The sequence below is a fragment of the Colius striatus genome, chromosome 2 (assembly GCF_028858725.1).
Source record: "Colius striatus isolate bColStr4 chromosome 2, bColStr4.1.hap1, whole genome shotgun sequence".
NCBI lineage: Eukaryota > Metazoa > Chordata > Aves > Coliiformes > Coliidae > Colius > Colius striatus.
Genome location: NC_084760.1, coordinates 1,049,409 through 1,191,875, shown reverse-complemented (window position 1 = coordinate 1,191,875; position 142,467 = coordinate 1,049,409). Strand labels below are relative to the sequence as shown.

The 142,467-nt window shown below is 47.8% G+C and overlaps 3 protein-coding genes across 3 annotated transcripts in view; 1 reads left to right on the top strand and 2 right to left on the bottom strand.

The window, feature by feature from the left end:
• Window positions 1-20,224: 20,224 nt before the first annotated feature.
• LOC133625020 (basic proline-rich protein-like) lies at window positions 20,225-23,654 on the bottom strand. The gene is made up of 4 exons (XM_061991423.1): window positions 23,650-23,654; window positions 22,235-23,541; window positions 20,958-21,485; window positions 20,225-20,319 (listed from the first exon to the last, which is right to left on the bottom strand). Exons 1-4 carry the CDS (start codon window positions 23,652-23,654, stop codon window positions 20,225-20,227), a joined length of 1,935 nt encoding a protein of 644 aa, XP_061847407.1.
• An 8,777-nt stretch (window positions 23,655-32,431) lies between these two features.
• LIN28B (lin-28 homolog B) lies at window positions 32,432-112,387 on the top strand. Its single transcript, XM_061990615.1, has 4 exons — window positions 32,432-32,465; window positions 39,550-39,737; window positions 78,299-78,483; window positions 112,018-112,387. The coding sequence occupies exons 1-4, from the start codon at window positions 32,432-32,434 to the stop codon at window positions 112,385-112,387; spliced, it is 777 nt and encodes a 258-aa protein (XP_061846599.1).
• An 18,723-nt stretch (window positions 112,388-131,110) lies between these two features.
• BVES (blood vessel epicardial substance) overlaps window positions 131,111-142,467 on the bottom strand; it is a 23,994-nt gene continuing 12,637 nt past the window's right edge. The window contains exons 5-7 of the mRNA XM_061989747.1: window positions 141,812-141,979; window positions 138,618-138,759; window positions 131,111-131,368 (exon numbers count right to left, since the gene is read on the bottom strand). Coding sequence (XP_061845731.1) covers window positions 131,244-131,368; window positions 138,618-138,759; window positions 141,812-141,979 — 435 coding nt within the window. The 3' untranslated portion in view covers window positions 131,111-131,243. The remainder of the gene's footprint in view (window positions 131,369-138,617; window positions 138,760-141,811; window positions 141,980-142,467) is intronic.

Below are 142,467 nucleotides of genomic sequence, written 5' to 3'. Positions count from 1 at the left end.
CAGTGTTTTCTCCCTCAGCAATCACAGAGGTTGCCCAGAACACAATTAAAACTTGTAGCCAAAATACCCTGAGGCACCACAATACTTGTCAGGAAATTAAGGCCCCAATCTCCAGTTCTTTCACCTGCTCACTGCACGCTGGCAGGCTCTAAGCTCCCAACTTACACACAGGGTTCTGATGCAGGCACCCCTGCACCTCATACCTACGGCTTTACAAATCGCCTAACTGAAGCTGACCCGCTCATCCTTCAGGTGTTAAATGAAAGCACTTTTACTAGAATTACTCTGGCCTTAACATTTAATTCACCTGCTGTGTCTTCAGGTTTCATAACACACCATTTGATAGTTGCCAGTCTCCCTCGGGACATTTGCTTCTGCTTTATGAAGAGCGCAGGTATCCCAATATGCAGATAAACGATGCTGTGGGGCTTGGCTCCGCGCTTTTGAAGCTGACAGAGAGCAGAGACATCACCCTATGGCTGACTCATACTACCCTTGCAGGGCAAGGAGAGAGATGAACTGGTGTGGAGCCTCCAGAAGCCTGAATCTGCATCCCATGGCTGAAAGTCACCTGCCAGCTGGGACAAGCGTGTCTGCAAATGTAGGTTATTTGCACGCCTGGCTGAAAGATGACTCATGTTCTGATGAGATCTGTTCTGTGCTTGGCAAAATATACGTGCTACGGTAGGATGTTCCAAAATTAAAGAGGTGAAATGTTTTGGGACCTTAAAGCTTCTTCCTGTACATCACTTATTCTAACAGCATCCTTTACTTAACCCATTGGAAATATCAAAAGTAAAAAGGTAAAGGATGAGAAGCTGCTGTTTCTCGTTTCTGTCAACTTCTGTCTTGTAATTTCTCTGAAATGTCTCTGGCTTTTGACACAAAATCAATTCCTTCCTGGGTTCTTTCTACTCTGTAAAGCAACCAGAGATACTGACCACTAGCACAGTCAGAGGGGATATAGGATTACAGACTGGGGGTTAGGATGCTTTGATTAGTGCCCATCAGTTATTTTGTTATGAGTACCACTGCAGAAATACAAAATGTCAGCAAGACAATAAAATACCAGGACATCTCTCAAAATATGTCTGACACAGTCATTTTCTGCAGAAGGTCCAACGCTTCCAACACACAAACATAAACCTTTCACACCAGTCAGTTCATTGTGCTTGTACTGTTGAACATTTCTAAACCTAGAATTTGCCATTGAAAGAGCTTGTTCTTGTCACAGAATTGCTTAGTGTAGCTCCCCAGCTCTTACACCAGAGGCTACCAGAGGCTCCCAGAGCACTTGGTTTCATGGGTAACTTTATATTAGTCAGCACAACGTGAGCTCAAGTTTCATTGAAGACAGCTAACACAGCTACTGTTATTCCTTTAAAGAGTTTTCTTTCCTTGCCTGATGCTCAGTCAGCTCCCTAAATGTTACCTGCTTGTTGTCCTGTTCTCAGGATGTGATTTTCTAGTTTGAGCATTTAAAGACACAGTTATAGATCGATGTTTCAACATCAGTTTCAACCACTGACAGTGACAAATGATGTATACCCTCCCTCATGGCAAGACACTAATTCACAAGCCATTTCCTGCTCTGCATTCCTGACCCTATCCATTGCATTCCTTATCTTCCTATTCTGCCACTTTGATTTTAAAAACACGCCCACCCAAGCCCACTAACCTCATCCTTTTCCTTTGCATCAGCTTCCAGTATCACTTTGGGCCCTCAGCATATACATTTACGGGCAGGAAACAAGGCAGCCCAAGAGACATGCGGAGTCACCAGCTTTGTGCTGCACTCTCATTTTCCTCCTTGCACCAGAGCATTTCCCAGAGGGCAGGATGTGGCTTAGGAGTGTGTCTAAAGAGCTGGCCAGGCCAACGGGGTGGTGTGTACTTTGAGATAAGGTTTCTTCTTGCTCAGGGCAAGGCTATGGAAGGACTCTTGGCATTATCTGGGTTTCAGCTTACAAAGAGCCCCTTAAAAGCTGGTTTTCCAGATTTCTTTTTTATGTTCTCTTGTACTACATGAAGCTCAGCTTTGGATTTTGATGTTTTCAGACCTTTCAATGTCTTTGTCATCCACTTTTTTCTCCCCGAACTTGGATGTATGACAAGGTTCCTCCAACTCGCTCTCTCCTGGAAGCATTGGATCATGCAGCCAAGGATCTGGTGAGGGGCAGAACTGTAGCTGGGGAGTCTGTACCGGCAGGAGTTAAGGAAGGTTAAAGTTTCCTTGCCCCATGCAAGGTCAGTGGGTCTTTCAGATGCACATGGCCTATGGGACTCTGGCAGACAGATGCAGGGTAGCTTGGGGATACATCCTGGAGGTAGCAGATTGTTTGGTGTCATGGCTTGGGAATGTGGGACAGGGGGAGGCTGAGCAAGTGCCAGTTTCCCAGGATGCTTTGACATATCTAAACTTGAGAGAAGAAGTAATTCATTCTCTGTTAACTCTTTAAACACCTGACAAAAACCTTGAGCACTGGAACACATGTAATAATGGTAATAAATGCTGACACTGGTATTTTTTCCTTATGACAGTATTTTTTCTTTCTTACAATACCTATTGTTATTCTGAGAGCTTTGTTCTGAGGTGTATCTGTTGCCAAAGTATTTAACTTTATAAGTCAAAGAAACTTCATAAATTAAGAGTTAATTATCTAAAACAACTATATGGTTGGGAAAGATAACTGTATGGAATACTCAGCCTTGTCACCTTTGCTTATGTCATCATCTCAGTACATTCCTCTGAACAAGGATCCTGGGAAGGGAGGAAGTGGTGTGCAGGATAAGAAGCAGAATGGTTTACATCACTCTGAGCTATTATTTTAGGCTGTAAGCCATTTCTCTCTTTGGGGTCACCTAAGAGAAATCAGTGAGATGCATGGTCAACTTTTGAAAAATCCTTCCTATTTATAGGTCAGTTCTTCTGGAGACAATGTATAAAAGTATTAACCCATGGAAAATGAAACTGTGATCAAAGCAACTATGGCAAAGTGCTAGAAGACACAGCTATAGCCAAAAAGTAGCACACAGCCACAGGCCACTTGGCAAAGTTCTCTCATATGTTGGTTATATGTAACTTGAGTTAGAGGTGAGGAAAAGTGACACTCAGTGAGCTGCTGCCTGTAATATGCATGGGATGCCAGAGAGGGCACCTGACAGCAGAGCCAGGGCTCTGTGTGCCCGTGATGTCAGTGGCCTCCCGCCACAAGCCCAGAGGAATGCACAGGAAACAGCAGCAGCAGGCTGTAGGGAGATAAGAGCAGATACAGAGCAGTTTCATGCATGGCCCAGCACTGTCTTTCTGGGTTTCAGGAAACTCTCTGGAATGAGTTTCCCATGAACAAAACACTCCCAGCAGAGCCCTGTGCTCGGGCCACACGCGCTGACTCCATTGCAGGCTGTGTGTGAGTCCTGGCCCATGAGCAGAGCTCGCCCAGAGGGATGCTGCACAAACCTTTCGAGTGCATATGCTAGGAGGCTGAGGGCATCAGGTCAAGAACCTTCTGAGCTGCCACATGAAAATTGCTAAGGCAGCCTAGCACCCACAGACAGCGTCGGCTCCTACTTCCCTTGGCAGGTTTCAGCGCTGACACAACTGAAATGAGGCTGTGCTAGAATAAGACATGCCAGATCTCACATTAGCAATGCTCTGTATTACCCACACATAAAAATACACAATATGACAGACCTATGACAGACAATTGGGATGGGTTTGGTTCTTGCAATGACCTAGTTTCTGCCTGTTCATAAAAGCAGACAATATCTGCTTTAATCTGAAACTTTGACTTTCATACAGTGCCTAAATAATTAACCAAGCAACAAAAAATACCATCTAAGCATATTCATCTTCAAAGGTACATGCAGACATATATCTGTAAGGGAAATGCATTAATTTCTGTCTCTGTCCTTAAAAGAGTCATCTCTATTAAACTGCAACAGAGGAGGAATAATATCTTTTGCCAGTTTTGTCAGTTTTCTGTTTATAGCAAGAGCATCCTCCCTCCCACCTCCTCTGCCCTGCTGAGGCCTCATCTGGAATCCTGTGTCCAGTTCTGAGCTCCTCAGCTCAAGAGGGACAGGGAAGTGCTGGAGAGAGGCCAGCACAGGGCCACCAAGATGATCAGGGGACAGGAAAGGCTGCGGGACCTGGGGCTGTTTAATCTGCAGAAGAGGAAACTGAGGGGGGATCTCATTAACATTTACAAGTATATAAATGGTGGGTGTCAGGAGGTTGGGTATCACTTTTTTTCTGTTGTATCCAGTGACAGGATAAAGGGTGATGGGAAGAAGCTGGAGCACAAAAAGTTCCATTGAAACATGAGGAAAACTTCTTTTCTGTTGAGGTGAGGGAGCCCTGGCCCAGGCAGCCCAGGGAGGGAGTGGAGGCTCCTTCTTGGGTGGTTTCCAAACCCATCTGGACACGTTCCTGTGTGACCTGATCTGGGTGGGACCTGCTTTGGCAGGGGGTTGGACTGGATGATCTCTAAAGGTCCCTTCGAACCCCTACCATTCTGTGATTCTGTGATGAGTGGAATATTCTTCCTGTGAGTAAGGGAATAAGAATCAAACCAGAAATCATTCAATAGCTATCTATTTATATACAAATTATGCCCTTATGTAAGGATTGAATGGAGCACTGGAGAGACAGATATCCATCCCCATGCAAGGCCAGATTTGTCTATGGGAATGTATGTCAAAAACTTTATAATGTGTTATTAAGAAAAACCTGGTTTTTGGATATGCTAACTCTGCAAAACCTCTGTGCTCCAATGGTTTCATGTCTGTATCTAATCTTGATTATTCCTAATCTTAAATCACAGACAATCCTCCCTTTGCCTCTGCAGCCACCTGATCTTGATTCCTGGGTTACCTTAGTTCTCTTCTGTTCTCGTGTGTCTTGGATATTCTAGGTATACTGTAGATGACCCCAGCTGGACTCATCTAATCTCTGATCATTTTTCTCCTGCTCCAAGTCCAGAGTAAATACACATGGAAACAACCTTACAGACTGTGGAGAAACAGCACCCACTCAGCATGCACACTGCAGTGCTGATCTTGCTCCCAAGCTGCTCTCTGTACAAGTAAATCACTGTCTTCTTGCCACAAATGAGTTCAAAAAGCAGTGAGAGATGTTCCTAGGGGTAAAAAGTCCATCAGAAACTATGAAACACAATGTCCTGGATACAACTCTCTCTGTAAATGCCAGTGGACAAAGCCAGGACAATGTGCTGAGTATCACTATGTGCTTTACATGCTCTGTGGAATCCTGGTGACCATTGCTGGAGACTCAGACACTGGGCTTTACATTTCAATGAGTAAAGCCACTCTTATTTTCTGTTCTCCAACAGATTTAATTACTCAGATAATCACAGAGCCAATTGTTAATTACTGACAAGCCATAATTCGCATTGCCCATTATATAATGACTTTCATGAACTGTTGGCCTGTTTTAATGTGTGTTAATTAAGGCAGTGAAAAATTACTATCTATGTTTTAGTCCATGATTCAATCCTTTGCTCTTTAAACACGACAAATCGGAAATGTTAGCGTCCAGCCCACAATATAATAATCTGAGGTAATGAATGTTCTTTAACTACACCTTAAGCACTACTGAAAGTTCAACCTGGCCTTATTGAAACAGAAATCTTTGGTTTGGATCCTTGCCTTATTTAAAGGAAAACAGCTGTCAGAGAGAATGGGAGCACCTCATCAGACATTGGCCTGCCAGATAGCCAAGATGTGCCACTGAAGACGTGCTTGGGGCAGTTTTAAAGGAACAAAGTAAAGCTTCCATGCCTGTTGTTAAAGGGATAGATCATTGCAACTGTAGCTCAGAGCTGGATTAACTTTGGATATACAGAAATAGCTTCAGGGGCTGAGTAAGGTGAGTTTTGACTTTGGAGATTAGTGTTTCTCAGGAAGCAAAGACACTCTAACAACGTCTCTACTCAGAATCACCTCTCAGGAATTAATGAAATCAGGTCAACTAAGCTGATGATTCCCTTCAGCAACACTGAAAAAGCTGGACTCTGTGTAGCTCTGCACCCTGTTTCTGTGGAATCAGACCCTTAGTAAGTGAGGTACAGAAGCACAGGCATCAAGGTAGCAAGTTCTGGGCACACCAAGTCACACAAAGTTATCCATTTAATATCCTGACATCTTTACATCCTGAAAGCTGAGCAGAGAGAACAAGTTTGCTCTCTTTCCATCTGTTCATCATACATCTATTTGACTTTTTTTCATCTGTTTCCTTCCTTCAGTCCTGCCAGAACATCATTTATGTTTCTGAGTCTGACAAGAAAAAAGCTCCAGTAGCTAAAACTATTGAAGGCAAAGGAGGGCTTCTGAGTTTTTAACCCCATAAGAGCTTGGCTAATGAGCTTGTGCAGATCTGTATTTTTAAAGTCTTTTCCCCTCTGTAGGATAAAAGTTTAAAGTAATGTTGCTGTCAGCACAACCTTAGACTTAGTTAAAGGTTTCAGACGGGCTGGTGTTGTTGCCTCAGCTTTCGTTTGGACAAACTGAGCTGTTACAGTGTGTATCAGTGGAAGATGCCTTGATGGAAACAGTAATTTCCCGGTTAAAGGGAAGAGAATATCTTAAGTGTAGTCCTATGAAACTCTGAGTGACAAATATGGCACTAAAACAAAGCAATGCTGGAAGTTAGTCCTGCAATTTATGCCATTGTTGAGGTCATTTGTATATTAACAACTTAAATAATCATATTAGAAAAACAAGTATGTGCCAAACTATGTGCCCAGAGGTGCTGAGGGCAAGGCCATTTCCCATCAGCGAGGTGGAAACACTCATTCAGAGATGAGGACAAAACTGTGGAACTGGCACAACTGCATGCGAGGACAACTAGCAGAGAGTTAGAAGTGGGCAGCAAGATGCCAACCATGGCTTGCAAACACATGTAAGACCTCCAAGCATACTGCTTTGACATTCTAAAGGCATTAAGCTTTCCATTCCCTTGCCTCTCCCTTTTCTCCCCCCTCCACGTTCTGCGGTGTGTGACTCAGCAGCCATTCCTGAATGCCTGTGTGTACTGGTGCAGGCGGTGGGCTCAACGGCACAAACAAACCTTCTCAAACACACAGCCAGGGAAAAGCTGTCTGTGAGCAATTTTTCATATCCTCAGAGACCAAAGAAAGAAGCCTTCTAGGTGGCATCTTGGAGATATATGAATTTCTTGCAGGATGGAGGGGAATGGGACTGAAGTGACACATTTCAGGTGAGGAAGAACAGGACAAGGGGTGATGGGATGAAGCTGGAACACAAAAAGTTCCATTGAAACACGGAAAAACTGTGTCAGTGTTTCAGTGAGGGAGCCCTGGCCCAGGCTGCCCAGGGAGGGTGTGGAGGCTCCTTCTCTGGAGGCCTTCAAAATCCACCTGGACACGTTCCTGTGCGACCTGATCTAGGTGGGAGCTGCTTTGGCAGGGGGGTTGGACTGGATGATCTCTAAAGGTTCCCTATGACGCCTGTGATCACATGATTCTGTGAGGAAGAAAACTCATCCTATACTTGGTAGTTTAGTTTCCCATGTAAGCCCAGACAATTGACAGCCTTCAGTGCAGATACATGAATCCTAGCTGGAATATTTTGTGTCTTTTCTAGGTGATTTTTCTCTGTGTCTTTTCAGCCAGGTTAATTAATGAGAGTTTCACTTGCCAGCTCCACAAGCACAGGTTCTGGCCTAATGCAGAGAAAGAGGTGAGTAAAAAACTCTGGAGTGTTGCTGGTGTGAATTTGAAAGTGACTTTCCACACTGACTGAAAAACCCCCAAATCACCAGTGAATTTCACCTAAGCTCCAACCTTCTCTTAGAAGCTACCCCAAATCTTGAGGAGGGGGTTTTGTTTTGTTTGCTGTGAAGAGAGAGCTGATGATTAGCTTCATCAGTATGCAAGCATCTGACACTACAGAAAGGTCAAGAAAACAATTTCACACTTGTGAAATACATTACTGCTCACACATTCCTTTTCTGTTTAAATGAGCAATTTAGTAGTTGCTAAATTTAGTAGTTTTTTAGTAGTTTTCTAATTTAGAGCAATTAGAAAAGCTAATTCCTGTAGTATTTTATTGGTAAGTGAAACAGTTATCAGGCTACAGCAGAACAAAAGCACTGTTAAAGGTTAGTGGTAGATCCTACTCAGGATTATCCTCTTCTCCAGAAGTTTGCTCTACCTCTGTATCTCTGTGACAGAAGAGGTTTTATCTCTAGCCCTTGCTCACTTCAACCAGAGTTTTGAATTGTCCAAGAGGAGCACAGCTGTGGTTATACTTGAAAGGTCAGGCCATAATCTGTAACGTAGGTCACATTGGACAGATTAATTGGTTCAGAAGTCAGCAGAACAATAGTACCTTACTCCATGAAAGTTTGCCTCTAACTACCTTGGTGTCTTTCATACACACAGCAAACGACCCAGTTTCATTTACTGTGTGCTCTGTTGTGTGCCTTGGGGTGGAGAAGGAAGAGGAAATGACAGAGGAGCTTCATTTCAGACAGTTTGATTTGCTCCCAGTCTACTTTCTCTGTGTCAACTGGGATTCAGCAGGAGCATCCATGCAGGAGAGAGCAAGTGACGGGACTGTCACATCTCCCACTGCCACTCCACATACTGCTCCCCACTCAACTCCAGTCGTGCTGCTGGAGCCATTTGTGAGATGTCAGTCCCTGTCTCAGGTCAGGTTCTAAATCGCCTGCTTGTAAAAAGGAACAAAAATGAAGCAAAACCTTGTGATTCTTGCCATGCTGTTCCCTGCCCTTCAGAGGAGCTCTCTGCTGCAAGGCTATTTCATTATCCTTTTTCACACAGGTCCTTCTTCCATAATATCTGCAGAAAATACAAGAGCAGTTAGGTTACTGGTGTGTGGTGATCACTGCTCTCCTCTTCTGACACCTTCTTATCAATCTTCACTCTTATTTTGAATTGCAAACTCTTTACTGAACAGACTTTCCCTTTTCCCTGTTTGCATGGACACTTACACACAGAGACTTGACACTTAGATGGCAGGTGTGAAAAAAAGCAAGCAAGAAAAAGAACTTGCTCATTCTCTGCCTGCTCCACACACTTTTTTAGCTGTAGGTCCCCTTTGAATAAACAAAAGTTGTAGAAGACGTAATGGCTACAGTCCAGCTTTCATGAGCAGAGCCTGAAGGACAAATCAGTGCAGGAGGATGCAGGCTCAGCTGAAAATCTCTTCTGTTTTTAACAGACTTGGAGTGGGTTTTTTGTGACCATAGAGATAATGAAGGGATAAAACCTTTATCTCCTCCTTTCTTCAGTTTTGCTGTTTCCCCTCATAGTTGCTGACCAGTTAGTTAAACAAAAGGGGAAACAAACAAAAAAGAATCCTTTTTTCTTCAGACTTCCATCTGTGTTAGCTTATCTGTTAGTTAGACATCCCAGGTCTGGTGCAGCACAATAGGATGGCTCTGCAGAGCTGGATGAGACCTGTCTCCCCTATTAAATGTCAGTTTATGGTTGAGTGGCAGAGGAATTTATAAGCAGAGTTAGATACCCAGACCTGGGAAGGGCTATAATGAAGGGTAGGGGAAGTGTTCTCCATTTGCATCTATTAAGGAGTTACAGAAAACTCTTTGCTGTGCTTTGTTTCATTTTCCTGTGAGGTTTGCACTATCAGCTGTTCAGTAACATGCACAGTATGTCATCAGGCTCAAGTGTATGAATCCCACTCTGTGTCACTCTTACTAGGAAAATGTCATGCTAAGGGAGAGAACTCTCTAGGCTTTCCTGACTCTTGCTCAGGTTGGCAATTGCTGTTTAAGAAAGGCAGTGAGAGTTGTGGTTAACAAATGAAATCCTTATTAAAGAATGGCTTTATTCTGGTGCAGGAGAAGGGGAACAGTGATGGAATTCAACTCCCATGGGAGAGGAAACTTTTAACAGATAGAAAGGAGTCCTCAAATTGCATTTGGTTCTACATTTAATACTGCCACTGATTCAGTGGGTGATGCTGTACAGCTTATTTTTCATGTCTCAATTGCTGTGTTCTTAGAGTGAGGCTAATGCTTTTGTAGGTACCAAAGTTCCTCACAGGAAGGATGCCAAGTGACAAGGAGCCACACAGTGTGGCATGTGCAATTAGGGAATGATGATCTCACCTGAGTATCATCTCACAGAAGTTACCAGTAAATAAAAAAGATATGTTTAAGCATTAAGAAAACTCTTTGTTCACTCAAGGACACTTGAACTATTCTCATGAAGCATTCCAAATGAATTTACTTACTTTTAGTAAGTGTATCTATGATGTTACATCTAATCTATAACTCTGGAATACTTTCCTTCTTTAAAATTGAATTCTTTGAATCTAGTCAAATAATCATTGCTGCCATTCAGCGGGATCTCGACCAGCTGGAGAGTTGGGCACAGAGGAACCTCCTGAGGTTCAACAAGGACAAGTGCAGAGTCCTGCAGCTGGGAAAGAATAACCTCCTGCACTAGGACAGGCTGGGGGCTGACCTGCTGAAGAGCAGCTCTGCAGAGAGAGACCTAGGAGTGCTGGTTGGTAACAAGCTAAATACAAGCCAGCAATGTGCCCTCGTGGCCAAGAAGCCAATGGCAGCCTGGGGGCATCAAGAAGAGTGTGGGCAGCAGGTCAAGGGAGGTTCTGCTCCCCCTCTGCTCTGCCCTGGTGAGGCCTCAGCTGGAGTCCTGTGTCCAGTTCTGGGCTCCTCAGCTCAAGAGGGACAGGGAAGTGCTGGAGAGAGGCCAGCACAGGGCCACCAAGATGATCAGGGGACTGGAGCATCTTCATAATGAGGAAAGGCTGCGGGACCTGGGGCTGTTTAGTCTGGAGAAGAGGAGACTGAGGGGAAATCTCATTAATATTGACAAATGTCTAAAAGATGGGTGTCAGGAGGCTGGGTATCACTTTTTCCTGTTGTATCCAGTGACAGGACAAGGGGTGATGAAAAGAATCTGTAAAAAGTATCTAGCTGAAAAAAAATGTACTGTAGCCATGCCCATTCCCCAGGCCAGTTCCAGTGAGGAAAGGCACCACCACGTCTGCCAGAACCAGTTTGAGACAGAGTACTTTTCTTCAGTGGCCCTTACAGCTTAGTCAATGGCTCCGATTTTGATGTGTGAGATGTCAACCCTATGAAAAGAGACCAGACCTAGGAGAAGAATCAAGACCTACCCCTGGGACAGGTACCATGTCATCTAGACTACACTCTCTCCCAAACTGTACTCTTAGCTGTGAAAGCAGATCCTCTAGGTCAGGACTAAATAAAGTTGGTGCCTTGCAAGAACCCAGCTACTTCCCATGTTGCAATTACCATATATCTGATTATCTTTCAGAGGACTGTCATTATTTGATTGGGGTTACACTTGATCATGCAAGGGCAAAAAAAACCAAAGCAAGTATAAACCCCACGTGTATTAGCAAATGTCCTCTGCTTTTTCCAAGCATGTCTTACCCACTACTTGCTTTGCATCTCTTCGCTGTCCCAGGCTGAAGAGAGCTCAGCTTTCACCTCTCTCAAGAATGCTTTATCTCTCTACTTCTTTCCAGGCTTGTCTGTTAGCTTTCCTCCTTTCTCAGAAGAAAGCAAGCTTTACATTTTTAATAATGATCGAATTGTCTCCTCTACACTAACCATAACACACATACAATTAACAATAGAAGCAAAAGGTTGAGCAAAGCAAAGGTCATGGCAATTGAGCCTGATTTCATGAGACAGTGTGGGTATGTTATTGTTCCCAATGCAGAAGTCTAGGTTTGAAGGAAGATAATGCATTCATGAAACTGGGCCACAGGAAATGATCATTCTGCCATTGCTTTGGAGTGACCTGCAAATGCTGCTTTCATTAGGGTCACAAGCAGCCACCTGAAAATGATATAGGAATGTGCACTCATCAAAATACTTCAAAAACAATTAGATTCTTCCACACCTAGCTACTGGGTAAAATGTTCCAGTATGAATGATCAATCATACCGGTAAGGGTAGAAAAGCCTCTCCACTGATTTGTATCACTTCCATTTTCCTCACTTGGTAATAAGAGAGGAACGGGAAACTCAGGTCCATGGGTTTTGATAAACCATGGGATTAGGAAGGGATACTTTATCACATGAAAACTGAGGCATGGCACTTAAAGAAACACACAAAAAGAGCAGCTTTCAGCTCCTTAGAGAAAGGATCTATTGCTGAAGTCCAGACAAACTGCTTAGGGAAAAAGGACAGGGTTAAACGATGGAAGTTACACACTTGGCTGCTTAAACATCCATCAGTCTGTACAACTGCAGTACTGGTGGTCCAGCATAACTTCTTTGATACTTCCATTGCCTGCAGTGGAGTTTTTCTAGCAATGCATTTAGCTCTGCACTTTAGTAGCCTAAAATACTAAGCCTAATAACATCAGAGTATCAACCAGATGAAGCCAGTGCGCTGTTCCTGAGAGAGAAAAATACCAGGCACCTGGATGGCCTTTATATATTCAGCTCATCAGCCAGCTTTCCAGCTGCTGAATGTCAGCCCTGCCTCCCTTCTTCCCCTCTGTCCACCTGGCTCTGGCACAGAGTCTTCTCGTCAGTGGCTTCATTAAGCAGTCAAACATTGCCAGTACTCACACCACTCGGCCCTTCAGTGACTGTCAGATTTTTGCCGCTCCAGTTTCTCTGCCCTCCTTTTCATCACCAGGAATTCTTCCCTGACTGCATGGTGGATCTTTGCCTCCATCACCATTCTGTAGCTGATTTGTCTCCATTATTTTCCGCCTAAGACATGTCTTTGTTATTTACACTCCAGAATCTGTTGGAAAAAGTCCTGAGATCTTTCTGCTCCCACAGCAAGCTGCTCCTCCACTTCCTCGCTTAGCTTTCCCTTTGGCCAAGCAGCACCTCTTTTTCTTTCCTTATTCTGTGGGTTTTATCCCTGGCTGTTATATGTCACTTTTTGTTTTGGATATCTAAAAGATTAAATAAGTAGGATTTGCTAAGATCTCCATTCCATGCTTCCTTCTCTATTCATGTTTAAACTTGGACTCTGTCTGCCTAAGTGTTTTCCAAACTCATTCTGATGGGAAGTAGAATGGGATATTTAAAGACAGTCAGAAAATAACTCAAAATGTATTAAAACGCCGTGCTGCTTTTTCAATTGTCTTTCATTTCATTAGAAGGGTATGGGAAATATGAAGGGAGACTCTCCTGTATGAAAGCAGTCTCCATCTGAAGCAGTGGAGCTTTCAGTTCACCCTTTAGCCATGTGGTTTACTTCTGCAGTTTAATCTATGAGTGAATTCTGATTGACTGAACGTGAAAGGGGCAGAGGCAAGCTACAAGTAAAACAAAATCCTTTGAAATGGTATTTTTGATCACTTTTAGCCTTGGTTACCAATTAAGGTTTCACTCCTAAAATTTGTGATTGCCAATAAAAGCCACACTGCAGACGAACACTTGGAAACTATCACTCCAGTGGCACGTTACTCTAGGCCAGTGGGGATCCAGTGAAGCTCCTTCCAAACCATGGTAACTTCTCAACCTGTTTTTTCAATATGCAACAGAACAGAGAAAGGCTGACCTAAACGCTTGTAATTATTTCTCATGATTGAAGCGAGGGTAGATGAAGAACCAAAGTGAATGTATAAGCCAGCTGTGGCTTACCACCCACAGATGCAGAAGGCGGGCGCTTTCTCACTCTACGTCCCCAACTCAAGTAATCATTTCCTTTCTTCACCATTGTATACTTTGAAAAATGGTCTGTATTTTTTTTTCCTACCAGCTAACAATTCAGTTTTTGGAGCCTGCAGTTCCCTGAGGACATTAGTTCAAACTCCTTAAATCAAGCTGCTCTAAAGAGCCAGACAGTCTGAGCTGATGAAAACTGCATACAGTGCAATGCGATAAAATCCACAGACCAGGCTCAGCCACAGCAACACAACATTTATTCCTAACATTAAGCTCACATTTTCTTATGGCTGTTTTTCTTAAAGTCCATACATATTGATTTAAAAAGCATTAAAATGTTAATGGTCAACCAAGCACACGGCACTGAATTCCTAAGAAAGTATTTGAACATGACTCTGGTCCTTGTGAAATAATCGTTTAAGCCTGAAGATCTTGTGCACTAATTCAGCTTTACCTGAAACCCCTCATCCTGCACCAGACTTGTTGCTGTTGCTTTTGCTGAGCATATGATGAAAAGCTACCTATTATTCCTCCTTTTTCAAAAGTGCCATCATCCCCACTGATAATTACTCTGTAGAGGTGCATGCTCAGACTTTTTGGTTTGAACTGGACCAAACAGGAGTCAGAATCCTGACATCAGAAGTAGAGCAAGCATTTCAAAACATGGCTACAGACTACCCCTTTGGGTAGTCAGCTGGACACAAGGAGACCTGAGCTTTCATTCCCACACTCCCATCTTTTTTGTCTTTGGTGTCAGTGTAATGTAAAACATAGAGGCAATTCAGACTGGGAACCACTCAAATATTAGTCTCTTTTTAGGGCTGGCTCTTACAGAAGGGGTTCTCATCATAGAGACCCACCCCCTTTCCCACCTCTCATCAACCTGATTGTGGGGTCAAGATTCACAGGCCACATCTGTCCTGGGAAATAAAACAGCTCAGGGCTCATTTGCTGACCCTGTGACTAACTAGCCTGATGTGTTCTCACAGCCACACAAGAGTTTAAATAGGTTATCCCTGCAACCAGGACAAAAGCAATCTGCCTATTAGGGCTTAGTCCTTGGTAGTTCTCCATCCACAGCCTGGCAATAGTTGTTTTGCCAGGGCTTAGTTGGCATAAAAGCACTTCATGGACTGCTGGCAACCAGTGCTCAGGCATTTTCCCTGGCCCTGGTAATTTTGCTAATTCAGATGGAGCCAAAGAGTCTTCACATCCCTGAACAGGCAGATCAGCAGTGAGGACCTGGGCACAGGATTCTCCATCCATGAAACACACATGATGGGGGGAACAGACGGATTGAGAGCAGTAATCACAGACTGACAGCATGGTAGGGGTTGGAAGGGACCTTTAGAGATCATCCAGTCCAATCCCTGGAGTTGTACATGCTGCCTCAGTCTAGAAAGCTGATAGAAAGAGTTTACAGCTTCCTCTTTGGTTTGCTCTTCCTGATCAACCCATCACCAGTGGATGCCATGGTAAGTTTCCGGATGCACACCACTCAGTTTCTGCACCATCTTAAATAATGAGCATAACCCCAACTTTCAAATTAGTGTATCTGAGTCACAGAGCAGGGACAGAAATGATCAAGCATGGAAGAAGAAATAGTTATTGCTTTGGAATTAAATGTAGTCTTGTAAAGGTGGTGACTACTGGTTTAGAAAAGGTGTGGAAAAGTCAACAGCTGAGGCTCAGCAGAGTGCTTTCAGCATGCTTGTAACAAAGGCTGCACTGAAATGCAATTAACTTGGCTGCAACAACAAAAAAATGTCTAAAAAGGCATTTGTGATAAAATATTTGTCTCTGATGACCATATTGAATGTTCATGTGCTTAGATATCTGCTTACACTCACAAATGGGATGCTCTTGAGAATCTTAGACTAAACTCTAAAGCTTCACAAGATGCTGCACAGCTTTCACTCAGCCACAAAATAAAGAACAACAGTATATTTTGGCACAGCTTCTCCAAACTAAGTGTAAAAAGAACCTCAACTTTCTTTCTTTGGCCCCACTGGCAAAAGTAAACGAAATAGAATGAAGACACGAGAAAACTGGGAAACGTCTCTGTTACTAACATTTTCATGGAGCCTTCAAAGAATTGTAACAATTGCAGAGGGTAAAGAAGGAGACTAGTGGCTGAAAGGAGAAAAGCCAAAGTTCTGTAACTGCACACAGCCATTGCCAGCTAAGAAACAGAAGAGAGTTTAGACTTTCATGAGGCACAAGCGGGTCTGGGGAAAAGAAAACAAGAAACAGAGAACATGAGCCTCACCAGGTCCTATCTCACACTTGATCTCGGTTTTGCTGCCAGCATGCTGGGAACACTTAGCTTTGGAACTGCAGCAATTTTCCTTTGATTGAATTTGACAGTACACCTGAAGTGCTGTGGTTTGATTGGTTTTTTTTTAAAGAGGTGTGAAATGGAGTATATTGGAGTCATATGATTTGCCAGCAGGCTTCAGCCCCATAGGGTGTAGAGCTGATAGACACTTTCCAAAGCTGAAGGAGCAATCTTATTGCCATCTTTCTGCATTAGTGCTCCTGAGACCACTGGTGAATCATGAAGCTGTATGAAGAGGTCCACAGCAAGTCTGCAGTGCCACGGGCAGTGAGAGAAGGCTGCTCCTCTGGGGAAGGGGGAACAGGAAAGCCTGAGGGGCAGGGGCCTTGAGAACACAGGCACAGAGCAGGCCTGTTGGTGGCAACTAAGGCCAGACAAGCCCATGAGGATGAGGTGGATCCAGGGACAAGCCTGTCACCCATCAGTGTCCAGATCAACAGGCATGGCCATGGCTGCAGCACAGCTGCAATGGAGCTTAAGCTGGGAAGAAGGGTGAGAGCCTCAGCCTAAAAGCAGCTCCCTGGCAAAGGAGCATCAAGCCTCCACTGAGGTTTCATCTAGCAAGCTACCACCTATACTGTCTCCTAAGTTAGCCCTGAGCCCAGCCAGCCACGTGCCCAGAAGGGGGGATGCAGACAAGATCGCCCCACACCAGCCATATATCCACTCTAAGTTTTCCCCACATTTCTGTTTTGCTTTTGTCTACAACAGCTCCTTATGGTATCTGTTTCAACACTCTTGTAATCTCCACTCTGCAGACAAGCATCTAAATTACTTTTTTCCTCTCTGCTGCATTTCCAGACCTTTTTTCTCTTCATTCTTTTAGTGTATCCTATTCGCCCACTAACTTCCCACGCTTCCCTCATGGTTTCACAGTCAGTCTCCCCCACGCATACTCCCAGTCCCTGCTCCTCACAACGAATAGGAGAGATGCTGCTGCCTCCCACAGATCCCTATGACAGCTCTTCCAGCCAACAGGAACCCTGCTCTTCATTATCTCGTACTTCACATATTGTGGATTACACTGTGATGGCAAATAAATACCAAATAAAGTCTGCCTCCGCTCTTCAGTTCCTAGACTTAGGTTTTTGCCCCTTGAACAGTCCTGATCTCAGGAGACTCTTCCTCCTAATCTATTTTCCCCCTCATCCTGCTCTGGCATTTGTCTTTTTTTTCTCCATTTGACTCAGACAGCTTCTTCCTTCATGCTTTCAGAGTGTTAGCAGTAAGGTCATTAAAAGGACATGAGAGGGTAATTTCTGGTTCTTATTTCCCAAGCAAGAACCTGTCTGGGAAAAGGAGCAGCTAAAAGCCTCCACAGAAAGTTTTCCTTGAGATTCTGCAGCCTGGACAAGGAGGAGGAGCCTGTACATGAACTACCCATCTGCTGTAGAGGACCCAGTGCACATAGGGCTGCTCAGTGTTCACGGTTGGAAGTGACCTGGGGTTTTGTTTTGGATGCAAGGCTTAGTAGATTTTCATAGAATCACAGAATGGTAGGGGTTGGAAGGGACCTTTAGATATCATCTAGTCCAACCCCACTGCCAAAGCAGATCCACCTAGATTTTAGCTGTTAAGATAGTGTGTCAGTGTGTGCAAGCTGGGGTTTGGCAAAGGGTTCTACAGCTCAGCCAGACCTGGACAGAATACCGGCACAAACGGCATTTCCTTGCCATTACACCAGATTTGAAGTGCCTGCTGGAAATGTTGGGACCTCTAGATCATTGTGAAGAAAACAGCATCTTAACATGGAACAAATGTATGTATTTTTTTAACCTTCTTCATGGAAATAACTGGGAAAAAACGTAAACAGCTCCTGACAGGAGGCATAAACAACTTCCACAGATACAAGCAACTGGAAAGCTGTCTTCTCCTGGGAAATTTTTAGGTAATTTTAGGTAATTTTAGTAATAGCTGACACAAACACACCCACTTATAAAAAAATAACAGTCCACAGCAAAACGGCAGATTAACCTCCGTGCAATCTCCAGAAGTGCCTGCTCAGACCCTGATTAAGCTGGCATAACACAAGACTAACGAAGGAGCTGGCAACTGGGAGCTGACACTGTCAGGAAAAAAACCCCACAACACGATCAAACAGAATGCCAAGAGGATAAATGTGGAAGGATGGGAAGCCTGCTGCAGCACAAAGCAGTGGGAGACTCTCTGTGGGACAAAGAAATGTACTCTCTGGTCTGAGGAGCTGTGGGGGTGGAATAGGAGCGACCACTCTCAGTCTGTAACGCCTGGCTTTGCACTGGCTTGCAAACGCTGTGAATGTGCTGGAGGTGTTACCCAGAACCTCAGAAATTCCCTTCCCACCATCAGTGTCTCAGCTCCTTCTTTTCACACCTTCAGTGAGTATTTCCCTCAGTAGAAGACACTGTTGCAGATGGCAGACACCGCTTACTGAATGCTTGGGGGATTTTTTTTACAAGGGTGAAAAAGCTTCAGTAGATCTCACTGGCAAAATATTCTATAGAATGATCTTATTACCATTCCAGAAGTTATTTTTGATGGCAGCACAACACAAAACAACTAAATGTTGTGGTTTGCCTTCAGGCTGTTCTCAGTGATGGCCAATGATAGGACAAGGGGCAATGGGTATATGCTGGAGCAGAAGAGGTTCCAAAGAAACACGAGGAAAAACCTTTCCACTATGATGGTGAGGGAGCACTGGCAGGGGCTGCTCAGATGGGCTGTGGAGGCTCCTTCTCTGGAGACATTCAAACTCACCTGGATGAGCTCCTGTGTGACCTGCTGTAGGTGGTGCTGCTCTGGCAGGGGGCTTGCACTGGATGAGCTTTTGAGGCCCCTCCCAATCCTCGAGATTCTGTGATTGTGTCATTCTGCGTGTGGAAGATATAGCATTAAAAACTGACTTTTATTGACTAATTGACTTTCATTTTTTGCAAAATATCTTCAGTGCTTTTATTTTCTCACCAGGGACGATACACCAAACAGGTCACCTTAGGAAAAAATCTCAGACCTCAAGAAAACACTTAGAACTGTTCAATCTGCATAGGAAGAAACAAATTTCATAGAATCACAGAATGGTTGGGTTGGAAGGGACCTTTAGAGATCATCCAGTCCAACCCCCCTGCAGAAGCAGGGTCACCTAGATCAGGTCACACAGGAACGTGTTCAGTCCCAAGAAGGAGCCTCCACACTCTCCCTGGGCAGCCAGGGCCAGGGCTCCCTCACCTCACAGTGAAATAGTTTTTCCTTATGTTTAGCTGGAACTTTTAGTTTTCCAGTTTCTTTCTGTTACCCCTTGTCCTGTCACTGGATACAACAGAAAGAAGTGACGTCCCAGCCTCACTTTTTCCTTCATCACCAAGTTCTCAGGGAACACCCTGTGAGCAAGCCCAGGAAAAAAAAAAAAAGCTGAAAAACTGAAAGTAATAAAAAAGCCCATGCAGTGTTTCCAACAGCCTTTCAAACTGTTTGCAGTTCAGTTACTTTCTGAGAGAGCTCCATTGTGCTTATCTTCCACATAGAACTTATTTTATACCAACTTGCTATAAATTAGATCATGTCATATGCTGAGGGTACAAATCCAAAGCATGTGGGTCGGTTAAAATAGCTCAGTATAAATGCCAAGAACCAGGAAGGAACTCTCCCTCATCTATTAGAAATAAAGAATTAAATGACAAATCAAGTTCTGACCATGGTTTGGTTTTGATTGTTTGTTTTTCAGAAAAGATCACCCATTCACAAACTGTTAGCAAAATATAGTGAGAGCTGTGGGAGGGTAATATAGCTATATACCCAGCTAGATTTACATACACACACACACATAGTGCACACTAAATTTTAAGTAATAAACATCAGGAATAACAGCTACTGAAATCTTGTCTGGGAAACATGAACAAAGTCGCTTTCTAGGGCCGCACATAGACGTGTCTGAGTGGAATGGCATCATTTGGTGACTCCCTGCATAACACTCTCTCCTGAGCCCTGAAATTATTTCTCTGTCCACCACAAGACCTTTCTCAGCTAAGTAAGGCACGGTGTTTGAAGGCTTGAGAGGCTCCAGAGCTTGCTGAATCACAGGCTAAGAAAACGCAATTGTAATGCAATTCGTTATCCATCTCTTTGCTCCCAAACTATTTTTGTACCTCTTCTACAATTCCAGCCAAATCCAACACGAAGGACCCAAAAATACTAAGTGTCATGAAGAATGCTACTCTGTGTCCCTACCAGAGGAAGGACAGCATGACTTCACCTCCTGCTTGGCTTGGCAGTCAGCTTGTCCTCATCACAAACGCCTGGTGAGCCTGGCAGGGCGCACACCGCTGGGAGCCGACTCCGTTTTGCTGCGGCATGGAGGAAGTGGGGACTGTTGGAGCCTGTGTAGAGGATGGGTAGGAAAAAAACCGATGTGGAGAGTTAATCCATGGGTAATTAAGCTTTGTTAACACTGCTATGTCTAGAACGACGCACTGCACACACTCGGGTGAAGCACGTTTATGACTGTATGTGAGCTACCGCTGGGTGACTCTGTGGGTTATGTCACAGAATTATCTAGAAAGGTGAAGCCTTGGGATTAATAAAGTCTCACGTGCTGGGAAAGGAACAGGATCGTGGTGCAAGATGGAATGAGTAAGCTCAGGACAAGCTGTCTGTACAACTATAAGCCTGCCTGGTTTGGGGATGTGGCCAGCACATCGTGAGACCCACCACCAGCAGGTCACAGCCACAGCAGGTTAAGCTGGTGTTAAACAGTGTGAGATCCTCCACATGAGAGTGAAAGCTCACCTGCCAGCACCAGATCTGGACTGGACATGCTACACAGGATGAGGCTGGTCCTCGGGGCGGTGGAGCCAAGTGCAACCCCCACCATACACAGCCACGAGACCAACAGCCTCCTTCGAACACCAGGGATGGGGCCCGGTGGCTGGATGAAGTGAGCGGGGCCCTCCAGGCTGGCACCCAAAGGAAGCGGCCTTCGTACCCTTGCGCACCGGGGTCCACGGGCTGCTGGGCGGCGCGGGCCCGCGCTCTACCGGCACGGCAGGAGAGGGGCGGCGGGGAAACACAAAGCCCAGACGGGTGAAGGCGGCGCCGGGGGAGGGTGGGCGGCGCTGAGGGGGCTGCCGGTGGGCGGGCGGCGCTGAGGGGGCTAAGCGTGGGCAGGAGGCTCCCGGGGGTCGGGCGGCGCTGAGCGGACTGAGCGCGGGAAGGCGGCTCCCGGGGATCGTGCGGGCGGCTCTGAGGGGGCTAAGCATGGGCAGGCGGCTCCCCGGGGGTCGGGCGGCGCTGAGGGGGCTGAGCTGAGGGGGCTGCCCGCGGGAAGGCGGCTCCCGGGGGTCGGGCGGACGGTGCTGAGGGGGCTGAGCGAGGGAAGGCGGCTCCCGGGGGTCGAGCGGCGCTGAAGGGGCTGCGCTGAGGGGGCTGAGCCGGGAGGGCGGCTCCCGGGGGTCGGGCGGACGGTGCTGAGGGGGCTGAGCGAGGGAAAGCGGCTCCCGGGGGTCGGGCGGCGCTGAGGGGACTGAGCTGAGGGGGCTGAGCTGAGGGGGCTGAGCTGAGGGGGCTGAGCTGAGGGGGCTGCGCGCGGGAAGGCGGCTCCCGGGGGTCGGGCGGACGGTGCTGAGGGGGCTGAGCCCGGGAAGGCGGCTCCCGGGGGTCGGGCGGACGCTGCTGAGGGGGCTGAGCGCGGGAAGGCGGCTCCCGGGGGTCGGGCGGACGGTGCTGAGGGGGCTGAGCGAGGGAAGGCGGCTCCCGGGGGTCGAGCGGCGCTGAAGGGGCTGCGCTGAGGGGGCTGAGCCGGGAGGGCGGCTCCCGGGGGTCGGGCGGACGCTGCTGAGGGGGCTGAGCGCGGGAAGGCGGCTCCCGGGGGTCGGGCGGGCGGCGCTGAGGGGGCTGAGCCCGGGAAGGCGACTCCCGGTGCTGAGGGGGCTGAGCCCAGGAAGGCGGCTCCCGGGGGTCGGGCGGGCGGCGGCCCCGCCCCTCCCCGCCCGCTGGGTCGCGCTGCCCTCGAGCGCCCCCGCGCGCAGCCGCCGGGCAGCCGCCCGCCCGCCAGCGGGGAGGGCGGCGGGCAGGTGCGCGGCGGCTGCGGCGTGAGCCGGCGTTGGGGCCGTGTCCGCCCGCCGTCGCCTTCCTCGGCGTGAGCGACCGCCCGAGCCCTCCTGCCGCTGCGGCTCGCCTCTCTCCACCTCCTCCGTTCCATCCTCCCGGCGGGCTCAGGAAGGCAAACCCCCCCCCTCCCCCGCTCCTTCCTTCCCCCCCCACCCTCCTCCCGCGGGGGTCGCCCGTCGGTGGGGCTGCGTGACCCCGGGCCCCTGCGCTCGCCTCCGCCACCGCGGCAGCCGCCGGCGCAGCCCCGCTTAGCCCGGCCACCATGGCGCGCGGGAGGTAAGCGAGCTCCCTTCACCTCTCCTCCGCCGCGGGTCTCGCCCCGCCGCCGGCGCCGCACCTGCCGGGGCGTGCGCGGGCCCGTGTCCCGCCGCGGCTGTGGGGAGGGAGCGGGCGGGCGGGTTTCTTTCCGAGGCCGGAGCGAAAAGTTGCGCTGGGGCGGAGCGGAGGCGAAGCGGCCCCGCATTGTTGTGCTCGGGCGCGGGTGTTTCCCTGCGCTGCGGGCGGCGGCGTGGCGGGTGTACTTCCGGGTTCGCACCTTTTTTTCCCTCGGCCGCCGCTCCGCGCCCCCTCCTCCGCCGCTGCCTTCGAGGGGAGCCGCTGTCAGCACCTGAGCCGCGGCTCCCCCTCGAGGGCGGGGGGCGGGGAAGGGTGCGGCGGGCAGCGGCCGCACGTCAAACACGGACGACGACGGCAGCCGTAGTAGAGGGACGGGCGAAGGGACGGAGCCTGTCCCCGGCGCCGAGCGGGGTGCGGGGCCGGGAGCCGCCGGCACCGCCGCCCGGGGGCGAGGCAACGGGCGGGCGGCGGCCGCGGGGCCGCTGCGGCAGCCCGACGCCAGGGGGCGGCCCGCGCCCTGCCGCCGCCGGATTGGCGGGGAGCGCCCGGCCGGGCGCCGCGGGCCGGGACCGACCGGCGCGGCGGAAGGCAAGGCCGGCAGCAGAGTGCGCGGACGGCGGCGCCGGGACCCGGCCTGAGGGCGGCCGAGGAGCGGGGAGGATGCGGCGGCGGTGCGCCCCGCAGGGCGCGGGGTCCGGCCGCTCGGTGGGAGGGGGCGCGGGGCGTCGCGCGCGGCGGCGTGTGCGCGGTGCGGGGGGCTCAAACGCTGCGCCGTGGCGGGGCCGCCATTTTGAATGTCTCCCTGCCGCGCCGCGGGGAGCGCGGGGTCGCGCCCGGCCGCTGCCCGCCCCCGCCGGCGGCCGCCCCGCGGGGCTGCGCGGAGAGGGCCCGTGCGGGGGGAGGGGGCTCGCCGGGTAACGCTCGCGGCCGGCTCTGACGCGGAGTTACCGCTGCCGGCGGGACGCGGGGCGAGGAAGAACAAATAAAAGTGCAGAAGTGCCTCCGAAACGCCTGGTCTGGTCTCACGCCCGCGGGGGAGAGGCGGCGGAGTCGGTTCGGGCGCTTCTTCGCCCCCACCGGCTGGATACCGGGTGGTGGCTGCATGCCGGGGTGTTGGGCTGAGGCTACAGCGAAGCATGCAGCGGGTCAGATCAACAGCGACTAAATTAACCTAGCAATAAGCAAACAGCAGAAATGCACGTAAATATCTCGCCCGAGCCGTGACTAAATACGACATCGGCGTAGCTAAATAAATCTAAAACCTCGAGGTTCATTTCAGTTTTTGTAACGTGGGGGTTTTTGCTTTAACACGAGGGAATTGCCCGTTTTAATCTGATACACGTAGTAAGGTATTTGATTCATTTACTTGTTTCTCTCTCACCGGTTTTTAGCAGTTGAGTTGATTACGTGTTATATTCTTACAGCGATGGGACACAATAGCCGTGCACTCGTCCATTGTGTTTGCAGACTTGGTGCTCCTTCCTTACATAACTGAACTTGCTGTGGTTTGTAAACAGGCCATGCACGGGGCTGGGGAGTTTCTCCCCATCTAGTAGCCTGGTTTGCAATATCACATCTTGAGTAGAAACAATATGAATAATTGCAGGTGCTGAAAAACGTCCTGTCGCGAGCAAGTCGCCAGATGCTGAGGCAATAATTACAGTTAAATTTGGTTGTCATTCATTTAAATGCAGCTGTGTGTAGTTTCCTTGGTAGCTAGGTATATCCTATTGTACTGAAATGCAGTAGTGCATGTTTACTCTTGCATCGATTCCCATGTGCTGTGCTCTACAAAACTGCAAGTCATTTGTGGTTTTTTTAAAACACACTGAAAACAACCTTAAAGCTTAAGAGGAGACAACACTGATGAGCTCGTTCAGGAAACTATTTGTAAGATATGCATCCAAGGCATCATCCTATGAACAGTGATGGGTTTTCCCCTTGGTATAGAGTAGTAAGAATCAATATTGAATTAAATTATGACCTTAATTATTAATACAGCAGGAAGCCAAGTTTCCTCTGCTGTACTGAAACAAATCGTGCATGTAATGGCACAAGTAGTGATTAGGGCTGATGTTTGCTCCATATAAGTAGTTGCAAAAAATGCAGCTGTAGTAGAAAATCTGCTTGAGTGTGTATGACAAAAATAGCTGTCTCCCACTGCGCTCTGAAATACATCCTGTGACAGGCGGGTGCTGGTGTCTCAGTTCTATCCAGCCTTCTTTTAATCTGAAAATGTGTTAGCTGGCACGTATTTAAAACTTGAGAAGAGGAAAAATGGTGATAAGTAAATGAAGGAGGATGCACCAAACCCTCTCCCTCCTAGGCCTGCAGGGCTGCAGCCTCAGCTATTGCCAGCTGTTTCCAATCGCATCCTCAGGCGCAGAAATGAGTTTTTAAACCCCAAGCGGTTAAAGTGTCAGTGCCTTCTCCTTTTGCTCCAGTTCCCAGCTAGCCTTCTATTCCAATCGCAACTTACAAGCCGCGGCAGGCGTTGCCATCGCGGAGCGCTGTGGGTGGGGGATAGCTTCCCAAGGAGACATCTTTCCCTGGGCAGGGAGGGCGGCGGGGTCGGCGTGTGTTGGGCCGGAGCTGCGCGGCGGGGGCCGGGGCTGCGGGGCCGGAGCTGCGCGGCGGGGGCCGGGGCTGCGGGGCCGGAGCTGCGCGGCGGGGGCCGGAGCTGCGGGGCCGGGGCTGCGGCCCCTCCTGCGGCCGGCGCGGCGAGGCGAGGCGCTGTCCGTGGTGCTGAAGGCCGCCAGCCATGTTTTCCGCGGCCGGGGGGCGAGGGGCGGGCGGGGCGGCCGCCCCTTGCCCGTCCTGTCGTCGCCGCGGAGTCGTCGCCTGTATTTTTGCGTCGTACACAAGGAGGGGGGGTCACGGTAGGGAAATGCTTTCACCTAAAGCTTTTGTGTCATGCACTTGTAATCGCTCCGGTACTGCATGCTGGCAGTGATATCCATGGGAGACTTTCCCCCATGGAAAAAGGGCCCTTCCACCAGAGAAAACAATATATCCAAAAACTGAAAGCAAATTGCAAAGCATAGTGTTACATGTAGAAAATGGAAGCGCAGATAGGGAGGAACTTGCTGTTTGCTATTTTTAACCACAGGCTCAGTTTATGAAAGGACACTCTGAAAGGTAATATCCAAACAGCACGTCATCCATGCGAACACAGTCACCAGTGGTAGGTGGTACGGGGATGCTTCAGGAGAAAAACAAGTATCCATTATCAGCTGTATGCACACAGGCACAAGACATTTTTTTCCTTTCTTTCTCTCTGTAGGAAAAGACAGATACATTTTAAAGTGCATGCAATGTAGATGACTCTTTTATTTCTTTCCTAAGTTCACTTTAATGTCCTTCAGCATACCCAGTACATTAAAAGGAAAAAAAAGCTGTTTTTTTCACCCCAGAGACAAGTGTTCATGTTCTGTAATTGCACAGTGGGTGTTTCCAATTAAAAAAAAGCAAACATGCTACTCTGGTTTGGTGTGGAGAGGCTGAAAAAAAAGACAGAAAAACACAACCCTGATGTGTTTCACATGGGAGAATAATAATGTTTAAAATGTATGGACTTTTTAGCATTCTGTTTCTAAAAATAGAATAAATTGTTATGCAGGGGCTTCAAATCAAAGGTCAGGGGTGAGAAACGGGGACAAAGGTCATGCAGCTCATTTTCAAGCAATCAGTTTCTAGTGTTTTCACCGTTGAACAAAAGCTTAATTATACAGAAAAATGAGGACCCTAATATTGAACTAGTCGGTTTCAACAGAGAAATGGAGGTAGATGTACACAATTCCCTCTTTTCTCGAGTGTGGCTGTAATAGGGAACTATCTGTGCTACTGCTACTGATAAAAAAATCAATCTATTTTTAAATGTTTAAAACTGTTCCTTAGTTTAGCATTTGATAACCTGAAATTGTATTTAGAATTTGTGCTTGGCAGCAAAGGGAAGAGTGTGGAGCCATTTTCTGCTTTCTCAGTGAGCAAAGAACGAGGTCATTCCCAATGATGCATGGTGTGATTTCAGTAAAGTTAAACTGCAGGTCCGTGCACTTTGGAACTCGTGCACATACTTCTTATTTCTAGCAAAGCACTTCCCTTCCTAAAAATCCTGCTTCCAGTCTGCAGCATTCTCCCTGTCATTGTACAGTAAATATACAGCCCAAAACCCCGACTGTTTTTACCAGTATGTGTGTGTGGTTATCATTTTGTAACATGCAGTGTAATATTCCTCCCCTCAGATTCAGGATCTTTAACAGTGTTTATAGGATCATACTCACACTAAACTATGTTTTGGTAATATTCTAAAGGTTTTTAATAAATATTCTATGGGTAGCATTTTATATTTCCTACAGCACATTCAGTATTGCAACATCAAAGGATAAGACCCACAAATTACACTGTTGAAATTTGCACACTCACTGCTGGTTTTGAATCACACCCCAGGGTTTTGCTTTTCTTTCAAGCACCGTGTCTCCTGTACCTGCTTCAAATAGTGATGTGTGCACCACAGTTAAAGATTTGCATCTTTGGTTTTAGAGACTGAGAATTGTTAGATCTTCCTGTGTTTTGGGTGGTTTTTGTCTGGTTTGAGTGAAGGACCTGTCTGCACTAAAGTCTCTTAGAAATGGCCATTGTATGACTTTATTTGTTCAGTGGTTTGAAACAGTGACTCAGGCAGAAGGTATGATGTGCAGGACTGCTGTCCACTCTGGTTAGAATAAGAGAAATGCCATACACCCTGAACCATTCATCATTGTAGGAAAGTGAATATTGGTGTTTAAAATACACTCACTCGTCTATTATTTTACTTTTATAAGCTTTGCTTTGGTTGCTTTAATACACAATATCCATAGCAGTATTTGATCATGTCACAAAAGATAAATGACTGTAAAATGCTCTCAAGTAATAATTCAGTGATTAAAAAAAAAAACCCAACAAATCTTACAAACCAAAAGCAAGAAAGAAGATTCTGTATTTTGTAGGTAAAAGGCTTATTTGTTCGTAAAGCAAAAATCCCATGCTGTGTAAGCTCTGTGAAAACAAGTACGAGGTTGATGTTAAAAAACCTTCAGAAAGGAGGTCTGAACAAACTGTACTAAAGAAGTTGTTACAGAAACAAATGAAAACCCACAGAATGTATTTTTAAAAATAAAACTTGTTGCAGTGCCATCACTTTTGAGAGGGTGATGTTAAAGTCTTAATTGCTTAGAGTACTTTTGCAGCCTAAACAAAAGAGGTAAGCTGTACCATTTGTTTACAGTACAGATGGTTATGCATTGAGGGAAAAAAAATGTACAATTCTGGATTAAAAATGTACCATGTCTACATTGAACATGAGCAATAAACACTCAGCTTAGTGTAATTAGGGGAATGGAAGAAACAGCATTTATTTTTAAACTAAAAAGTGAAATATTGAATTCACCTCATTGCCATAATGGCTCTTTCTTAATTTGGCCTTTAATGTGTATCTTTTTCAGGGCTTTATTTGGCATTGTTTTGTTTGCAAATAGTTTTCCAGTGAGGAAATAAAACCTAACTGTATGTGTATATCTATTTTTATATAGTTTCTCATAGAATTAACTACAAAATAAATCCATAATCGAGCTCTGAAAAATATCTGTGACTTCAGAATTGTAGCTTTTAGAGTTTTTCCTTAGTAAGTACTGATACTCTTTAATTTTAAAAACACAAAGAAAATTCCATCTGAAAACAAATAATAAGGTCACAAGGTGGTTTTCTCACAGTTTCATTTGCTGTGTAGCAAATCAGTCTGTGGCAAGGTCGATATGCCCATGCTGACAGTAAACTGGGAGCCAAGTACTTCAAATGTGAAGCAGAAAGAAAAACAGAACTAGCAGAGGATGATGTGTTTTATCTTTAAATTGTGTATCCTTTTAAAATGATCTTTGAATCTTACAAAGTACTGTTGGAAACGTGCTTGTTTTACACTGATTTTTGTTAATTAAAAGATTGTTCAGTTGCTCACTGCACCTACATTCAAGTGCAGCCTGTATGGAATTGCAGATGTTACTAAACCAAATACACTCGATATAAGAATTGTTTATACATTCCAATCCTTAAAACTAATCTCATTCAGCATAGAGTCATGGAATAACTGCAGTTGGAGAAGAAGTTTTAAGTTCATCACGTTTCTTTAGTGTATGTTGTTATGGTTTTAAGCGGAATAAATTCTAAATAGTTTTTTAATGCTAAAAAGATTGTCAATACGAATACAATAATAGTATTTCATTGTGAAGAGAAACTTTAGTAACTTTAAATAGTTTTAAATAGTTGTAAGGCTTTCAGTGGCTCCAATTCTGATAACAGTCCATTTTATATCTCCTTTTTTATAACCCAAAAGAATCTGATTCATAACAACAGCGAAGGCACATTTTACCTTTCTGGTTTTGTTCTCACTGTAGTCAAATGCCATTGTTACAAGCAGTTACACAGTTGATAGCTGTATGCTTGAGCTTCAAAAATGCCTATTTTACTTGTTAAAAACTAAGGTACACTTAGCCTCTTTGGGTATCTGGGAAAAGCATACCTGGATTGTCGGCGAGCTATTTTATTTACTTCAAACTCTTCATTTCTCTCCTTCAGACCAGTGACAGAAATTGGGTGAAATTATTAAAGAAAGACTAAATTTGAATTTGCTAGGTTTTCAGTTCATTTTCTTGAGGCAGCACTTTAAATGTTTTTGCCATCTCACCTGCACTTGCTATTGTTTTCACTTGCTAGAAAAACGTTGTAAAGAAAAGCAAAGAAAACTATGGCTGGATTAAGAATAAAATTGTGAGAGCTTTCACCTTTTTTCCCACCTTTCAGTGCCTTAAAGGACATTCAGATTTTTCTTGTTTCTGCATTTCACGCTAACGATATTTTGCTGAAGGAAACACAAAGATAGTTAAAACAATGAAAGCATCTCAGGGTGAAATACATTGTTTAGAATTGTTCGTTGAGGAAGCCATGGACAAATTAGTTCAGAGTGTAAGGCAACACTCCATTCTGAAATCAAATGCAGTGTGCATAGTACTTGTGCCAACAGGCAAGAACTGTAAACAAGAGTAAAGTGTTAATTTTCACTGACTGGTTGAAAGGGTAAGTGGCAAAGTTCGTTACAAATGCTTTTGCTGGGTTAATATAACTGACCAACGTGTGTGGGGAATATCTATATTTTAAGAACCGATGGTTTCTGGTTTTTCGATGCTTGGGTTCTGTACACAGAGTTGTGAAGTTGTGTATGCACTTTGCAGCATTCACCCGTTTAAGTCACCGGGCTGCTGAGTAAACTAAAAGATCTCCTTTCACATCAGGATGTTTTCCTCTTTTCCGTTGCATCGCTATTGTACCTGTTTGTTAGCAAATAAATTGTTGGTGGGGTTTGTTCTCTGGTTGTTCTGCACTCTGATCCTACTTACAGTATTCGTCATGCTTTGAAGGAAGCACTGCTGGTTTTACTGTGTGGAAGACATCAGTCCCTTGGCTACCACCAGCTATGAAAGAAACAGCTTTAATATCCAACTTTCTCTTTTCAAATCATTTTTGGGTGAAAGCATGTAGTTAATTTACCTGGGGTAACTGTCAAGTCTGCATTGCTCTCATCCAAGCAGATCATGTTTCTGAATCTTTTGGCTGCAAGCTTGCTTAAGTGGACTCAAAACAATGCTTGTCAAAGAGCTGGGCTTTTTAAAATAGGTATAAAGTTACTGATTTATAAGGACAACAGATTGTCAAAAATAAACTGTATGGGCTGCTAAGTGAGTTGAATTACAGGATATGCTACCTGTAAGGAAAGGTGGGTTACCTTTGTTGGATGGCTCTCAGTGTGTCTTTATCTGATACTAAACCTTTTCATTCAATTTCCTATCCTGCAATAGTTCCATGTGCTGTTGCATTATTTTTGTGGCTTCTGTTACAGTACCCTTGCACACGCTGTGAAGGCATACTTCAAACAAGGACTGTTTTCTAAGCAAGTAGCTTTTTATCTAAAACCATCTTGGTGCCCAGTACATGCTTCCTAAACAGCACTTTTTTGGTTATTTGCAGTTACAAAGTTCATGTGAATGCCAAGATAGTTTCAAATATTTTCCCTGCTTTGTACAGCATAGGGAGGCACAGGGGAGCTCACCAGGGGCCATTTCAGAGCCAAAACCTGGGTCTGATTTCTTAGGGCTTTCAGTGGGATGCAGTAAAATACATGCCAATGAGTTTCTCGTGTCAACTATCTGGTTTGAATGAGTTGATGTAATCAGAATGTCCAGGCTTTTCGACACTAACTGCCCTTGTCCCAAGTTCTATATATCATCTTGCTAAGCTTCTTATAACTACTGTATAAAAAAAATCACCTCTCCTTTTTATTATCCTAATTATTTTATTATCCTAATTAATAATCAACCCTGAAACAGAGGTGATACTAAATGGCAATACTGGAAACAGGAATAACTTGTGCTTGGGCTGGTTGATGCTGCAATTTTTAAGGGTACTTTTCTGCCGTGAAAGTCGTGACAGCACCCCTCCTATATTTGTTTTGTTATCCCTTCATAATTCGAAGTAGAGTACGTGCCACAGCCAAGAAGGGATCCTTTACGATGCTTGCATATTTCATTATGTTGTATAAATAATGCAAGTAAATCCAAAAGGCACAAAAGCCACATAGCCACAGGTTGGCAGAACAAAGCAGCAGACACAAGAGACTGGGCTCTGCTGCTTGAAGGTGTAAAAGCAGAGCTAGGTTTGACAAAAGGCAGGAATCCACACAATTCCAGTGGAAAACTGAAGCTGCTACAAAGGAAGAGGAATTGCATCCGCTTGCCAGTGTCCTTGCACTGGAAAGAAATACTGTCCCATCCCCTTTCCTGGTTGCTGGTGTTTTGGAAAGGACTTGGGGTAACTGACTGTAGGAGGAAAGAAGTTAAGAGAAATCTGATTCTCATTTGCTTGTGGTTCTTCTTCCAGCTGTGCTCCCTCCTGATGGAATATCCCATTTTGTTTTAGTAAGCAGGATGACTGTCAGGAGGTGCCGTTAATCTGGGAAAAGACAAATCTCAGATTTGTCTAACAGAGAAGAGACTTGGGCTTAGATCTGAACTGGAGGGCAATGCAATCCCTTGTTTGTTTTGGAAGGGTTTTAGTTAAAGCAGGTTATTCAATAAGGGGTGACAAAAGGACTGGCTTGTAGCAGGTGAGTTTGTGCATGCTCCTGTCCATCTTTCATGTATTAAACTGGACAGCCTAAACACCAAGCTAACTCGAAAACCAAGGTCTTTTCCTTCATGCTTCCTGCCCTCTGCAGTACTAATTCTCTGTGTGATATTCTTATGGCATTATCCAAAATCAGCCACTCCTTGCTCAACTAGGTCAGAAGTACCCCCACGTCTGTATTTTTATGCTTAATCGGTTTTGTTCAGCTAGGTACCTCGATTTCAATGCCATTACATACTCTGCTCTGTAACTGACACAACTGAAAGCATTTTTCTTTTGATTCTCCTGAATTGGCTTCAAGTTACAGTTGTGACCACGAAAAAATCCCAAAGAATCATTTCTGGGGGGAGGGGGTTCAGTCATGTACAAGGTATGACTGCTTAGTTTGCACAATTTAAGCATAGTGACAACAACTCACTAGTTCTTAGGTTACCTATTGCCATTAAATATTGATAAAGGAAACAAACACCTTCCAATATCCTGCAAATCTGTGTCTTTTCCCTCCTCATCAACTGTGTGTAGCTTTCACAAGAGACCAATGAAAGGGGCAATGCCTTGGGGATGCCTGGGGGAGGGGGAAAAGGCCTGGTCTCATGCCTTGGTTATCTCATCGTGGTTCTGATGAGCTAGGTAAGTCTCAAACAGTTAATAAGGTTACAGGTCACTTCACAGAGTCAGTGCCCTGGCATTTTACGGCGTTCTAATGAGCCGTTAAAGTGGAGAAGAGGTAATTAAATATCGTACTCTGGTATAATGTACACAGTACTGACTGCAGCTCTCTGATTTTAGGTTCCTCAGAAGACGATGAGGTCATTCAAGAAGGTCTCCTCAGGCTCAGGTCAGTCTCCTCTATAGCGTCTTACACGGCTGACTGTCTTATCTGTAAAGCTGAGGTGCTGCAGCCCTCGTGTCCCCCGGACTGATGAACGCAGTGCTTGGGGAGGAGGGAATCGTTAATTTCGTGCACAAGCTTCCGAGTTCTCGCTTGATGCGGTTTGAGTGTTCTGTAAGACAAATAAACGGTGTCGTCAGGAAAGTTTATTTGCAGTACCCCACCGTCAGGGACCTGCTGTGAACTGTAGGAGCCTGGCAGAAGGCTGCGGGTCTGACAGCGCTGCGTATGTACCGACGGCCCGACTCCCCTGGTTTTAACTCCGGGAGTTGGTTGCCTGCCTCTGTCGTTGCGGGTGATTCCCACGCACCGGGGGCAGGGCACGCCCTGGCCGGGGTCCCGCCGTGCCCGGCAGCGCATGCGGGGGCGCGGGGCTCCGCCGAGGGCCGGCTCGTGGGGTGGGCAGGCGGCTCGGGACCCGGCTTAACCTGCGTGCTGGGCGGGGGGGAACAGCGCCTGCGCGGCTTCCCCGCCGGGACACGCAGCCCCAGCCCGGCGGCGGCTGTCGGGCAGCAGCGGGGGCTCCGGCGGCGGCTGTCGGGCAGCAGCGGGGGCTCCGGCGGCGGCTGTCGGGCTGCAGCGGGGGCTCCGGCGGTGCGGACCCGCCCGGCGGCGGCGGCTGTCGGGCTGCAGCGGGGGCTCGGGAGGCGGCTGTTGGGCTGCAGCGGGGGCTCTGGAGGTTCGGACTCCCCCGGCGGCGGCTGTCGGGCTGCAGCGGGGGCTCCGGCGGCGGCTGTCGGGCTGCAGCGGGGGCTCCGGCGGCGGCTGTCGGGCTGCAGCGGGGGCTCCGGCGGCGGCTGTCGGGCTGCAGCGGGGGCTCCGGCGGCGGCTGTCGGGCTGCAGCGGGGGCTCCGGAGGCGGCTGTCGGGCTGCAGCGGGGGCTCCGGAGGCGGCTGTCGGGCTGCAGCGGGGGCTCCGGAGGCGGCTGTCGGGCTGCAGCGGGGGCTCCGGAGGCGGCTGTTGGGCTGCAGCGGGGGCTCCGGAGGCGCGGACGCTCATCGCCCCGCTCTGCGGGGAGCAGTGAAACCGGGCCGCTGGGTACTCGGGGCGGGCAGGCCGTCCCCGCGGGGCTTTAACCCCGTCGGACGGACCCACGCGACGACTGGCTGGAGCCTCCTTAAATGCGGCGGGGAAGCGGTGGCTATCAGTTGCAAACGCGCAGCTGAGCGACTGTTCCTGTACGTGAGCCCACATCCTGCAGCGGGGCTCTCTGCATGGGTGCCGGCCGCCCTTACAGCGCTTCGCAGCGCTTTATAACCCCCGGCAGCGATCCTGCCGCGGCTCCCGCAGCCGCCGCCTGTCCTCTCAAACCGCGCTCCGGCCGTCCATGAAAGCAGCGGCGGCTGCGGACGGTCCGTGAGGCCCGGCCCGTGTCCCCGGGGCAGGCGGAGGCGGGCTGCGGGAGCCGTGCGCGCCCGCGGAGGTGCCGCCCGCCCCGGCTGTAGCGCCTGTCGGGAGCCTCCCAAAGCTGTGTTCCGGTTGCATCGGGGAGAGAGGTGCCCGCTGCGCCTGCAGCGTCGTTCGGGACGGGCGCGGTGCGAAGGCAGCGTTATAAAACCGGTAACTTCTTTCCCCCGTAAGATGCACGTCGAGCGAATCCCGTCCCTCACCGCCCCTATCCAGGGGAAGCGCGCAGCTGGGTTGGAGCTGTGCTTTGTTAAAAATATCTCCATTCAATGACAACCCTGCGGGAATGGTGCGGAGGGGAATAAAAAGAGGAGAGCTGCTGTGTGGGTAGGCACGGTCCGACATGATTTGGGAACGCACGTCCCGCATTCCCACACGGGAAAGAATCTCATTTTATAGAAACGTTAAACGAGAAACCAAAAGCCAAAAAAGCCCAGCGCCGGGGGAGGGCTGCGGGGAGCAGACCCGCCTCTGTGCCCGCGGGCACTGACAGAGCCCTCACACCCGGCTTTCGGTGTCCGCCTGGGAACGCTCATTCCCGCCCCTCCCCGACCCCCTGAGAGACTGTCGACAGCAAAGCCCGTCGGGCCGGTGGCAACCCCCCACCCTCCGCCCCGGAGCTTCGCGGCGGCGGAAAGGGAAACCGAATTTGGCGCCCAAACTGTAGGTGATGGGCGTTTTGGCGGGAGGAGCTCCGCACCGGCAGAGCCCCTGGGCCCCCCGAGGGGCCGCACCGACCCCCAGGCCAAGGGGCTCTGCCTTGAGGGAGCGTCCGGAAAGCCTCCCCCTTCATCCCGCTACTTAGGAAGAGCCGTTTTCGATAGAAAGCGCGTAGGAAACCCGACGGGCGTTTTGTTCAGTCAAACATCAGCGAGAGCCGCTGTCGTGCGTGGGGCGGCCGCGGAGCAGAGCAACCCCCAGCCGGGAAGGAGGGGAGGGGGGAGGCGGAGCAGGGGCTCTCTGTCACCTTTCCCGCCTGCCAGTCAGGAAGAAATGTTGGCTGTGCCCCGCTTTCAAGTGTAAAACACTTGTTTTGTTTTAAAAGCACGCGGGGCAGTCGTTTGTTTGGCGGTTTGCGGGGTTTTTTTCCGCGTTTTTGTCTGTTTAGGGGTTGTTTGGGTATTTTTTGGAAGCGGGGGTCTTTTGCTGTGTTTTGTTTGGTTTGGAAGAAACCGGAGTTGGGACTGTAAAAGTTTTAGGAAGGCGACAGAACGCGACACGGCTGGGTTTGGTTACGCAGTTTCAAGTGAGCTCTTGCTGTGCATTTAGAAAGACAATTAATCCAGCTTCCTATAATTGTCTTTACCAAAATTAATATCTATTTAGCAAATCGTGAGGATAGAAATACCTTTTAAATATATCAATTATTACTATTAATTTCCCCCCCTCACGAACTGGCTTGTTCAAGGCTTTTTTGCCCCCACCTTTTATGCTCCAGTCTCTCCCCCGATCCTTTGTGAATTAATTTTGGAAGGGTTTTTTTTTCCCCCCTTTTTTCTTTTTGCCTTTCCCGGAGAGTTCCCAGCTGGCCACAGCTCTCTACCTTCCACAAAACTTGAAAGGCTGATGTCCCTTGCAGGAAATGAATGAGCCGATAACATCTGACACCAGTGACCAGTCCAGTGACCCCAACCCTAATTCCACTAATACTGGAGGCCTGAAAATTCTCCGTAAAGGCCGTTTGAAAAACCTTCCCTCGCACTCTCATTTTACAAAATCTGCATTATTTTACAAGGTTAAAAAAATTCCTTTGCAATAAATGTCTTTACATACGTTTATTTAATGGGTTTTTTTAAGCCATTCATTTGTTCGTCGAAGAATACCACATTGCACTGAATTTTAACTGAAATTTGCTAACAAGACATTTTGTTAATGAACTCAATCCACTCAGTTTGCGTCTGTTCAACCAATCTTCCAGCCTCTAAAAGATTTTTTTTTATACCAAGTGTCAATATTTTTTAATCAATTTGGAAAACAAACCCCAAAACATACGTTAAAACGGTATTAAACAGAATGCTGTGTTTCGGGAGGGAGGGGCGGAGAGCTCAGATTTGCTCGTAGCTGGGGTTTCACGCCTGTTAAAATCTCGTATATTTATTATATATTAGATATCGTCCCGGTCACAAGATCCAAGCATATAACATTACTGGTGATTTAATATCGTAAAATAATCGCTGTTGCAAAGGGGGAAGGGAGGTTGAGGAGCAAAAAGGAATGGTGTGTTGCACGAAGGCGTAAGGCAGGTCGGTGTGGGACTGTCGACCTCCACTGTTGAAATAACCTATAGGAAATTTACGGTCGAAGACTGCAAAGGAATGTCAGGATTTAAAGGTTCTGCCCCACTGGCCGGGTTTGCTCGCTTCTGCCCACCCCCTCGCTTCTTCCCAGCAAAGCTCCAAACTCAGCACCTTGGTGGTTCACACGAAGCCGCGGCGCTGGCGGGGGCATTGACGCTCTCCTGAAAGGCAACAAAGGGAGTAGAGAGGGCGGTGGGGGCAAAGGCGTCCCCCTTAATTGGGCAGACTGATCGACGCCACTTCCCAAACAACAGCAAGTGCTTTGAAAAGGCGTAACACCCCCGTCCCCTCCCCCCCACCCCGTACGCGGGCGCTGCGCCGATCGGTTTGTCGCTTCGGCTTTTGTTTGTGTGTGTCCTTGGGATAAGAGAAGGTGCCGGGGGCGAGGGGGGGAAGGGGTGTTAATAAGAAAGTAATTGAGCCCAGGTTTTCACAAGGTATGGGCGACGTTTAAAGGTTGCACAGCACTGGATGTGAAGTGAGGTTAGGGGCGGGCTGGCGGTGGGGAGGACAGAAGAGGCAAAACCCCATGTTTTCCTGCCTTCGTCTGCACCGAAGGAGACGGGGCAGACGGAGAATACAACGGAAGCTCACCTAACGAAGGGGATATCATTTGTTTACTGTTTTGTTGTTGTTTTGGTTTGTTTTTCGCTTCGCAATTGGCGGTACCCCAGCAGCAGCCTTGCTTGGCGAGCGGGCTGCCGGCTGCGTACCTGCGGGACCGACGGGCTCAGCCCGGCTCCTGGGGCGCTCCGGACACGGGACGCGTTTCGTTCCCGAGTGGGATCCCCCGCCCGCTGCTGCCGAGGACTTAAACCGTCAGTCCCGGCCGGCGTTATTCCTCCCCTTTGTCTTCTTCCTCTGGCTTTTTTTTTCCGCCTTCCTCCTCTCCAGCAAACCCTTTCCTCTGTCAGCCCTCCTCCTCCTCCTCCCCATCCCCCCTCTGCTCTCCCCCGCGCTCCGGGGGAACAATCGCTGCTGATTGAGGTTCACTCCAATACCAGGCTTGAAAACTGGGCTCTTATTTAGGAAGTCATTAATCACATCCCCTCCCCCGGAAAGAGATGGCGGAGAAACCTGTGAAGTACAATTCCTCGCCCCATCCCCCTCCAGCAATGTTTTGAAACGCTACCCTGTCCCCTTCCCCCCCCCTCCCCACGCCGCCCCCTCCCCCGGCACTTTCTGGGCCGTATTAAGGTGATATCGCGTTTCCGGCGCGCTTTTGGTTTGAATGCGAGGTTAGTAACGTGCAGCCAAGGCAGGAGCGGCGGCGGCACACGCACACGGCACACGCACACGGCACACGCGGGGGGCTTTTCTTCAGGTGCAAACGGTTACGCGTGTGCCCGTGTTTGTCGCCGGCGGTGCCACACGCCGATGTGCCGCATCGCCGGCGCGTGTCCACACACACACACACACACACACACACGCGTGTCGGTCCGTCCCTCGTCAGCATCCCGCGTGTGCGCGGCCCCGCACACACACACACACACACACACACACGCGTGTCGGTCCGTCCCTCGTCAGCATCCCGCGTGTGCGCGGCCCCGCACACACACACACACACACACACACGTGTCGGTCCGTCCCTCGTCAGCATCCCGCGTGTGCGCGGCCCCGCACACACACACACACACACACACACACGTGTCGGTCCGTCCCTCGTCAGCATCCCGCGTGTGCGCGGCCCCGCACACACACACACACACACACACGTGTCGGTCCGTCCCTCGTCAGCATCCCGCGTGTGCGCGGCCCCGCCGGCAGCCCCCGTTAAAGCGCGTCCGCCTCAGCCCACGCGCGTTGCTCTCGGGCTTGTCCCTGCAAACACACGGATCTCCCTACGGCTCGATGCAGGCACGGGACTGCAGAAAGCCCAGAACGACACGTCATGGCGATTTCCCGTAACGAAGCGCCGCAGATGAGCTGTCGGGAGGGGGGGGGGGAAACCCAGATAGACCAAAAAAAAAAGACCAAAAAAAAACCCCCCCAAAAAGACGTGTTGGAAATTTCTTGTTCATTCATAAATTACTGTGGCGTGTCAGCCGAGTGGAAATGGCGATTGGCTGCTCCTGCCTCCTGCCAGCCCCTGAAGGATCCGATCTGAAATTAGTCGCAAGAAAGCATGTAATTGCCCGAGTCACGTGTGCGCAGGGGGCCAGGAACGGAGCCAGGGAGAAGGGGGAAAAGCGAGAGAGGGAAAGGACATTAGACCATGCGAGCTAAATTTGCGATCGTTCAAAATCAGGATGTGAGATCCATGCAGAAGAGCACTTCGATCCGCAGGGAAAGTTTTCATCTCACGAGTTTGGAGCAGAGGGCCCGTGGGGCAACATGGCCGAAGGTTAATTTTCTTTTTTTCTATTGTTTTACTATGATTTTCACTCGCTCGCTCGTTCTAACCCCCACCCTCTTCCCCCCCCCCTCCCCCTTTAACCCAACTATGCATTACCCTTTTTTAGCAGCTCGCGCAAGGGGGCTTTCTCCTAACCCATTGTTACCCAGCTAAGAAACTGTTCCGTACCGCCCACACCGATTCACAACTTGAAAAGCTTTCAGGGGGCTATTGTTTGAATTGTTCCTGTTTGATTAAGCACAGTTGCCGTGGTGGGATGAGAGAAAACGGCCGTACACCTGTCCCGACTTTAATCGAAAGTTTATTCCAAGGAGAGATGGAGACACGGTGCAAAATAGTGGTTTCGGCGCCGCATGTGCAGTAACTAGTTGTGCAATCTACCCAATTTGGCTTATTCTCTCTCCTCCACCCCTTCCCCGACCGGCCTCTCCCCCCTCCCTCGGGTCCTGCGCCTTGCGAGGAGAGACTAATTGGGCTGAGAGTTTTCTGTTGAGAAATGGGATCGGTCTTAAACCAGCAATATTCAAGTAAAGTATCGCGTTCCGGGCTGTAATGTGGCTGAAAGACGGAGTTAAATGGAAAAATGCACGTATGTACAGCAACGTGGGCTGCCCAGGCACAGAGGGCGGGGGAGAGGCTCCGTGCCGCGGTGCTTCCTCCCTCCAACCTCCGGGCATTTTCATTGCCCTTTTTTATTCACGCATTTTGGGGAGAAGTTGCTTATTTTAACGAAAAAAAATATATCTTTCGGCCGTTTGCGTTTAGATTCTTGTTCTGTTCGATTTTTTTTGTTGTCGTTTCCCCCTCGTTCCCTCTGTAGTGACCCCTTCATACAGCGCCAATTCTGTTACCAGAATTTAACTCTATCCTTTGCATCTTGTCCCCCACCTTCCTTCTTTTTCCACCCCCCCTCTCCCCGCACCACTCCCAACCCCCCATCCCGCCCCCCACGCCTTTCCCTCTTCCTCAGCAGGGGCGAGTAAAGGTGGAGACGAGCCCGGGAAGTTGCCGGAGCAGGAGGAAGAGGAGGAATCCCAGGTTTTGCACGGAACCGGCCATTGCAAATGGTTTAATGTGAGAATGGGATTCGGGTTTATCTCCATGAGCAACCGAGAGGGAAGCCCCTTGGAGTCTCCAGTTGATGTCTTTGTACACCAAGTAAGACATTTTTTTTCCCCTGCCTTCCATCTCAGGCAGCCACATTTGGCTGAGCTCAGTGGGGCTCCGGTTTCACGTGAAGAGAAGTAAGCTTGGGGTTTTTTTTCCTAGGTCTTTAGGTACATCTGTAATTAAAAGCGTTGCCTCGGATAGTGGTTTTGTTGCGGTGTACGATTTGAGTAAATAAGGTCTTTAGATTGCGCTTAGTCTCTGTGGCTGGAGGTTTGAGCAAAGGGCTGGTGGTGTTTCTTCACACGGTCCTGCTTGGTTAGGAGTTGCTCCCGTGCTTTTTGTTTGTTTTCAAATGCCACGCTTTTGTTTTTAACAAGGTTTATCTTTTGTCACCAGACTGATTGTGAGCTGATGTGCCTTTCTTTTGGAAAAGGGAAGGGGAAAAAAAAGGCTTTCAATTAAACTGGATTAAGCTTGGAAAAGGATAAATAAATGTCGGGTTTCATCCAGATAACGTTTGAATACGACTCCAAACGTTTTTCTTGCTTTTTAAAAGCTCATCTGAGATTAGTTAGTGAAATGAAGACATAATTACAGAGTTATTCTGCAGTAATTGGGACCTGGGAGCATCCCTGTGGTGATACTCCGAAGCCTGTGTGTGGTTTGCTTGGTTGGTTTTAAAATACTCCTTCCTAGACAAAAAAAAACAAACCCCAAAGCTGGTAAAGGTGAAGGAATTGGGACCAATTCTGTCGTGCTGCTGGGGAGAGGAGGGCCGTGTGGCCCTCGGGTTTAGCTTTAAGCAGAGCAGCCTGGACGTGGGAGCTGGCATGAACGCTTTCATGCACGGGAGCCCCTGATGCCAGACACGGACAAAATGACAAAGCTGAGGGAGCTATTCCCAAGCTCTGTGGTGTGGTTTGTGAAGCAGGAGCCCTTCTGTTAGTCTGCAGTTGCAACGACGTCTTCTCTGGGATCAGAAGAGCGCTATCAGCTAGAGAGACCATTTTGGGTCTGGCTAGGGCCATGTTAGGAAGGCAGAAAGGCATCTTAACTTTTTACGTGGTTGGCCATTTTCTGTGACGTTGGCAGTGACGGGGCAGGGGGGTGTTCCACGATTATGCAGTGATTCCCTTTCACTGTTCCCTGTGATGGCTTGGCCATATCTGTGGTAATTCTCATCCGACTTCTTTAAACAATACACCTTTCATTAGGTTAATTAGAAGGTGACCGAAACATGGGAGGAATGCTGCTGCTGTTGCCGTTGCTCCTTGGTGGGGTGCATTTCTGATCCTGCTGTCTTACCCTGGCCCTCAGGGCCTGAATATCAGTCTTACCTGCTTGCATTTGGAATTATCCACAAAGCCTAGAATCCGACAGAGAATGTACCAAATTCTTACACTCACTGCTTTGTACTGGCACGGGAGGTGCTCTCTCCCCCTCCCCCATGCCCCTTGCTGCCGAATGAATGCAGTGCTTATCAAAGGAGGAGCACTCTTCCTCCTGGTTTCCCTGCTTTTCTTCCCTCCTTTCTACCTTTTCAGTTGGTGAAACTGCTCTTTACAGCTCTGTGAATTTACTTCAAGGATAAAATGCCTTTTTTTCCATCCGATTTTCTGTCATTCTGTGTCATTCTTTTTGCTTCCCAAATAATAGAAACTTATGAAGAATGGCAGCGTTGATAATTAAAAAAATGCATTTAGAAACAAAGATATCCTTAGAGCTGTGGAAATAAAATCCAAGTGCATCCAACTGCACAACAGTGCAATGCATTTAAATGTGAATAAGGTGTGCTGTTCCAAACATGGAAAGCAGTAATGGAGAATAATCAACAAGCATGTGAGAAGCATGAAGTTGTGAGCCCTGAAGGAGGGAACAAGAAGGAAATGTGAGACATCTTTGTTTATGCTTTAATCATCTACAGTTTATCAGTGTCTTTGGGTTTCTAAGACCTATCACAGTGTGAATTGCAGTGAAAAAGAGTGTGTGTCATCGCATGGGAACCCTGTGCCTGGGTCATTTGGAATATTACTGAGAGATGTGTCTTACTGAGTGAAGGTATTACTTATATATGTATATATACATGGGTGTGTGTGTATATGCGATGCATGGCTCTTATGACAGAACACATTTGTCACCTTTTCCTTTCTGATGAAATCTAGGATATACATAAAGTAATGTGAATCTTCTATCAGTCAAAAGCAGTTTGTCTCCATTTCACGTGCAGCAGCAGCATCTGTTTTGTTTCAGAGTACATTTCAGGTCATTTCTATTGCTGTACACAGTGCTTCCATGTTAGCTGGCTAACCGACCCGTGGTAACAGTAGTAGCCAGCGCACAACGATGCCTTTAAATGAGTGATGTTGCTCAGCAGTGCTGCTTGTACAACAGAGCCCGTTGCCTGAAAGGTGGTTGAGCCCCTCTTCCTGTTAGTTTCATTAATCTGAGAAATTTAGTCACCAGAAAAGGCCTTTTCAAGGCAAAGGTGTTATCTTATGAATCTGTTGGAACAACATATTGCTGTTCAAAAACGCCTTGAACACGCTTCATCGTGGGTTTGTGTGTGCATAGTGTTGCATGAGTTCAGGCCTTCTGCAGTCTGTGTAGCTACCAGTATCGTTTTGTACAGTCCAGGCAGAAGAAAGAAGCTTCTCTCTTACACAGTCCAGCTCCTGTCAATGCAAGCTTGAACCCTGCAACAACATCTTTCCTTCCTTTACCTTTTCATGGTGAGGTTGTGCTCAGTTGATGAGATCTGGCTGTGGGTAAAAAACTTACTGGATGTGAGTCAAAATTCCTGTAATAGTTGAGGAAATTAACTGTTGAGTCTCATTACACCTAGAGTTCTGAGCTTGCAATAGATAATTTTACTCTCTTGTCGGAGTTCCCCCCTTGGTTGTGAGCAGATTACAGTCACAGATGGGTTTTTTCCTCCAGTCAGTCCTTTGCTAATTGTGCATATTGATGTACTTCTGATGGATGATGCTTTTGTTGGGACTTCTCTTCCCCTTCACCCAGTGAAAGTTCCCTTCATGAAACAGCCACGCTATGGAGTTTTCAGCTCTGCCTTTCAAGTCCTTCCTTCAGCATTGATCATTTTGATTGATCTGCTCTGAACCACGCTCAGGTTGCTGTTACCCTTCTGGTGCCTGGAGCTAGATGCATTATTTAAGGTCAGAGCACGTCAGCCACGTGTGTGTGTGTGTGTGTGTGTGTGCAGTGTAAATATGGTGCCCTTACAAACATCTACACTCTTGCTCTTTTCCAGCTTTGTCCTGATACACCTTCTAAGCTTGGGTCAAGTGTTTCAGTGTCATATCAAAATGACAAGTCCTAAAGCCCGATTTTGCTTTCCAAAGACAAGCCATGCCCAGTGCAGCAACGTGCCTTGTCCACTGGGTTTCTTGTAGATGGGAAACAAAAAGAGGAAGAGTAGCAGTTGGTCCTTTGTAACGCTGTTAAATCCAAGGAATGTTCACCTGGGTGAGTTTGTCTCAGTATGGTCATTTGGGCTTTCAGTAAGTTGGCATGGAATGAATAATAGAGTTTGCTTATCTGTTAGGAGCTGAATTCTGCACATAGCTGCGTGTGAACAGCTCTCCCTAAGTTGTAGGAGGAGATCTGTTTGTCAAAGGGTAAAGCAGACTGGAGAGGTGAGGCGAGTGGAACCCTGTGTGGTGCACATGAGCTTTCCCCAGGTCAGAGAAAAGGATGAGGCTTGTGGATCTGTTTCTGTGCTGAAAAATGGTACTCGCAGCTTTTTTTGGATGCTGGCAGTGAGGCTGAATGCTGTGGCTTCTTTTTACTTGCATGTGCTGGAAACGTGTCTGTTCTCTTTTGCTTGGTGTAAGTCTCAGATGTTAAAGATGGTAACGGAGGGAAGGGTGCTGGAGGTAAACAGATGCAATGAAATAACGCAGTTGTGAGTATCAAGGGTTGTGATTTGCCAGTCTCTTCCTGAGCAGTGTGGTCTCTCAGGATGAGATGGGTTGTTCCATTTAGAAGATGTTTGTTAGGACCTGGCTCTCAAGTCCAGAGCTGTTGCCATGTTAAGGGACTGCGACAGGATTTCTGAACTGGGACCTTAAACCTGATCCTCCTTTGGGATCGTCTTTCATGAGGTGGTGAGAGGAAGGAAGGGAGGAGCAGCACGCAGGGGTTGGTGTGTTTTGTTTTCTCCTTGAAAGGAACACGGTTGGTTTGAAATTTTTCACTTTCATCTGAAAATTCTTAATGTTGCTGCAAGTTACTGCCAATATAAGGTTTGTAGAGATGGAAGAGAGCCTTTTTTCTTTCGTGGAGTCCTCCTGCACTGTGCTGTCCTTTAGATGTTGTAATTGTTGCTCCTGTTGTTGTACCTGTAACAAAAGAAGGAGGGAAAATTACTGAGACTATTCAGGTATGATTGTGAACAGAAGAATGAATGGAAAACTAGACATGTAAGCAGCATCTGAAAAGAAACCTTTTCCCTTAATTTGACTGACCATCAAGTGTCTGTTCTTTACATTCCTGGTATTTTAGCCACAGTTTAACTACTTTATCCTAGGATCGAGTTGGGCATGACGTGACACACTGAATGCTGACTGGCATATATTATTACACATGTGACCTCGTGCTTTTGCAAGGATGCATCCATTCATCTAGCACATCTTTGCCATTTCTGCATTGTTATGAGCCTGTAAAAAGCTTCTTAATTGCCTGGGGAAACTGGAAGTTCTGGGCAAGCAAGTGGGGTCAATATCACATTGCTTCTCATTGTTAAATAGTACATACCAGTGCTTGTTTGAAGTGCAGAAGTCTCCATGTAGAGCGTGTTATTGCAGGCTTGTCATCTTTGACTTCTACTGGGGACCAGGAAAGCTGAGTCCTAATCAAAACAGAAGTAGCTAGTGGCATTTGGAGAGGGAAGCTGAGGAAGGAAGCAAACGGGGAGTAAATGTGTGTCTGCAGTGAGCACGTGTATCAGGGATCTTGTAGAACCTGGGTGACTGTTGGAAATCCAGAGCTGAGCTTTGGCACTCGCCGGCTGTGCTGGAGCATACAGAGAAAATTGACTTGAGGTGATGAGGACGGTGGCTTTGTGGTGTGGGGCAGAACAACCTGGTTTGGGATTGCTCCTTCCTTATTTGTTTATTTTTGCTACTAATTAGGCCCAGTCCTACATTTCAAGTCCTAGGCAGATGGTGAAACGCTTCACTGAGGGCTTGATGGTTTAAGGTGATTGTCTGAAGAAGCTTGAAATTCAGTACTAGAGTTAACAGAGCCGCCACCATCTGTGGAAACACCCTCCAGATTTCATCTGTCTACATCAAAACCCTACATTGCAGTGCATTTTGATGAATAGGTGCATGTGGTATTGAAGTGCATGGAAAGTTCTGTTAAACCTGAATGCTGTTCAATCAGATTTTGTTGAAGAGGTTGAAATGTCGACAAGCAAAAATCAGACAGAGGCCTGCAGTGGGGTTATTTTGTCTCGAGAGGTTTTCCTCTTTGGCAGAGTAGTAGGTATATACTCTTTCCAGGGCATGCTATCCTCTCTTTCTCCAAGACTGAGGAAGTTGTGCACAGGGGCTGGGATGCTGGAAGGAAGAGGATATTTTGTCTGAGGCACAAACATAAGATATCAAAGCAGATATATGAACCAAAGCTAAAAGGAAGTGAATTGGGGAAAAAATGTTATTGTTGCTCATCCTGGTTTGCAACTACATTACTGAGGTAGTAAGTCTGTCTGGAGCCATCCAGAGTTTTGATTTAGAGTCTTTACAAAGTATACTCCGGTGTAAATGTTGTTTAATCCATCTTCCTTATGTAGCCCGGTAATTCCTGTCACTTTTCTCCACTAATTATCAACAGAAGCAAAATCAGGCCCATCAGTTTCTGCAAAGGTGTATAAAAGTGACCTTAAAGGTGTGATTTAAGAAAGTTCCTGTGAACCTATTCATGTTTATAAACCCATCAAGGGTGAGTGTGAGGAGGCTGGAGCCAGGCTGTGCTCAGGGATGGCCAATGACAGGACAAGGGGAAACAGGGACAAGCTGAAACAGAAGAGTTTCCAAAGAAACACAAGGAAGAATTTGTTCCCTGTTGAGGTGAGGGAGCACTGGCAGGGGCTGCCCAGATGGGCTGTGGAGGCTCCTTCTCTGGAGACATCCCAACCCAGCTGGATGAGTCCCTGTGTGCCCTGCTCTAGGTGGTGCTGCTCTGGCAGGGGGGCTGCACTGGATGAGCTTTCCAAGTCTTCCAGCCCTTGAGATTCTGTGGTTCTGTGAACCTAGAAACAGAAGTTAAAGACCATTTATGATGTTTCTTAAACAAACACAAAGGAATAAAGACATACCATATATACACTTTTCATTCCCTGTATTTAAGGGTGCTTTTCCCTCCCCTTTTGTTAAATCAGCTGCAAGTTATCATAACCGGTGGAAAGGTTTTATGTGATACTTAGGGTTTTTTTAAGGGACAGTAACTCAGGACAGGTCTAGGCTAGCTTTTGCTTGCTAGGTACCACCAGTGAGAGCTGCAAATCCTTGAATTGCTTTTACATCAGCAGATTATCAGTGAACAGCTCTGCATGCAAGGTGCAGAAGTGTCTCCTGATTGCTCGAGAGCGCATTTAGTTGGAGAAATGGATGTGCAGGCTATTCCTCAGCTTATTTGGGGAGTTGTAAAAGGGGAGGTGAGCTCCTCGGGAGATGGCTAGAGGGAATGCCAGACCCTCCCTCCAGAGATGGCTCAGCTGCTCGCAGAGCAGCTGTGGAAGCTGCCACAGTCCGCTGCACTAGGGAGAACGGGCACTGACTAAGATGCAAAGCTGTAAGATGCAGCAGGTCAGCAGCTGCTCTGCAAGCAGCTGAGCTGGCTCTGCCGTAGCAGCGTGGTGAACAGGTGGAGGCTGGAACTCCTGCAGTCACCCTTCTCGGTGGGAGTCCTACAGCCGTCTTACTCTCACATTTGGCAGCGCTGCTGCTGCCTCAGTAAGCTTCAGGGGCTTTTAAAGCACTCTCCTTGTTGGGCTAGCCTAAGTGCTTGTGAAGCTGTGTGGCAGACCCAGCTGGGGAAATTTGGTATCTGATTTTTGCCACTGTTCACATCAGAGAAGCTCCATGATCCCCACAAATCAGAGTGGTCAGTGTCTGTGCCATAGAAAGGTGGCCAGGGATGCAAACAGCTGCCAGGGTGAGGTGGAGGTATAGGAGGAAAGTGAGCTGGAAGCTACTGTCACATAAACATGAATGAAACTGCAGTCCCTTCTGTTGCAAAACAGGAGAATGTTGGTGTTGCCTTCAGCTGGGGATGGAGAGACAATGGAAGTGTTAGTGACCTTCCAAGAAAAAGGGTACTCATGGGTGTTGGAATGAGTACAGGCATCCAAGCTTTGGAAGTGGGGTGTTTGGGCAGTGTGTTTTTGGATCTTGCAACCTGATCTAGGTGGAACCTGCTTCTGCAGGGGGTTGGGCTGGATGATCTCTAAAGGTCCCTTCCAACTCCTACTATTCTGTGATTCTATGATCATGCTTTGGTTCTGTCTTATCACAGAATGGCAGGGTTGGAAGGGGCCTTTGGAGATCATCCAGCCCAACGCCCCTGCAGAAGCAGATTCCACTCCATCAGGTCACAGAGGACCTTATACACATTTCTTTGTCTTGTTTTATTGATTGCAGTTAAGCTGTAGCGTTGGAATATATTTAATTGCAGTTTAATACCAGCACTAGTTAGGAAACACCACAGAAACAGTGGGAGGAATTCATGACAAATTGATAACATGGCAATAATGGGTGTTTCTTACTCAACCAGAACAGGAGTAAGTGTATGTACAGGACATGTTCATAGCAATTTGTACATGTCTTTTCAGCAGATAGGTCAGGCTGCAGTGCAATTGGTCGATAACCTGGAAAGCACAGCTCCTGAACTATTCCACAGGTATCACTTGGGAGATTAAAGACATCAACACGTTTGACAAGTCACTTGTCTGAGAGCATGTGGGGTACCCCTGGTCTGTTATTAGTGCAGGAGCCAAGAAAATCACACAGGTGCTTTCTGTTCCAAAGCTCTGATCTAGTGCTAGAATTAACACGTTTTGGAAGGAGGGAGGCTGAAAGGTTTGTTTGGCTGTGTTAGCACCGTAGCTTAGCATTTTCACCTGTTAACAGCTGTTTAGAAGCTGAAATCAGAGTGGATGCATATACAAATCAATACTTGGAGCTGATGGATTTGTCTACAGAATGGGAGCAGCACTCCACGCCTACTACAGGCCTTGTGATGCTCAGTTAGAAGACACCAACGTTGCTGCAACGTTCACAAGCGTGTATTTCTCACCAACGTAGCTGGCAGGGGCATTCCCATCAAAGCCCATCAGTTCCCATGGAGGCCCTCTTCTCATTAGTTGTGGTAATTTGAGGCTTTTTTCTTCCTTTCCTTTTCTAGATTGCTTTTATTATAGTGCCACTTGAGGCTGCTTTAAGATTTGTGTTACAGCTTTCTTTGTTTATGGTCATAATAAATACATGCACCAGAATAGTCCCAGGGCTGAAACTGAGAGTAAAAGCGACAGCCCTGGTGTGCTTTAAATGGTCTGGGACAACCACCAACTTTCATCTTTTTTGAGTACAGGTGTTATTAAAATCTCTTCCTACTGCACATGTGCTATAGTTTTAGAAACGTTTTCTTTCCTTTTGCAGCTGTTTTTTGCAAGCTAGTAATCAAAACCTTGGTTGGCTTTATGGGCTGTTTTTAATAACACAAACTTGGTGGAAAAGTGGAGGTTTAAAACGCCTCTGCTGACCATGTGTAGTAATTTCTTAACAGACTGATTGAAGATCACAGAATCTTAAGGACTGAAAGGGACCTGGAAAGCTCATCCAGTGCAACCCCCCTGCCAAAGCAGGACCACCTAGAGCAGGGCACACAGGAACTCATCCAGCTGGGTTGGAATGTCTGCAGAGAAGGAGCCTCCACAGCCCATCTGGGCAGCCCCTGCCAGGGCTCCCTCACCTCAACAGGGAAGAAGTTTGTCCTTATGTTTCAGATGCTTAGAAATATTAAAGAGGTTTAATCTAGAATGTACTGAAGAGACCCAGGCTGACTTCTGGAGACTTGGGGTTTGACCCCCAGCCACCCCCTGTATTTAACAGACGAGCGTCGCTCTCTTACCCTGTTTCATTACTTGTCCCAAGCCACGTAGACTGCACACCTTGAGAACGAGCCATTGTTGACACCACAGTGGAATAAGATCAAAGAATTATCCACAAATCTGTTTGCTACCCTTCCCTCCCAGATATTAAAACCAATACTACATCAAGGTGAATGGAAATGTGGCAGTAGGTCCAACAGCAAACCTACCTGCTGCTTAACATACCGAAACCATGACCTGCCTTCTTTCCTTGTGGCTATTACAAAACTGATGGGCCAAATCCTGCTCAGTCTTCTCACACAAAGTGGTCCCACTAACCTGTGAAACTTGTTCAGTGAACTGGACAGCGTGAGGAGTGAGTTTTGTGTTCTGTATGGATGCTCTTACTGGAGGTGGGTAGTTCCCATCCTTTTGGGTTTTATGTGGGCGTTTTGGGCTCAGAAACTCGAGGGCCATTTTGTGATCTGGTTTGTTTCCTGCACAGTGGCCAAAATGTAGAGTAGCAAACTAGGGTTTGGGTTAGTGCTGCCTAGGTTAAAGTGATAAAACTTAACATAATGTGCAGGCATGATCTTGGCATTGATGTCACTCGTGTGCACTTCCACAATACCCTACTTTTTTGTTCTGTGAATGTGTCATGTTTAATGTCTTCCCAACTTCACCTGACCACTGATTTGCCAGTCTGCTCTGATGCAAAGCTCATGGGCTGATAACGTGGGGTTTTTCACCCCTCTGTGTAAAAAATTGCTCAGTCTCAAATCATTCCCTCACAGGAGGAAAGAGAAGCACGTGAAATGCTCGCAGTGTGAAAAAGACCCTTCACTGTAAGGACAGGCAGGTTCTGTTGAAGGGGAATGAAGTTCACACTTGCAGTGAGAGCGCCTTGGGATCTTAAACAGCTATTCAGACATCTGGAGATAGTTGGGGCCACCTGCATAGGGCCTTTGATTTCTGGGAGGAGTAATGTCATGTGGTAGGTATTGGGAAGACATCTGAAAAACCTTGTAACTGCAGTATTATGCTTCTGTGTTCACAAGGGGAAGGATGAGAATCCTCCTGGCAGAGTCCTTTGCCATCCGCCTTTCTCCCAGCACCCCTCTGTTAAGGATGTTGAGAATCTGCCCAGTTAAAGGGAGAGCACTGATTCGTGGGGTGGGGAAGTAACCGAACCCTCTGTCCAGGCAGGAGGATGTGGACAGTTACAGATTTGACAGCATCATAAGGTTCTCAGATATTAGTGAATGCAGCTAGTCAAAAAGCTTTCCTTTCCCCACAGTGCTTGGTAGCTCTGCTACAGTGATTACATTCTGGTGTGGCTGTGCCAAACCTGCCTTCTTGTTTGTCTGCTTCATTGTTTGGTTTGGGGTTGTTTGCTTGTTTGGTTTATGTTGGTTTGGGGCTTTCTTTTCCCCCCTGTATGTTAAGTAAGTAATAGGTTACATTTGCAATAGCTGTTTTACGTGAATCAAAATCACATTTGTTTAGTGTTTCCACGTAGCATTTTTCCCCCAAAGTGTTTAATGGATAGGAAATGCAGGGGAGAAGTCACCCCTGTGAGGAATGTGTGGCTTCTTGTACAGAGGGGTAAGTGTAGCTGTAGTGTGCACACCGGTTGTAGCCAAGAGGATCATCAGCAGGGCATCCTGATCCTTGGGTGTGATTCTGGTTTAGCAACTATTGTGACCTAGAAACAGGTAAAAGTACAATACCTTTTAAAACTGTTTTTGGTTTGCTTCAGGAATTAGTGGTAATGGTTAGAGGCAGAAGTTATTTGTAAGGGGGTTGATCTGAAGCAGATGCACGAATGAACAATATCTGAAATGAAGAGTTTCTCCACAGAGAGCTTTGCATGTCTCCATGGACTCTGAAGGACCAGTCACAGACATTGAACTGTCAGTGGTAAGGCAGCAGCAGATTTTAAAGGTGTGGTGTCAGGACGAAAATCAAGATTTTTCAGGCAGAAATATGGCACATCTGGGGATAAAATCTGTGCCTGGGCTAACGGGATTTTGTTCAGTGTTACTTCATGCTTTCCCAAACACTTAGTGCAGCACTAAACACCACATCTTTCACTACAGAGTGCTTAATTGTCCTGGACTCTAGGCTATTGTCTACACTATAGCAGGCTATAGAATCATAGAATGGAAGGGTTGGAAGGGACCTTTAGAGATCATCCAGTCCAACCCCCTGCAGAAGCAGGGTCACCTAGATCAGGTCACACAGGAACGTGTCCAGGTGGGTCTTGAAGCCCTCCAAGGAAGGAGCCTCCACACCCTCCCTGGGCAGCCTGGGCCAGGGCTCCCTCACTCAAACACTGAAATAGTGTTTTCTTACGTTTAAGTGGAACTTTTTGTGTTCCAGCTTCATCCCATCACCCCTTGTCCTGTTGCTGGCTACTATAGAAAAGAGGGATGTCCCAGCCTCCTGACACCCACCCTTTAGATATTTATAAATGTTAATGAGATCCCCCTCAGTCTCCTCTTCTCCAGACTGAACAGTTCTCTGGGCTGTGCCTTCTCTGCCTCAAGAATAACTTCAGAAAGTCTACTGAATATTCAAAGATCTGACCAGATTTGAAAACATTTGAAGTTACACTCAAAACACTCTGGTTGAGGAGGGAGGTTCCACTCATAATTTGGTCTCTGCTTCCATTGTCTGCAGCAGAAATTAGCACAGACTACTGTAAAAAACCGCAAGGAAGCCTTTTCCATTTGATCTGTCTGCATTAGTGACTATGTAACATTTTTGCAAGGCAGCAAATACTTTCCAAAATGAACCTGAGCGTGCTTTGAGCAACAGAATCTCTTTATGCTTGGAAATGCAATTAGTGGGTTCAGTTTCCCCAAAGAATTTCTACATTAATCTGCCTTCATTTATTTCCATTCAGCAATTAGACATTTCCTAAAGTGGCACAGGGATTTATTTTTGCAATACAGTAGTTTCCTTTTCTTTTACTGGCCATTATTGATGGTTTAGTGGGAAGTGCTTCTGTGACTCGATTGTTAATCTTCACACAGACAGCACTTCTTCCTTGGATGATCGTTTCCTTAACTGGTGACAGCAGTAAATGGACTGAGATGAGACTGGCCATAGTTGAAGCAAAGATTAATTGGTTTTGTGTTCAATAATCAATGTTTAACATCTTCTGGTGTCTCCTAACTATCACTGCTTATTTTTTCATGTGGGAATAAGTATATTTTAAATGATATATAAAGCAATACAATGCTTTTACAGTTATAATTTGGTGTTCTTTTATCCATATGCAATTTAGCATTCACTCTTTGCTAATATGTCCATTACAAGGGAGCTAAAGCAGCAGTGACCACAGGAGGTGTCATGGAATGCCTGTTGTGTTATGTAGCATAGAGGTAACCGGCACACAGTGATTGATTTTATTGCTGTAGTTCAGGTTTTAGGATTATGGAAATCAACTATTTCTCAAGTTCTTAAGAACTGGCAAACCTTGGCTTATTTTCTGCTTTCTCCCTCCATTTGAGTCACATTTTAAAGGGACAGTCCATTTTTAGCTGCACTTCAAGGACTAAGGGAGGAAAGGTTGAGCCAGGTGGAATCAGTGAAATAGTCATCAAGAAGTTCCAGTAGGCATGCACCATTTCTCTCCAGGATTGCTTTTTTCTGATAGGTTGATTTGTGAGCTTTGGTACTTAAACCAGAGAAGTTTAATAAAATAAATGTGAGGGGGGTTGGTATGTATAAACTAGTGGACTTTCTTTAGTGATATGAGCACTTCACAACCTTTAAAATGCCTCCCAAACTAATTATACACCAGTTTCATTTGTATGAACTTATCTTATGTGAACATTTATCTGCATTTCTTGAAGCACCTTTGTCTGTACCATGTAAATCAAGAGAAGTGCAGCTCCTCTTTATTTATATCCTTCCTGTGTTCGTTTTCACCAGGGTCTTCATTAGTTTAAGAGTAGCTTTGCCATTTTGTGAACAAGTTTGAAATTCCTGGCATTGCAGGTCTACAGGAGGACTAACCTGGCAGATAAATACTTACAGATAACATGTAAGAGGACAACAGTGTGTACCAACCCGTGGCTTTCTCCAGTTAACACGGCAAAAAGTTTAGGATGGGGTGTTTTTGCTGGTTTTGCTTTGATTCCAACGGTTTAACCAAGTTAGTCTGAATTCCTGTGCCTTGCTGGCACTTTGTTCTGGGCACACTCACATCTCATAGCCAAATTGTAAGTATTTCAAGTAAAATGCATATTATTGCCTTTCATGAAATCTGTAAATTATCAAACAAAAAGGTTCCATGTTACTTGTATTTGTGAAAGAGTAATCCCTGCTTCGTTAAAACATGGGCTTGTTGGAAAACGCTGATTGCGTTATTGTAAAGCAATTTTTCACAGATTAACCTGACAAAAGATCTTTGTGTCAAAAGCAGATATTCAGATTTTGCAACGCCTGGTTTCCATGAATTTAGCCAAGTTTGTGGAAGAGCTTTTTCACAACAATATTGCCATGAAAGTGTTACCCTTAAAAAAAAGCTGCTTTTGAGCACTCAGAAACGAAATCAGCAAAGTTAATGTGTATAATGCAGAAAAAAAACCCCAAACCCAACCCCACAACGAAATATTCATTATGAATTCATGTGGGATCTCTTAAATACTTGCATACAAGCCTTGTTGGCTTCCTTCTGCAGTGCTCACGCCCGCTCCTGGAGATGTAGGTCAGTTTGGGTTCCGCTGCATAAAGGAACGTCAGAGACCCATGTGACAGCGGCTGGTATGTTTGTCAGTCCCCTTCTGCATCAGCAAATCCAGCTCATGCATATCTACAAGGGGCCAAAAATAAAGATTCCGGGTCTTAATTTTCCCCCTTGCCGCTGAGATTTGCCAGCCAGCTGTTGAGTTCTGCGCTGTGCTCGGCGTGGATGGAGGAAACCCCTTGGTCTTGCAGGGAAAGAGCTACGATGTTTTCCTTATATAGCTGTTGTCTGTGTTGCATGTTGAGTCGGTGATGCTGAAGTAGGGCAGATAAAATTTGTCTCGGATCGCTTTGGCCATGAGGAGGTTGTTGGATAAGTGCTGGTAGTACCTGTTTTCATTTGAAACACGCATGAGTGGAATCACTGAACTTCTGTTGGTCCTGTTCTTATTTAAAAGTATTGTAAATGTTTATTTTAGACTATTTTATATTTTATCTCACCGTGAAAAACAGCAGTGTTGCCACCACAGCGAACAAAACATCTGAAATCGTGTTCTCAGCTACACAAACGTACGAAATGTGCACTAACTGTCTAGAGCGAGGAAAGATGATTCGCGTCTGCTGGTTTTCACGCCAGTGGCAAGAGCCGGCAGGAAGGCTCGGGGCGGGGAGGGCGAATACGCCTTTGTGTTTGGCGGTGTAGCCCCATAGCCGCTCCTAACGCCTAGCGCAGGAGCCGAGGTGGATGCTCGGGTGGGGACAGCGGCCGTGCGGGGCAGGTTCGCGTTCCCGGCCGCGCCGGGGCCGGTGGCCGCCGGAGCCTCCTTAAGGGCGGCCGCCCGCTCGCTCCGGCGGCAGGGACCGGCCCCTCGGGCTCAGGTTGCAGCCCACGATCCGGCCGGGCTCAGGGCTATTCATTGCCGATCGCCTCCTCGGGCCGCTTATAACCCAGCGTGTCGTGTCCCGTGCCCCCTCCCTGGCTGTTCACGCGCCAAAGAGTCCAACACTTTATCACTCTCTTAATACGGTTTAAACCGGGTTTTAAAAGAAAGGCCACTCGAGCGCTCGGTCCCGCGCTGGAGACGCCGGTCGGTGTGTTTGGGCACCGAAATAACGGCGGTGAAGAGCCGGCCGCGGGTCCGACCTGCTGGACGGGGCGGTCCCTCGGCAGCGGGCGGCGTGACGCGGCGCAGGGCGGCTGCGGGGACCCGGTCACCGCCAGCAGCCTCGTACCGAGCACAGGACGCTTACAAGCCTTGGCACAGAAAAACATATTGATTTACTCGTTTCCCCCGGGCGTTTGCTGTTTGTCGCTGGCGCTCACCGCCACGGTGCCGTGTTTATGTACACAGGCTTAGCCGCAGCCGCGCTTCAGGCGAGCACTCAACGCAGCGCGGTGTCTCGGTGCTCGCGGCCGGAGACCCGGGCACCTCAGCGGGCCTCAGCCGCCCTGCCCCGGCTCCTCACGGACGGGCCCCGGCCGCCCTGCCCCGGGGCGTCACGGACGGGCCCCGGCCCCTCACGGACGGGCCCCGGCCGCCCTGCCCCGGCCCCTCACGGACGGGCCCCGGCCGCCCTGCCCCGGCCCCTCACGGACGGGCCCCGGCCGCCCTGCCCCGGCCCCTCACGGACGGGCCCCGGCCGCCCTGCCCCGGGGCGCTGAGGCGCGGGGGTTGCCCGTCAAGATGGCGACGCGGCGGGCGGCCCGGCCCAGGCCGGCTCGGTGGCCCACCTGCGGCCCCGCCGCCAAGGGAACGGGCCGGCCCGTCGGCCCCTCGCCGGGCGGGTGCAGCCCCGCTTTGTTCCGCGGGGTCCTGCCCCTTCCTCCGCCCGGCAGGAGCAGCGCGGGCCGGCCGCCACACGTGGGCAGCGCGGCAGCGGCCGCTCCGGGCGCGTCCCTCCGGCGCTCGGCACCCGAACCTCCGAAGCCTCCTTCCACCCCTCCCCGCTTCCATCCCTCCTTCCACCCCTCCTCGCTTCCACCCCTCCTCGCTTCCACCCCGCTCCCAACCCTCGCTTCCATCCCTCCTTCCACTCCCCGCTTCCATCCCTCCTTCCACCCCTCCCGCTTCCATCCCTCCTTCCACTCCCCACTTCCATCCCTCCTTCCACCCCTCGTTTCCATCCCTCCTTCCACCCCTCGTTTCCACCCCCCGCTTCCATGCCTCCTCCCACTCCTCGCTTCCACCCCGCTCCCACTCCTCGCTTCCATCCCTCCTTCCACCCCCCACTTCCATCCCTCCTTCCACCCCTCGTTTCCATCCCTCCTTCCACCCCTCGTTTCCATCCCTCCTTCCACTCCCCGCTTCCATCCCTCCTTCCACTCCTCGCTTCCATCTCTTCCACTCTCTCCCATCCCACCCCGCTCCCACCCCTCGCTTCCATCCCCCTTTCCAGCCCCCCGCTTCCATCGCCCCTGTCCTCCTTGCCCCCTCCCTTCCTCCGTGCCCTCTGCAGCGCGGGCCGGGTGCGCCGCTGCCGCTCCGTCCCTCCCGTCGGCTGAGCCGCCCACCCGTCCCCTCCCCCGGGGCTGCGAGCAGCGGAACGGGCGTTAGAATGGAGCGTTTGCAGAGCTCGGGGGCGGCGGGTGCTGGTGTCTTCCCCTCCCCCTTCCCTCTTTACATCCAAAACGACCTGGGGAAGACATGCAGCCTCCTCTCAAGCGGCGAGTGAAACCCGAGAGACGTGTTGCGTTTGTTGTCGCTTAGGGGAAGGGGAACGCTGGGTGGAGAATTAAACGTGGGTGCGACAGACGGACGTTTAGTGGTCTTGGATAAATAAATTCTCTCAGTAAATAGCTACAGTCGCCCTCTCCCTGATCACACGAAGCGTGCTGCTGAATGACGTGCTGAAGCACTCACAGAAACGTCTGAAATCTCAAAGCCAATAGATTTTTACCAACAAGCCATAGCTTTTCTTAAACTCGTTAGAACTTCTCCCCGGCGTTTTACCTGCGGCTTACAGTGGAGTTTAACTGCCGGGTGTTACAATGTGGAAACAACGGAGGCTTTGCAAGATACTCGGTGGAATTAGCTGCCTTTGTTTTTGGAGCGGAGCAGAGTGGTCCTTTACGCTAAAAAAAGTCATTCACAAAGATTAATGACTGTAGGATTCCAGTCATGCAAACACTTGTTCCTTAAAGGAAGAGCTATTCATGGAAACAAAGGTTTCACGAGTAGGACTTCAAATATGTAAATTCTCACCCCTTAAAAATGGCCTTTTGCTTCAGCCTGGCCTTGGGCAAAGCTCCTGTGTGAGAACTATGCTCTTACCACTTCAAATGCTTTTTTAATTGAGGAAAGGATTGACAGGCTCTAAGGGTTTTCTTCTCAAAACCCAAAAGTTACGTGCATGTATATACTCCAGTGTGAAATGTGGACATTTCTTCCACGACTCCTGCTGCGGAGGTAATAAAATCAAGCGGTCTTTGCTGATTTTTACTCCCGTGTGCAACTGTTTTTACAAGTTCTCCGCCTGTAGTTCGTAACAGTGTGATTAAAACCCACGTATTTACTCTCTTGTTTTTACATTCGGGTATATAAAATGCACATCTAGGCTGTGAACGCTGTGTGAGGATTCAGCCCTGCAGCAGTGCCTTGGAGGGGATGAGGTTGGTGTGGCTGGCTGGGTTTGTGTCAGTTACTCCCTCCTCCCCCAGCAGCAGCCAGCTCCCTGGGATCTCATGGGGGGGGTTTATTTTCTGATAACGTTTTTTTTACTCACAAACGACTTTTTAGGATGCATATGTTAGGAAGGGAATTTGTGCCACACAGAATCCTGAGGCTGCTTTGGTTGTTTCAGACAGATTGAAGACTGCTTTACTTGCATGGTCAGCTTCACGTAGGTGGCAGCATGCTTTTTGGAAGCGTTTGTCAGGCCAGAAGCATTTCAAGTACAGATAAGTGTGTTTCCTGCCGTTTTCATTCATTCACACGTGCTTGCCTGGCAGTGCTTGTCTTACAAAAGCTGCAGGCTTTCCCCTGCCCATCTCAGGTGCTTGGAATACTCAGATCATAGATCCATTGAGGCTGGCAGCTTATTTTAAGCTTTCTACATCAAATTCTTCGCTTCCAGCGTTGCTTTTACAGTCCCAGGCGTTTGAAGTGCTTTTCCAGAACCACGGATTCAGAGCCCTTTAGCTTTCGTTTCCTGCACGTTCTGGTTGATGCACGTCAAAGTCTTCACTGCTGTTTCTGTGACTCACAATTGCTCTGCGTTGGGTGTTTTTAAATTGAGTATCTCTGTTAAGCTTGAAGAAAAAAAAAGCCTGCTGAAGAAGTGATACCATGCAAGCTTTTGGGCTTGGGGAGGGGGTTGTTTCTATTTTCTTGAACAAAATCCTTGTTTGTCAACAGTCCCCCAGTTTTGTTCTGCTAGAAGAGGCACTCACAGCCATCCCTTTCTCCACCCTGGCCTCCCATTCTCAGCTGGACTCTGGCTATCAGTACCACTGCCTTGTAGCTGCAGAAGGATTTACAATCCTTTGCTCTTTGAGCTGAAAACTAGTACTTCATTTTGCATGTTTGAATTTCATTTGTATCAGCAACCTCCCGGGACTTGGGTTTTGCTCCGTGAGGACTGGAGCTGACGTGAGGAAAGCTGTGGAAGTGTGCAGCCTGAGGAAATGCAAAACATGACCACTCTGTTTGGTGCCAGGGTGTGGTAGAACCTGACTTGCAGGGAACTGAGGCATAATGGGAAGTCCTGTTCCCTGAAATTCTCTTTGGTCTCATTGATTGAACTTTTGCTAGCCAGGGAGAGATGGCAGAGCAAGACTTTGACAGCGTGGTAGGGTTGGAAGGGACTTTTAGAGACCATCCAGTCCAACCCCCCTGCTAAAGCAGGTCCCACCTCGATCAGGTCGCACAGGAAACATGGGAGCTTTGCATGACTGCATTTTGCAGCAGCTCCGTCTTTGCTGGTGTGTGCTCAGGGCTGCACCTGGTGTCAGTGCTGGGCTTGAGCTGGCATTCGTTTCCTTAGAAAGAGACGTTAACAGTCCAGCAAGCGGTGGATGTGTCTTTCTGTGGCTTTAAAAAGAGAGAAGCGTTTGAGAGTGCTTGGTGATGTTTGCTGGTGTGTGAGCAGCAGGTGTAATTGAGCTGTCACCTTTACCAGGCACACCTTTTACTTGGTATTACAGGACAAGTTCAGCTCCCTCGAAGACTCTCCATCACTTAAACTTTTGTAGCAGACCCTATGTAATATACATTAGCTGAACTCAGTGGTTGCTCCAACTAAGGTTCAGGGCCAAACAATTTCTTCATCAAACAAGCCACAGACAGCTTCTGTCTTGGTGCCCACGCTCTGCTCCAAAGCAAGACTGTAGCAGTAATTTTGTTTCTCTTTTAAGGCCACTTGGAAAATAAACTGAAATGTCCTGAGTGGGTACTGAGGAATGTTTATGAAGAAATACCTCTGCTCATGCACATTTGTCATCCATGGTATTAGCTCAGTGCTGCAAAGCACTGGTTCCCTGTGCCATACTTGCAGGGTTCAGAAGTCACTTGGACTTGGCTGCTGATGATTGAGGTCCTAAACTGAACTCTGTGCAGGACTGCCCTGCACAGCAAGCTGCAGCACAAGCTCTCAGTTTGTCTGAGAGCAGGCAGGACTGAGTCCCGTTTGTGCTGGGTCAGTGAAATGATGCCAGGTGCTGCATATGCACAACCTGGGCAGATTTAGTGGGTAGATTGAAAATGTTGAGGCTTGGTTGATGCTAATTTTAATATAAAGCCAGAAGGATGCTGTAGTTGGTAAAAAGCAAGATTATCTTCCAGTTGTGTATTGACACAAGTTGTGCTGTAGCTGGTTAAAGGCACATCATGCTACAGGTGCAGTGTGGTCCTGCTCTGGCACGGGAGTTGGACTGGATGAGCTTTTGATGTCCCTTCCAGCTCTTGAGATTCTGTGATACTGTAGATGAAGAGGCAACCCCTCTCCCCAAGGCTGTTTGGTGAGGAGGTGATAGAAACATACAGAAATTGGAGGAGCATTTGTTGTATTCTGTATGTATATGGTTTCTGTCAGTGGCATCAGGCAGCTGGGACGGACAGGGTAGGGATGTAAGAGATCCCACAGTTCATCAGGGCACTAACAGCTTGCATTGGGCAGGGTCAGTGTGGTTTGGGAGAAACTGCTCTATGAGACTGGCTATAATTGAGGAAAGAAAATACCTCCTGAAATGCTGGGAACAATTTCTCTTACACAGATAGATTGCAGTTGGTGAGTGGAGCCCATCCAGCAGCAGAACTCTGTGTTCAGTAGCATTTGATCAGGATCCTCAGAGTGAAGTCCTCTTTCATATGTAAAATTAGATATGGTTTGAATTTGTAGCTGCTTTTCCTACCTGTAAGAAGAAGGAGGATATCGGATTTGGGTGTATTGTAACAAATTGAATTACTTGGCACATTATTCTAGCAGAGGCCGAGTCAAGTGAACAAAATAGCATTTATCTTGATTTGTCGGTTTTCTCGGGATCGTTATTGATCTCTAAATTTCAGGTGGTTATAATAAGTTACCAGGGTGACAGCAACAGAAAGCAATTTATCTTTTTTTCCCCAGTGGCTGGGGGAGGGTGTGTTGCCAACAAGATAACGTAAGGAAGAGTAAGCTGCGTGTGAGGAAAACACTTTTAAAGGGGGTATTAGCTGTGGGTGTCATGTTTAAAAAGCGCATGAGCTGTAAGTCTAACCTCCATTTAAAGGTGTTTTGCACAGCACGGGGTTTTCTCTATTCTACAAAATGGAGCAGTATCTCCCCTTTCTGAGCAAAATTCTGTAACTCTCCAGCTTCACACAGAGGAAACTTTATGCACTTATTTTCTGTCCCATCCGCTCAGCGCTTGCGGGTCAGAACTTTGCCATAAACTCTTGACTTCTTTGCACATGGGATGTAACCTACAGTGAGTAAACAATTTCAGAACTGCCTCTGGAAACTTGGGCAGGTTGCCCACGGAAGAGTTTTAACACCTTGTTTTAAATGCTCGAGTAAGGGTGAGGAGCCAGTGGTCTGGGAGAGCTGAGCGGAACGCAGGCTGTGGGCATTTCTGCTGGCTTTCCCTCATCTGCTGAGGGTGCCCCTCCTCCGTTTTGTCTGGCTTCTTCACGAGTTTTCAGGTTGTGCTCTCTCTCTTGACCCCACTGTGTGAGCTTGTAGCCTCACAGGACAGAGGTAAGGTCAGAGAATGTTACTGTTGGATTAAAACAAGGGCACACAAGCCAGGAGAAGGACTGCAAAGGCAGCAGAAGGAAAGTGTAGGTCTGCTTTTTTAATCTACAGAATAATGCAGTGGTGTTAAGCTGGGGCTTGAGCTTTTGTGCAGGTTGCTCCACACTCAATATTGAAAGCCTGTTGGCTTTAACTGTTGGTTAAAGAAACCCCTATAGAGATTTCGTTGAGATCTGTTTTTCTGTTGTGATTTGTCGCCACAATTCAGGGAAAAAAGTAAGTAAAATCCCTCTGGGTGTAAAATGTCAAGTGAGCACCAACCAGAAGGGTTGTTTCCTTTCCAGTTCTCTGCAGGTCAAGCAAGTTTCCCTTAGATAAACCCTTGGAAACCACATGGCACAGTTCAACTGTGAATTGCTCCTCACAGATGAAAACCTCTTCGTCTGTTGATGTGTCTGACCCCTGCATAAATACACCTTTTAATTCAAAGTTAGCCTTAACTTAGTGTCTTGTAATAATGGGGTTTTGAAGCCTTATCTTGACGTATTTAACCTGTTCCTTGCCATCAGCGTTCCAGGTTCAGTGCTCTGCATGTGGTGTATTCATTCTCAGACTAGCAGCAGAAAATGCTTGTGCTTCTGTGATAGCGTGTGCTTACACCTGGGCAGCTGAGCAGGTGATGAGGCTGTTTGAAAACATTTTAGAAAGTGTTTCACCTACATCCCTCCTGTCCTTACATCTCCATCTTCGTTTTGATCTTCATCTCTCCTTCGGCAGGACTGTAGCACTGCCCTGTCATACACCTGGGCACTAGGAAACAGGTTCTGCAGTCTGTGTGTTATCAGTCATGGTTCTCCACCTCCAGTGAGGGGAGGCATGCACGAGTCCTGGGAAACAGGTACGGTGTCTGATGAGAGAATCTCCCGAATACTGTGTTTAGTGACTTCAAGTCTTTTAAGAGAAAAGCAATGTTGCATTAGTCTGCTCCTCTTCTCTACCTGTGCATCTGCTTTTTACACATCTGACTGTGAATTGGGTTTCTTGGCAGCTGCTTGTTGATGGTATTAAAAAACTGTGCAGAGATTTCTGTCGGGATCCAGAGACAGGAGAGAACTGCTGCTGAGCTGTGCTCACAGATACCAGAGTGCAGGTTCTTGCTGGAATTAAGGCATGGGCCAGCCAAACGTTCTAGCTGCAGACACCTGCCTGATCAGTAGCAGAAAGTCTTCCTTGTTAAGTGAGCCAGTGTTCCTGGGTGGGCTCTAAGACTGCATCTGGTGATAAACCAGAGTCAGGAGCCAGCTGAGGCAGTGGGGTGGGATCCTCTGTGCTGTGTGACAGGCAATATGTTGTTCCCTATCATTCTGTTTCCTCCCTGCAGCTGCTGTGTCTGCATCTGGCAGAAAGGAGCGTGCCCAGTGGCATCGCTCCGGACAGACAGCAGCCTGAGCACAGATACCCTGTCTTTTGGGAGCTGGCAAGGAAAGAATTTTGCCAGATAAGATGTCAAATTATGCTGTGCCACCTTGCTTCAGAGGCAGGGGGTGATGCCCAAGCTGTGTAATTGGTATCTCGAGGCAATGGAGAGGCAAGAGGGACCTGTAAATGGGTGCATGTGTGTCTGGCAGCAGGTGAGTCGTGTCTGTGGTAAGGGTAAAACTTCTGTAGCCCCCACAGTTTTGTTGGATTTTTCTTCTTTATTATTATTCCCTTTCTCCTCACCTTTCTAACAGATTGCAAAGACACGTGCCCATGCCATGTGTGGATGCACTGACTCATGTTAATGTAATTACCTCGTTGTAATTGAGTTAAGTACAATCGATTTAACAGTAGTGGAGATGAGCCCACAGTTAGAGTCTGTATAAAAAGGGAGTTCATATTTGACTGTCAGGGTTCCTGATTCCTGCAGGAGGCTGAAAATGTTCTTGATAATACAGCAAGTGAAGAGTGGGCTTCACTTCAGCCCCATTCAGAGCCCCAGTGGAACTCACCCAGGATGGCAGTTCTGGTTTCCCTGCGTGTGCTTTCCTAACTCTGTGTGAGCTATCCATAGTGGATCTTTTGCAGAGTGGCAGTGCACAGCACCAATTTATGTGATGAGCTGTTCTGTAAGCTGAGTTCCCATAGTGAGGTAGAAATACCTTTTTTTTTGGTCACTTAATTGCTCTTCAGGGAGATCTTGTGGCAATACAGCCCTGTGGTTCACTGCTCCACAAGCTTGATCTTTACTCAGAAGTGTTGCTTTATATTAGTTCCCAGTGACTAAGAAGCTCACCTGTTTACCCAGACTTACTCTGACAGCAGTTGCCATCTCTACTTTGGTATGTTAGCATTTGCCAACCCAGGATTTTGGTGGCAATGGGTGTGTGAAGATGGCACAAGGAAGAGGCTGAAAAAGCTTAGTATCTCGATTGGCTCGTCAGATAATAATAATGAATTGATAATAAAGCAAATTGATAATAAACTGATTGATAAGAAACTCAATATGAGCCAGCAATGTGCCCTCGTGGCCAAGAAGCCAATGGCAGCCTGGGATGCATCAAGAAGAGTGTGGGCAGCAGGTCAAGGGAGGTTCTGCTCCCCCTCTACTCTGCCCTGGTGAGGCCTCATCTGGAGTCCTGTGTCCAGTTCTGGGCTCCTCAGCTCCAGAGGGACAGGGAAGTGCTGGAGAGAGGCCAGCACAGGGCCACCAAGATGATCAGGGGACTGGAGCATCTTCCTTATGAGGAAAGGCTGCGGGACCTGGGGCTGTTTAGTCTGGAGAAGAGGAGATTGAGGGGGGATCTCATTAACATTTACAAATATCTAAAGGGTGGGTGTCAGGAGGTTGGGACATCCCTCTTTTCTATAGTATCTAGCAACAGGACAAGAGGTGATGGGATGAAGCTGGAACACAAAAAGTTCCACTTAAACATAAGAACAAACAGTTTCAGTGTTTGAGTGAGGGAGCCCTGGCCCAGGCTGCCCAGGGATGGTGTGGAGGCTCCTTCCTTGGAGGTCTTCAAGACCCAGCTGGACATGTTCCTGTGTGACCTGATCTAGGTGACCCTGCTTCTGCAGTTCTGTTGGACTGGATGATCTCTAAAGGCCCCTTCCAACCCCTACCATTATATGATCTATGATCCGCTGAGGAGCTTATCAGGCATGAGCTGTATATAGATTTGGTATATATGTATATATATTGTCCTTAAATTGTGCTGGAATATCCATTTGGTGGTTTATGCTGCTTTGACTCTCTTCTAAACTAATAGCTGAATTGAAAATGCAAACGTGTTACTGATGCAGACTAATCTTGCATCTCCACCTATTCCTAGTTTTAACTGTCTGAGGTCTTTAATCTGTGGAGAATGATGTGTATCTCAGCTCTGTGTCTGTTCTCTCTTTCCTGTGCATTGAAATGTCCCAACTCTGCCACCAACTATCCGCTCCCTTTCTTCTAAGTTTCTCCTTCTCACTGTTAGCCTCGGGGGCTCAACTCTCTGGAAGCACAGAGGGTGATTAATCAGTCTAATCAGTGTTACCTTTAAAAACCCACACAACCTGACCGTAGTTTTGTGTAGTCTTGACTTCCTACTTCGTGTTAACACTTGTTTTGTAAGAATGATTCTTACCTCAAAAGTGTCTCACCTGTCTACATAAGAGACAGTTATGCACCTGGTTACTCTGAAGAATGTTCCCGTGTCCATAACAAAATCCCACGTGGTGTATGAGCTGCAGCAGCTTCACAGTGACTAGTGATGGCCACAAGAATGCAAGGAAAGGGTAAGGTTAAAGTGAATATTCACACGATGGGGCATAGCTGGGAGATGCAGCAGCAGTGTGAGCCTAGAAAGAAAAAAGCTGTTTATGAATCTGTCCTTAAGATGCATTGAATCAAAGGGGTATGTCTTTTGGGAAAGAGAGATTATATAGGGTTGGCCTCAGAATCATTCACATGTGTTCAGCTGAACAAATGTGGTTAAAGTCTCCTGAGTTTTGTGTGGGTTTCTTGGTTTTGGTTTTTTTCCCATCTCAACCCATGATCACGTTTTGCTCATGAGCAGAATGTTTACCAAGCCTACATGGTCCTCTAGACAAATGTGTCCTGGTTTAGGGCCACCTAGGAACAAAGGACCACCATCAGCCATAAGTACAGAGGGCCTTTGGAATCTCCAAGGACAGGGAGAGCTCACTTGCCACTTATGGCCTCAAGTGAAAACAGACAGGACTGCTCAGCTTGGGGAAGAAAACAAACATTAATTTAATCCTGTGTCCAGTTCTGGGCTCCTCAGCTCAAGAGGGACAGGGAAGTGCTGGAGAGAGGCCAGCACAGGGCCACCAAGATGATCAGGGGACTGGAGCATCTTTCATATGAGGAAAGGCTGCGGGACCTCGGGCTGTTTAGTCTGGAGAAGAGGAGACTGAGGGGGGATCTTATTAATATTTATAAGTATATAAATGGTGGGTGTCAGCAGGTTGGGACAGCACTTTTTCTGTTGTATCCAATGACAGGACAAGGGGTGATGGGATGAAGCTGGAACACAAACAGTTCCACTTAAACATAAGAACAAACTGTTTCAGTGTTTGAGTGAGGGAGCCCTGGCCCAGGCTGCCCAGGGAGGGTGTGGAGGCTCCTTCCTTGGAGGGCTTCAAGACCCACCTGGACACGTTCCTGTGTGACCTGATCTAGGTGGGACCTGCCTTGGCAGGGATGTTACCTGTGTTGTCTACTTACCTGTGTCTTGAAAGAGGCAGTTGTTCACCTGTCCTAACTGTCCTGTGCCAGGTTTCCCCTGGGGGGTGTGTGTGTACTCAGAATATACTTCAGCTCACGGCATCCACTCTCCAGCTGTGATTGTGTGGCAGTGCCTGCTGGTTATGTTGCTGCTCAGCCTTCATGCAGTACTCTGTGCAGCCTCATAGCCACAAATCATAGTGTCCTCTGACACTGAAAAGATGGTGCAGAAGCATTGCCATCCTCCCTGTGCTGTGTAAGGCAGTGGTCAGCTTCTGGAATTAGTGCATTACTTGGTGGATGCAGCCATTAGTAGTGTACTTTGTGAACTTGTATAATATCAAACAAGCAGGTTGATGAGGTTAAATTTGGCAACATACTGAGCAGAAATGCAAGAGCTCTACCGCAGAACGTCTTCTTAGACTGTGCCTTTCTAATCAGAGAGGCATTGACTGCATTATCCAACATTGCTGGAACTCAGCCTTACTGAGATATCAATACCTTGTTGTCCTTTGATGAAATCTTTACCTGCTCATGCATTTATGCCTTTCATCCTACATGTGTTTTGTAAGAGACAACGAGACTTTCCGTCGTTCATGCTCCCATCTGGCTGAGGCAAACAGGTCTCCTTCCCAGCTCATCCCTGTGCACCCCCTGTCCCAGGGCTCTCAGGCTTCCTCTCTCGTGGCAGGAGGGGAACGTGCAATCCAAATCTGTGGTTCCTCTCTGTCATGGGAGCCTGGATGACTCCTGACAACTGGTAGATCCTGCTCATCTCCTTTCTTATCTGTAGCAGTTTTGAGTCCTCACCTGAAGGTGGAGATCATTTTTTTTGACTGAGTGAGCAAAATCTGACTCATCTAAAGGAGTAAGCGTGTTCTCCAGCTATCCAAGCCTGGTGGGAAGAGAGCACAGCATCTGCTCTGTGTTCACACCACTGGTATGTGCATCCTCTCTACTTCTACGTTGTAATGTTTTCAGGGATCTGACTAAGGTGGAACACAGAGAGCCCTCCAGGTGGGACTCCCACTCGTGTTGATGTCAGCCTGCTTGCTGCTCCTGTATTTTTGGGAAGTGGTGTGGTATTTTGGTGTTGCAGAAGACAGTAGTAACAAATCTGCCCTGAAGGGTTCACTGTGTTCCTACTCAAGTTTTCAAGTTACTTCATGTGCCAATTTCATCTACCATCTTCCAAAACCACATTTACCAAAAGCTGAGCCGTTCCCATGCATGGTTTCTCAGTCTTCCCTGGTAGCTTTACTTCCTTGCATCTCCAGCTTCGTTATCTCCACACCTATATGTTCCATAGCTATAACTGAAAGTCAGAGACTACACAAATGAGTGGTTGACCCACACCCAAGGGAATCTACTGGTAATCACTAGAGCTCATTTGACCAGAGCCTGAGCAATTGTTCAGGAGCCTTCATTCTCCTATGCCCCTTTCCCTGATTTTGCTCCCTTCCTCTCCCAATGGGATACTCCTGTGGAAGCTGCTGGTGCAAGAACTGCTGGGCAAATACATCCAGTGTAGGCACTGCCTGTGTTTCCAAAAACCTTTGTGGTTAAATACTGCAACGTGCCTGTTCCCCCTGTAGCATATGTAAGAGGTGTCTAGAGAACTTAAGCTACTGGCAAGCAGTTTTGTATCCCAGTAAGAGCTTTCTAGCTAACCTTTTATTATACTTGGTCATGGGCACCTTGTGTGGCCCAGTGTTTAATTTGGCCTCTCGTTGTCTATTTGATCAAGCTAGGTTATGGAGTTGGCTTTAAATTACATTTGCCTTCACACATGTATATAAACAATGATAAGGGAAAACTGAGTTTGTACAGCCAAGGAGGGACAAACCTAGAAAAGAACTGAAGTTGCACATGCAGCTGCAAGCCTAACCCTTTTTTATTCCTCTCACTTTCATTTGTGCTTACTTGGCTTTATGCTCACCTGCTACCCCCCAACATACCGTGTTGTATTCTCAGCTACTAATGGCTGCCTCTTACATGGTAGCCTGGGAATCAACGTTGGTGTGAATATCACCGAAAGGAGTCTGTGAGTAGCATACACAGAATTTATTGTTCCCCAAAACTCAGCTGTATTTCTTGCACCATAGTTATTATGTGATGTACCTCTGATTTTAGCCTCTGGAACTTTCTCTTTGAACAGTCCAATAAAAATGGAGCCTGGAGTTTGTTTACTTCTGACATAAAAAGCAAACAGCTGAGGGAGCAGGCAACTTTTATTGGACCTGTAAAGGAGCAATATAGATGGCAGAGATTTCAGGCTGTATTTTGTCATGGGTTTCAGGGGTTCTGGGGGTACTGAGCTGTTGGTGCACGGAGGGTTAGTGGTTTTCACTGATTGATTGATGTTGGGCAGTCTTTGAGACCACACTGTTGCATTTGTGCAGGAAAGAGACTGAGTGAAGACATGGTCCTGCAATACCTCGGTATGGAAAGGGTATTTAGAAGAGGAGATACCCAATTTTTGTGCTGCCTTTGTCAGTCTGGATCTGTACCCTGACAGGCAGTGGAAGCCTGTGTGTGCTACCAGTGTCCTGTGAAACAATGTGCTGAATGAAGGATGGTGGAGAGTCTACAGCTCAAATAGTTGTCTTGAAAGGATGCTACTAAGTGATGCAGCTTTTAAACCATGGAGCGTTTCGAAGCATTCCTCCTGTGGAATGTTTGCCTTGTAACTGCATCAGAACTAGTCACCTGCCTGCATTTCATAATGAGATGTCTGGCATGTCTGAGGTGTAACCAAGCCACAAAAGCAAACACATTCAGAATTAACAGGCTGATACTTCTGCGTCTGCTCTACCCCAGGAGCGTTGGTGGGAGCTGTGTCAGCAGATGGTAAGGGGAAGGACTTGTCCCGAAGGAACCCCTCTGTGTCCTTCTGTGCAGCTGGCCTTGACCTTCTTTCATGAGGTTTTGGAAAACATTCTTTGGCAGAGCGTGCTAAAATTGGGGCATAAAAGTGACAGATTCAGTATCCGGGTCTTAAATAATGCTTAAGTAGTCTTTTGTTGTGTGAGCTGAGCAAAAGCCAACATTGCTGTCCTTGGGTTAATGCAGCTGGATATGTGTCATTCCAGTTTCATAATTGCTTCCTCAATAAACAGAATCGGAACTATAGTAATAAGATGCTATTTTTAAAGTACACTTTTTCAAGCATTTCTGAGTACTTCCCCAATACCTGAGCCAATAGGTTTAATTCTTTCTGAAAATCCCTTGTCCTCTTCTGTAAAAATCCTTTTAATCAGTCTCTTGTTTACTTTAGAAGGCTTTTGCCCTGTTTTCTCATTTGTACTGCTGTAAATTCAGAGGTATTTCACTGAAACATGGGACGTGTCCTTCCTAACAGAATACAGCTTATGCTTTGATAATAGAAGTGGCTGCAGACCAGCATTTCTGTCAGCTTTTGGGATGCAGCTGTTTAGAGAATTAAGTACAGTTACAAATTAAATGTTCTCCCAACTAATAATTTAAAGTTGCTGCTAAGTTCAAGTAACTTTTTGAATCAACACCATCTCCATCTACTGCTGTGTGTTTCTAAAGAATCATTTCTTGTGAGGTCACCCACTGGTTCCCTGTTATGCCTGAACCACGTGAGACGTGTTAGTAGTGCCTCTGCTCTCTGGTGCTGTGACTGCCGTATATGTAGGTGATCTGCCACTCCCGTCCCTCCAAAAACAGTGATAAAGGTTTGAAATAGAAAATCTTAGACTCATAGAGTTGTTTTAGTTGGAAAATACTTTTGAGATCGTGGAGTCCAAGCCTTGCCTTCACCCTGCCACAGCCACCACTAACCCCTGGCCCTCAGCCCCACGGCTTTGGGATGCCTCCAGGGCTGGGCACTGCCCCAGCTCCCTGGGCAGCCTGGCACAGGGCTGACACCCCTCTCAGGGAAACAGTTCTGCCTCAGCTCTAGCCTCAACATTCCATGGGGCAACTTGAAGCCATGTCATGTCATTGATTACTTGTTCAGGTAGTTGCAGAGAATGATCGTGTCTCCCCTCAGCCTCCTCTTCTCCAGGCTGAACATCCCCAGCTCCCTCAGCCCCTCCCCATCAGACTCATGCTGGAGACCCGTAACCAGCTTTGTTGCCCATCTCTGGATCCTCTCCAGCATCTCAATGTCCTTCTTGCAGTGAGGAGCCCAGAACTGGACGCAGTATTCGAGGTGAGACCTCACCAGCACCGAGTACAGGGCGACAATCACCTCCTTGGTCCTGCTGGTCACACTTGGGCACGCTGCTGGCTGTCAACCAAAGTAACGTTGTGTTCATTCTTCCTCCAAGACAAAACTGTTCTTTTATTCATAGGTCTAAATATCTAATCCACCTTTCTAATTCTGGTAGAATTGTATGTAATTAAGGTGCAGATGACGCCGTAAGTCGGCAGAACTGATGGGATATTAGGTTAGCTAGTTTAATAATCAGATTTAAATAATCAGAACCTTAGTAAATGTACAATCTGCTGTGCAAGAGTAGCTAAGAGGATTAACCATGATAAAAACGCGTGGAAAGACTAGAAAACTGGAATTGTAAGTCAGGGATTGTTAGTACAGGATAAGTCTTGCTGTTTAACGTTTTTATGGTAAGGTATAGCAGACACCTTTATGGTGTTTTGGTCTTACAATGTGGGCAATGTTGTGAAAATGACTACAACTCAAAGAAACCCCTCATCCTAAATAAAACTGTCAGCTTCTTTAACTCTTCTTTATGAGCAATGACACTGGAATCCCCTCGGTTTTGTCAGATACCCTTGTCTTGCTGTTTGTGTGCACGGCGACGTTGATTTTGGTAAACAAGTATTTTAACCACATTTCCGTGTTTCACTTGTGTATTGGCATTTTAAATCAACTGAATTACAAAATAAACACTAAATGTAAGCTCTGACTTCCCAACAATCTGTCGGCGTTGGCGTGCTGCCTGTTGATAAACCATACCTTGGCGTGTCCTTTGGGCATAGTCTCTTTTTAACTGTGTGTAGTCTCTTAGGATGGTAGGAGGTGGTGAGAGAGGTGGATGGGAAACCTTTATACAGCTAAAACATCTCCTGGCCTAGGGAATTGTCATTCCTGTGCTTGGGGGATGTGTAGAGGGGCACAGAAACCAAGCTTATCAGCGTTGTAGAGCACATGTGGGAAACGGAGGTGCTGCAGTTGCTGCTGAAAATGTGGTTAGCGACGCCAGAGAGGTGTAGTAAATCTGGAGGAAGCTGTGGTTTAGTTGTAGTAACTCTGCCATTGAGTCTGTGCTTTACACCAGAGGACATTTCAGTACTTGAAAAACGCAGGAAACTGTGTGGGTTGTACATTGTGCTTTTGCACTTCCACCTGTGTGCACGGGACAATCTACATTGGATCAGTTCCATGCTAGATCCCGTGTGCTCACTGTGCTTTTTAGAACGAGTCAGTCGTAGCCTTGTGTTCTGTCTTCACCATTAAACTCACAGAGAGACTCCAGCAGGAGACAGCTCAGCCATCTCTGAAACCATGCAGGTTTCAGCATGTTTATCTCTCTTGTGGGAGTAACCAGAGACCTTGACTAGGTGGCACTGATGGATTTTATGGTGGGCCACCCCTCCTATCTTCCACCCCCAAAACTGCCTTACAGCAGCTGAGTATTTGGAACAGAATAGGAGGTGGTTTCAGTTGCATGAAGCGATGGGCTTGCCTGAGAGAGGAGTGGCTCAGTGGGAAGGGAAGGGAAGGGAAGGGAAGGGAAGGCAAGGCAAGGCAAGGCAAGGGCCTTTGTCCTGGGGAGATCTGCAGGGCTCCAAATGCAGTGTGGGCAGCTGATAGCCAGGGAACACTTGTGAGGAGGGAGCTTGGTGTTTGGCAAGAGAAGATGCTTTTAAATGCATCAGCTTCAGAGAGCATCATCATCTGGCTGGGATTCACAGTGGGGTTTCAGGTCACCGAGGCAATGTAAGTGGTAAATTGGCCCAGGACAGCTTTACCTGCCGTGGCTACAGACTTGTGGGACTTCTTTTGGGGTGTGTTGGTGAGTTTTTTGACTCTGCATAGGACTGATTCAGGGAGCAGCAGTGTAGCAGAAAACATGACACTACCAAGTGAGGTAAACAGTTTTCTTCCCGAGTCAATGTGAGTGAGGTAGAGCAGGAGGAACCATGCCTTTGAATTCACTGGACCGAATCCTGAAACTCTTTCTTGTGCCTACCATGACTGATGAGGAAATACTTAAAATAAGAAATGGGAGAAGAGGCCAACTTGATTTTCATGCCTGGCATTAAAGCACAGGAGAAGGAAAACTGAGTAGAGAGAATTCCATATATGCAGAGAATGGAATAATAATGTTATGAGAGAGGAGTACTAGTAGGAATAGCAACATTATAGGTAGTCTATGCAGTAGGCTGGATCTATATTTAAGCACAAATTATATGATAATAACATGATATTTCTGCACATGGCAGTGAAAAGTTTTCTTACCAAAAGAGTAATTCAGAATAGAAGTTGTGTACATCTGAACTTGGAAGGAATTGCTGCCCTTATAGAAAACCTGATTGTTTAAAAAATGAAGGCAAGACATCAGCTGAGTTAATTTCAGTGGAATGGGACGGTAGAAAGTCAGCAACAATTCTTTTAGGAGGTACATTTGTTAACTTAGGGGAACAGATAGTGAATGCAGGTGAGCTGAAGTACTGGGGGCTTAAATGGAGAAAAGGTTCCATTTAAATCCCATGTAGAGGAAAAAGAGAATTGTGGTTAAATTACCTAAGGCTTCTAGCTGACAACCCTCTTCTGGGATATTGATACAGAAAAGGTAATGCAAGCAGAAGGAGGAGTGGTTTATCAAAGTCACTTCTTGGAAGCCGTGATGGCGCAAGAACTGAAGGTACTGAGCGGAGTTAGAATTTGCTTAAAGCCCTGAACAGCTCAAGCAGCTAGTGGACATTTCTTGGGCCATAAATAACTTGAGAAAGAAGAAATCCTTCTGGGAGGGTGGTTTTGGGTTGGAGAGAGCCTTTTGTTCAAAAGCTAAATAAATACTTTAGCACGCTTCTCAGTAAGAAGAGTAACAGTGTGGGGACGCCGACAGGATGATGAATGGAAACCAGGTTACGAACATGACTCAGTGGAGGTGGAAATTCAAGACAGAAACAAATCCCATGTAAACAAGGATGTGAAATTGCAATGGACCAGCTGCACTGCAATTCCTGCCTGGGTAGCAGCTCCTTCCCTGCTGTCAAGTTACTTGCAATAGCTCGCCCTAACAAACGCTGTATCCGTGTGATATACACGTCTCTTCATTGCCCAAGAGCTGAACTGCAAGCCTTTGAGAAACAAAGGGATCTGTGACTTTATTTCTGAAGCTGATGTGTATTATGTTGGGCTTCAAAACGATATTGGTGTGATGTTTGTGTTTGCTTTTTTACATAAAACACTAAGGAACACGTTCTCAGAACTTGCCGTTTCCACTGAGCGTGCCCTGGAGCTCAGGGAACCTTTCTGTGAACACATTCAGCTCACTGGGAAAACAAAAATCTATCCCAGTTTCCTCTTCCTCTTCTTCTGCAGCCCCCCCCACCCCTTGTAGAGTGGGTTTGTTTCCTGAACAGATTACTGAGTTAAATTGGCTTATGGGGAAGACTGAGAAGGGCCAGATTGGGTGCAAGATAAGCTTCTAGGCACAGGAAAAAGGCTTTGAGGTCAGCAGGAGCACTGGTGAGCTGTCTTGTGGGTGCCTGGCCTTGGGATTCCGTGTCAGCCCAGCAGGACTATGTGTTGCTCTTGGCAGGGCCATTGTTGAGGCTAGGAGGGTTTTGTGTTGGTTCATCTTCACAAGCCTCATAAAACGAGCTTTTGGTGGCTTCTACAGGGGGGTTGGACTAGATGATCTCTAAAGATCCCTCCCAACCCCTACCATTCTATGATTCTACGACAGCACAAGTCCTTGCAGCGGGTCTTGTGTGGTGTAACTGGTACCATTTTGTAGTGCTTCCCCCTGTGTGTGCAGCGTACAACACATTCTGGTTTTGACCTAATGCAGGAAAAGGCACTAGATATAGATCCAGTTCAAGGGATTTTGCTCTGTGTCCTCTTGCTCTCTGCTCTTGATGTATTCAAAGGTTGATGACTCTTGACAGAGCTGTACAAGGGTGTTTTGGAGACAGTTTATTAGGATTGTTGGTGTGCTTGGGCTTCAGGATATGCTTTCCTTCATGTCTGGATTTAATTGTAGGTAATTCTGGAGGAAAAAACTGTTTTCTTACCTTGGGAAATGCAGCATTCTTGTGGCATCTGGCCATTGTACCCAGCAATCAATCAGTCACTAGAGAAAGAAGGGGCAGAAATGAGAGATGCAGAAAATAAGTGATCTAAGCAAAATGCCACTGAATAGCTTCTTTCCTCCTCTAAGGGACTGGATGGCTGTGACAGCAGTTGTTCACAGCCCTGACTGGAAATAGCAAGACTGTTGTGAGGAGGCACTTATGGGCAGCCTGTTGTCTGCTCCCCACACGTTAGTGATAGCAGTGCACTCTCATCAGGAGCTGTAATAAGCCTGAACTCCAAACTTCCATTCTTTCCTAGCGCTTGGTGGGAGTTGTGAGCGCTCTTACAACGTGCCTTTCGTTGGGGCCACCTTGTCCACTCAGTTTCTAGTTGTTGTGGTTTGATTTCTGTTTTCTCTTAGCAAATGCCTTCCAAGAACTTGTGATGGTGGGGTTTTTTTTCCCCACTTAGGTTGTGTTACTGGTGATACTCTCACAAAACAGCGTTGAACCAAGGTGTTGCTCACACCAGAGGTGCCTGAGGCTTTACCGTACGCGCTTCAAATAGCGAGAAGTAATGGGATACTGGAAGTGGCCCTGTCAAGTGAAAAAGGGAAAAAGCTCAAGCCTGAAATCACTGTATTGACTGCTGGTAAAAATAACAGCAAAGCCTCTGACAGCTGAAAGAGAGCGAAAGGAGGAAAAGCACGTTGCCTTCAGGTTTTTCCCTTTGTTCGTTGGCGCCGTGCCCGCACACCCCATTCAGGGCTCTAGAAATGGTTCACTGACTTGAAACTCCGTCTGCTTTTAATTGTCTGGGGTTTATTTGTTTAAGTAATGTGAGGAAAATACCGAGCTAGGTCTCTCAACATTGAATTGTCAACTCTACAGACATTTTTTGTCGCGGCGCTGCAGACAAGTTAAGGAGGATTCGGGTTTTACATTTGTTTTGCTGGATTCCAAATGCTGCTTTTCCACTGTGGCTTTGAATTGTTGTTGCAACCTCAGAGAATCTCATGAGCTGGCTAACAGCATTTACACAAGAAGTCAGCACCAAATCCGTCTGTAACGCTGGAAAGCTGTTGGTGTGTATTCAAGGAGGGTGCTGTGCGAGTCATTTGGAATGGGGTATTTGCAGCATTTTGTGGTGTTAGAAGTGCTGGGGAAAAAAACATGCAGAAAAGTACCCTGGCATAACAGAATTTGTGAAAGCAAAACTGTTCCATTCCTTTGGCTTTTAAAAATACTAAAAATCACCCGTGTAAAGATAATGTTTTGTTTGTAAACAAAGCTCCTGTTGTCAGAGGTAAAATGGGAAGAAGAAAAACATTTTTGAGCACTAATAATGTCCTGTACAACTCCCTGCACCAGCACAGGCTGGGGGTGACCTGCTGGAGAGCAGCTCTGCAGAGAGAGACCTGGGAGCCCGGATTGATAATAAACTGACCATGAGCCAGCAACGTGCCCTCGTGGGCAAGAAGCCAATGGCAGCCTGGGGGCATCAAGAAGAGTGTGGGCAGCAGGTCAAGGGAGGTTCTGCTCCCCCTCTGCTCTGCCCTGCTGAGGCCTCATCTGGAGTCCTGTGTCCAGTTCTGGGCTCCTCAGCTCCAGAGGGACAGGGAAGTGCTGGAGAGAGGCCAGCACAGGGCCACCAAGATGATCAGGGGACTGGAACATCTTTCATATGAGGAAAGGCTGCAGGACCTGGGGCTGTTTAGTCTGGAGAAGAGGAGACTGAGGGGGGATCTTATTAACATTTATAAATATCTAAAGGGTGGGTGTCAGGAGGTTGGGACAGCACCTTTTTCTGTGGTAGCTAGCAACAGGACAAGGGGTGATGGGATGAAGCTGGAACACAAAAAGTTCCACTTAAACATAAGAACAAACTGTGTCAGTGTTTCAGTGAGGGAGCCCTGGCCCAGGCTGCCCAGGGAGGGTGTGGAGGCTCCTTCCTTGGAGGTCTTCAAGACCCGCCTGGACACGTTCCTGTGTGACCTGATCTAGGTGACCCTGCTTCTGCAGGGGGGTTGGACTGGATGATGTCTAAAGGTCCCTTCCAACCCCCACCATTCTGTGATTCTATGGTTGAGATTGCATCTTAAACACTTTCCTTTGAAGCAAAGTAGAAGACATAATGTTTTGTGCCTGTCAAGTGTCAGCCTTTTGTTTTCTAAGAGTGAAACTCAGAAAAGAGAGACTGCAAAGTCTTGCTGAGGCTTAACTGTGTCTTTATTAAGGTGTAATTACGCAAAAAGACAAAAGCACATATGCCATGACTGGTGTTACTGAGAAAGAAAGGTTTGTCTGCTTGAGGTTCCCCTTGTGATTAGCACCCGTCTGACTTGTCAGCATTGTGGAACATTTAATGTACCTTTGAGTTTGGGACAAAGTACTTGTTCAGTAATTTCGTTTTAACAAGGTTTTTTCTGCTGAAGGACTGAAGAGGTATGGGTGGACCTAGAGATGGACCCACAGGACAGGCAGGATCTGTGTTTTCAGTGGAGGAGTGGGGATGTGTTCTTTGGGTGTATTCCCAGCTGGGATGACAAAGATCCTCTTATTGCCACACAGACATTGCAAAGTGGAGGGCTTGCTTGAAGTAATCCTGCTTGCCTGGGTCCTTGGTCTCATTGCTCTGTGTAGAATTACCATCCTTCAGTTGTATTAGGGACAAATTTTGCACATTTCCTTTTTCATACGTGATATTTTCACGCAGAAAACCAGCCAGGCTCATGATTGATGGAATAGACACCACACACTTCTGCTTTCATGGTTGTGTCCTCCCACGGACTCTCCCTCGCCTTTTAAACACCACTCAAAGAGAAGTCAGCTGTTTGTCTCATGCTTCACACTGTTGTGTTTGTTAGAAGAGCCACGTCCTAACCAGTGGACAAAACAGCCCTGGTCCTAACCAACGGAGCTGTGTTCTGGCTTGCTTTTTGGCTCAGTCAGAGCAGCATTGGTAGTGGTTGATGTGTTATGAATAGTGGCTGCTGGAGCAGTGAGAAGTCACCTGGTCTGGTACTCGGGGCTTTTGGAAGCAAAGGTGAACATGGTTTCATTAGAATGAATATTCCTGGTGGTTTGATCATTTTGAAGTCAGTCTTTGTGCTGTGGGAAGTGGGCTTGGCAGTGTTGTCCATCTTCAGAAAGCCATGGGGGAGTTAAATGGCAGAGGTCCCCGGAGGTAGCTCTGCTGTGGAAGCGGGGTCTGGAATCCTGCTTTCCCATTCCAGTTGAGAAACCCGACTCACAGAAAGTCTGGGTTGGAAAGGGCTTTTTGAGATTGCCTGCTCCAGCCTTTTACTGAAAGCAAGGAAGGGCCTTTGGGTTATTCAGTGCCCTGCCAAGCTGAATCTGAGCTGTTTCCAGCAAAGGGAGCCACGCTGCTTCTCTGGGTTTAATTCCTCTCATAGTGAGCAACGTCTCCTCGTGTCTGGATAGAGTTTCCCCTGAATCGGCTCAAGCCTGTTGCCTCCTGGCCTGTTCTCTGTGCATCCTTGCGAAGAGACCAGCTCCCTCTTTGTGTGTGAGCTATGAATGCTGTAGCTGTCAGTTCTTGTGCTCCACTGGAACAACGTGAAACACTCACAACATGATTGCAGGGTGCGCATGTCAGGGATTGCCCTCTGGTTTGGATACGATCCCCGGTCGCATTTGTTGGATGGTAGATGTTACTTAGAGCCAGGAGTGGGATGGCACATCCAGATAAGATTCCCTTGTTGAATGCTGGAAAATGGAGTGAGAGTTGGCCAGGACACATTTTTCTCTTTGCCACGGAGAGTTGTCGAGCAAAGAGAGAAAACATTTCACAGCTGTCCTGCACAAACTGCAAGTGTCTGGCAGTTGACACCCAAACCTAGCTCGTTTAACTCGGCGAGCCTTTTATGTGAGAGCTTGATTCGTCAGGTTTGTGCTGGGATGCAGACTTGCTGCTGTATGTAATTTGTGAGGAACTGAGGCATCAGAATCAGTGGTGAGCTGCTGTGAACTTCAGCTTGCCCGAGGCTTTGCTGCTACGGTGTGGTATCAGAAGAGTTACCAGCGTGTTTCACTTTCTCTGATGATAACAGTTTCCTTTTCTGTGGTTGAAAATGCAAATTCATAACTTGCTGACTTGGTAATTTTTGGAGGGTTCTGAACTAGCAGCTCACTAGGGATCTTTGACTTGCCCGTTCTGGTGGGCTTTGTTCTGAGTGCCTTCCTTCTGCTGCTCGTGCTCACTGCATCCCTGATTCATTGGTAGAGCAGCACAGCCGTGTCCCAAATACAAGGAATACAAGCTGTGATCATTCTGATCATAAAGGAATGAGCTCTGACATGAACGTTTGCTCTCTTACCATACTGTTGGAAGCTCAGATCCTGGTGGCTGTCAGATGTGGGGGTTTCAGAACACGGCATATTCTCTGCTCCTGACATCTACAGCCTTCACCGCAGGACAGGAAAGTGGTGTTCCAGTTTTGCTGAGACCGAAAATGAGTTCCTGCTACTTGTTTAGTGTTGAAGAGTGTTTTCAAGGCTGTAATTTGTAGTGTCACCCGCTCTAGTTCACACAGAGGAAGCTGTTACTCAGCCTGTGTGTGTTCTAGGAGCGCAGGCAGGGATAATTTGTCCTGTTGTTTATGAATGTAAATACTGTTTTAAGGCAATGGTAACCGAGAGTGTTTTTCCTATTCACAGAGCAAGCTTTACATGGAAGGATTTAGAAGCCTAAAAGAAGGAGAACCAGTGGAATTTACTTTTAAGAAATCTTCCAAAGGCCTTGAATCAATACGGGTAACAGGCCCTGGAGGGAGCCCCTGCTTAGGAAGTGAAAGACGACCCAAAGGGAAGACAGTACAAAAAAGAAAACCAAAGGGAGATAGGTAATTATGTTACTTTGCTATTCCTCCTTCCCCCCACCACCCCTTTTCCCTTTTTTTTTCTTTGCAAGTGTTTATTGAAAGTCTGTTTTGATCATGTGTCCATTTGTGAAGACAAACCCTCCTGTGTACGGGCTCTTACGTGGAACTCGGGTGTTCGGTTAAACCCCTGAAGCTGTTGTCTATGAGACTACATAAATATCCCCTCCACTGGTTTTACTACAGAAGCTTTTATTGAATTAGAGGCAGCCTGCAAAGGAATGTAAAACTGATTTGCAAGTATTGCTGTTAGAAGAGTGGTCGGGCTGAAAACAGGTGAAGTAACGTCCTGCTTAGGTGGGAGCTGTGCGTGCTAGAGGCTCGTGTGTGCAGGGGGCTTTTAAACTGTGCATCCGTGGTTTTAGACAAAGGAAAGGGTAAGTGGTGCACTCAGGGTTGAGATGTGTGTAATTGATTAATTATGTTTCGATGCCTGATGGGCTGAGGAATGGTAATAATCTTTTACACCTTTCAGGTTAGTCCTGAGAGCTGGGCTTTGTGTACCAATGCAGCAGTCCGGCTTGCACCGCCTGCTCTCTGCCTCTCATGGCTTGAAGAAGTTCTGTGATCCTCTGAAATAGTTTTTTCTTATGTTTAAGTGGAACTTTTTGTGTTCCAGCCTCATCCCATCACCCCTTGTCCTATTGCTAGCTACTGTATTCCAGCCTCATCCCATCACCCCTTGTCCTATTGCTAGCTACTGTAGAAAAAAGGGATGTCCCAACCTCCTGACACCCACCCTTTAGATATTTGTAAATGTTAATGAGATCTCCCCTCAGTCTCCTCTTCTCCAGACTAAACAGCCCCAGTTCCCGCAGCCTTTCCTCGTATGAAAGATGTTCCAGTCCCCTGATCATCTTGGTGGCCCTGTGCTGGCCTCTCTCCAGCACTTCCCTGTCCCTCTTGGGCTGAGGAGCCCAGAACTGGACACAGGACTCCAGATGAGGCCTCACCAGATATGGCAGAGTAGAGAGGGAGCAGAACCTCCCTTGACCTGCTGCCCACACTCTTCTTGATGCATCCCAGGCTGCCATTGGCTTCTTGCCCACGAGGGCACATTGCTGGCTCATGTTTAAGAGCCTCCTACAGCTCCAGCTGAGCCGATGTGGGTAAGGAGATGTGAATAAGGGGAGTGGAATGAGCTGGAAAGGAGAGCCCTGAACTGTTACCAGAATGAGAGAAGCTCATAGAAACCGTTCTTAAGAGATGGATGGGACCAAGGCAGATGGGGAAAGTCCTGCCACCCAAGAGCTGGGAAGCAAGGCTGGGCTGGTGGTAACACATAACTGCAACGCAGCGGGCACGTCCACTCCTGCACTTGGCCAGCCCCAGGGACCCACTTCAGACAGGTCCTGAACAGCACCAGGACAAAACAGGGGACAGACCAAGGGAGAGTGCCCAGCTGAGCAGAGGAACAAAGCACAAGTTTGGGCACTCACAGCCTTTGGCACAGAATGGGGTCAGTATGTCACTGTCAAAGGGCCGAACTTTCCAGCTGCTCTCCAAGACAGGTTGTGTTCCCAGCTCTGCTGTTTTCTAAAGAGGAAGCTGGCACAGAAGTACTGCAGAAGTTGCATGGCTTCTACACTGATTTCCTCAAAAGGAACTTACTCAGGGCTGGGATTTCAGAAGGTAAAGCATGAATACCTCCTCCTCCTCCCTCCTGACTCATTTCACCTGGTTTGAGATGCTAAGAATTCTTCTACTTCTGGATTTCATTCCTGCTTTTCCCATTTTCCAAGCACAGGGCATTTTTGTGGCTGTTTGCTTTTTCCTTGCTTCACAGTGATTCTGGTGGATGTTTCATTCCTCCTTCCAGGGGCTTATGGACTGCAGAGACTGCTGTAGCTGTGTTCCCTTCCATGCAAACTGCCATGTGAAATGAGGTCCCTCTGGCCTACTAACCCCTTTCCAGCAGCACTGTGCATTTAAGGAGAGACTGTAAGAAATAGGGAGGTATAGCTCAGGCATTTCTTCAGTATCAACACTTGAGCCACAAAAGACAATTCAGGGATGTGTTAAGTATCTGAGCTGCAGGATGCAGCTTCCTCTTGGATCCTCAACCAACACTGGAGATGATTTGTGCAGAACTGATGCTATGAGTAATCTGCACACTTAGACAATAGGCTAGAAAGGGGGATAAATACAAGTCTGAGATGTGCTTTCCTGCATGATGTTATTGGCCACAATAAGCCACTAACCTAGTGGGAACTGCTTGTAATAGGAGCAGCAAAATGCTGCTAGATTTAAGGACAAAGGGGGAAAAAAGGCAAAAGCCAAGAAGCCTGAGAGCTTTGTGCTGCTCCAGTACTCGTGATATCTTTGCTGGAATACAGTCAGTTAGGGACACATATTTGCTCTGTTTTTCAGGCTGACAACGTTTTGGGAAGTTTATCAACAGTTCAGTTTTTTCCAAGAGTGGGACAAAACCAGAGGGCTCAAAAGAGGGGTTAAAAATAGGTAACTCTTAAAAATAGCTGCTGCTAGATGCTGTGGATTGGAGGCTTGAAAGCTGGCTTGGAGGTGAATCTCTAGGGCAAGGGGTTAATCTTTCCTTTTCTTTGTGCAAACCCATCCAAGTCTAAGTTAGAAGCCTCTGAAAAGTGTTACTGCATGTATTCATTAGACAGCCCTTGTTAAAATCTGCATCATCCATCTGTGTTTAAGAGCTCAGCAGCCTCAGCCCTTCCTGCATACCAAACATACAGGGTGCTTGCAGGACTTGGTCCATCCAGTCTGATGAGAATAGAATCAGATCTCCAAGACCAAGTATTTTTTCCACTAAAAGATGAAAGGAAGAGGGCATAAGGGAGGAAAGACAAAACAACTGCCACTGAGTCATAGAGTGGTAGGGGTTGGAAGGGACCTTTAGAGATCATCCAGTCCAGCTCCCCTGCAGAAGCAGGTTCACCTAGATCAGGTCACACAGGAACGTGTTCAGGTGGGTTTGGAAACCTCCAGAGAGGAGCCTCCACACTGTCCCTGGGCAGCCTGGGCCAGGGCTCCCTCACCTCAGCACTGAAACAGTTTTTCCTGTGTGTATAGCACCCAGTCTGTATGGACCATACAGTGTTTGGCATGATATCATCTCCAGCCTAGGGTGGAGATAACCTTCAGTCTTCTGGCCAGGTGAAGAGCTGCACTAGAATAGTGCCCCAGAGTGAGAGCACAAGTGGGGAAGCCTGGCCTGTCTGCAGCAGACTCTCTCCCCAGGTCCAGCACACAGCATTAGGAGTTACTTTCCTCAAGAGAGAATAGATTTGTCTTCCTGCCTGTTTCCATAGCTCCAGCAGTCAGGAGCCAGACTGCAGGGCCCAGAGATCAGCACTTGAATGCTGGAGCAAGGGACTATCTTTCAGAAGACCTGGAGGAAATCCCATGCCAAAGCTTCAATGCAGAGAACACTGTTTAGTTTTCAAATCTACCAAATCCACCACATGGTCACTTGAAACACAGGCTCCTCCTTCCCATCAGAGGTGCCTTCCAAAGGAGCTCTTCACATGCTTTGAGTGAGGACAGGTTTCTGTGCTGAAACAAGACCAAGCAACAGCCCAGCCTAATTTTCTTTGCTGCGAGCTTGTGTTAAGAACAGAGTAGAGCCTGAATAAAGTTGTCCTTGTTTTCTGTCTGCATGCCTGTACACATTTTTCACAGTGTTTATAATAAGGAATCCAAATTCAGTGCTAGAGTGAGTAGATGCCATTCTGAAAACGTGCAAGGAACAGATGAAGGGAGTAGGAAGGTGTCGTTTGTGCGCAGCCTCATGTAGAGTAAAACAGTCCCTGCGCAGCAGATGGGTTTCTTAAGCACATACACTGGGTTTGGAGTGCAGAATGTTTCCTTTAATCAGATGTCTCCTCAGGCCTCGTGTTTTTGGAGTATTTCACCCTCTGTCATCGAGAGAGGAGCCTTCTCTCACTTACAATGAAGCACCAGCATATATATTGAGGCCCTTGCTGTGGTGAGGTGAGGTGTAGTGGTACATGAAGCGATGGCACTGGAGCCTTGTCTCCAGTAACGATTCACCATATCTGAAGGGATTTAGAAGCAAGAAGGAACTGAGAACTTTGGTCAGTTTGACAGAGGTGATAAAAAACTTCAGTGGCATGTATGTTAAAAGCATTTCTGTCTCTGCAGGACTACTTGATCCGACTGGCATCTGCCACCTTAGTGAACGTTTCCCTGGCTGGTTAGTTTCTTGCCACTATGCTAATACACTGCTTTCAAGTGGGCAAGAATAAACAGAAAAGTACATACATTTTCAGGGCCCAGCTCAGTGAAGCCTGTGCTTTGAAAGGGGTAGGGAGAGGGCATTATTTCAAGAGGTTTCTTTTTAGGCTGGTGCTGACCCTGACTGCAGGCTGTGCTGCTTTATGCTTACCTGACTCGCTCCAGCTCTCAGTGAACGGGAAACAAAACTGCTACCAGGATGAACTGTTAAAAAGATGCAGTCTGGGCTGTGTTTTACTACAAACAATATCCAGTGTAAATAACTAAGCCCCAGATCTCTCTTATTTTAGGAAAACAGTTGCATTTTGTTACTTTCCCTTGATGTGTTGCACTCCAGCCTCACCTAACAAATATCCTCAAAGCACGTGATGAATATATAACACCAAGGAAAGATTATAGTGGCGATGCCAGGGGGTGGAACAATTGTTACACGTCTTGGCCTGTTGAGAAAGACCCCAACAACTTGAAAGTGGGGGAAAACTGAATTACAACATAGCTGCTAAATCAGATATTCCCACAACGTTGCCTCTCTGATTTATCGCTGTTGATGCATGTGAAGCTCTTCAGAAGGAATAAAAGTTCTGGAGCCCTTTAACTTCAAATGAGTAAAGTCTGTACAGTAATATCATTCCAGCTGTTTCTTTTATTAGCTGCGGCTTCATGTTTCTGTCCTTGACACTTGAAGATCAAACCTACTGAAATATGAATCATTGGAAAATGTGAGTTTACTTCAGCGTCTCATTTTGTCAAGAAGCTCATTATGTAAGAGGAATGTGTCATGGAGGTAGTCATCCCCGTGGTGGGGGTGCAGGCATGCTACTGCTCCTCCCACCGTGCACACCCCCCTGAATACACCTACGGGCTTCTGTTGATGCAGGTAATAAGACATAGGCTATGTCTTGAAAGAAATCGTGGGTTTAAGAGCTTATTTGCCTCAGGAAAGGTAGGTTTATTTGTGGGGGGGAGGGAAGCACCAGTTTAAGTCAGCCCTGCACAGCAGTGGCACAGCCTCCATCCAGACGTAGCGGGGCTGAGTGGGACTTTGCAGTCGTTTCCTCTGGTTCTGGGAAGCTGTTCAGAGAAGAGACGGTGAAGCTGAAATAGAAATGCTCCTGTGATGTCCCTGATCCCACTGGCAGAGTCACAGGAAGGACAACGGATAGAGAGAAGATTAGGATGGAGCAGGAATACAGAAAAACACAAACAGAGGGGAAATTAAGGAGAGGGAAGGGAGGGACTTGGGGAGGGGAGAACAGAGCACTGAAAATGGTGTCAATAGGAGAAGCACAGGGTTTTCCCCAGGCTCCAAAGGATCACCTCAGAAGCTGTTAGTTAAGGCAGTCTTCAAGGAGGGAAGAAAAGCCTGAATCCCCCCAGGGCACAAACAGGGGTCGAAACACAGTTTCCTCTGCTTTGGCTGCAGGGCAAGAGCTAATGCAGGAGGAGCTGAAGAGGTGGGATGTCAGCTCCTGCCTGACAGCCCTGGGAAGGCTGGGGATCAGCCAGTGGATCTGGGGTGGTTGGTCTGAAATGGGGCTTTCTGCCCCATTCATTACTGTGTGTTCCTTGTTTACTGGGAGACACATGTGATACATCTGGAGTTTGTTTTGCAGAACAGCCACATGCTCCCAAATGTAACAATTGCTCAGTTTGAGCTTTGCCCTAAACGTATCAGATCCTATAAAACACTACAGTGCTCTGTGGACTTTACTGTTTCAAACTGAGCACCTAGAATAAGGCTCCTCTGGAAGATGATTTTGGTTTTTGGTTTATTTTCCTGCTGCTCTGGAGTCTTGTGCATTTCATTGGGGCCAGTGAAGCCACACCATTTCATAGAGCCCGTGCAAAGTAATGAACGTGGGCCATGCATGACGAGATTGTAGTGAGAGCCTCAAAGTCAGTACTGCTGTGTTGTGCTCAGGGTTTAGCTGGGGGCCCGAGCACTGAATTGAGTAAGTTGAAGAAATATACAATAACTGTCTTCTATTCTGTGCAGCAAGAGATAAAATGCCATACAGGAGAACTCATGTGTTGGTTCACAGGCTGTTACTACAGTGCAGACTGTTTCCTTGTCTTTTGAGTGCTGAGTTTGTAAGTAATGAGTAGAAATTAGCCTGAAACCTCCTCCTATAAGCAGCTGGGCTTGGGGATTTGGACATGTTTGTCCTTTAAGCTGTGCTGGGACACTGTAAGATGAGGATGAAGAGACTGATTTCACAGGAGAAGTTGCACATACGTGTGCAAGAGAGAACAAAGGTGGTCACGGCCAAGCTGGAGAAACAGGGAGCCGAGGCCAGTGTCACTGATGGAGCAGAGGGACCTGGGTTTGCTCAGTAACAGACCAGGGGAACAGGTGAAGAGGAAGGAGTTGTGAAGGGTCACTATGAAATATGGGAGTGAGCCAAACAATTTCTTGCCTTTGATCTCCATTCATTTATAACCGTGTTGGTGTTGAGTCTCCTGGCACTAGTGTTTTTACAATGAATAGCTGAAAGGACAAAACCAGGTCTAAATTGTGCTGGTCTTGTGCTGAATAGCTTTCTGTAGCCTAGAAGTTACTTGGAGTTTTTACTCTTTTAGCTGTTGGACATTTTAAATGCTAAGCATGCAATTTACTTCAGACAGCTCTGAAAACAATAGCAAACTACAGACTGCTCTTATTCCATTGTCTGCAGGGAAGGTTGCAACAGCCTTTGCATCAGCCAGAATGCTTTTATTTCTTTAGTGAGAAATGCCTTATCTTTTGACAGACAAGAAAAGCTGAGATGGTTCAGTGTTTCAGATTCAGTTCCAGATTTGATGATGTTTAAAATTAGCACCTCTGTGTTTTTGCTGTGCTGAACTGATGATGTGAAGCAACACAATAGAGTGTTTCAGTCTGTGCATCCTGAGATGAGATTTTCTGTAGTTACCCAGTGTTACTTCTTCCATTAACAGGAGGGAATCCTCCCTAGTTGGCAACAGGATTAGAAACTGTGTGTAGCTCAGATGTAAGCCTGGCTCTTTACCTTTTTAAAGGTTTCATTTTCTTTATACCCCTTTTCCTGAGTTGTTTGTTGTAAAACGTTCCAGTGAGTGTATGAGAAACGTTTAATTTCCTGCTGATGGGGCGTATCTTTCCATGCAGTTGTGCTTTGACTTATTTTTGGGGAACCCTGGTTTGCTGCTCACATCGTAACGTGCCTACATCTCCTTTTAATAATCACTTCAAGTGTGCTGAGCACTTCAGTTTCCTAAGTCAAAAAAAGAGACTCCACAGAGCGTTCTAACTTGCTTTGTTAAACAGTTCAACGGGACTTTATGTTGTTAACTGGGGGGGTATTGTTACTCCACTTTTAGGATGTTTGTACTTACATACATTGTGCACATTTTACTTGGGGCTCAGAAGTTATTCCATCTAACATTTTGTTCTTGTTGTTTCTCTGTATTTCTAACTCACTTTTACAATCTATACATTTCATTTATGCTTTAGAAAAGAAACATCTGGTAGGTTTTTTTAACGAGAGCTGAGTGTTCATTGATCAGACAAGCAGCAAGGAATCTGCTGTATGGCTGATGATGGCAGGAAAACGAGGTGGTAGTCTCACTAACAATCAGTAAAGTCTGTATAAACTGGTGCTGCCTCATTTTCCAGGTTAGCTGAGCTCACTTGCACGCTTACAGGAAAACAAAAATGGTGTTTAAAAATGCGTGACTTGGGAAAAATACTCTTTTGAGACATAGAGATTAGAAACATTTAAAACACTCACACGTCTGCGGTTAAAGATGCTCACTCTTCATCCTCTCACGTCTAGAGCTTTCCTGTTTTAGCTTTGAGGTTCGGTCATCGTGTCGATGCCACTGGTTTTAGTCAGTTTTGTGTCCTGCAGAAATCAATTCATATTGTTCAGATACAACCTTCTAAGAATATTTCTGAAAGTAACACATCAACAAGTTTCTATTTTACACAGCCTGTGGAGCTGGATTTTGGAATTTGCTTTTTTAGTCGTTCTTTTGTGGAAGAGAAATCTTTCAGGCATGAATTGATAGTCCAGATCTTTTGAGGTCTGTCTGTGCTAACCTATGACCTCTGTTCTTAGGAGGTCAACATCTGAGGGCAGGAGATTAAGGCAGTTAAAAGATTGGAATGGGAACTGGAATGGAAAAATTAGCCAGCACATTTTGGGTGGAAAACATCAAAGTCATCAAACAATTTGCTTATTTTAAACTCGGTTTAAGGGTAACAAGCTAATTGTTCTGTGTTTGTTGACGCAAGCAATTTATATTACTTGAGGACATTAACACAGACGAATTTTCTTGGTGTTGGAGGATCACGATGCCTGTTCAGCATAAATACACTCTGTGCTTTGTATACTAGATGCATTTGTGCAACCGTTTTCAGCTCAGTAATGTAGGATCTGATAGTACAGTCTGTATGCGCTTAATTCACTCTGTTTCTCCCACAACACTTTCTGTTGCTTTTTGTAACCCGAATCTTGCTTGTGATCTTCTGGGGACCCTTTGCTCTCACTGGAGAATACAGGTGCTCTCAGGACATGAGGAGAAAAACGTTGTCGGATCAAAATCTCTTGACTACGATGCTTAAAAACTTCTGCAAGCGTCTCTTTTCGTTACAGCTTCAAGTGTGAATTCCTTCCCAATGCAAACTTGTCACCGAGGAATGTGCTTTCCTAGGTTATAAATTGATTTACAAGAAAACATGGCGCTGCCTGTTTGTTCTTGCCTTAGCTCAAAATTCGTTAGTATATGCTTTTAGAAGAATGAGGACTTAACCTTTCATCTGCACAACTGGTTTCAAAGATGGTGTTATCTAGGAAAAGACACCTTTCCACGTGTGAAAACTATACATGTGACAATTATTAAGGATCTGTATAGGCAATCACTTTTTTGTCTTGCCTGTTTAAAGCACAAATAAAAGTGGTTTCAGTATCACATGCAGAAGCCAGACTAGTGTTTCAACATGCAAGCCCACCTAGCAGGAAAGAAAACAAACAGGGATATCTCACGGGTCAGACTCTGCCCAGCAGTGTATGGATTATGGTACTTCACCTGTAGGCAGGGCAAATAGTTAAAGTACTATAAAATAAAGCAAAACTCAAGCAGGACAAGCATCTGCAGGCAGCAGATTGACCTGGGGGGTTGGACTAGATGGTCTCTAAAGGTCCCTTTCAACCCTACCGTTCTATGATCTGTCTCAGTCTGACCTCCACACATTATTATTGTTCCTTTGACATTGAGGGATATGAGGTTTAAGCTCCCTTGCAACATTACAACTTTCTCAGCTATTTCTTTAAAGGCTAAAACCTTCTTCATGAGGCTTTTAGCCCTTACTTGTACCTGAGGGGAAATCGGGCAAAATGATCCCCTTCATTTCTTCCTCCTTCATGGAAGGGAAAGAAGGGAAAAGAGCTGTTGTGTACTGCAGCAGCCCACGGACCATTCCCAGGCACGCAGACACCGCTTTGTTTCCTTCCTGCCCTTTGGCTGGTGTGGCTGGAGAAGGCCAGCTGGCTGTGAGGCCTACCACGACGGCCATGACAGCTGTGGCCTGCATCTGCGGCGGCTCTGCCTCAACCCGCTGCGGCCCGTGGCCCCGGGACTGCCCCCGCTGTGGGGGAACGGGGAGTGTTCCGAGGGGCAGGGCCGGCCCTGAAGGCTGCTGTGTCTTGGAGAGCTGGTCCCCGCTTGAGTTGTGGCCATGAAGTGAGGCGGCTTCTGATCAGCCATTTTGTGATTCTCGCGTGTGGGCGCCCTCCGGGGTGAAAGAAATCGGTGGGGCCAGTTGACAGAAAGGCTTTGGCTTCCCCGCTTGTGGGAACAGTGAATCATTGTGGAGGAACACAGGGCTTGTTTATTAATGAAGGAAAAGAGTTAGGCAGCTACAACGATAGTGTGCCTGGCATGGCTTGAGATACCTCTCTTGTTTGCCTGAGCCCTTTCTCTGTGCCTTCCCTCTGCTCTGTTTACACCGTAAACTCTTCAGTGCAGAATTAGGTTCCTCACAGATCGCTGCTGCTTTTAAGTGCAGCAGTAACTGTGATTCTCAGCTGTTGGAATTACTAGAGGGCAGTGATGCACACGTGCAGTTTTTAATCCGTAAGACCTGCTCCCCGGGATTTTTGTTGGATGTGTGTAGCCTCTTGTTTCGTGATGTTTGGTGATTCAAAATCCCTTCCACAAGGCTGTTTTTCTTAACTATCTTTTTCCCACTCTTTAAAAGTAGCTTGTAAGATCTACAGGTAGAAAACCACGCCAGTGGAGAGTAGGGTGCTGGAGGTTTTTCATCCCTTGGTCACTCTTGCACTAGTCCTAAATGCACAAAGAACTGCCTCCCCAAGTTTTGCATACGGTAGCTTGCAGGGCAGAGCCGACTGCTTGCTGAGTCTGTAGAAGGGCTAATTCAAAATTCAGAGCAGTTATAATACAAATTTTAAACACCTTAGAAATGACATTTGACTTTTTATGATGAAACCCTGTGTTTTTTGCTTGGTTGGTATGAGAAATAGGTAGAGAATATATCCTCACTTCCCTCACGTGTTCTTTTCACACCAAAAAATTGCTGCAAGGATAGACAGAACCTATAGGGTTACCGCAAATTATTATCTTGGTGCTTACGTGCTTGTGAAGGTTGAAATTTCTGGCGGGCAGCTGCATCAGATTTCTGCCTGCAGCCCTTACTGCTCTCAGAATCAGTGTCTCCAAATGGGCTCTGCAATTTGCCTTAGCTGAGTCACTCCCTCGCCATGAACTGCCATACAGGGATGATTTCTTCCGCTTTGCTTTCTAGGGTTTAGCCTGCACTGCCCCCCTTCTTTTCAGAACAAGAACTCCTCAGCAAATACCTCTTGTAGTAATGCAGTCGGGTTCAGAGGGTTTCGGAAATCTGGATTGTTGGTGGCCTTTTTTGTTGGAGGGACTCTTGGGGTTTGTGCTTCTCATCTGTTTCTAGCTGCTAATTTGAAAAAGAAGCCAGCAAAGCAGCATGTTGGTTTCCTTTGTAAGTGATGATTGAAGTGATTCCCAGCTGCCAGGTGAATGTGAATGTCTGTGAGACACTTCAGGTGATAAGTTACCCATAAAATCTTAAGGATATTGCAACGTATCCAAGGTGTTACATCTAATTTTTCTTAATGAACCACATTTCTTGCTTAATTCTTGCATAAAACACGGATGAGTCGAACTGGAAAGCTTTTGAATTTGGCAGAATAATAACAGTCTTTACACTGGTTAAGATGCATTTTGTAGAAGAGGGATTTTGATTATGAAGAGCTAAAAAAATGCATGAAATCTGTTGTATACATACATGTTTCTATGTGACCTACTGTAGGAGGTCCTGCTCTGGCAGGGGGTTGAACTGGATGAGCTTTCAAGGTCCCTTCCAGCCCCTGAGGTTCTGTGTTGTACACATATGTAGCATATGCAGAAATGTATACCCAGATTTATGAAAGTTGCCTCAGCTCTGTTGAAGAAAGTGGGTATCAAAAGGAAACTGACTTAGTGAGAGGTCAATTCAGAATGAGGTGTGCATGTTGATGACCTCATTGGTGAAAAACAAAGGGATGGCAGCTGATTAGTGCTTCTTTCTTATGCTGGCAGTCATACTCCCTTTCTATTCCAGCCTTCCACCAGGCAAGCTCTGTACAGGTAGTCACATAACAAAGTGATGCTGTGCAACGTGTTGAATCCTGGCTTTGTAACCCAGTTCACTGCCGGTCACTGGTAGCTAAGGCACTGCATGAATGGCTTCTTCTGAAAGATGCTGCATGTACTGCGTTACTAAGACAGCTTCCTCTACCCAGGCTGACCCACCACATGTCTGGTGTGAAGAACTAAAGATGGGGAGGAAACATGGTAAAGGGGTCACTGGATATGAACTGGGGAGTTGGTGGGACTTGCACTGGCTGAATTAGAGGTGTGTGGGCAGTGCTTACCTCTCCACTGCAGAGACAGGGCTGCTGCTTCTGACCTGATGCTTTCTGCAGACTGATGACTTCCAGTGCCTGTAGACAGGTCTTTGGCATACTTCTGCCCCAACCTCAAGGGGGATTCTCCTTCCCCCCTCCTCTGCCCTGGTGAGGCCTCATTTAAGAGTCCTGTGTCCAGTTCTGGGCTCCTCAGCTCAAGAGGGACAGGGAAGTGCTGGAGAGAGGCCAGCACAGGGCCACCAAATGGTCAGGGGACTGGAGCATCTTCCTTCTGAGGAAAGGCTGTGGGACCTGGGACTGTTCATCCTGGAGGAGACTCAGGGGGGATCTCATTAATACAAGTATTTGAAAGGTGGATGTCAAGGGGATGGGTGACACTTTTTTCTGTTGTATCCAGTGACAGGACAAGGGGAAATAGACAAAAGCTGGAACACAAAAACTTAAGGAAAAACACTTAAGGAAAAACTTCTTTACTGTAAGGATGAGGGAGCCCTGGCCCAGGCTGCCCAGGAATGATGTGGAGGCTCCTTCTCTGAAGGTTTCTCAACCCGCCTGGACATGTTCCTGTGTGACCTGATCTAGGTGGGACCCGCTTTGGCAGAGGATTGGACTGGAGGATCTCTAAAGGTCCCTTCCAGCCCCTACCATTCTGTGACCAGCACAGGTCACAGCTGTGTGCTTTGCACCCGTGGCCCAGCATGTGTGGCTGGCCAGGTCTGGGCCCGGCTGGGACACAGCTCTGGGTGCCCGGGGTGCGGTGCCTGTGTGAGCCAGGATGCAGGCAGAGCTGTGCCAGGCTGTGCTTGCGCTGGAGCCCACTGGGGAATGGCTGGGCACCAAGTGTCAGGCTCCCCAGAGGTGTGCTGTGTCTGCTCTGCAGCCCTGGGGAGCGGCAGGGCCGGGTTCCCTGACTCTATAAGGACTGTTTGAGGAAGGAGACCAAGTGTGTGGCTGCAAGGTTCTGCTGCTGCCACCGAGTGGGATGTGGGTGAGCTGTCTCAGGTGTCTCCCAGGGTGGCCCCTCCTGGGAGAGGACAGGCTGCACTGTGATGGCTGTCAAAAAAGCAGGTGCTTGTAAATTTCCCCTCTGGTATTTCAGACAGACAGCACTCCTGACACTGCCAAATGCAGCCGCAGGCTCACGCTGCTGAGAGATGGTCAGTGTGGCCAGGAGAGGTCTCCTGAGGATGCTGTAACAGATGCAGCCCCAGAGGCCCGTTTGGCAGAGCATGCCAGTTAATTCTGCCTGTGCTGCAGTCTCTTTCTACAAGAGGAAAAGAGCCTCTCTGGAAGAAGGCTGAAGTCTGCAGTCTGGTCAGGTCAGCATTCTCCTGCCAAGTGCAATTGGATGTGTGTGTGTCCCCCAGCAGACTGAGAAGGTACAGAGATGGCCCTGGGCCAGCACCAGGGGGAATTCCTTCAGATTTGGAGGGTAAACTTAACATTTCCTCCATCAATAATGGTGTTTTCAAATGTGCAGTCAACGTGTACATTTAGGGTGTCCTTAATGTAGGCACTGAACATCCTGAGATGGTTTTTCCCCCTTTGTGTATGTTTGTCAGCCATATATGCTGAGATATCAAGAGCATAAACTCCCAGCTGATTCTGTATCTCGTGCTTGTGTCTGTTCATACATAGGCAGGTCTTTGGACTCATCTTCACACCCCTGGGGACACACAGCTAGTGTTTAACTGCACCTAGCCAAGGCTTGCCAAAACTCTTCAGCCAAAGCCTCGGACAGTTGTGCTTCACAGTCCAACTGGTTGTCATTTTATTTGTGGCTGACAAATGATGCCTTTTTTTCTCCTTGGTAGAGAGACACTATGGAGTTGAAAACACCATGAGTTTCACAAAGTGATTCTGCACTGATTTTAAGTACAAAGCAAACCAGGTTTTGGTTGCCTTTTCTGCACTGTGCTGTACAAGCAGCAGAAACATGGATCTCCTGGGTTACTGGACAAGCAGTAGCAGGTTGGATCCCCCCTTGTTACTTTTCCCATAGGGGAACCATGACTCTGGCAGAAATGGGTGCTGTGCCCCCTCTGCACCCACAGCCAGCGTTGTGGTCCTCTCCCCGCAGGGCTGCTGGTGCTGATCTCATGGCGCAGAGAGAGTTCAGGGAGTGTAACTGAGAGGAACTAATCCTGCCCAAACCCCAAGGTGTTGGAGCAAAGGGGTGGTGGGGAGTGGGGGAAGAGGGCTGTGTCTATGCGGAGTACAGAACCCTAGGGGCAGCTCGGCGTGAGGGATGTTGTGGTGTCTGCTTGGTGTGGCAGAGCTGTTCCCCACAGCCCAAGCCAAGCCAGCACAGCTCTGCAGCATGGCGTGGTGGGAGCCATGCGAGCCTGTGCTCTGCTGTGGCAGCTGATGTGGGCTGAGCTGAGCTGACAGGGGTGTGCTGCAGGAGCACAAAACCCAGCAGGGAGCTGAATTTCCCCTTCAAGAGGCCAGAGGTGTAAAGAGGCATAGGCAAGACCTTGCAGAGGGTTTGGGGGCTGTCCCGGGCAAGGCCTTTTCTATTCAGGCTTCGTCTGTCAGATCCCACTGGTGGGATCTACCAGCTCCCACTGCACACCGGTGCCCCTCAAGAACGATGGTCTGTGCTTCCAGCAGGGCTGCAGCTTGGGATTTTCCTGGTCAGGGAAAGAAAACGGGATGAGAAAAGCAAATCCTACCTATTTGAAATGCTTTGGGGCTGCTGTACCATTAATCTATCAAACTGTATGGTGTGAGGAAGCTGGTGGCTGACTGGGAAGTTCAGCAGCATTCCTCAGCTCTCTGCCTGAAGCCACTGAAGAGCAGCTTTTAAAAGCAGCAGTGATCAGGCTTCAGTGTGCTATTCACTTCTAGTCTGGCAGGTTGGTGTGGCACAGCAGTACATGTGCAGCGATAATTTCTCATGCCTGCCCTTCACAGCTTGGCAAAAGCAGTAGGCTTGGAGGGGTGCAGCATGTACTGTAATCACAGCTCTTCCTTCCCCAACAGCTACCTCCAAGCAGTCTGTTTTGAGGGAGGGGTTTCTGTTTCATTAGTTTGAACAGCTGTGGATGATGTGAATCCAGTTGGGGATGGGTACTAAACCCAAGGTTTCCTGCTGTAGATGTTCTGCTGTTTCACATCGATTACCTTAAGTGTGTTACAGTTTCAGAGCTTTGCTTTGGAGCTTAACTGTGCTCAAATGACAACCTGCCTTCTTTGTGGCAAGGAAACAAACCCTGTGTGTTTCAAATGCAGTATCAGAAACCATCTCCCTTCTGGTTTTACTGTGTGCATCAGTTAGAGAGAGAGTGCGTGTGTGTGTGTATAATACACAAGAAGTTCATGTTTCAGGCTTCTAGTACACAAGAAGTTAAAGTTTTGGGTTTCTTCATGACAGCTCTTCAGTGGAAGTTTTCTCACTGATGGAAAGACAGGAGTATATAAAATCAGTACTTGAAGCTGGTAGTGCTGTAACGCTGAAGAGGACACGGGTGTCCCTAACTTCATGGAAGCGTATAATCCTCTCAATGTTGCACTTTCCAGGCTTCCAAAAAAGGAAAACATACATTCCTGGATATTTCCAGACATGCATGTTTTCCTAGTCTTTGCTAGGAATCAAGGGGTTTTTAAAGTGTGCACAAATACTGATCAAGTGTCGAAGCAGGTTATAAAGTGCTGGTTTGCGAGGCTGAGGTAGCAGACTAGTTTTATTACAAGTCTTTTGATCGCCCTCAGTCACCAGGAAAGTTAAACAAGTGCCTTAAAAAAACCCCAAGCAGTTCATTTTAAAAATATGTATGTGTGTTTATGGTAAACCTCTGCAGTGGAATGAGTGTTAGTCAGAGTACCTCGTGTACAAAGAGTGTGGTGTTGGCAACTGGAGCCCTGATTTATTGGTGCAGCTATTTTTTCCTAACGGATAGACTTTGGATTTTCACTCTGGTGGCAAGAGGCAGGGTAAGGTATGGAAATGCAGACAGCTGCCTCTGAAACAAACAAAGCTTCAAGGAAACTTGACATGCTGAAATCAAGGGGGGGGCATATAATCTCTATTCTAGGGTGCTAAAGCACCGAGCATCACATCAGTCCAAGGCTATTAGCAGCTTTTGGGATATGGACTCAGGGCTAAAGAGGGCTCATGAAAGAAGGACATAAAAACTACAGGCAATGGCAATCAAACCAGTCCAAGCTCAAAATGCAATGACAGCCTTGCATCCTGCTGCTGCAAAAGACCTGGAAAAATGACCAAAAGCGGGTGAAATGCAGCATTAGCTCATCAGCTGCAAACCGTGCCTTACCCTTGTTGTTGTGCCTTACCCAGCATTTGTATGTTGTTAACTAGATTCTTTTCTTAGACAGTGCAAATGTACTAAAGGTAGCCTGGCCCTCAAAAAGGACCTGTTACAGTTGGCAAGAGAAAACCATCAGTTAAGGTTTGCCACGTGAACTCTGAAATGGATAAAAAGTAGTTTCCTGCCCCCCAGGCCTTCCCTTGTTCTGACCCTGCCACGCTCACCTATGATGTGTGGTTTGGGATTGGTAGTGTTTGTAACAACATAGCGAGTATGAAACTCCGGTGAGGTCCTTGGTGGGAAGCAGTGCCTTGAGTGGTGTATCCCCCTGAGCCACCTCGCAGCACCTGCACAGCCTCTGAGGACAACTGTATGAAAGAAATAGTCAAAAATACCAAGAAGGTTATGCACCCTGCTGTTAAAGGAGTGAGGGGCAGGATTTAAACTGACATGCTGCTGGAAGGAGAAGGTGGAGGTTATCGTGTCCTGGCTGTGCTGCCGCTGTCTCTCCCATGCTTCCCCAGCTCGTTTATCTGCCCCTTTGTCAGCCACGCTTGCCCCGATGCTTTGACACCAGGGCACAGGCACCCCAGGAAGGGCACTGGCTGGCATTTCTCTGCTTCTGAGGAGCACCCAGGAAGGGGGAAGCTGCTTTTTGTGATAGTGTCTAGATCAGCCTGGGGAAAGGAAAGAAATGATCAAAACCTTGATTCCCTTTTCCAGCTCACTGTAGTGCGGGCTCAGCAGTGCTGAGCTTCAGGTGCCTCAAGGCCCATAGGCCAACTGGGAATGGCAGGAATATAACCTACTTCAATGAGCAGCGTCTCCTACATCAGGTGAGGCACTGATCTGAGGGTCTGTAGTGGGATTGCCTTCCTTACTCTGCCAGTGTAGTACAAAGTTAGTCACTTACAGCAAATTCCCTGACCTGTTCAAAAGTATTGATCGTGGTTTCTCAGCCCTTTTAATAAACTGATCAGCTCCAGTGTTGGAAAAGCCTCTGTGTAGTTTCTGTAACAACAGCTCATTGCAGCATCCTTCTAATATCATTGTGCTAACTGCATTGTCTCCAGGAGCCAGCGTGTCAAAGACCTCTTGCAAAGAGCCAGACACATTACTTGGTGCTCTGAGGTGCAGTTCAGTCACTTGTGGTTGCAGTCTCCTTTTCATGAGGTGCAGTTTGCTTTTCTGGTGGCAGGCCCTTTGGGGAGGAAGGGCTGGAGGAACAGCTTCACGCTTGCCACACACCTGGAGTAAACAGGGAGAACAGTACTGAGCTCTCCCATCCCTATGATGGAAAGCTGCTAGGCAGGCAGCCATAGCCTTGCAGGTTTTCCACTGCCTCTGTCACCTCGTGTGTTGCAGCTTTTCATCAGCAAACATCTGGTGTTGCTGCATTATAGAATCACAGAGTGGTAGGGGTTGGAAGGGACCTCTAGAGGTGATCCTGTCCAACCCCCCTGCCAAAGCATGTCCCACCTAGATCAGGTCACACAGGAACGTGTCCAGATGGGGTTGGAAACCTCCAGAGAAGGAGCCTCCAGCCCCTATGTTTAAATGGAACATTTTATATTCCAGCTTTTATCCATCACCCCTTGTCCTGTCACTGGATGCAACAGAAAATGTCATGGCACAAGCATTGCAAGCTGTTACTTTCTGCATCACAAGCACTGTTCAGATGGGTCTTGGCATGTAAGAGTTCACAAGCTTCCCCTTATTTCTCCGACTGAGGAGTCTGCTGGGCACTAACTGCACTCAGTAAACTCCTCTTGCTTCTGTTTTCACCTTAAAGGCACAAAAGAGGCCCAGACAGGGCAATGTGAGCAAAGTCTCAGAAGGTGATGATCAGCAACAGAAACCACGCAGGCACAGGTTACCTGGGTGTGGAAAAAAGAGCTTACACCTGGGAAGGAAACTGTGCCCTGGCTGTTGTGAAGCCGGTGGTGATTGTTCATGTCGTGGTGATTGTTCATGCCGTTTAGAACCTGTGGGGCAGGGTCTGAGGCTGCAGGGGAGGGAGACTCTGGGACTTTCAGATGCACGTTTTGTGTGATGAACCTGAGGTAATCTATGATGTGCTGCCCAGGACAGAGCCAGGCTTTGCTCTCATTGGAGAACTGGCAGATCAGGATTTTAAGAAGGGCAGGGGGAGAAGGGGGGAGTAGAATGGACCTGCTGCTGCTAACAGCCATTAAAAAATACAAAGGCAGCTGCTCTCAGAGCAGAGCTTGATCCTTTCAGTGCCTTTAACAGCACAGTATATATTCAGAGCAGGGCAATTCATGAGGCCCTATGGACCTACACCATGGCATTACACAAAAATGCAAACCCAAACAATGGGTGGCCTCAGCAGTTCCATCTGGCTCCCGATTAACAAGGTGAAAGCAAAGTGGGTTTCCTTGGCTGTGTCACACGCAATTTACACTTGAGATGCTTTAACTCTGGAGCCAGACAAGGGAGGGAGCAGCGCTCTGAGTGCACGTGGCAAGGTGACGTGTGTGGTGAGCACATTTGGTACTGAAGCTCTTTGAAGGATACAGAGTAGTGGTTTTAAGGGGATTCTGATATCAGTGGCTGGATTCAGCTAGCAGCAGAAGTTGTTAGAGGCTTGAGAAGCGTTACCATCAGTGTTTCTGGTACGGTAACCTCAAAACTCCAACCTGCTTTTAAGCTCAAGGAGAGGCTGATGCGTGGAAGTATATTCTGTTTGTGAAACACCCTCCTTTCAGAGCCACCAAAATACCTAGGCAGTGGCATAGTTAACCATGGCAAACCTTTAAAACATTTGATTGCAGAGAGATGGTGTTGTATCAGCAGGGATGTTGGCCTGTTAACTTCTGTGCCATTGGGATTCTCACAGCATTTTGCAGAGATTGTGCTCTTTGTCTCTGCTTCAGGGTGTTTCAAGGGAACCTGACTGTTCTATGGGCTTGTCCCACTGTGGAATGGAAGCTGAGTTGTGAACTGAATTACCAACTTTGATATTTCAATGTGAAGCTGTTTTGTGACATGTTAGACAAAGCATTTGAGCAGCCAACTCTGTAGTAAAGGTTTAGGGTGATTTCCAGAGAGAGACAATACCTCTGCTGTTGTTGTAGAGGTGTTTAAGGCATTCTGCAGAGCAGGGTGGTGTTGAACTGGATGACAAATACAAGAAACCTAGCCTTCTTGGCTGCCTTTAACCATGAATCCTGAGTTCCAGGATCACAGAATCTTAAGGGCTGGAAGGGACCTGGAAAGCTCATCCAGTGCAACCCCCCTGCCAGAGCAGCACCACCTAGAGCAGGGCACACAGGAACTCATCCAGCTGGGTTGGAGTGTCTCCAGAGAAGGAGCCTCCACAGCCCATCTGGGCAGCCCCTGCCAGTGCTCCCTCACCTCAGCAGGGAACAAGTTTTTCCTTGTGTTTCTTTCGCACCTCTTCTGTTCCAGCTTGTCCCTGTTGCCCCTTGTCCTGTCATTGGCCATCACTGAGCACAGAACAGAACTTCATACTCCTCCTGCAGTTAGACAACTGAAACTGCATGCCATATAAACCCAGCAGATGTTGTTAACAGTTGTCCTAGCAACGCTGGTTGACAGTCACCAAGTGCATGACAATTTGTGGCCCGATCACCATATGGTTGTTCTCTGCTCTACCATCACTTCTGTTTAACGAGCTTTACTCGATACAACCTCGAGGGGCACAGACTCAGCTCCTCAAAGCTGTGAGGGTCTTGCTTGGCTCTGAAGTCAGTGGGACTTTTACATTGAACTACTTATAAATGATTGTACCTGGAAGAGTCACACGGGCTGCCTGTGACAGAGGGGGAAAGCGGTGTCAGCCTCTCCATCACCAGCTGCTGGGAAATAGATTGTTCACGGGGAAAATTTGTGAGCTGTGTTTGAGCTCCAGGGTCCTGGGTAGGGGGACACAGTCTCCCCTCACTCTGTGGTTGTTTGAGAATTTCCAGGTATTTTGGATATTCAGAACTAGGAGAGTTATAAGCAGGAGAGGTCTTGATTTAGGAGCAAGGCTTTGTGACCTTCCAGGTTTTTTAGAGTGAGGCGGGTTTAATAAAGAATTGGTTTGTTCCTGTAGATATCCAGGGAAGTGCCAGGCTCTTAGAAGTCTGATCCCTTGTCTTCTATGTCTGAAACTGTTCAGATATTAGTATTGTCAACCACACAGGCACTGTTGAGTTCCTAGCTTTAGTGTTTGGGTCCTACCAAGAGTCTCAAACCTCAAATTTCCTTGCCTGCCGTGTGTTTTCTCAACGGTGGTTTCTGCTGGACAGCCAGCAACTCGGTGCTCTGCAGCTGAGCCCTGCCAAATTACCAGGTTGGCCCCTGAGCCCTCCCCTTCACCTGTGTGGCCCAAGCCAGTGAGCACAGCTTCACCTACACAGAGGGTCCCTGAGAGTTCGTTCAGCTGCAAACGCAGCGTGCAGCAGCTCCGGAGGAACACAGGTACCCGACACAGTCCCTGACTGCACGGCCTGAGGGTTGTGCCACCTCTGTGCACCCCTCGGGAGTAGCTCAGGTTTCCCTGTGGAAGATCTATGACTGGGATAATTAACTGCTTGATAAATAGTAAGATTTGTCTTCATAACCACGTAGAAGTGTGGCCAATAATCACTCCAATGGGAAGAAACTGGGTTTCAGTTGAGGTTAGTGAAATCCTATGGATTTGACAGGGAGGAACTGTGTAAAATGGTCTGTAGTGACAGGACTGACACTGGGGAGATTTAGGTTGGATGCAAGAAAGAAGTTCTCTCCTGTGAGGGTGGTGAGGCCCTGGCACAGGCTGCCCAGAGACACTGTGGTTGCCCCATCCCTGGCAGTGTTCAAGGCCAGGTTGGACAGGGCTTGGAGCAACCTGGGCTGGTGGGAAGTGCCCCTGCCCATGGCAGGGGGTTGGAACTAGATGATCTTCTAAGATCCCTTCCAACCCAAACCATCCTGTGATTTTATGTTCTGTTCCTAGCCACTACAGCCTATCCCAGTCACTTCTCCTTGTCTTTTAACCTTCCCTCAGAGCAAGGGATTGGAGGAGAGCAGACTGGCTACCAGCATGACTGAATAATCCTTTATTTTGCCAGGAGTCAGGATTTTCCCCCTACCCCCTTCCCAAATGTAGGAACTCCTGACCCTTACCCCTGCAGGAATTCATTTGACTTGTGCATGTTGTGTGCAAGTGGCTGAAGAGACATTTGTGACTTCTTCCACCCCAGACTGAGGTCGGATTCATCACTAACAACTTCAAAGCTCGTATTAAAGGTATGCTGCCTCTTCTGCCTCTGTGCAGCTCCAGCCTTAAGGTGCAGTTTCCCTGCCTTGCACAGCGTGTGCTGCTGGGTCCCTGGAAGGTGATTTGGCTTCGGGTACAGATGAGTTGCTAAGGCACAGACACGTCGCTGGCATTAATCACTTTTACAGTTTGTGAATGCTGTCAAAACAGTAAATTTAGGGCTTCCATGATTGAAGTTGTGGCTTGGGTATGAACTTGTGATCAAAAGTACAGATAGCTGGCTGTGCTGTGTTGCTGGCCATAGCCAGTGCGTTTTACCTTGGCCGGTGCCTTGTAATCTGCCGTTGCCTTACACTGGGGTGCCCTTATCTGAGTTGTTCTTGTCTTTCACACATTTTGTTTGTCTGGAGTCTGGAGACGTGAGTTAGGACCCGACTGCTTCCATCAGAGGGATACAGGGCTCCCTTAGCAGTAAGATGTGCCTGTTTGAGTGGCATCATTGTTCTTGCAGGTATTGAAGGTGTGAGCTTATAGGTGCTGTTTCAGGGGAAACCAGCCACTGCGTTTGGTGAACAAACACAGTTCATGGAAGGAAAGGAAAGGAAGCCCTGCCTGTGTTTTATGTGACACGACTTAATGTATCAGCCAGTGAGCTCTGGAAGGAACCCCTATGGAGAGAGCTGGTGTGGGCTCCTCATGGGGAGTGCGTCAGGCAGGAACCCTCCCTTGGTTTCTGGTGAATGAAACAGAGGGGCGAGCTGCTGGTCGAGGTCTGCAATGCTCAGCACTCCGGAAGCCTGGATTCACACCAGTCACTTGTCTCTGCAGTGTAACAGCAGAGTCCATTCCTAGGCTAAGGTCTGAGTCAGTCCACGCTCCTGGCACTGGATGGGTGGTAATGATCTGTAAGGGATACCTCAAGTCCTGAGACGCTAAACTGGAATTTGGGGAAGGCGAAGAGGTTATCAGCTTCCAGAGCAGCTTTCCTCTTCCTCCTCCTCTACCGCTACTTGCTTCAGTGCTGCAGCCTCCTGCCAGGGTGCCATTTGCTGCTTCCTGCCGTTGTGAGGAGTTGCTGTGACTTGTAGCAGCCGCTCACATTAGTGATAAAATAAGGAACAAAAGGGAAATGGCGATTTTGAACCGCTGATTCCCAGTTACCCCCTATCCTGGTGTCTCATCTGCGGATTAGCTGATGTGGAAACCCTGGAACCCGCTCTGCTGAGGCAGATAAGGCAAGGCACGGCTCTTAGCTCATGCACAGCATTTCGCTGACCCAGAAACAGTTGAGCCCATTTTATGCAGTGTGCATCCTTATCCAGCGTGGCCAGGAGCCTTGAGCTGCCTGTGTGAAGGCTTTTGGTGTTACTGTTTGTGTAAACAGTGGCAGGGAGGAGCGCTTTCAAGGGGAGCCAGCCCAGGTGCCCTTGGCTGTGCCCCCAGCTGCCTCGGGCAGGGGGCTGCCAATGTGGGTGCACACTGCAGCCATGCCCGGAGCATGTCTTCACAGCAGCCTTTCCGCCAACGTGAGCCATGGAAAACACTTACTGGCTTCAGAAAGCACCTCATGCAGAACTGTTCGGGTTTTAAATCCATTTGCTTGTGTTACTCTCACAGAAGCTGAGCCTTAGACGGGAAGTGTGTGGGTGAGAATATTTGCTGGTGTGGTTTCACCATGCTAAAAGGTGAACAGCGGTTGTCTGCTTTGAAGCCACGGTCCAACGTTTTGTGTTTGAAATGCCTGCTCTGTGATTGTTTAAAGCATAACTTAGTTAAACCCACACTAATCTTCCATCTACTCTATGTAGGCAGGTTAGAGCTGTTGAAATGCACACATCCTTTCCATGCTGCATTGATACTGTTGGAGCAAAAACGTCTTTCATGTTACTCAGAAGGAAAGACACGGGCTCTGTGAATTGCTGTTTTGGGAGCTGGTGACTCTCAATGTAAAGAAAACCCTTTTGTTGTAAGAAATGAGAGTCCATCCAAAGCATTCCTCCAGCAGGAGGCGTTCCATGAGGGTCTCTGTGTGAGCACCTGAGAAACGATTTTGCCTGTGAAGGGGGCTGGGTGGGCAGCCGAGATAAGGTGTGATGGAAAGGGGGGAAGAATGGGAGCGGCATTGTTGGGGTGGTTTTCGAAGGAAGTGCTGCTGGTGTAGCCCTTTCCATTGCCATGGAGAAGAAGACTGTGTGTGGTGTATGCTGAACCACCTTTCTGTTCCAGTGTTGTTCCAGGCTCTCAGAAAACCACCCCAAACAACTCCACTTTGCAGTAAAGTTGTGTTAGCGGATTTTAAACGAGCCTGTTTCCTCACAAACTTCAGATGAGTCGTATCCCAACGGGCCTGATTTGTCAGGCAAATGCCCCACACTGCTGTCAGCTGCTTTGTTGGGGGGCAGGGGAAACCCAAGCAACAAAAGACCATAACCTATTGGTACAACTCCTGTGATACAGCAGGGAAAAGAGATTGATTTAGAGCCCACCACAGAGAAGCAGTCGATCTGATGGGTTTACAGGGGAGCATTTCTGTGTATTTATTTGTAACAAGAGCAGACATCATCAATTTGCTGACCCTGTGTTATTGGAAGCTTTGCAGCGGGTGGGCTGGGGTCAGTGTGCTGGGGCTATCTGCAACGTGCTTAAAACAAATGGAGGGACCTTGTTGTTCTCACCGAGCTGAAAGTCTCCGATCTGTGGCACATTGTCACGTGTTGGAGGAGCAATGGATCAATGAGTATTCTTCTTTTGTCTTATCTTTCTTTATTTGGGAGATGGTTTTTTCCTTGGTTAATCTCAGAAAGCTAGTAAAGCCCAGGAAATCCTCAAACTGCTGAGGAACAACAGCCTGCAATTAACTTTCCCAGCATGTCGCCTCTGCACAGGGATTTGCTACGATCTATCACTCTCTCCTCATCCTTCCAAACTTTCGGGGCCTGCCCCTTCCCAGCTGGGGAAGGGGCACAACCGTATTTTTGCAGCAGTTTGCCCATGGCAGTCCCGTCCGTGACGCAAGTTACTGTCGCATGAAAAGGGCACAGAGTGGTCTGGCAGAAGATAACCCCCCTTGCATTCTAAGTCTCCTTACCGAGGTGCAAGGCTTGGTGCAGCTGGGCAGTGCAGTTTGATTCATGCAGCAGATACACAGTTCTCATGGATTGCCGGGGACAGGGACTGTCTGCAGGGTGGGAAAAGGGAAAGGCACCTGCAAGAAAGCATGTATGTAAGTGGTAGAGCACGTGACGTTACAAAATACAGCCTTGCTACCAAAAGTTCAAGAGTAACTCTCTCTGGAGGTTCCGAAGTTTCCCGCAGAAGCGCGTAGTGTGAGTCTCACCCAAAGGCGTCCCGAGGCGGGAGGAAGAGAGGCTGGGTCCCTCGCTGATCCTGGCACTCGCAGGCAGTGTGCGAGGGAGCTGCCCTGACTTGTTCACAAAGGTGACTTCCCTCAACACCCTCCTTTCTCCAGCCATTGCCATACCTCTCTTTACCTTCAGGGTGGAGTTTGAGTGACTTTAGTCATCAATGTGTTTATTCCAATTGGTGCAAAATTCTCTGGGCTCGCATTTAAAGGTGGAGCTTCCAAACAAGTCAGGGCGCAGGCTCAGGAGTGGTGACACCTTGGAGATGGACAGACTTTGGGCTGGAGGTGTGTTTTGGTATTAAAATGATGTTATAAAAAGCAAGGGACAGCACTTTGTCAAGGTTTGACAGACCATTGGCTCAGGGTACCAAAAGCGCTGCTGATCAGCTCTAGAGAACCGTCTCGTTGCTGTGTATCGTCACAGAGTGTGACCACAGAGCCTCCACTCTCACTCTGCTCCACACTCCGAGGTGTTTGCAGGGAATTGCTGTTTTGTGGATTTCTCACATACCAGCAGCAGCTGTATCGACCCTGTAAGCCTTCTTGATTTCTCATCTTTCCTTAATTGGTGAACAATGCTGATTTTTAATAGAGGTTTTAATTTCCAGGCCACTTAAATAATTACACCACTGGCCCCACACCATTTCCCAACACACTCAGCAAGAAATAGTCACAGTTGTAAAATGTGTCTGTTTGGTGGTGGGTTTTTGTCATGGATTGGTAGCTGAGGTGTTCTGACTCGCTGTGACTCTGCATGCTGGACACACCACAGATGCTCTGATGAAGCTGCTAAATGCTCCAGCCTCTGATTTATTATAACAAGGAGATTTCACTTGACCTCAAATGAATTTTCTGTCAGTGTTATTTCAGGATTCAGCACCTTGGGTGCTAATACCTCATCAGAGTGTTTTCAAAGTTCCTTGTGTTCTCTCCTGCATTCAGCTACAGCTGAAGTGTTAAAGGCTGGTGAACAAAATAGCACAAAGCCCAGCAGTAGCCACGTGAACACAAACGTTCCAGCCATCTCCCTCTCAGAAGGCTCAGGCCGGGTGGCGAGTGGATCTTCAGGAAGGTGGATGTTGAGGAGGATGGATCTTCAGCACATCTTGCATGTGAGTCTGTGACTCACCAGTGAGTTTTCCATCCTTTAAAAACAGAAAGCTGTGCCCCCCAGCCCAGCTGGGTGCAGGGAGTGGGGCTGCACTCCATGGTGAGGCTCCCTTGGGTGTCCTTGGGCCTCTAAAGAAACACAGGCCAGCTCTATTTCTGCAGGGATTGTCGGAGGAAGGAGGGAAATGCCAGAGGAGCTGGTGCCCAGCACAGGGCTGCTGGCAGGCACTGGCCACTCCTCGGGGTGTGTGCGGGTCCCGGCTGCCTCCTGCCCTGCTGCTGCTGCTTGTTGCCCTGTCTGCCAGCCAAGCCGGTTTATTTTCCAGCCACTGCCTGTTTTTAAGTTGCAGCAATTGCAGCCTTATAGTTAGTTTCAGCATTTCTTGCTCTTAAAGGCTGAAGCCAGCACGTGCTGTTTCAGAAGGTAAAGGTAAGGCCCTGTGTCAGAAACTACTCCAGCTGATTTTTCATGTGTAGGCTTCTCGGCAAGAAGGAGTGTTGTATTATACCTGTGTGAAATGGTTGGTCGTTGTTTCATGCAGTAACATAGTCGTGGTGCCCATTTAGCAGCAATCTGCTGTGAGAGTGCTGCTGGGACTGATTTGGTATCCAGGGTTTGGTGACTGGAGTATTGAAGTGATCCATTAAAATGTATTTGACTGGAGGACAATTAGAAATCAGCAGGTCCATGGCAGCCCAGGAGACTCTTTTGGTCCTGCAGCTGGTGTTGAAGGTACGTCTCACTCATCCCAGCTGCTGCCTGAGCAGGCACATGCTTCTCTGAGCTCCCCTAAGTGTTCATGCCCACCAATGTCCTCTTGCACTGTCTCACAGCACCATTTTCAAGACAAGTCACTGAAGCCTTCGAAGAGCAAAACAGCTTTGTCTAAGATGCCTATTTCTGCTAGGCCATGGACAGTTTACCTGCCCTTTACAGCAAGACAGGGTAGTTCAGGCGATCTGTTGTGTGTTCATTCTGCAAGAACTGGCCTTTCCTTAAATGTGTTATGAATGTTATTACTGAAAAGGACAGCACATTTATGCCCAGCTTTAAACATCTCCTCTCTGCTTCAACTGCTCAGTTGGCATTTAATGTATTGTAAAAACACCCCTGTGCCACGTGCCAATACAATGGCGTCTTCCAAAGCATTGAGGTAGCTCAATGGAGCTGTTTGTTTGTCTGATAGCATTCAAAAGGGAAAAACAAAAAAAGGAGTTGGTATGGGGAATGTCCTGAAGAATTATCTCAGTCTCCTGACTATACCTCTTCCTTTTGCTGCCCCTGTTCCATGTTAACCCTTCCCCAAGAAAAAGTCAGTCATCAGGGTGATCTTAAAGCTTTTTATCTCAACAGATAATAGTGCAGAGCCACATAAGCCATGAAATCACAGACTGGTAGGATTGGAAGGGACCTTTAGACTTCATCCAGTCCAACCTCCCTGCCCAAGCAAGTCTCTCCTAGATCAGGTCGCACAGGAACGTGTCCAGGCGGGTTTTGAAGACCTCCAGAGAAGGAGCCTCCACACCCTCCCTGGGCAGCCTGGGCCAGGGCTCCCTCACTTATACAGTGACTTACTTTTTCCTTATGTTTCAATGGAACTTTTTGTGTTCCAGCTTCATCCCATCACCCCTTGTCCTGTCACTGGATACAACAGAAAAAAAGAGATGATTCTCTACTTGTCATATATATTGGATTGTCATAAAGCAGCATGAAGAGGCCAGCAGTTGTGCTCACCCTCCTTACTGCTTAGCTCAGTGGAGCTGCTGCTGTGGTGAACGTGTTTAAGGCAGGAGTATTGCCCTTTGAGGAGGGCTAGGGCTAGGGTGTGTACCCTAAGGGGGCTTGGACTGGATGTTCTTTCGAGGTCTCTTCGAGCCCTTAAGGTTCTGTGATTCTGTGACTACTGGGGCAAGGAACACAACCTGACAACTAGAAGAGTGTTTTATATTGGGTCTGCGTTTGGCTGTGAAATTGAGTACTTGTAGTGCACAGCAGTCATGAGTTTATTGCAATCAGTACAGCATGGGTTCTGTTGGAACCTGTGCACTTTTTGCTTGTTCACCTTTCCTGTGTAGTTCTGTGCAAGCACAGATCCGTGTTGAAGGAGGATTTACAAGTGTTTTTTAACCTTGCTGCACGCTCTCTTCTTTCTTCTTTAATGGGTGTTAACATTGCTGTTTTCCTGGAAAGACTGAAGTACAGTCCCAGACAATTCCTCGAGCTGTTCCTTGATTCAAACGTTCATCTTTTTTCTATCATAAAACCGCCCTGGTTCTCCTTCCTGTCAGTGCTCTACTGAAGAAAGGATTCCCCATTAGGATAATTGCCATCTCTGTGTTTGTTGCATTGTTTTGTGGGCCTGAAGCAACCTTGTAAACTGTGGGAGCCTACTGTGAGAAAGACAGTCCTGTGTTAACAAATCTTTCTTGCTTTTCGTTGCTGTGGTTGTTGTTAGGGCTGCTTCTACTGTAACTTCACTTTTAAGGGCTTTTTGTGGTTTCATCATCTCACCAGGTGATTAACATCTGGACTCTTCTGTTGTGTTTAAGTGAATTTCCACCGTGCTTCTGAGGTGAAGAAATACTTGTTATGGTTGCACTAATTTAGGCATTCGAAGAACATGCCAAAATGAGAGTGTTGTTAGCAAGAGCCAGCTCATACATTGTGTATATTTTATGTGCCTGGAGATATGGATGTGTGAGCTTGTGTACACATATCAGGTTTCGTGGCTGTTGTAACAGGAGCACGTGTAGCAGGGGGGACCCAAGAGCTGCAGCACTGTGGATCAAAGGGCTAATAGCGTCCCTGAAGGAGAGTGGGGTGAGGAGTATGCCATATGGTATGGTTCCTTGGGAAAGAATGCATTTAAGATCCAGGGGTGTGGCCTGTTTTCTTGGTAGGAGTCATTGATGAGTAATGAATATAGAGATGGTAAACAACACTGGCTCTAGGCACACCCTTGACTGGCATGTGGACCTGCCAGGGAACACTTCAGACACACCCTGGATTTGGTTGGTAACAAATAAACATCCACAGAATCCGAATCTCAGAATCTCAAGGGCTGGAAGGGACCTGGAGAACTAATCCATTGCAACCCCCCAACCGATTTAGTATGTCCTTTTACTTCCCATGCTAGGGAAATCAATACTAAAGGACAATGGGGCTTGTACATGTTGTTTTCTTCTTGATTCAAGGGAAGCTTTATGTTCTGTGTCTCGTCGTGGGTTATTCTGTAGTATATGGAGACAGACTAAGGGAAGCAGAGTCCTCAGATTCCACTGGAAAAACCACACAAAGCTCCAAAGTGCAACGTGACATAGAAATGGAACCAGGTCACTTGAAGTACATTATCACAGTTATCAGGAAATGGCAAGGTTTGTTTTTCTGCTGCTTACTAATTTACGGGGAATGTGTGCCACATTTAATTTATGCTTTCCATAAGGATTATAAAGATCTGACAGGAAATGACTGTGTGCAAGTTTTGCAATACTGGCAGATGCCATTGGGCTATTATTACTCGTCGTTGGCCTACTTAAAGTCAAGATGACTAGTGTCTTGCTAATATTGAAGATGCTGATGGTTAGATTTGAAGAGGGAGATGCTGAAGCATCATTTGCTGTAGTGGATTTGCAAATGTCAATGTCCATTTTGCAGTCTGTTTGAGAACAATGCATGTTTTATCAATAGCATCGCTTTGGAAGGTAGATTCTGTGGGTAGATTCTGGACTGCACATCTTGATTTTCTACAGACTGGCAGCAAGCACTGAACAATGGGTGAAACAGTGCCCTGTTCCTTTCCAGGAATCTTGAGCATTTGAAGTGTTTTGCCATTGGGCTTGAGACAGAAGATGGTGCACTGTTTTGTACATACAGTTAGTTACAGCTACGGTCTCTTTTAATCCTTAGTTGATTCCACCGGGGCTAAATATTTGTGCAACCACTTTTAAGTGCATTGATGGTGAAGAGAAAGCTAGAAAAGAGAAATCATTGTTTCAGTTCTCTCCAGTACCATGTCTATGCTTTCAGTGCGACTTTAATAAAACAAAGAAACAGAAGCCATAGAGAGCTTAGTGCTGAACATCACTGGCATAGAATCACCATGCCAAAGGCATGTAGTTAGTTGTTAGTATCATGGGTTAGAACTAATGTAATCCAAGGACTGGCATTCCTGGTGCGTGTTACATAGCAAGAGGGTTCAATAAGGGATTGCTGGAGGTTTCTTCCAGACTCCCCTGGCTAACAAGGCTAAGAGAAGAGTGTGTGTGGACTTCAGCCATGTCTGAGCGCTGGGGAGGAGGCCTGCCTTGCCCATGTGGGCTGGAGTGGCTCCTGGACAGCTGTGTCCCATTGAAGACAGCACCCCGAGTAACCACCACTTGCACGTTTTCAAGAGAAAACCAACCAACCCTGTGTTATGACTCTTTGCCAGCTCTTGATGTATTTTCTTCTGAACTGAAACCTAAGTGCCTTTAGGAACCCTCTGCAGCACAAGCACTGCAAAAGCTTGTGTCAGACCCTTGCCTTGGCTGAGGCAGAGGCCGAGGCAGGGGACCTGGCCCTGGGTGAGAGCCTGGCTCGTGACAGGACACTGCATCCCTCCACCACCGTGCTCGGGTTTCCCTGGCTGAAAGCAGCACGTCCATTAGAACACGGTTATATCTGGGGCCAGTATCTCCACTCTGCATGTCTCTTCTTTATGGCCTCGATACAGGTGAAGCCATCCAAGGGTGAATTGAAGCTGCCACAGGGTGAGGAGCAAGGCTGGCGCTGGCAATCACCTCAGGATGAGGAGGCTGGCGCTGGGATTGCCTCAGGATGAGGAGGCTGGTGATGGCCTCAGTGTGAGGAGGCTGGCGCTGGGATTGCCTCAGGATGAGGAGGCTGGTGATTGCCTCAGGATGAGGAGGCTGGCGATTGCCTCAGGATGAGGAGGCTGGTGCTGGGAATCGCCTCAGGATGAGGAGGCTGGCGATCGCCTCAGTATGAGGAGAGGCCAGCACTGGCGATCGCCTCAGGATGAGGAGGCTGGCGCTGGGATCGCCTCAGTGTGAGGAGGCTGGCGCTGGGATTGCCTCAGGATGAGGAGGCTGGCGATCGCCTCAGGATGAGGCTGGTGCTGGGAATTGCCTCAGGATGAGGAGGCTGGTGCTGGGAATCGCCTCAGGATGAGGAGGCTGGCGATCGCCTCAGTGTGAGGAGAGGCCAGCACTGGCGATCGCCTCAGGATGAGAAGGCTGGCGCTGGGATCGCCTCAGTGTGAGGAGGCTGGCGATCGCCTCAGTGTGAGGAGAGGCCAGCACTGGCGATCGCCTCAGGATGAGAAGGCTGGCGCTGGGATCGCCTCAGTGTGAGGAGGCTGGCGATCGCCTCAGTGTGAGGAGGCTGGCGCTGGGATCGCCTCAGGATGAGGAGGCTGGTGATGGCCTCAGGATGAGGAGGCTGGTGATGGCCTCAGGATGAGGAGGCTGGTGCTGGGAATCGCCTCAGGATGAGGAGGCTGGCGATCGCCTCAGTGTGAGGAGAGGCCAGCACTGGCGATCGCCTCAGGATGAGAAGGCTGGCGCTGGGATCGCCTCAGTGTGAGGAGGCTGGCGATCGCCTCAGTGTGAGGAGAGGCCAGCACTGGCGATCGCCTCAGGATGAGAAGGCTGGCGCTGGGATCGCCTCAGTGTGAGGAGGCTGGCGATCGCCTCAGTGTGAGGAGGCTGGCGCTGGGATCGCCTCAGGATGAGGAGGCTGGTGATGGCCTCAGGATGAGGAGGCTGGTGATGGCCTCAGGATGAGGAGGCTGGTGCTGGGAATCGCCTCAGGATGAGGAGGCTGGCGATCGCCTCAGTGTGAGGAGAGGCCAGCACTGGCGATCGCCTCAGGATGAGGAGGCTGGCGATCGCCTCAGTGTGAGGAGGCTGGTGATCGCCTCAGTGTGAGGAGGCTGGTGATGGCCTCAGGATGAGGAGGCTGGCGATCGCCTCAGGATGAGGAGGCTGGTGCTGGGAATCGCCTCAGGATGAGGAGGCTGGCGATCGCCTCAGTGTGAGGAGAGGCCAGCACTGGCGATCGCCTCAGGATGAGGAGGCTGGCGATCGCCTCAGTGTGAGGAGGCTGGCGCTGGGATCGCCTCAGGATGAGGAGGCTGGTGATCGCCTCAGTGTGAGGAGGATGGCGCTGGGATTGCCTCAGGATGAGGAGGCTGGCGATCGCCTCAGTGTGAGGAGGCTGGCGCTGGGATCGCCTCAGTGTGAGGAGGATGGCGCTGGGATTGCCTCAGGATGAGGAGGCTGGCGATCGCCTCAGTGTGAGGAGAGGCCAGCACTGGCGATCACCTCAGTGTGAGGAGGCTGGCGCTGGGAACCGCCTCAGTGTGAGGAGAGGCCAGCACTGGCGATCGCCTCAGGATGAGGAGGCTGGCGCTGGGATCGCCTCAGTGTGAGGAGGCTGGCGCTGGAATCGCCTCAGGATGAGGAGGCTGATGATCGCCTCAGTGTGAGGAGAGGCCGGCGCTGGGATCGCCTCGCCTGCTGCCCTGGCCCCGCGGCCGTGCGGCGCTGGGTGCCTCGCTGCGGCGGGATGGATGCCTGGCTGGCTGTCGCCCTCTGCCGGGGCGGCCCGTGCGGCTGTGAGGGGAGCTGGGATGGCGGCCCCGGGTACGGGCTCCCGGCCGCACGCACCGGGTGGGCTTTTGGCACCGTGGCGGCAAGGGAGCACCTGCTGAGGGACTGGGAAAGAGATACCCAAATGTAGCTCGGCCTTCATCAAGAAGGACGCAGGAGCCGCTGCTCTTTCACCTGCAGACACCGTGCCTGCTGGTTCTGAGCCTTCGTGACAAAGAAAACCTGAGCTGTCAGCTCCCAGCTCCAGAGGGACAGGGAAGTGCTGGAGAGAGGCCAGCACAGGGCCACCAAGATGATCAGGGGAATGGAGCATCTTTCATATGAGGAAAGGCTGCGGGACCTGGGGCTGTTTAGTCTGGAGAAGAGGAGACTGAGGGGGGATCTCATTAATATTGACAAATATCTCAATGTCGGGAGGTTGGGGGAGTGCTTTTTTCTGTTGTATCCACTGACAGGACAAGGGGTGATGGGATGAAGCTGGAACACAAACAGTTCCATTGAAACATAAGCAAAAACTGTTTCAGTGCTGAGGTGAGGGAGCCCTGGCCCAGGCTGCCCAGGGAGGGTGTGGAGGCTCCTTCTCTGGAGGTTTCCAAACCCACCTGGACACATTCCTGTGTGACCTGATCTAGGTGGGACCTGCTTTGTCAGGGGGTTGCACTGGATGGTCTCTAAAGGCCCCTTCCAGCCCCTACCATGCTGTGATTCTGTGGTGCTGTATTTTATAACCAGTTGCCTGTCTGTCTTTGTTTTCAGATGCTACAACTGCGGTGGCCTCGACCACCACGCTAAAGAATGTAGTCTACCTCCGCAGCCAAAGAAGTGCCATTACTGTCAGAGCATCATGCACATGGTGGCTAACTGCCCCCACAAAACTGTCTCGCAGCAGCCCGCCAGCTCTCAGGGAAGACACGAAGCTGAGCCGCAGCCTTCCACGTCCGCGTTCCCGAGAGAAGGGGGAGGAGCGCACGGCTACTTGTCTCCACCGCACTCTCAGGAAGGCAGGCCGGAGGCCTCGGAGCGCTCGGGCCGGTCACCGCAGGAAGCTTCGTCGAGCAAGCTGTCGGCATCGCCCGAGGAACCCAGCAGAAAGGGGCCTTCTGTGCAGAAAAGGAAAAAAACTTAGAAGTATTTGTCGTAACTTTTCGTTTCCTTTATCCTCTCGGGATGTCTACCTCATGCAAGTACAGGGGAAATATTTTTCATTATCAGTAGCTGACCTGGAATTTTAACTACTGTTGAGGAACTGTGAATATATATTTTTTTTCTTTAATAGACAAATCACTCCAAGCAGAGTTTCACGTGAGCAGGGTGCGCTGCGTTCTGCCTCCTCTGTGTGTGTGTGTGTGTGTGTGTGTGTGTGTGAGTGTGCACGCGTGTGTGTGGGTCTGTATCTAGGAGCGTAATTGTTCTTTCCCCATCAGATCGACTCCCCCAAGACATTACTGTGAAGCAATAGGCACAGTATCCACAAACATTCCCAAACTCCTCCCCAGAACCCTTTTTTTCCAAACGTGTTTGAAAAACAACCAAGAGATCTCACTGGGAAATAAACCCGATAAACCCCACGTGGAAGTGAGATCGAGACTGTTACTCCTCTTGTGAACCAAAGGATACTTTCACATTTTAAAGCTGCCATATGGTACTAACGATACTAAGACATCCCCCTTACAGTCAGTTCATTTTCCTTCTCACCTCCACAAAGTACCAAAGCTCGTCCCCTCCCCGTGCTGGGCAGAGCCATGACCCAGCACGGCTCCCACTGCCACCGTCCTTTCCTGGTGAAAGGGGTTCAGAGCTCTGGAAAGGACAATGAGTGTGCAGTTTCTGTGCTGATTTCTCAAAAACCTCTGCTAAGATTGAAGTGGATGTACCTGTAATTGAGATGGCTGTTGTGTAGGGGAGAATGTGTGTTACCGAGCATCGAGTGGGATCAGGAGACCATCCTGTTTAACCCCTTGTGTTCTGTGAATGTTTAGGGGACCTTGGTGGCAGTAGCAGCAGCAGCAGCAGCAACTTCTCATGGTCCCAAGTAGTGCCCCTCGATTTGAAGGGACTTGACCCTTGTTTTCTGTTGAGATGCCATGGAGAGAACTCCCTAGGGATTTTTTGTTGTTGTTGTCATTGTTGTCAGTTCTGGTTTTAAAGAAAAGGAAATGCAAAGCTAATGAGGTCCTGGGATAAATAGCTTTTTAAGAATAAAGGTAGATGGGTGCTTGTGGTTGCTCAGCCAGCCTCCCTTGCTGATGACATGACTTTTGTCCAGCCAAGAACAGGTGTCTGCTGCAGACAAGCTCAAATGAGGGGACCTGCAAAACTTGCCAGAAGCCCTGGGCATTGTCTGCTTCTTGTGAGCTGGAGGCTGTCGCTGACCAGCCTCAGTCCGGAGTGTGCTGGGACCACACACCTCTGCATCAAAGAGGAGACAGGTTGGTGGCCTCAGAGCGAGACTCCCTGGGCTGCAGCCCTTGCTCGGGGTTAATAGAGTTGGAGCCTATCAAAACTCCAAGTCGCTTCCCATTTGCAGTTCCGGAGTTACCAAGTCACACGTAAGATAACGTACTCTGACAAATCCCCTTGCGGGTGGAAGTTAATTAGAGAAACCTGTATAATCCTTAACATTGGCAATAAACACAGGCTGTGAAAGCTGGAAGGAGTCGGGTAGGTTTAAGCTCGGATAATCAAACTAAAGAAAGGGCTGCAGCCAGCCTCCGTCCTGCCCGTGGCAAGCGCTTGGCAGCCCACGGTTACAGCAGGGATGCGACTGGCTCCTGGCGTGGCCTGCCCCGTCCCGCTTGTCCTGCCAGATGAGACTGTTACTGTTGCTGTGCTGCTGCTGCTGCTGCTTCAGTGAGCAGGCAGCCGTGCTCAGGCGCCTGGGTGAAGGGCAGAGTTTCAAGACAAGTCGTTTGTGTTGAATCCCTTGCCAGCATCTGCGAGAATCTCGGCGGTTCGTGGTGAAGTTCTCGGTGTGCTAATGCAAAGCTTACCTTTGACGATATTGAATGTGATGTATCTATAGAGAAGAGCTTCCTTGCCTTATGGGAAGGAGAGAGTAAACTTATTTAAGTTATGTAGACAAATCAAAGTGGCGTTGCTTGACCTTCTAGGCGGTGTAAAAACCGGGTTAAACAGCAAAGATGCAAAACTTAGGTCACTTTGAGAATTTAAACCAAAGTTCTTTATAGAAATAGGCAGTTGTGGGTCTGAAAGCTGGTCATTCCCTGTTTATATGCAAGAAGTTCAGAGCTGAGAGATAGAGGAAACGTTTCCAACGTGAGGATTTGTGTGGGTGCTGTTTGAAATCGCCGTATGCAGCGGAGTCAGACTGAACTGCTAAGAGCACATCCCAAACCCTGTCTTCTTGTTGAAAGCTTAAGGTTTTATTTTTATATATTAGAATGTTATCACTATTACATAACATACTCAGGACAAAGAACTTTGCTCAGGGAATATACCATGTCATGTTGTGGGTGTTGTTTTCTTTACGGAATAGTCTACAGACCTGCTTACTCTGAACAAACCAAATAGTCTTAGACCTTTCTATCTCTGTATAAGTGTGATGTACTGATGTTAGTAACTACCTCTGAGTTGACCCGGACCTACGTTTGTGATAATCAGATCTCAGCGTGGCGTGTTGTTAAGTTCCTGTGAAGTGGTGCAGTGGAACCCCGTTGTGAGCGTTTGTGTCTTTACATTCACAGGGTCTGAGCTTCGGGAGAAGCCGGGCAACCACGGCTCCTGCTGGCCTCCAGTGGGAGTTACTGGTGCTCAGCTTCCCTGGGAGCAGGGGGGGAAATGGGGAGGGGGGGGGGGGTGGAGGGGGAAGAATGAAAACACAAAAGCATCAAGCCCACTTTGTTTACATAGGTGACAACAAAGTGATTGTTCTGTTTACAGCAAAAGGCTACCTCATGTATACTGCGTAAACACACCTTTGTGCTGCTCTAGGCTGGAAGGTGGCTGTTGACCTATGGTACATACCTTTTACCTGTACTAAACGTGTTACTGATAGTTCCCCACTGCATACAGTATGGCAAACACTTGTTTGAGATGAAGCATCCGTTTGAAATTCTGAGACGTTTCCAAACATTTCTTTGAAAGCTTTTGCTTTTCTGTCTAAAGGCTTGTGGGCACTGGTCACGGGCACGAACACACCTCCAGAAGAGACAAGAATGTACATGCCTAAGTTAGACAGCACGAGCTGCAGCAGGTAACTCCTCAGCACCGGGCTGCCGTGGAAAAAGCTGAATGAAACCGAGTCGGTTCTGCTCCAAATCAGCAGAGAGCCCTTTAAAGGAGGAGGCACGGGCCGAGTGTCCTTCACCTCTAAGGACAAAGTTAATGCCCTGCAGCAGTGGCTCAGCCTAGATTCTTTCCCCTATTCACCAGCCTGTCCTTGGCAGAACGCTTCACAATAAAACTCGTTTGAGTGGGGATACTTGGGAGGATCTGCTCAGAGAAATGTATTTGTCTCCTAGCAGTAGAGGAGATGAGGTTGAGCCTGGAACAAACGTGTCTCTCCCTCCCATTCCCCCAGCCTGAATACTCAATTTGATGTAGTGGTAGGGGACAGCGTGAGGTGTTTTTCACTCTGTCCCGAGGAGAGGACGTGGCAGTTATCTACAAGCCACGAAGATGACTTGCATTCGGAGGAAGAGCCAAAACCCTGACTTTGTGCTGTGGCTGATGGTAAATGTAGGATACCATTGGCAGAGTTTTGCCTCGAGACAGCTTTCAGGGAGTGCCAAACACCCCCCATTCGGGTCCTGCCTCCTCCCTTTGCCTCCGTGCAGCCCGGTTACCCTGGAGTCCCTGCTTAGCCCTACTTAGTTCTGGGAATAGAGCCCCGTTGGAAAGTGTTTATAGCTCTTGTAACATTCTCTGTAAGAAGAATTGTAAAAGAACTTGGGAAATCTCATCGAGTCTTAAATTTAATTTAATTAATTTATCTGTAAGAAATGTTTATCGTAAAAAAAATATATATGTATTCCCCTGTGCTAGCTAGAGAAGGGGTCAGGGAGATGATACCCACGTGTGCAGGTGCACTGCTGGTCATTTCCTGCAAGTCTCAATGAGATTAGAGTCTCGTTTCAGAAACAAGCAGAGCCTTGTTAAACGCATCGACCTGCTTTCCGCTTGGTGCAGCGCCGGCCCCCTCGCTGGGACGCGGTGGTGGGGGTGCCCGCCTAGAGCAGGGTTGGAAAGTACCAAGCTGTTTGCTACCCTTGTCGTTGAACCAAACGTGAAAGCAACCATCTTTACAAAGGAGAATGGTTTTTGACTACCTCTTGGATTACTAAGTTAAGCAACGACTGGCTGACAGACATCGCCAGGGCTGGCTTGAACTAGCCTGCGTTGCTTGTGGTAATAATAACCATACTAGAGACCAAAGTGAACACTGATTTCTGTCTGTCTTCTTCAATACTGTGTCTTACCTAGTGTTTTTAAATTATCTTCTGTAGGATAGATTACCTCATTGTCCATTTTGACTTGTATGTTGTTTACAAGGTGAAATAAAGGAGAGAGAAGGGGGGAAAAAACGAATCACTTGAATGTTATGTTTTGAGGAAAAGGCAGTGAGTTGAAGTTTGGAAGGTCATTTCACCTGTTTACTGTCTTGGAGGGACCGAAGCACTGATTGCCTTTCTACATATCATGTATTTTGTATTCTTATTTCATGCCTAATGTCTTTCTTTTCCTGTCAGTCATGGATATTGTGAGGTTTAAGAGAATTACTTGATTAAAAATAAAACATATAACGTTGGCATTTACAGCGAGACTTTGAGATCTGCTTTGTTGGCCTGGTAAGGAAAGCAACACATGGGCAGGCTTTCTTCCTAGCTGCACCTCTGTTCACTCTTGGTGTCTGTATTCTTCAGAAAAGCTGATCTTAGTTATAGAAGATATTGTTGGGAAAGGGAGAAATAAATTATTAACACATAGTGGCTTCACTATGGTTTAGATTTAGATCAGATGTCAGGAAGAAGCTCTTCCCTGTGAGGGTGGGGAGGCCCTGGCACAGGCTGCCCAGAGAGGCTGTGGCTGCCCCATCCCTGGCAGCGTTCAAGGCCAGGCTGGATGAGGCTTGGAGCAACCTGGGCTGGTGGAAGGTGTCCCCTGCCCACAGCAGGGAGTTTGTAACTAGGTCAACTTTAAGGCCTCTTCCAACCCAAACCATCCTATCGCCCTGTGACAGGATCATACCAGCAATGTCACAGCAATTGCAACCCCAACCCTATTCAGCCATCACAATTACAATTGCAAGAGCATAGCTTTTGGTAGTTACTCTCTGGGACACTATACCAATCATTCACGGTTTACCAGACACTTGGGTTATTCTCTGAGATGAAAAGCTTCTGATGTTTAAGTCTCACCCTATCTTTATTCCTTCTTCCATAATCTGTAAGCTTATACACGTGCATTCCATGGTAATTATATGTTTGGAAGGGAAAGTGCTATCACCTACCATTACCTGGAAATTCCATCCTGACTTATGTACAGGTGGATTGGATAGGGTTAGCTCATCATTCTGTGTTCAGGCATTTGAGGGCCTGGATATGCTATCATCATCGCCAGTGCCTCTGTGTTTCAGCACAGGGCTCTACACATAGCTGACCAATAACCAACTGTAACAGTTTCTACTAAATAGAAAGCAGAGAAGTGGGTTTTTCCTGTTTGTGCAAACATCCACATGAAGGGTTACCATCTGCTCCATCACATCAAACCTCATCTACTTGCCCCTCACGCCCCACCTCTTTAATTCACAGCTTCAAAAAAAGACTGAACCACGAACATATGTCCCAAGTTTGTGTTCCATCACATCCAGTCCTGCCCCCACCCCACTCCCAGCCTGCAGCCAAATGCTTTCAGCACTGTCCTGGCCTGGAGGCAGCTCCGAGTCCCCTTGGCTGAGATCTCCAACATGCCCCCCTTCTTAGATCAGCTGTGAGGAGTGAAGCTTCCTTTAACCAACATCTTGCAAGTGTTGTTCCAAGGCCACAATTCACATGGGGTTATGGCTCCTGTGCTGCCAGACACAGCTGCTGTGGGGAACAGGAGGGAGCACCTTGGCCATGCCACTGTCTAGCTGCTGCACTACCCTGTAAGGTGCCCCAGACAGGAACAAGGCAGCTCTGAGGGCTGTAAGCCACCCTGGGCACATGGAGACGTCCGAAGCCCTTGGAGCAAGCACAGTGGAGAAAGCTGCCCTCCAGCAGCTGAAGCCAAAGAGCAGCACCACTAGATTCTTTCCATCTACCCTCTGCCATGTGCATGCTCCACAACCCCCCAAGGTGCCCAGGGGGCTTCATCCTTTCAGCAGCTCCCCCAGACAGTTAAGAACTATTACCTGTCTTCATGTTAAAGGCAGGCAGGTACTGCCTTGTGCACTGGGCAAAGATCATCATCAGGAACACCGAAAGGCACTGCTGCAAGCCGAGCCCTCCCGTAGTGCCCTTGCAGACAATAGCCCTGACCCCTGCCAGCCAGAAGAAATCCTTGGGTTGGAGCTTCTGATTGAGGCAACAAAGTAACAGCACACTCAGGGCAGCCCTTTGCCATACTTACCGGAGCAGCCTGTTGAAGGGCTCCCCTGTTGCGTGGGGCTCGGACCTCACGCTGCCAGCTCACCTCCAGCCTTTCTGTCACCCCGAGGGCCAAACCACATGCAGCCTTTTGGAAAGAATCCTACTTTTCCCCCCTCAGTCTCTGGGTCCAGGAGCTGTGTACACAAACCAAGCACTTCGAAATGGCTCTCCATCCCTATCTGCTTCCCTCCACACCAGCCACCTTCTCCCTGTTGATGAAAACATCCCAGAGGCAAACAATTTCACATACTTTCAGGTCACTTGCGTAGTTAGAGCTCTCCCGGCTTTTCACACAGGAGGAACCTCTTTGGCAGAGAGGAGGGAGTTCATTGGCTGTCCTGCTCCTGTGTATTAGTATCATTTAGGTGATGGCCTGATTAATTAATTTAAAGCCTTTTTTCTTCACCAAAGCACTCTGCCATGCCCATGGCATCGCTGCCTGCCATGCTGCTGACCTCTGGGACAAATGGTCCCCTTGAGAGCAGGTTGCTGGGTGCTGGTTGTGTTTTGCAAGCCCTGCCCACTGGATGCTTGCAGAGTAGCTGCCGTTGAGCCCCAGGCACATTTTGAGGCTGCTGCTGCTCAGTTAACAAGCAGCTGGTCGATTTTTGCTTCCTGGACCGTCAATAATTGACCCCAGGCTTTACTTGCTGTGCAGGACTTAGCCTGGATATTCGGGGCTGGAGCAGCCAAACGGTTGATAAACCAATGCAGATGAACTGGTGTCTGTATTCCCACTTTGCCAGCCAGAAGCAGGTGGACTAGGCAGAAAAAGTATCAAATACTGAGCATAGGCATCCATCCAGCTTTACAACCTGGGGTTGTAAATGTAAAGGCCAGAAAGCATCAGTAGTCTGTCTGTTCAAAGCTTGCTGCACGGCCCAGGCTATGAAGCGCTGAGCAGTTACTGTTGTGTCGAGTTTTAGCACTCAGCTCTAGCTGGAGCCTTGTTTGCTCGGCTGCTTTAAGCATATTTGCCAGTTGGGCTTCAGATCAGGCCTGAATGCTCCTGAGAAAAAGAGAGAGATGCTCTGCTTTGTGACAGCTTGTTTTAATCACCTGCTGCTAACAAGCAGTGCCTCATTTCCACTTCCTCTGGTTTCCACATCCAGCTCTTTGTCTTTGTCCACTAAAGCAAGAAGTCCCTTTGTGCACCAGTCAGAAAATGCAAAGTCCTTTGGGTTCTTTTCTCTTTCAGAGTGATAGACAAGATCCAATAGCTTTTTCTTTTAATGAGCAGTTGCCTGCTTCTTTATCATTATTTTGAGAAACTTGCTACTCTCCTCCTCTAGATTCCTTCAGCTTTGATGTTGGAATAGTGCTCTGGCTTTGAAACCAGCCTCCTGTCTTTAGGCAGGCAGACTGTGGCTCAAAGGCTGCGTTACCCAGAAGAGACACTGGCCATACAAAGTCTCCCTGCTAGCCATGGCCATAGGGCAGTTCCCAGGCCACTGCTGGGAGCTGAAGGCTGCCTTTCTCCCTGAGGGGCAAAACAGCCTCTGTCATTTGTAGGTGGACATTTCCAGCAGTGGAGAAAGACAGATAATTAACCAGCAGAACCATCCCCTTCCCACCAGCAAGGCATGGGGCAGGTGACCCAGATGCACTGCAAGTTCTTTCCTTTGACATCTTCAGGAGTAAGAAGCCACTAGAAGCCATTGGATTAGACAGCAGCATCTCTACAGGCACTGACACAAAAACCTGCCGTATTTGCCTACCCATCGTTTCCTGCTGCTCAGCTTGACAAGGGGGCAAAGCTGGGCCTGGGGTTCTTCCTAACTCAGCACTGCAAGATCAACACTTTCTGAGTACTGGTGAGTGTCTGGGGCTAGGAATGACAATGGGCTGATCCATCTGTCAGGCTTAGACAGGGATTTTGCTCTACAAGCACAAGCAGTCCCTCAAACCTGCAGCACCGAGAGTGGTTTCCACAGAGCAGGGATTGGGGCTGATTTCAGGGTGAAACCTAGAGCAAGCAAGCCAACCTACCTCATGGGTTCATGGATATGAGGGGCTACAGCTAGACAGAGACACACAAAAGGAATAAGGAAGGTGACAGAAGAAAACACCAGTCAGCACAGATGCTGAGCCCCTACGCAACACAAGGTATCCGTTAGCTTGCAGCCAGGGGCCACAAGCAGCTTGTCATCCCCGTGAGCCACACAGGGCCGTGCTGCGCTCAGTGCAGCTACAGCCAGCGCCAGCGTGTCACAGAGCGCCGCCAGCACAGAGGCCGAGGCGGAAAGCCAAGCCACAGGGCTGCTGGGAGAATAAAGAGGGTCAAGAGTCTCTTTTGACTGGTTTCCTCTGTCTGCAGAGAGGCGCCGGCAGGTCCGGAGGGCCACAGGGCTCCCAGGGTCACCCCCAGCCCGGCTCCCCGGGCCCGTGCCGGCACCCAGCCGCACTCCTCGCCCCGCAGCTCCGGTGTCCCTCTGACCCGCTCCCCAGCGCTTCTCAGCTGGGCTTTGTCCCCGCTGAGTTGAGGGCAGAAGGATTTGGGTCAGTGTGAGCCTTTGTCAGGAAGGTTCACTAAATTAGCTCCCCTGTTTGAGATGAAAGGAAGCGAGAGGTCTGTCTTCATTCACCAGCCATAACGACTCCATCCCATCCCTGTCTGCCATTCACTGTCTCGCAGCAAGGCCCCGGCGGCCAGGTCACAGGTCAGCACAGAGGACAAGCCTCTGGCTTCCCTGAAAAGGGTTGAAATGCTTTCAGTGCAGCTTCAGCAGCTTCCACAAAGTGCCCATCCCTCCCGAAAACACGGGCTTGATGAATGGCCCCGGCAGGGACACAGCAAGGATCCAGGGACCTGGAACTCACTGCTCCTCAGCTCCACTCTCTGGACATCACCCGGGTTGTTCAGAGTCTCAGGAGGACACTTAATGTTCCCCACTGCAGAGGCCATTGCAGTATTTCCTGTGCTGCTCACAGACAGTGGCTCCTCTTTCTTTCAGATGGCCTCGTTTGGGGATTTCCATCACTTCCAGCAGCCAGCACTTTGAATGGGTGGTATGGCGTGATAACACGGTGCTGGATCAGAGCAGCACTCGGAGCAGCTGCTGGAACACACCAATAGCTTAGCTGTCATTCCTGTCATGACATGATTAAGTTACTCACTGCACAGCTGATTTTTGCCCTGTCTCTTCAGTAAGCTCTGCTGCATCTGAGAGGTGGAGAAAGCATCTTTATGAGGAAGAGAAGAGAGACAGGAGGAGTTTAAGCTGCACCATCACCTGTGGTAGCTGTTACAGCTATGTGCCTCTTTCTTCTATCAACCTACAGGTCTACCAATTACCAAAAGAATTCTGTCTGTTTTAGTAGCTTCTCCCAGGCATTTATGATCATCACTATACTTATTCACCCCAGCCTAGAGAAATGTTACCTCCATCACTTACTTTGGGCACCACGGGACTTACTCTCAGCTCATCTCACCTATGATGGAGTCCAAAGCTTGCACATGCTTCCACAGTCTTTGCCAAATCGATGTCTTTCCCGTTGACTGACTGTTTCTGGCTCCCCCACTGACACAGCCAGCGTTTGCAAGGAGCACAGGAGGTTTCTCCCCAGCAGAGGCTGCTGTCTGTCCACGTTCTTGCCTGCCAAAACCAGCAGCTTTTAGATTTCTCCTCTGCTGAGCAAACCAGCACAAATTGCAGGGTGCTCTCACACATGCTTTGTTTCTGTTACAGCATCTGACAGTCGATCAGAGCTCAGCTGTGCTCAAGCCATCAGGCTGTGCCGGAGGAAAAGCTTGAGTTGGCCGAGTCAAACCTAGAAGCACTTTAGGAACAGGATTTGCCATGCTCCTACCTCCCAGCTCCACCTTCCCTGGCCCTGACAAGGTACCTGCAGCACAAAGAGTTGCCAGTTCAGTTGCCTCTGCTGTTTCTGTTCAGAAAGTGATCAGTCTTCTGAGATGCTTTTGATGAGTGGGGACAAGGTTTAGAATTTAGCAGAGCCTCCATCCATTAAGAGAGTCATAAAAACGAAGTGGTTTGAGCTGAATGCAGTGTCAGCAACTTGCAAGCAAACTGTAACCAGCTCCAGCCGACTGATGTAAAGGAATGTAACAGAGAAGTCCCATAGATTCCACACTAGCATCCCACAGATACATACCACTTATGTATTCATGGGCCATTTAAGCCTGGCCTTACTTCCAAGGACTAACCCCTGTGAAGGTACAAGCTGCAGGGACTTGACCTTGCAGTCAGGATTACTTACCTCTCCCCAGCTCACAGGCAACAACCACCACAGCAGCACACCCCAGGAACACATCTATGGTGGGCTTTGCCCAGCACAGAGGATGATTTAGCTGGCTTCCAAGAGGACAGAGATCACATCTCCCATCCCCAAGAGCTGATTTTCTCCTGCCAGCTCAGCTCAGCTCTGCTCCCTCCTCCCTCCTCACACCCAGCCATATGAATCACCATCTCCACCTGGGTTTCCCCAGTGCTGCTGATCCTGAGATGAAAACCCTGTTTCCCCCAGCCCAGCTCACAGCTCAGTCCCAGCTGTGCTTTGGCACAAGCCTGTGTTGTTGTGTGCTGCAGGAATGGGAAATGGTGGTGGAGCTCTGATGGGAAAGTGTCAGCAGAGCCATAATGCTGTGATCTTCATACGATTGGTTGGGTGGAAAAGACTTTCAAGATCCTTGAGTCCAACCACTGATCTAACACTGCCAAAGTCCTGCCTTTGAGTAGTGCAAAAAGGCTTCTGTCTTGCTCTCCTGACTGACTGTATGTCTCATGCCTCCACACTCACTTCAAAGCCCTTAGGAACCATGACAGGACCACCTTCAAATCGCATTTAGCCAGGAGGCAGGTGTGCTCTGTGCCTTTTTGCAATGTGCTCTGTGCCTTTTTGCAAGCGTGAGGCACAATGCAGCTGCAGAGCAGTGGCAGCTGCCAGCCCTCCCGAGTACCCCTGCATGGAGAAGTAGCCTAAAGGACCAGGTTGTGGACCTGACTAAACCATTCATTTCCATTCCTTTTGAAAGGTGTTCTCCTCTCCCTTATCCCCTCTTCCACATCCTACAACAGCTTTTGCAACAGTATACAAGGAGGAAATGGTGGAGAGAGAAACGTAGATGGATGCTTGGTTTTCCAAGTCAGCTTTCAGTGAGCAGCAGCCCTCAGAAAGTGTTGCTTGGAAGCACCTTTGTGGCTCTTCAGTGGACTTGGTCTGATATGTCTCTGTTATACTGGGGAGCCCAGAACTAGACCCAGCACTTCAGATGCATTTGCTGGTGCATGGGATTGTTCCTCCTCAGGTGCAGGACTTGGCATTTCTCCTTGTTGAACTCAGGAGATTCCTGTCATCTCATTTCTCCAGCCTGTGCAGGTGTCTCTGAGCAGCAGCACAACCATCCAGTCCATCAGCTACTCCTCACAATCTCATACTGTCTGGAGGACTCTTGGGGATGCACACTGTCCCATCAGCCAGGTCATTAATGAAGATGTTAAGCAGTGTTGACTCTGGCATTAACTCTAGGAGCACTCCACTAGTGACTGGCCACCATCACGAGCCTTCTGAGCCTGACAGTTCAGATGATTTTCAGTTCACCCCCTTTGACTTTATGTAGCCTGTATTTCCTCAGTTTGTTTGTGATGATGTCATGGCAGACAGTCTTGCTAAAATCAAGATAAACAATGTCTGTTGCTCTCTCCTCATCCCCTAATCCAGTCCACTGTGGGCCATGAGGTTGGTCAAGAAGGATTTCCTCCTCATAAATCCATATTTATCACTCCAAATCACATTCTTGTCCTTGGAGTGCTGTGCCCAGACTCCACAACATCCCAGATCTGAGCCCTCAGGAAGCTGGCCAGGTTTGCAGGTGAGGGTCTGCTAGAAAGAGAATCCGTGTTCTCAGAGTGACCTATTCAAGCAGCCAGCACATGCTGGTAAAGTTTAAAAAGAAAGGAGTGTTTAGCAACAGCTGCCTTGGGGCTGATTCTCACCCCTTTGCCATCTGCACAAGCTTCTGCAGTACACAAACGTTCTTAACCTGAGCAACTGCAATCAGATAGCTGCCTGGGTTTTCTTTTACTTCCACCTAGACAAACTTGTCATCTTAAATCTCTGACATGTAAATGGAATAAGGACAGAATTGTGGCAGAGCATTTTACATACCATCAGTTTTGCTTCATCCCTTCAGCATGAAGCCATTTTACCTGCTGCCATGTGTTTGGCATCAATCGGAGAGAAGCCCAAACAGACTCAACAGTAAGTAAAACACAGTGTAAAACTGCAGAGAGTAACGTGATCTGGGGATTGATTTCTAATATCCTGAAGGAGAGCATGCTTTCTTCTCATTTGAAAGCTTAGGAGATCCACACCTCTTCACAGTATTTTGGCAGACAAGGTCTGTACTGTTATGAAACTCCTCTGTTTTGTAGAACAGACCTGAGCACTGAGTAGCAGTACTGATGGAACAGCACACAAGTGAATGCACATCGAGAGGCATTGCCTCCAGTCTGCTCTTTGCTAGGAAGCACAATGAGGAACTATCATCCCAGAAGCACTTTGCATAGGAAATCAGGATGTGGCTGAAACAGATATGAATCCCTCAGGAGAAAATCAAGGAGGAATTCAAGCACAGTAAATTGCAGTGGCTGGACAGTACTTGTGTGAAGTAGCTGATGGCTACAGCATCAGTCTGGAGATTGGAACACCATTTACCTCCATCCCTGTGCAAAGCCCTCATTTCTACTCAAGTTCTGACTTGAGGGTCTTGAAGAGGTTTCTGGACAAGAAAGCTCTCTGGATTCTAGGGGTACTCATCAAGCACACAGCTATGTCATGGCTCTAACATCTGTAACACTGAATGTCCATTAAGTGCAATGTACATATCCTTCTGAAGCAGCATTCAGCTAACATTTAGGCTTACTGAATGTGCTTTATTCTACCTGTAATCATAACAACTTTATCAGCTGAGAAGCAGTTTGTGCTCCTAAACAGCCCAACAAGAGCCCATCAACTTGTGCCTTGTTGGGAAAAGCACAGAGACTGCATTGCAATCGATTCAGAGCCATGCTGCAGCTTCTGCTTTCCTATTGCCTCCCTGCACTCCCTAATGACTCTCATATTATCATCATCATGCTCTCAGGAAGTTTAAATGTCAGGGCTAATTAATTAGAATGGTTTGTCTTCTCTTATTAATCCCTTAAGCACCTAGAACCCATTCCCCTTTAATTAGAAGCAGCTGTGGCCAGCATGGCATGAGAGCAGGAAACCCAAGGCTTGACTCCGGGGCCATTCCTACGGCTACACTGATGACACAACAATTAAAGGAACTGTTGCTAGAATTCCAGCGATAAGGTTACAGTTTCACTTCCCCAAACCCAGCGGGAATGACTTGTATCTGTGGCAGCCCATCAGGCACCATGTTGCCCAAGACTTTGCTGCCTTCCGCCTGGGAAGATACTTTCCGAGTCCCTGCTTTTGCAGCGGGCTCTGCCTGGATGCCAGGTCAGTGCAGAGCCAAGCCCTTGCCTTTTCATGGTGTCACCACTGCTGCTCTTTCATTCCCTTCTTATTTACTGAAGTGCCACTTTTGTCTGCCTTTCTAATGCAAGGATCAAATCAAGCAGCCTGTCTTTCATAAGGAGATCGTAATGCAGCTGCATTTATTTCTTAAAGGATTGGGAGAAAAACCCCAACCCCCAAACATTTAGCATGTGCACACCAGTTCAGCACATCATTTGAAAGCTGTTTAAATGCACTGGGGCTGTTTATAAACTGACCATTTAAAAACCAAGGCTACCTGAACTACACTCATAGAACCACAGAAGGGTTTCTGCTAGAAGAGACGTTTAAGATCCTCGAGTCCAACCTTTGCCACAGCCCAATCAAGCACCAGACCAAAGCCATTTAACTGAAATCGTTTTGATCATGGGATTGACTTGTTCTAAGCTTCTTATTTACTGCAAATACCTGTCATGGACTGGGGCAAGAGGAAATCACCTCAAGGTGCCCCAGGGGATGTTGAGGTTGGAGCTGAGGCAGAGCTGTTTCCGTGAGAGGGGTGTCAGCCCCTGTGCCAGGCTGCCCAGGGAGCTGGGGCAGTGCCCAGCCCTGGAGGGATCCCAAAGCCCTGGGGCTGAGGGGCTGAGGGCCAGGGCTCAGTGGTCGGCTGGGCAGGGTGAGGGGAGGGCTGGGCTCCAGCAGCTTTGAAGACCTTTCCAACCCAAATGATTCTATGGTTCTACGACTCTATGCTCTACAGACCAGAACTTGACAGCAGGTTTTCAGCCTGTAGAAGCACAATGACAAAACACAATGGTAGTGACCAGCACCTTTCTTTACATCAATGAAGGTCTAGAGGTTCACCAGCTCCATGGCTGGAGCATTTCTTACACACCTGACCTCCTGAGTGCTGGGCTACAGCTGATTTTCTGAATCCTCTTTCTAAACACCCAAACTCATTTAAGCTTTGGACAATTTCTTCAAAGCAGTTTTTCCCCCTGGGCTGTGTGTAGGCCAGCTCCTGCATGTGAGTTACAGCTGCAGAGATGCTGGGCTGGCTCCACGTAAAGCTCACTCCACACAACTGAAGAGTGAGACAAACAGTGCTCTGCCTCGAGAGGAGCACAGAGCCTGAACTGAACCCCTAAGGCAGTTGTTGGTAGAGCTGACATCTTCTAGATCAGCCTCCCTCACCAACACAGTGCTCAGGGTGTGTTTTGCTGCACCTATACAGGTGCACTGAAATCACTGAATTCCTGAAAATAACACAAAACATGAAGAACCTTCCTTTTCCTTCCCCCCACAGGCACTGTGGTTAGTAAAATGAACTGTTTGCCAGTGTAAGTCACGTTTGCTGCACAGTTACAGAACATGATATTATGAGTTAGAAATCTCTGTTGCTTTATGTTCACTAATCACACCTTGAAATGAGCTAACCATGGGTTTACAGCCCATTGCCTCCCCATCCACACAAACACTCCTCCTCCAAGTCTGAGTAATTACAGGATGCTTTTCCTTACCTCCTGCTACATCAAAGGCAAGGAGTGCCTCATCCAATCCAGAATGGCAAGACACAGACTATTTCACTGTCTGCTGTCTCAGAAACAGCTCTATTTGAAACTAGAGGAACAGAGGTAAACAGGCTCTGCAAGTTGTTTATCAAGTAAACTCACCTGCTGTTCATTTCACCCATTCACCAGCAGTATTTACATTTCCAGCTACGTGCTTTCAGGCAATAGAACGTGCTGCTTCCAGCAGACTAACACAGCTACATGTCACTCTTTGCAGTGCTACTGCTGTGGTATCCTCAGCACACCATTCTTTGCAGTGTCATTGCTGTAGTACCCTCAGCACGTGTGAGGCTTTGCAGGTATAAAGATGAGGTGGTTCTTTTTCCCAGCCAGCAGACAAGAGTTGATGGTCCTGAGGCTGGGATAGACTAAAGGTGGGCAGAGCTCTGCTCCTGCAGGGCCTCTCTGTGTTTTAAGGTAAATTCTGTTCTGGAGATGCAGTCTGTCCAGGCATTAAATAGTGCTTGAATCAGTAATAATGTGTGAGAAAGTTTTCTGCTGGAGAGGGAAGAAAGGAAACTGCTACTTTTACTCCAGCCATTCTGGGGTTTCTGGTTATTGCTGAACTGCAGGAGCTCTCCCCCACCAGCTTAGCTTTCCTTTTTACAGGAGTTTGAAACCCAGCAGAAAGTTGGGAAACTTCCATCAGGACATGGCTCCCTCTATCTCCTCAGAAGTAAGCTGACTCCTGTTTCCTACTCTAGTAAGAGGCAGTAGCCAAGAGCCAACCTGAGAGATATGGCCACTGTCCCTGAGCCACTGAACCCACGATGCCCCTGCTCCCTATGTGCAAACGAACTTTTCTTTGTCATCCAGGGAGGAGGAGACGGGCTTTTACCTATTTTCAGCAGTCAAATCAGTTTGATATGTGATTTTTTTAGTCCTAACCACTACAGCTCATGTGACAGCATCCTTCTGGTGACTGCCACGTTTTATCCACAGGGATCATCTCCTCTGGAATGGGAGCAAAACGTCGCTTCTCACACGGAGCTGGAAGCTGCTGCTGGGAGCAAGGAAGCCTTCACCCACCGACCTGGGGGTCTCTGTCATGTTACTTACACAGCTTGACCATCAACTGCTTGCAACAGCTTTTGTAAAACTGGCAAAAATATAGGGAATTGTTTTATTTACCATGTCTGTCTGCTGTAACCCACAGACTAGAGGCGTTTTAGACATCCAATCCTCCCACACAGCCCTCTTCCTGTAACAGCACTCCTTAACGTCTCCATCGTTACATTTCCACTTGTTTGGAAGCTGCCTCTGCTTTAGCAAGAGGCTAGATCAGACCTGCAGAGGTCTCAACCTAAAAAGGTCTTTATTCCTGCAGTTTATCCTATTGAAATGTTCTGCAAGTGTTCTTCTTTTCATTGTAAGAAATGGGACATGCAAAAAGCCAAGCTCCACAACTTCACACCGAGCAGTGGCTGGAGTTACGAGCACATCCATTTCTCCTTCAGCATGCAGCTTTCTGCACAGAGGACGTGTTGTAGTTTCCCAACACATCGTTTTCTTGGTGCCTACTGCAGCTTTGTTGGTGGTGTAGCCTGTTCAGCTGCTAGTATTTGACAGTAAGCCACTACAAATGCGGTGCCATTTCAAACCGTGCCGAATCCCAGCTGTACCCCAGCAGGCTCACGACTGGTCCTGCCTAGCACCTTGGCTTGTCATTCCAATGGTTTTGAACAAACACACACTTGTGCACAAATCACAGCAGCTGCAAGAAGCCTTTCTATTTTCCACTAGAGACAACTGTCACAAGATGAAGTGACTCAGATGATAAACTACATCCACTCCCACCAGCATCGCTGTCATTTGCACAGATGTGGTCTAAAGGTATTTTACATCTGTTCACCCAACTCTGTGCAGTGTATCTCACCTCAGCTGTGACATTTTCACCAATGCAGAGCTGACTGAACCATGAGACATCCTGATGTGATACCAGACCCTGGGTTTAAACTCACAGAAGCAGGAACACAAGGTCAAACCTCCAAACGTTTAACTTCGTGCTTTGCTACTGCCCGAGCTTTTGAGGTGGGAGTAAGTGGGTTGTACCACTCACAAGCTGCTTCAAGGATGTTCTGTCAGGACAACTGATAGGATGAGAATGCAATGACACCAACCAGTAAAACCCAGGCTCTGACACCTCTGGCTGCTCGGGAGTTTACCCCAAACCTCTCTTACTTCATGCAGCAGTTCTGTGCAAGTCAATAGATGGAACAGTTTCTATTCCAAGTTGTTTAGGTAAAACATACTATTTGTCATGTAACACACTGCAGGAACTGCCAAAGCACAGAAACAGAGCTACCATCTATGTGTCTCAGCACAGCACAGACAAGACTGCCCCATGTGCCTCTTACAAAGGCTCCCCAATGCCTACCACTGAGAGGCTGTGCTTTACCACACTGGCAGCTACTCAGGTTCTCAAGTTTGAACTGCACTTCCTACAGCAAGCAGAATCACAGGAGCATTTCAGTTGGAAAAGCCCTTGAAGCTGCTGGAGTCCCAGCCCTCCCCTCACCCTGCCAAGCCCATCACCAACCCCTGGCCCTCAGCACCATGGCTTTGGGATCCCTCCGGGGCTGGGGACTCCCCCCACCTCCCTGGGCAGCCTGGCACAGCGTTTAGGAACTGTGTGCCTCACCTACTGCTGTGTGCAAAGCTTAATCCAGAAAGGCTCAATCACTCCATGGCTGGAGATCAAGGGAAAGCACAGATTCAGGGTAACAGTCACCTAACAAAGAGACAGCTGAGGCTGGAAAGGCAACATTAAATGTAAATGTTAATGTCAATTAAATGTAAATATTTACAATAATGTAAATATTTGTCCAAGGAAAATTAACACTGAAGCCATTGTAACAACTGCAGAGTCAAGCAGACAGGCTGGGAGTAATACCTACCCCTCTAACACCTGCCCCACGGACCAGAGGAGTCTGTGTTCTGTTTCACAACAGTGACAGTAGATGACGGCTTTGGAAACAGTTTCAAAACCTCTGGCTGAGAAACACCGAGACACAGGCTCCTGAGAAACCTTGGAAATGAAACTGGGGACGTTCCCCACCAAATAAGCCTCTAGAAATGTCAGGCTAGTCAGCCCTTAGTGCTAAATTTACGTTGCCAGGAGTCCAAGCAGAAATAAAGCAACCACTCTTGTCCAGAAGGCAACAACCCAACCTTTCCAACTTTTTATTTGTTTTATTGAGACAAAATGCAACATTCCCACCTGGAAGCCACTGACGTCTGCTGTGCCACGTTCAGACCTGGAGAGGTGGCTTTAGCACTCAGGTTCCTCCCAGATTCAGCTTCTCCCCCTTGCACTGGAGCTTTATGCAAGCTCTGATACTCCCCAGGACACGTCTGTTTAAGGGAGCCGCTGGAGTTCAAGCTTATCAGCAGATGGTGCTTCAAAGACATCATCTTCAACAGTTTCTTCTATTGGCTTCATTTTTGCTGAGGTTCTCAGGTAAGGAGAGGTCCGGCCTGGGCCTGCCACGGTTACAAAGAAACCACCCATTAATTTAACAGCACGTACCCACAGCTCCTTGTGCCAAGGCATACACAATCCAACGGTCCTGCCCTAGTTCCCTCACCAGGGGACTGCAAAAGTGAAGGTTCCTTTGTTATTTGGCCACAGGCATGAGGGAAGTTCTGGTGGTGGGGCAGCCACGCTGCTACGAGCCAACAACACCTCTGAGGCTCCAGCCCTGCAGCTCCCCTCTGCAAACCCTGACTGCAAGAGAACACGACTAACAGGCGAAGGCTGCCACTTCTGACTGCCAGTGGCTTCATTGCTCTAGGACAATCCCTTAGAAAAGCAGCCACTCACAAAACTGAGCGGAGCGCACACAGCAGCCCCTGATGGCAAGATGTTACATGGAGGCTGTGGACAAGTTACTGCTGCAAGCCAGTCTATTATAGCTAGCTTTTCAGCATGAGGTTAAACCAGAGAGCTCCTTCAACATCAGCAAAAGAGGTTTATTTCCTATGGTTCACTCTGACATTGCTTCTGCGCTCGGACACTTTTTGTCCCGGTACCACCCAGCGTTAAACCACCCCAAGGGCACAAGCTGGTAAACAGCCAGCACACGCTGACCAGAAAGACTGGGGAAGTCATTGAAACACCAGTTTAGAAGAAGAGAGCTAGAAGCAGTTGTCCTGTGTGACAGATTGTCTGTACACAAGCTGGAAACTCGACTTCCCTCGAACAAATACCGACAGCCACAAGGCAGCTGTCGCTGCAGGGCCATCCTTGCTGCTCTACTCTGCTAAGGAAGCCTGTGCATGAGGCAGGACTCCTTTGTGTTTCATATGGCACACACAGAGAACAAAACCCTACCCACAGGCAGGGGCAGCAGGTGGCTGTGTCACTGCATTTCTCACTCACACAAACACTGCTCAGAATTAGCTTTTTTAGAACTTTTCATGCTAGAACTGTATTAGTGTTTTTCTTTTAAGCATCCCAAATCTACTCTGATAAAGGGATATTCACACCAGTTTTAAAATGTTGGAATTCAGCACTTTTTCATTGCTTTATTAGTAGGTTATGACCATTTTTTGGATGGTTCTCTGTTGTTTAACAGGGCTTACTTCTCTCCAGACATAAGAAGCCCTAAGTCTGTGGAACTGGATCCACTGTTTGGTCTAATACTGTCAAGCTGCTTGCTCACAGGCATGCTCCTTTTACCCCAAATACAAAAAACCCCTTGTCTGCTGATACCTTGATCCAGATGCACAGATGTTCACAAGTCCAATCCTGATTCCAAACTCCTGCCTTCCATCCACTACTCTGCTGCACTCTCTCTCTGACCTAAGCTTAAACACCTATTAAAATGGCATTTCCCATGAAACCCTGCTTTTATCCACGAGCTGAGTGTAAGACAGGGAGCACACAGAGCGAGATAACAGCAACAGAAGGATTACCAAATCAAGCCTCTTCTACATCCCTACTCAGCATAGAAGTTTGCAAACACACATTTACACACATTTATGACCTGCTGGAGAGCAGTTCTGCAGAGAGAGACCTGGGAGTGCTGGTTGATAATAAACTGACCATGAGTCAGCAATGTGCCCTCGTGGGCAAGAAGCCAATGGCAGCCTGGGATGCAGCAAGAAGAGTGTGGGCAGCAGGTCAAGGGAGGTTCTGCTCCCCCTCTCCTTTGCCCTGGTGAGGCCTCATCTGGAGTCCTGTGTCCAGTTCTGGGCTCCTCAGCTCCAGAGGGACAGGGAAGTGCTGGAGAGAGGCCAGCACAGGGCCACCAAGATGATCAGGGGACTGGAGCATCTTTCATACGAGGAAAGGCTGCGGGACCTGGGGCTGTTTAGTCTGGAGAAGAGGAGACTGAGGGGGGATCTTATTAACATTTATAACTATCTAAAGGGTGGGTGTCAGGAGGTTGGGACATCCCTCTTTTCTATAGCAGCCAGCAACAGGACAAGGGGTGATGGGATGAAGCTGGAACACAAAAAGTTCCACTTAAACATAAGGAAAAACTATTTCAGTGTTTGAGTGAGGGAGCCCTGGCCCAGGCTGCCCAGGGAGGGTGTGGAGGCTCCTTCCTTGGAGGGCTTCAAGACCCACCTGGACACGTTCCTGTGTGACCTGATCTAGGTGACCCTGCTTCTGCAGGGGGGTTGGACTGGATGATCTTTAAAGGTCCCTTCCAACCCTACCATGCTGTGATTCTATCATTTACAGACCAGCAAGTCTGACTGATCTAAGCAGCACAGCAAGAGACCGTGTCACTAGTAAGTATGTGAATTGCTATCAAGCAGTAGAATGACTCAGTACAAACTGATACCAAAATGCTTTCTGAAGGACTGTCACTGAGGTGCAGCTGCTCTTGCAGTTAGGTCGAACTCCTGCTTCACTCAAACCTTGGCAAAACAGACGCGTCGATTTCATCAACCAACAAATCACACAGAGATGGATGTCAAGCACAAGCACCAGGTGACAAACAAACCCCACACCTTAATACCTTTTCTGAGGCTGGTTGCTGAGTTAATGTGATGTTATCAACAGAAAACACCATGCTGCAAACGACTCACTCCGTAAGCATTATAGAACTCTTGTTGGTTATTTCCTTAACATAAAAGCAAAGAGTTAGTTGGGTTTCTTAGTTAGTTAGATCCAAAACACAGTTGTCAGTCATCAGTATTTGCACTCTTTCACTAGACACTTTGAGAAAAGTTTTACGTCCGTTCCTTGAGAAAAATGGGTCCAAGCTTATTGTCTGCAGCAGAGACAAAAGCACAGTCCTAAAAGGCTGGATTATACAGAACCACAAATGCTCATTTTTTTTCAAGTCTATGGAAATTAGGGGAATAAATCTTATTGATATGGTACTAATCAGATATTGCAATGGGGAGCTTCTGTTCACATAACAATCAACCACCTAGCAATGACAAGGCAGTACTCCTACACTGCTCCTCTACAGGGAAGCTTCCTCACTAAATCTTCTGAGGTTTTGGGTGTTTTCAGGGGGTTGGTTAGCTGGTTGCTTCATGAAATAAACGGCTGCATGATTGCAGAAGGAGGATCCAGGGGAACAGCGCTGGCAGGGTATGCTCCTCACACCAAACCTTAACAAACAAAACCAAAAGGCTGGCTGCTGCACTGAGGTTTGTGGGAACACAGCAGTGGGAAGGCAAACGACAGCTTTTTGGTCACTTTGCCCTGTGATCTGAAAAAAAAAGAAGAAAGTGCATACATGGGCAGCATCCCAGTGGAACACAAACCTTTAATCAGAGCTCACCTGGGCTGCAAACCCCTCACTGGCAATGGCAACGTACCCAGGAATAAACAAGCTACTTTGGCAAGAGGAAAGATTGAAACGTTACAGTTTAGAGAGATAAATAACCTTTCACCCAGAACTTTCATCAGCTCTTTACAGAAGTCAGAGGCATTGCATTGACCCCAGTGCACAGCAGAAGAAAGGCTTGTACTTCCTGGGGTGTCTGACACCAACTGCTGTCAGACTGAGCAACTCTGGAACACAAAAGACACTTAAACCCCTCTGCTGGGGAAAACACACCCCATACACACATCAGGAAACATGGTACACAAACCAAGTACAACGGGGGAAGCTGTGTTTGTCAAGTCTGTGCTGAGCATGGAGGTGTCTCAGGGAGTCACGTCATTACAGCTGAACATGTCACACATTTAGATCCCAAAGCTGAAATACCAGTGTCAGTGTTCTGCTGCTGAGCCTGAAAGAGAATCTTAATTCTACCCAACTGCACAAACACAGTTGTGCAATTTCCTTCAGGCTTCTGAGGGTGCAAGTTCATCCAAGGGCAGGCAGTGCAAAAGAGTGGCTTCACTGCCAGGGAGCTTTGCTGTGGAACAGGTGAGAAGCCGGTCAAGAGCTATGGGTAAAGACCAGAGAACAGAGCAACACACAAGACTTCGTGGCAGGGCTGCCTGATCAAGAGGAGCAAGCAGATGGAAGCCTTCTGTAGACAACTGGATGAAGCTTCACAATTGCAGGCCTTGGTACTTGTGGGGAACTTTATCCACCCCAGCATCTGGTGGAAAGGCAAGAGGGCTGGGTGCAAGCAGTCCAGGAGATCTCTGGAGAGCGTGGCAGGTAACTTCACAGAAGTGATCGACGAGCCGGCTAGGAGAGGTGCTCTGCTGGACCTGTCACTGACCAACAAGGAAGAACTCATCAGGGAGCTGATGGTCACCTTGGCTGCAGCATCCAGGGGCTGCTGGAGTTTAAGATACTGAGAAGTGTGCAAGACAAATAGTAGAGTTACATCATCCCTGGACCTGAGAACAGGAGAGTGTGGGACTTATTTGGCATGAAGCTATGGGACACAGCCTGCAAGGGCAAAAGGACCCGAGGGCAGATGGCTGATCTTCAAGGAGACAGTCCTCAAAACACAAAACCAGTCCGCTCCAGTGTACAGAAAGTTGAGCAAGCATGGTGGGAGGCTGGCATCAACGAACAGGAAAGTCCTGAGGGAGCTCAAACACACACACACAGATGAAGTGGAAGCGTGGATGAGCTGCTTGGGGGCAATACAGAAGCATGGCCCAAGCATGACCACTTCAGTCAACAAGGCAAACGCAAGACTCTGAGGTGGAATCAGCTCAGGCAAATTAGGAATTAGGTCACCTATAGGTGCTGAGGGCTGGCTGATGCAACTGCAAGACTCTTCTCTACCACCTTGGAGAGGCCGTGGCAGGCAGGGGAGAGAAGACAGGCAAATGTCATTGCCATTTTCAATAAGGGCAAGGAAGGGCACCCAGGGAACTGCCAGCCCATCAGCCTAACCTCAGTCCCCAGGAAGACTCTGGAGCCTGTCTCCCTGGAAGCCGTGCCCAGGCACATGCAGGATGGGAAGGTGACTGGGAACAGCCAGCCTGGATGTCCCAGGGACAGGTAGTGCCTGACCAGCCTCATCACCTTCTGTGGTGACATGCTGGGCTCTGTGCACGAAGGGAGTGGATGTCATTCACTGGGACATAGCACAGCCCTCCACAGCCTCCTGCCATAGAATCCTTGTAGCCAAATAGGTGACATATGGGCAGGGTACACGGACTATAGCTTGGGTAAAAAGCTCACTGAGGTCACAGGGTGGTGAACAGCAGTGCCAAACCCAGCTGGCAGTTAGTCACCAGCACTGTCCCTCAAGGGCCAATACCAAGGCCTGCAGTGGTCCATGTATTAATGAGCTGGATGATGGAATGGAGTGCACTCCCATCAAGTTCACAGGCAACAAGGGACTGCAGCTGTTTGTTGACAGGCCAGAGGGTAGGGCAGCTAGTCAGAGGCGGGAGAAAAGAACAGACAGAAACCACACAAAGTTCAACAAAGGCAAATTCCTGCACCTGGGACATGACAAACCCACACAGCAGCACAGCCTGGGGGTCACCTGGCTGGAGAGCAGCTTTGCAGAAGCAGATCTGGGGGTCCTGCTGGACACAACATGGAATACGAGCCAGCAGAGTGCCCCTGCAGTGAAAATGCCCATCCACACAATGGGCCACAGCAGCAGCACACACTGGGCAATATCAGCAAGCCAATAAAAGAGATTAATCTCCTTTATGTGGCACTTGTGAGACAAGACCTGGAATGCTGTGTCCACTTTTGGGCTTCCCCATACAAGACAGACATGGAGATAGTGGAGTGAGTGCAGTGGACAGCCACCACGATGGTCAGGGGCTGGAGCATGTGAGGGACATGGAGAGGCTGCAAGACCTGGGTGTGCTCAGCATTATGAACAGAAGGTTCTCAGGGGACCCCACTGTTGTCTTTGGCTACCTAATGGAAATTATGAAGAAGACAGAGCCACACTTCCCAGAGGCATGCACTGAAGAACAAAGGACAACATGAGCTGCAATAGAGAAGTCTTTTTCCCCACGAGGACGGTAAGATCCTGGTACAGGTTGCCCAGAGATGCTGTGAAATCTTCTGCTGTGGAAATATTCAAAGCCTGACTAGACATGACCCTGAGTAACCTGCTGGAGCTGATCCTGCTTTGAACAGGGGTTCAGACTAGACAATCTGCAGAGGTTCCTTCCAACCTCAGCTGTTCTGTGATTCTAAAAGTCCTTTCAGGGAACAGAGGAGAAAGAAACAACACTGGAATTGTCATCAAACTATATGCCAGATGTCATCCTTAATGTTCTAGTAGGGTGCAACACTAGCAGGGCTCTTGCCTCCATCTGTCTGAGCCTGCAGCCTATGCCACTGTTTAGGAGTGAAAACAGGCCCCTCCAAGTCTGCAGCAGTTCCTGGATGAGAACTGTGAGGAACACAATGGAAAAGACACAATCAAACTGGAAATTGCAAGTGCTTTCAATCACTTTCCCTTCTCAGCAGAGTTTACCCATTATAAATAACTGGAAGTGATTTTTTTTTTCCTCCTCATATATTTGAATTCTAATTCCTAAATATATATATATATATATTCCCCAAATAAAACTAAATAATCCTACTCTGATGGTCTGAAACCCCATTAAACTAACAGCTTACGACAAATGAGAAAACTGAGCATCTTCTGAGGTTTTTGGTTCAAAAGCTGCTTTGAGCTCAGACTACTGTCAAAGCTAAGACTCAGGAAAACAGAAAGTAAAAAATAACAATAGCCTAGGGAAAAAAAATCATCTAGAGGGTTTCCATAAAGGAATAAATCCCAAGAGTAAAAGCAAAAAAGGTCAGGCTTCTTCCCTCCTTTCACCTTTCTGTATTACTCCTGTCATACACAGCACAGGGGAGGAGAGCCTGGCAGGCTCTTTGGAGATTTTCCAGGTGGCATCAAAATAGTTATTGTACAACACATTTCTCCAAACCTGCCAGTGCAAACTGTCTCAGGAGAAAATGCAGAGCACCAAGCTGCTGGGGGAAAAAGCTCTGTCTGGGTTTGCAGTTTCCACGAGCACAAGTCAGACCAAAGGAGACAACACTGTGGCAGCCGTTTACATTCACAGTTTTGCCCCACTGCTGTAAACATTCCATATCATGCCTACACATTCACATGATGCCAAAAAGTATTACAATACACGCTGGGGTTTTGCCAGTATCTAGATGAAGTAGCTTCTGTTAGCACACCCAGCCTTATGCATCTTACCGATTGCTTAGAGACAGGTCCTTACACTTAGCTGCTGTACAGCAGCATCCACAAAGCTATGGGCTGCTCCCGCTGAAGACAACGGGAGTGCTACCGTCACCTCTTACAACCAGCCAAGCTGTGTTCAAAACAGGCATGCAGGATCTGAGGCACTCACGGAGAGAGGATGCAGAGGACGTCCCACGGAGAAACATCTGCAAGCCATCCTCACTGTCGCTGGTACTGGCCATGCTATTCCTCATCTGCATCACCGACAGCTGGGAGCAAAGACTGGGCTGACGGTCAATCTTCTTTGAAGCCTGAAAAACAAAGAAGTAACACTAAAGTAATTATTTTTTAAAAGGTATTAAGTTAAAACAAAAGCAGGAACCAACATTTCCCTCTGCAGCAGGTGCTCTGGTCTCAGCTCTGACCATCCGTGAACCAAGAACCACGCTGTGCAGTGTGGATTGATTTAAAGATGCCAGCGATATACTGGAACTGGAACGCTGACAAGCACAAAGCTCCAGACTAATGATTCCATTTTAATCCTGTTTTTCACTGGACTTTTCATGTGTTTCCCTAGGGAAAGGTTCAGTTTCATTCTTTGGTAATTCACTATTCAGGTATGATGCTCTGCAATTAAACACAGCCTTTATGATGAGCCTGGTCCTTGCTAAACGAGCCAGCATGCTAGAGAGAGAGTTTAGCCATTTGTATCTCAGCACAGACCTGTTCACTTGCCTGGCTTTTCATTTCATCATGTTAGAAAGCAGTGAAGGTTATTCCTTCCCAGCAGATGATCATTTGGCCCTTGGCTTTACTGAAGGCAGACTAAATGCATCATGTGAACATTGTCCTCTGCTTGTCAAATGGCTTGAAGAGCCTCCATTTGCTTTGAATAGTCTTTCTGCAAAGTCTTTGTACTCTAATATCCACATGAAACTCTACATTATACCTTGTTAAGCACTACTGCAAAGCCAGAATGCTATTTTAGGTCTATGCAAAAGGTAGTAATCAATGACAAAAGCATAACGGGTAATTCGCTGAACTTGAGAGTTCATGAATTAGCATTCTGTTCCATGCAGAGAGGAATGACTGTTTTCCCAACAGCACTGACAATCCCCATAGCTAGGAGAAAATCACAAGGTTCCCTGCAAATAAATGGATGCCTTTATCCTGCTTCCCTCTATGCACTGCATTGACACTCTTTAGCTTCTTACAGCTGTCTTAATTGTGAATAACCTGCCCTCAAGTTGTTCTCCTGCATGTCACCTGTGTGCAGAACGACCTTTTCCATCGAGAGCGTCACCAGCTAAAGAGGGACATTAAAGACACCAACACTGTGTATTTGGCAAGGAAGCCTGTGAGCAGTGACATGCCCACAGGGTGCTGGCAATGGGGAAATAAAGAAGAGCTTACTTGACAGGCAGCTCTTGTCCTATGCTATGTAAGAAGGGCTTGTGCAACAGGATTTTCAGGTGGGCAGCAATAAAAAGGTACTACAAGTTTCCCAAAGGCTCACTCCTGGGTTTTATCACACAAGTGACTGTGTTACAAGAATCTATAGTTCACGTGACTATTGCCACTAAAAACAAAGACCTGGTAGAAGTCACAGTGTTCAGATGAAGTTAAGGCATTAAGCCAAAGGAGGGGCAAAGTTTGGTGGGTTTTTTAATACTCAGAACATATGGTAAGGGCCTTTCACTAAAAACAATCAATTACAACATCACCACGAGTGCCTCATTACACTTCCCCTTCAAGAAATATTTAGACTGGTGCTGAAGCTCTCCAAGTGCCAGAAGTCGTCAGCACAAGTTTGTTGCAGATGACTTTGTACGCCACATGTGATGCCCTGATGCTGTCAGCCGTGTGTATGAGGGAAGGAAAGAGGAAATAAGGAGAGTAAAACAGAGGAAAAGGAGAAAATTGGGGGAAAAAAAGAGGAATAAAAAAGACAGGGGGAAAAAAGAAAAACACAAGACAAGGTGAGAAGTGAGGAGAACAGCAGCCTCCCAGGAGAAGCAGCCTGAATGCACACACAGCAGGCATGTGGCTGCATGTTCCCTTCATATGCCACACTCCAGAAAGCACTGTCTGTTAGATGTGGGTTTAATACAGAACCTTCCCCCTGACATTATTTTCTTTTGCAGCTTTAACCACTGGCTTTATAAAATGCATTTCACAGATGGTATGTTTCTACCAGATCATTTTGATCTTGCTGCATTAGTAAGGCAGAAGCAGTGACCCAAAACAGTTTTGAGGATGTGACTGCAAAGCAGCATCATCCCCTGTTTCACTGACCTAAGGGAGACTGAGCAGGGCTTCCTTGCTGTTAAATTGTTTCTCCAGCAATTCTTTCTCTGCTCTTTCTATAGCCAGCATAAAACTGAGGAAGCTTGCAATGTCTCATTAGCCACAAAGATGTTACAAGCTGCAGCTGCTGAAGTCTGTGGTACAGTAGCAGTGGCAGTCATTCCTTTCAGATCCTTTACTAGTACACTCCACCTTTGCACAAGCTACTATTTAACCTATACTGGGAGATATGCCTGGGCAATCTGATGAGAAGGGTTTTTGCTTCGAGTCAGTGTGAGTTAAATACAGACAGAAGGCAAAACCACTGTATTGAAAATGACAAAGCTTTTCATAGGTGATGGTGGAAGTCCTTCAAGCAAATTATATGAGGCCCCTACAGCCACCACATTAATAATAAAAAGCCACATAAGTCACAGACAAGTCACCAACCAAATGTTGCTAAACCATGTAACTACCAGACAAAATGAAAGGAAAACAAATTCATCTCTATATATCCATGGCTGTACCCAGAGCACTCACTGTGACGCCTAAGACACACATCCTCCACATGGAAAGAGGAATAACTTACACTCAGAACACCAAACATTTTACATGTGTTTCTATTTTATGTGTATTTCATGCCTCCTTTCACTAAGTGCATCACATCAACCTCACATTCTCTTCTTCTTGTATTTGCAGCCTTCGAACATGTGTTGGAATTATTCTTCAGTTGTTTGGGGGCAGCAAGCCAACTCTTCAAGGATTAATGAGCAAGAATACTCATGGAGAAGTACCTTTTAAACTCCTGGCCATCATGCCTGCTAGTTGGCTAGAAATACTTATGCATCAGTTCTGAATCCCAACCTCTCTTGCAGGTTACTGTGCTAACTTGAACCAACATTGGTTCTGACAAATACACTGCACCAACTCATATCTTGGCACTGAAAAGCAATGAGTGTGAACTCAGCAGCCCGTAGCAGCAGTGGAAAAAAAGGCTGTTTAAGATGATTCAAAGTTGAAGCAACAATGCATTTGTGTGGGGGAGGAAAACTCCCAAATGAAACTTCAGTTGCTTACCTTGTCATTTAAGGTGGGGTCATTCAACGAATAGAGCTTATTTGTAATATCTTTGCCAATAAGGTACTTAAAGATCTCATACAGAAATGGCTCAGAGTCCAGAAAATAAGTCAGCCTCTCCCTGGACCAGCACAGAAACTTGCAGTTATCGTCTGCAATGATGGTGACCTGAGAAAACACACACTGAGCATCAGCACTCCCCTTTTGCTTTAAAACAGAGAGTATTCCAACACTTAAAACAAGTGATAACATTTCAGTTGTGCCCACAGTTAAAGTAACTCTGGAAACTCCAATACTCAGCATTCCTTAGAGCGTGACATTTGCAAACACAAAGCATCTCAGCTGTTTTAAGCTGAGCAGCATGGCCAGCTTGTTTTCTCAGAGAACCTGCGGGAGGCAATAGGGGAAAATCTCCCTTAAGTTCCCAAACCATAAAGGCATTTATGTTAGAGGAGGTTTACATACTAAAGTCAGTCCTATAGCCATGATGCTACATACATCCCAACAGGCCTACAGGATGCCTGGGTTTATTTTATGCCACTGTCACCAAACAGGGACAACTGGTTTAACCCAAAGGTCTCCATCAGAGAGTTTACAGTGATTTACAGAACATATTTTCACTGTTGTCTCTTCGCTGTCAGCCCTGCTGGTCCCAC

Coding starts and splice junctions, on each gene's coding strand:
- LIN28B (XM_061990615.1), top strand. CDS start 32,432: ATGAGGTCATTCAAGAAGGTCTCCTCAGGCTCAG. Junction 39,738..78,298: donor TTGATGTCTTTGTACACCAA/GTAAGACATTTT, acceptor TCCTATTCACAG/AGCAAGCTTTACATGGAAGG. Junction 78,484..112,017: donor AGAAAACCAAAGGGAGATAG/GTAATTATGTTA, acceptor CTTTGTTTTCAG/ATGCTACAACTGCGGTGGCC.
- LOC133625020 (XM_061991423.1), bottom strand. Junction 21,486..22,234: donor GCGACCCCCGCGGGAGGAGG/GTGGGGGGGGAA, acceptor CAGTCCCCTCAG/CGCCGCCCGACCCCCGGGAG. Junction 20,320..20,957: donor GTGGACCCCGGTGCGCAAGG/GTACGAAGGCCG, acceptor TCCATGCCGCAG/CAAAACGGAGTCGGCTCCCA.